Here is a 121,896-nt window from a genome sequence, read left to right on the forward strand (position 1 = left end):
TTTTGCGGAGATTTAAAAAATCTCTGTTTTTGGGGATTTGAAACACCGTTTAAGTGTGGAAAAAATTGTCATATAGGCTTTTACAAGTCAACGAGCGCAAAAAAACAACAACTTAAAAGCCTCTGGAATTAAATAATGGTACAGAAATAATGCCTCATCTGCATAAGAAAAATTACCAGCACTGGGTCAGTACGAGGAAAATTTCTTTTGCAGTTCATCTCAAATGATGACTTGCGCTTTGGGATCTTTTAAACATCATTAGGCGCATTGCTGCGCACCGTCTGTCCCGTCTGTGAGCACAAAACAAGCACTCACAAAGCAGCAGTTTGGGGATGACTTCAAACACATGGGTCCCTGTCGGACTATAGGAAAACCCGGACATTTTCATCAATCTCCAAAATCCCCCCGGACGCCCCGGACAGAACGTGAAAAGTGGACATGTCCGGGGAAAAGAGGACGGTTAGTCACCCTAGGAAACCTCAACATTGAAGTTTACTGAAAGCCCACACACACGGACCAGTACCTCGTCTTTGACTCCCATCACCCTCTGGAGCACAAACCTGGAGTAATCAGGACCCTACAACACTGAATGTAAAATGTTCCCTCTAAGCCTGAAGGGAAAAAGAGGGAACACATATGAAGGTGGCTCTTAAAACATGCGGTTATCCTAATTGGGCTTTCATCAAGTCAGCAAAGATGCACAGAAAAGAAGATCAGACAGCAACTAGGGAGGATCAGAAAGACAAACGCAACAACATTGTCATCCCCTATGTAGCCGGTGTATCAGAGAAACTCAGGAGAGTCTTCTCCAAGCACAACATCCCAGTGTCCTTCAGGCCCAGCAACACACTCAGACACTGGGACACTTCCACAGGGCTTAAATCTGGGACTATCAACCATTTGACCATAGAACTGAAGAAGCTTCTCGGATGAGAGGTGAAACGTCTTCAAGCAACTTAAAGAAGTTGAGTGTCCTATGCCTAAGACCCTCTTTTACCCACATCTACAAATCTCTTTACAGGGAATCCATTGACCCTGTTCAGCCCAGTAATCTTGCTCTATGCACAAGTGTTAATGTATAAAGTATTGAATAAAGGATTAACACTAGCATCCCCAGGCTTCTACCTTTCTACCTATAAAACCCGAGAGCAGTCAAATGGTGGAAGTGGAAGCTAAATTGGCTAGTCATTCATATGTATATTAGGTCGTTACCTAGGAATTCTGGAGGGAGGGGAGTGGGGGTGAGTGATTGAGGGGGTGGGGGAGTGGAGTGTTTCAGTGTTTCAGTTTGCCATCTTAGGGAGAAATCAACACATGTCCTTTGTATGTCCTTTGTTGCTGACATTTATTGATAAAAACAGTACAAAAAACCAACCATTTGTACACATATTTACAAATGGCCTGCTGAGTGGTGCATGGAGCATGTTCATTGGTTCATGGACCTCCCTGAACTAATGGCATTTATGGCAGCAACAAAAGCGGTGAGCTTCCTTTTGTGTTTCATCTTGATGCATTCTCAATCATCCAGGGAAACAAATCTCCAAAAGTCACCAACTTGGAGTGTTTCAGTTTGCCATCTTAGGGAGAAATCAACACACATGGGTGTATGTCCTTTGTTGCTGACATTTATTGATGAAAACAGTACAAAAAACCAACCATTTGTACACATATTTACAAATAATGATAAAAAGTGAGTGAGTACATTTCAACATTTTCAGCAATCACTCACAATCCTGGCACTGCCACGGTATCTGTCGTCTGCATTTACCACATGTGTACCTGTAGCAGTGAACACATCGCACAGTGGCCTGATTTTTTTTGCATCTGTGTACTTGGATTTTAGGTCGCAAGCCACCCAAAACTTGCTCCATGCACCACTCAGCAGGCCATTTGTAAATATGTGTACAAATGGTTGGTTTTTTGTACTGTTTTTATCAATAAATGTCAGCAACAAAGGACATACAAAGGACATGTGTTGATTTCTCCCTAAGATGGCAAACTGAAACACTGAAACACTCCACTCCCCCACCCCCTCAATCACTCACTGAGTGATTGAGGGGGTGGGGGAGCTGCTAAAAGCGGTGAGCTTCCTTTTGTGTTTCATCTTGATGCATTCTCAATCATCCAGGGAAACAAATCTCCAAAAGTCACCAACTTGGAGTGTTTCAGTTTGCCATCTTAGGGAGAAATCAACACATGTCCTTTGTATGTCCTTTGTTGCTGACATTTATTGATAAAAACAGTACAAAAAACCAACCATTTGTACACATATTTACAAATGGCCTGCTGAGTGGTGCATGGAGCAAGTTTTGGGTGGCTTGCGACCTAAAATCCAAGTACACAGATGCAAAAAAAATCAGGCCACTGTGCGATGTGTTCACTGCTACAGGTACACATGTGGTAAATGCAGACGACAGATACCGTGGCAGTGCCAGGATTGTGAGTGATTGCTGAAAATGTTGAAATGTACTCACTCACTTTTTATCATTATTTGTAAATATGTGTACAAATGGTTGGTTTTTTGTACTGTTTTCATCAATAAATGTCAGCAACAAAGGACATACAAAGGACATGTGTTGATTTCTCCCTAAGATGGCAAACTGAAACACTCCACTCCCAAACCCCCTCAATCACTCACCCCCACTCCCCTCCCTCCAGAATTCCTAGGTAACGACCTAATATACATATGGACGACTCCAGCATTTGACTGACTGCTCTCCGGCTTTTAAAGGTAGAAACGCAAAATGATGACTCCGCAGGGGTCTAAGGTAGAAAACCAAAATGACTGCTCTCCGGGGGTCTATTAATTAGAAGAAAATTACACCAAAACTGAATAGAAATACATTTTAATTTATGATTACTATATCACGAGCAACAGTATTGATGCAGATTCTGTCATTTATCAAAACCAACATCCTTTTATAAAAAATGAAATGAAAATTTAAATACACGTCTAGACTGAAGTAAAACAAAGAACCAATCATTTTTAGTAAAATTACTTTAGCATCTGTTTTATATCTAACATTTAACCAATTATAAAAGTTGATACCGATGACTGAACAGCAACTGGAATTGATTTTGATGATGATCATTGCAGTCAGATGGAAGTAGCAGAGTCTCCAATATTTTCAGACTTTATTGTAACATGATCTTCTTTGTTATCAAAATGTACCTGTAGAAAAAAAACCCCCAAACAAACCAAAACCAAAATAAGATGCATCAGATCATAAATTATGTAATAATGATAAATACATTGTTGTAATTATCTTTAGTTTCCATTATAAATCTTTTCTCTTCTTTTGTGTTTTTGAATATTTGGTACTTTTCTCAGTGTTTTCCGCCAATCTGTGCTTTACTGTTTGTTTGGTATCTATTGTTTCTTCAGTTAGTCAGTTACTTCCTGTTTTATTTTGAAGGCTAATTTATCACGTGCCTTTTTGTGCCTTTTTCTACCTTTCTTTATTCCTCTTCCTATCATGTGGACGTTGTAAGTTTCCTTTGTCCTTTTCTCCTGTTGAATACCATTTTCACTCAATTTTGTTCTCCTTATGTTGTGTCTAGCTTTTTACTTTTCCGCTACCACTGAGCAGCCTTTTTTTGTTAACTTGTAATTTCTAGTTCAAGTTGTTGAGTTTAGTTGTACTTACTGTGGTTTTATCCATCAGTGTTTTGTTCCCTAAAATGAGAGAAGGAAGTCAATTCCAGTTTAAAATAAAAATGAAAATTTATTCAAACTTATCATTTTTAAATTTACCTTTAACTTCTATCCATATTTTGACTGTTACAGCAGTTATTAAAAGTGTTGCTAAACCCACAGAGACAACAATGGGCCTCAAAGAAACAGAAAAATCTGTAAAAAGGATTAAAAAAAAGATTTTGGTTGCAGTTTCCTGTTTAGTGCAAATGTCTTAAAATATGTCTTAAAATAATCCATCCATCCATTCGCTTCTGCTTATCCTTTTCAGGGTCGCGGGGGGTGCTGGAGCCTATCCCAGCTGTCATAGGGCGAGAGGCAGGGTACACCCTGGACAGGTCGCCAGTCTGTCGCAGGGCCAACACACAGGGACAGACAACCATTCGCACTCACTTTCATTCACACATTCACACCTAGTGGCAATTTGGATTATCCAATTAACCTATCCCCACAAGCTGCATGTCTTTGGACTTCAAAAACTTGAAATCCATCCAGTAAATGATTATGAGCTCACCTGTGTCTTGGCCAGAGCGCTGATTGCTGATGAAGGTAAACTGCTGCACTTCTCCTGTGCCAGTATCAGTCACTTGACATTTCACTGAGTTATATTTTAATGAGTATAATTCATGGGATTTTGGAAAAGACACAGTGGTGGAGCAGTCAGTCTGCATGGTCAATACTTCTTTGTTATCTTTGTCCACATCTTGACCGTCAATCAGCCACTTCACTGTGTGATGACACTCTTCATATGGCAGCACAGAGCAGTTTAAAATTGCCTTACTATTGTCTTTATGTTCATTCACTGGTGAAGATGGAGATAATGTGAGAGAAAGAAATTAAACAACCACATTGCTGGAATCTTTATGCCTGAAGTTTCAGTTTGAGCAGACAATATTTTTTTTAAGTGTAAATACTCACAAGTAATAAGAGAGAGATCAACCACCAACTGATGAAGTAGAGAGTGTTGCGCTTGTTTTTTCCCCAACTTGTATTGCTGACAAAAATAAAGACCAACATCCTCAGCTGTGAGCTTCTTTATAACCAGAGAACAGTTTACAGCAACAGTCAGTCTGTCTGATTTAGATTTGGCATATTCACCAATTTCCCCAAACCTGAACAGCTCTGCTGTTGGTTTGTTTCTTGAAGCAAAGGCCCACATTGTATTGTTACAGGTATTCTGGTTATCCATCGCATTCAGACAAAGCAGAGTGACGTCATCTCCGAGTTTCATAACAATGGATGTTACATTTGCAGTTCTTGCTGACAGGATTGGAGAGAAATAAGAAAGTAAGTTAAATACAAAAGTTGGTTTTTTTTTAAAGAAAAAGAATTAAGATAGTTTAGACACAATATTATGCACGTGTCCAACACTCTTTTTTGTAGAACAATGCTTTTTTATGCCACACATATTTCCTTTTCCAAAAGCAGCACTGTAGACCCTGTGTAGGCGCCTAGTGTTATTTTTTCCTTTATTTCTTTTACTTTCTTATATTATTCATATAATTATCCTTGTGGGTATTATGCTAAAGTGGACAGGGAGTGAAGACCAGGTTGGCAAAAGATGGGAAAAGAAAATGAAGGAATAGAAAAAATAAGGGACAGAAGGGTTAGGGGGAAACCCTGAAGGGAAACAAAAGGGGGATAGTTAGATAGGGAAACGTCGATGATGAAGCAAACATCAGCACTTGCTGTGTCTCCAAGTGCTGCATCTGTAACAAAATACAAAATATCAAACCTGAAAGACAAAACAGAGAAAGGTACACAAGCAAACATGTCATTTTGCTGTGTGTTTAGGTGGGTGGGAAACTGCAACAATGCTCGCCTATAAGAGCCCCAGGTGGGCAGAGAATGACTGAGGAAACCCCAGACCTGAGGCCACACATCAGGATGATGTGCGTCCACCCCAGAAGGAGGAGGCCATGGTGGAGTTTGCATAGCCAAGAGCAGCAGTGTCAGGGAACCGGAAGCAGCAGGCAAACCTCCCACCACAGAAGCCTTAAAGAGGGATAAGTATGGGTTTGCCTGACTCACACAGCCCAAGAGTACAGGCATACCATGGTATTGTTTGCTGTGCACTATTTATAATAATGAAGTGGATTACTGTGCAGTAGATGAAAACATAGCACAAATTTGATTACAAATATGAGTCTGAGAGAAGGCGACTGATTCAGAACCTTAGTAAAATGGAAGTTAAAGAGGAACGCATTTGGCTTCCATGCAAAAAGAATTGAAAAAGTGAAAAATATTCTGACAATTGCGAAAATGGAAAACATTTTCATATTTGGCTGGGCTGGTTGTCTTTGAGGATAAGTGACAAAAGATCTCGTGAAGAGCCATAAAGACACCTGGTATAAAACAGTATAAAAATCTGCCAGAAAATCTGAATAAGCAAGTAATTTAAAGTAGCAGTTTTTTTGGGGTTTTTTGAGAAACACTCTACACATATCTTATTTACCTTAAGACACATATGAAACCCACACTGTGGGCTTGGGTGGGGTTAGGTCTGGGCACACCTGAGGCTAGCACCATGGAAAATGTATACAGTTATGTATCTGACAATGACCAAAACACTTCTCCAAGGCAACAAAAGAGTTTGCTGAACTTCAGTCCTACTGACAGGGACGTGCAGAGGGGGGGGGGCTAGAAGGGCTTGAGCACCCGCCCCTTTCCTGATGAGTGCCCAAAGTGCCCTTTTGTTGAGGCAACTTTTAAATTTTTTTTATTTATTTATTTATTTATTTTTATGTGTGTGTGCGTGCGGAGTCCTGTCTGTGCCCCTCAACAATAATATTTAACTATTAATCACAGTTTTGCTAAATAAAAGGATCTGGCTTGCATCAGTCACATGATCACATTTAACCAATGATCGCCCTCGACGGCAGAACGCGCTGGTTACGACCCGGGAACGAGCTCACAAAGAGCACGCGCATTTTTTGCGGTCCGGAGCTGTAGGAGAAACACAAGTTAACTCAGAGACACAGACTGATGCGACAAAACCAGTAAGTAGGTGTACAGCGTACACTGTAGTGTGTAGCACCCAGGAGTATTAGCTTATTACGTACACGTTGGTAAGCTGTCTTGTTGCAACTGACGAACTGAAACAAACGAGCGTGCTGTGTGTGCAACAGCGCGACAAACATTACCTGTCCTTTTATTAACTGCACAAGTAGTGCTGGTCATAGCTGCTGGCTACCTGTGTAAGGCTGTCATGGGTCTGTAGCTCTGTCACCGTTTTAGGGAACATATTTAGTTTTAAAGTAAGTTTCTGGGCATTTCCTGCCTTTCTGGAGGGATTATATTTCACTAAAAAACGATCTAATATGCATGTCCACATAATAATTATTATAATTAGAATATATTAAAAAACACACGCTGTATTTTAAAGAACATACATTAAGAAGCAGATTATATTAGATTTATATTTTAAATAAGACAAAAGTTGGATTTTACAGCAGTAAAATGATTGTATCTCTACAGTTTAAAAATGTAATAAGCTTTGCCCTGCACAGAGTGGATAGTGAAACAAATGGAATCATCATAAATACATTATTTCATATTTATTACTTCCCCCTCCTCATTGCTTTATTATTGTAGCTCTAGTAATAAATAATAATGTAAGGATGCCCATAGTATATACAGTATTCTGAAGAAGGTCTAAAATGTCACTGTGTGTGCATGTGTGTGTTTTATTTAGCTGGATTTAAAAAAATATTACTCATGATATAACATTGTGCAGACATGGCTGGTAAGGACATGAGGAGGAAACAGTAGGAGCTGTGTGAGGCTACTAAAGGCAGTGCTATAACATTTTTCTGTCATCATTTTATTATAGATTAAGTGCAAGAGTTGTTAGGTGTGGATAATTAGATTATAGTTTATTGCAATAGCAAGTTGTGCCTTGTTCTCAGGTAGACAGCAAGTGGAGAGTGATATATGAAATGATGGGAAGGAAGGAAGAAGAGAAGCAAAGAGTGATTCACAGGCAGAGCCGAGTTTATGTCACAGTTTTTCGTTGCCTTATGGTTCCAAGCGCTGTCACCAATCTTTGCATTTTGTTATTATCTCATGACACTTGTTTAATCAGCTACCATCTCTCCTGTGGACTTTTTACTGTCTACAGTCTCAGATCAACACAGCCCTGCCCTTCCCATATTAGATTCTTGATGAATGTGTGTTGTTGTTATTCAGCATGGTTCAATGTGCCCCTTTTTAACTTTGAGCACTCGCCCCTTTAAACCTCTCTGCACGTCCCTGCCTACTGACAATCTGTAGAGAGAGCTGGAGCTTTGAGTTGCCCAGCAGCAGCCAAGAAACAAAGGATTTAGAGAGTGTGTATAAAGAGAAGTGGGCCAAAATCCCTCCTGATAAATTTAGATTTATGTGTATTTACATGTTTGAGGCTCTATGTAAAAAAGAAAAATATAAAAATAGTTAAAAGAAATAATTAAATCACGACTGGCCTCCCCAGACTTTGGACAAGCAGTGTGGGATCATTTTGACAGAAAACAGAGCAAAAGGCAGCCACCATCCAAAGAAGAGTTTTGAATGTCTTTCAAGAAGCCTGGAGAAATATTTCAAAAATTTGCAAGAAAGCTTGTCTAAGAGAGTTTAGGCTGTGTTGTAGAATAAAGGTCGTCATATAAAATTGTGTTTTGCTGCACATATTTCCCATGGAAAGTGACTAAACAAACAAGTACCTAGAAAATGATGAAACAAAGAGGCACACGAAAACTAAACTATTACATACCAAGACTAAGAAAAAGATCACCACAACAATAAACACGGTCCAAAATTCCATAAACCAAAACAGCGCCCAACAACCTTACCTGTAATCTGAATCAGCAGCAATGCAAACATTTGAATCCATATGAATTCATCCATTGTGGTTCTCTGTCTCACTTCTTTCTTGTTCTTAATCTTGATGGGGCTGCATCCGATGGCTCTTTAAGATCGTTTGTGTTTCCTGTGATTAGTGAGATGTCACTTCCCTGATGTTAACACACCAATGGTGCAACACATTTCAAAATCATAAAGTTATTTTTAACAGGTGCATGTTGTTTCCGTTCCCTCAGTGATGTGTTTGACACCACGAAGAATTAAAAATGACTGAGGAGGCTGAATGTGTGCGTGTGCATCAATGCAGCTTCCTTTAATTTTTAAAAGAGTCTATTAGAAAAAAGAAAGTACAGAGGAAAGGCAACGCACTTTAAAAAACATTCATCTTCTAAAACTTATCAGGGTTTGGTTCGTCGGAGCAAAAGTGTCAGCAGAGAAGACGACTTTCTTCATCCTGGCCCCGCTCCGGTTCATTTAGTTGCTCCCAAGATAGCCAAGCAATATAATCTTTTTACTGTGTCCTGGGTCTGCTCCAGAACCTCCTCCTGCTAGAACATGCTCAGAATACTTCACCCTGGAGGCATCCAGCCATCCTAGACAGTTGCCATGTTGTCATGTTTTTTATAAAGTGGCTAATTTTGGGAAATTGATTTGAACATAACATGAAAATATGTAAGTAACAAAATGAAAAATGACATGTACATATAACAGGTAACTGTGTGCCTTGTAAGTGTGCTTTTTCAGTTTTTCTGGTTTGTTTTTGTTTTATCTTAATAAACAAAATAACACAAACAAAAATGTTTTAATATTTTTCATCTGTTTTTTTTAATCTTCTTCATGATCTCACCTGCCTCTTCATGTGTGGGCTGAGGGGTGAAGGTAGACAGTGGCACTTCCTGTGTTAGTTATAGTCATTTCACACTTGAATAAGTGACATGCTGGAGAGTATAAATAAACAGTCACTCATTTCTCATCACAGTCTAAGGACACTCTTTATATAGCTCAAGATAAACCAGCTTGAAATCATCGTATCATTGCCCTTATGTTGAACCCTTGGTAAAAAAATAATCTAATTTATTGTTATTATTATTACTATGTTTTTAGTTTCTTGTTAATCCATTTATCAGATGAAGAAAGGTGAACATTGTTTCATTTCCTGCTGTGTGTTTGTGGCAATAACGTGTTTGACATCTTCAAAAATAAGATGACCGATGAAGTTGAATGTGTGAAAACTGTCAGTCAAAATAAATATCAACAGTTCCTCTTTCTGTTACTACCTTATATTAGAATAATAAAATGAAGTAGAAAAGAACAGAAAGACTTATTACTGTGAACTAAAGGGGATGTGTCTTACAACAGCAGTAGAGGCCTGCACATTTGAGCTTTTGAAAATGACCATATGAACACCCTAAACAAGAATAGTCAACACGCTGATGATCTAACTGAGTCATCTCCAGTTATGCTGAGCCACAGTACTTATCTTGACTATATTCTTTTCTTTAAATTAAATTTTATTTTTTGCTGGAGCTTTTCAAAAGGATGTAAATTTTATGCCATAAAGCTGGGAAAAGTTATAGTGCTAACCAGGTTTGATTCACACCAGTGTGACTGCTGTGCGTTTCTATATTAACACCACAGACATCAGGTGCTTTTTTCATGCTGTCTGATGATGTTCATGACTTTTTTTTTAGAACTACAGTTGGTGTTTATTTCTGGCAAAAAACCCAACTTTGTTTATTTTTTATTTTCTTTCTAGTGAAATGTAGTGTATTGAAGTTCCCTGAAAACAAACAATCACACGAAAACCTTAAAACTGAACACAAATACATTTTATTTGGAGATTACATTACATACAGATGAATCCCAAAGTGGTGCGAGATCAATAATTAAATATATCTTCAGTCAAACTGAAAGGAAAATAGTTTGTAACACACAGCCAATTGTTCATATTAAAATAACCTTATTACTTGTTTTAACCCTGTAACACCCAACTCGTCAAAAAAAACCCCCAGAAAATTCTGATTTTTTGTTTTATTATTTTGTGTATTAACCCTTATAACACAATCCTTTTTTTTGCTACATCATGTTGTTTGTTATATATTTTTATGATATATTATTTGTTGCATCACATTTAATACATTAGGCATTTTTAGCAAGTTTTTTTTAGACAATTTTAGACAAAAAACATAGTTTTGTTCATTACATTTTGAAATTATGGCAAGTATTGATCATGTTGATGAGATAGCGGTCTCAGAAACTCATGTAGCAAATATGATGCAAATGGCATTATAGGGTTAAGGATGTGACCTATAAAGCAAGATGAGATGATACTGATAATATAACAGCAGTTTTTCTGTTGAGTTGATGTCGATCAGCACAATTTGATAGAAACAGCAGAGATTCGGATGCTTATTATTTTTTGAAACTTAATCCCCTTCTTTATTAAAATGCACCTGCAGAAAATAACCAAATAAAATACAATAAAATAAAATGCATAAGATGTGAGATTAAGACAAATAATCTTGTAATAATGGTTTTGTAATTATCTCTGGTTTAAGTTGTAATTGTTAGTTTCCTCTTCCTGGTTTAAAGTTCTGTTCCTTGTTTGCCTAATCTGTATCTCACTGTTTGTCTTTGTAATTCTATTATTTTCTTTTTTTTTCATCCGGTTAATTTGTGTTTTATTTTGAAGGTTAGTTTTGTGTGTAGCTTGTTGGGTAAAAACCGCACCTTTTGCGTTTTAAACTTCTGAACCTCAGTCCTCTGCTGAATCAACATTTAGTACAAGAAATCTAAAGTAATTTCAGCATAATCACTTGCAGTGATATCAAGTATATCAAACATTAGAAACTCAACATTCAGGTTTTTAAGCTTTTATACTGCATTACTGAGTTATGCACTTACGGCAACTTTATCCATCTGTGTTTTATTCCCTAAAATGAGAGAAGAAAGTCAATTTCAGTTACAAGTGAAAATTCTAAATCTTTAACTTTACATGATTAAATTAAATTTACCTTTAGTTCTTGTCCATGTGTTGACTGTCACAGCAGCTATTGAAAGTGCTGCTAAGCCCACAGAGACAATAATGAACCTCGAAGATACAGAAAAATCTGTAAAAAAGAATGAAAACATATTTATTAAAATAATTTGGGTACAGTTTTCAGTTATTTTTAAATTTCTTTACTTTGAAGTAAGGTACCAACTCTATGGACCCATATTTGTCTCAGTCTGAAGGTGAGGAGTAACTACTGGATGTTGCATGCAGTTAGCTAGCTATTAGGTAGTATCTGCTTGTGGATTACTTTGGCAGTTTCTTGAAGCTGTCCAGGCTAAATTTGAGCTGAGGAAGGACCAGACAATGCGTAACACCATCCTCAGACATGATATGCAGCTAGCTCTCCCAGGCCCGCCATTTCTTTGCCTATTGCCAATACAATACACTCACTGCTGGATACAGTTCCACACGTGGTGGCTTGGAGCGAAGGTCCAACTACAGGCCTCCAGAGGGACCTGCCCCCAAGAGAAAGAAGCCTCAATCCTCCTAGCAGTGAGATTGAGAGGAGATGGCCTTGAGTGGCTGTGTGAATGTACGCATATTGTTCTGAAACAACTGCAAATCCTAAGCCTACAGGTCAAATGCTTCGTGTACATTACAAGTCAGGCAGCGGATGCCTTTTACCACAGATACACTGGGATAACAATGCCTCACCTAAAGTGCTGCACGTCAATCAGCTAGCTGTTCACCTTTCTCTGCAAGCATTGCCAAGCATGCTCCTTTATGCCTTTCTCTAAGTGGAAATGATTACACCAGTTCCAGACAGAGCTGCAGGACCTTTCTCTGATTGCAGCGGCCCCTCAGTGACCAGCAAAGCAGTGGTAAACAGAGATAATCAGTCTGTTGGCAGCAAGCCCCTGGCAGCTTCCTCTCTGCAGGGACCTGCTCTCTCAGGTTAGCCTCTGAGTTTTTGCGACCCTCCCTTCACATCTTAGAAGCTGAAGATGGAGTCCTCTGTGTCAAGCCTATTTACTACATAACAACATTGACCACACTTAGAATACATGTTTATGCGACCAGTTGCTTCCCTGCTTTGTTAATCTAGAGCCCTGTTTAAATAGAGGCTCATTCACTAGATTATGAAGGTTATCTCACTGGCCTAGAGCACCAGATTTTGCTTTCCCACAGGTTATAAAAGCAAACTCCACCAGGAGAATATCAGCCTCAAGGGCCTTTTTAACGGGAGACAGCTATTTTGCCTTCGTTGTACACCTTTGTTCAGTTCTATCGTCTGGACATGACATATATATTGTACATATATTGTACTTGGTTTTTGTTACTTTTGTGCCACCTTGAAAAAACATTAAAGACAAAAAATAAATAAATAAAGATCTAAATAAGCAATGTGTTTGATGATTTTAGTAGTAAACAGTTTATCATGATGTTACCTGTTTCCTCAACTGCCAAGATCTGATGCTTGAAGGTGAACTGCTGCATTTTTCCTGTGTCAGTATCCGTTACTTCACACACTATGTTATATCTTGATGGGTAAATATTGTGAGACTCCAGAAAGGACAGAGTGGTGGAGCAGTCAGTTTGTGCAATCCGTGTTTGTTTGTTGTCTTTGTCCACATATTGACCCTTAATCTGCCACTTCACTGTGTGATGACACTCGTCAGATGTCGACACAGAGCAGGTTAAAATGACCTGATCCGTGTCCTCATGTTCAGTTACTGTCAAACATAATTTGTGACAAAAACGGCACAAATTAGTCATGTTATTTTGATAACTTGTACTGTTGTGAAATCTGTTTATGTTGTCCTAGTAAGGCTACTATGGGGGCAGCCACTAGAGGTCGCTAGAATACGGGTGTGTATATGTGTTTTCCAGAAATTGATGTAGCCACGTACACTGCTGCTACAATTCAATAAAAAGCGGTTCGTGCTTGAGAACCCTGCGTCTTATTGCCTCCGATCATGACATGGTGTCAGAATTGAGAACTTCACGCCGAGTTACACGAAGAAATGGCTAAATTTGGACCCCCGGAGCCGTTCGACTTTACACAGCCGGCAGAGTGGCCGATATGGCGGCTGAGATTCTCCCGTTTTCGAGTGGCGTCCAAGCTAGGAATGGAGAGCGGCGAAGTGCAGGTGACTCGCTTCTTTACTCCATGGGGAGAGATGCTGAACCAATATATGGCTCATTTGTGTTTCCTGCTGCTACGGTGGCCAGGCCAAGTCCGCAGTTTGAGTATGATCTGGTTATACAAAAGTTCGATGAGCACTTTGTCCTAAAGAGAAACGTTATTCACAAACGGAGCCAGAGGGCCAGGGAGACGGTCGAGGCTTTCGTGCGGAGCCTGTACGAGCTCGCGCAGCACTGCGAGTTTGGCGACAGTAAAGATGAGCAGATCCGGGATCGTATCGTCATTGGATTAATTGACAAAGATGTTTCACAAATCTCCAGCTCGAGGCAGACTTAACTCTGGATAGAGCCATTCAACTAGCACGCCAGAGTGAACAAGTCAAACAGCAAAGTGCAGACCGAGTGGAAAGCACGGTGAATGAGGTGAAACAGAGGCATTATAACAGCATGAGAAGGAGTTACTACCAACCTCATTAGGTATGTGAGCAACAACATGGTGAGAGTAAACCAAAATGCCAAAGATGCAACAGGGTGCATGACAAAAGAGAAAACTGCCCAGCCCACAATAAAAGATGCAGAAAGTGCAATAAGTTGGGACACTTTGAAGTTGTATGCAAAACCAAAATGCTAAAAGAGGTCAGGGCTGAGTCTGTAGAGGACTCAGATGAGGATTCATTCTTCATAGGGGAGCTTTTCCTGGGAGCAGTAATTGAGCCAAAAACAACAGTCATCGAGGAGTCAGGCTCAGATGCCGACTGGGACATTGAGCTACTGGTGAATGGCAGTCCAGTTGATTTAAAAATTGATACAGGTGCAGACACCACTGTTATGACAGAAACTACCCTTAATAAGCTAAAGCAGAGACCCAAACTTATCCAGTGTAAGCCAACTGTGTACAGCCCTGGTGAAAAGTCAAGTGCATGGGTAAATTCCTTGCTACTACAGAGTACAAAGGCCAAAAGTACCAGTACTGGATTACAGTTATAAAAGGGCAATACGCAAGTAACCTACTGGGGAAGACAGTGGCAAAGCGCATGGGACTAGTCGCTAGAGTTAACAAAATCAGTAGTGACTTAACAGAGGATGTGTTCGGAGAAATTGACCTGCTGAACTGTGAACCTGTAAAAATCGAGCTGACCGAAGATGCAGTGCCGTACAGTGTAACCACCCCACGCCGGGTGCCTTTTCCTCTCCTCCCAAAAGTGGAAAAGGAAATAAAGCGCATGCTCAAACTTGGCATCATTGAGGAAGTCACCGAGCCAACAGACTGGTATGCACCAATGGTGCCTGCTCCAAAGCGCAACAAGGATGAGGTCAGGGTGTGTGTGGACTTAAAACGTTTGAATAAGGGAGTAAAGCGTGAACGGTACATCTTGCCCACATTGGATGACATAACTCCCAAGTTAGCAGGGGCTAAAGTTTTCTCCACTTTGGACGTCTCCAGTGGGTTCTGGCAAATACCACTGGATCCCAGCTGTCAAAAACTAACCACGTTCATAACTCCCATGGGCAGGCCCTTGGTGCCTTTGATCAACTCTTTGATAAAACGCCACTGAGATGTCAGAGACTGCTGATGCAACTGATGTGATTCAATGTCACTGCTGAGCATGTTCCCGGTAAACAGTCAGTGGTGGCGGACGCACTCTCCAGACAGCCACTGCACGGATGCTACCCGTCCGAGACAGACAGCCAGGTCAAGGCATATGTGAGCAATGTAGTGACAAGCAAACCTATCAAGTCACATAAGTTGGAGGAAATTCGTAGAGCTACACAGAGGGACCCAGAGCTTCAAAAAGCAATCATCTTCATCAGACAAGGGTGGACAAGAATGGCAAAGAGCTCACCACTGCAAGGCTTTTATGCAGCCAGAAGCCACCTTTCAGAATCAGATGGTCTAGTGCTCTACCACGATCGCATTGTAATTCCCACAGCACTCAGACCCAGTGTCCTTGAGCAATTACATGAAGGCCACCAAGGACTAACTAAATGTAGAGAGCGCGCAAGATCAACAGTGTGGTGGCCCAACATTGGACTTCAAATGACACATAAGGTGAGGTCATGCAACTTTTGCAGAGAGCACAAGCCTACACAGTGACGGGAACCTCTCGTGACTACTCCTCTGCCCAATGGCCCCTGGCAAAGGATTGCAGCTGATTTTTGCGAGCTTGAGGGTAAGAACTTTCTTGTCGTTGTTGACTATTTTTCAAGAGACGTTGAGATTGCTTCCCTCACTACAACAACCAGCAGACAGGTCATTAACAAGCTTAAACACATGTTCGTTAGATGGGGCATCCAGTTAGAACTGGTCAGTGATAATGGGATGCAGTTCACATCATCAGAGTTCCAAGATTTCAAACTGAGTTATGGCTTCACCCACACTACGTCGAGCCGTCATTACCCCCAGTCAAATGGAGCTGCTGAAAGAGCTGTCCAAATGGCCAAGTACATTCTCAAACAGCCTGACCCCTGCTTAGCCTTAATGAGTTACCGCTCTACACCAATTGCAGCAACCGGTGCAAGCCCAGCTCAACTTATGACAGGACGTCAAATCCGCACCACCGTTCCAGTACTTGAAAAGACATTGCTGCCCAGTCCAGTCAATAGGGACACGGTGTGCCAAAGAGATGCTGCAGCTAAGGACTCTTACAGATTCTTCTACAACCGCAGACATTCAGCTCGTCCACTTCCTGAGCTTCTCCCAGGCCAGGATGTTGTAGTGAAGCTTGACGGGGAAAAGGGGTGGACGACTCCAGCCAAGGTCATCAGGAAGTCTAAGGAGCCGAGATCCTACTTGGTGGAGATGGCGAATGGAAATGTGACTCGCCGCAACAGACAACACCTTCAGCCTGTCCCAGGCACCGCTGATCCTGAGGAGCAGCAGCAGAGCACTGTTCCAGCTACTCCGACTACTCCAAATAAAGGGCCGGCTGCTTCCCAAGAACCACCAGTAAGGCAGGCATTGCCAATCCCTGTCCTGGGGTCTCCTCTCTGCCCTACCACACCTGTGAGAGTGACTTCCAGGGGGCGGGAGATTAAAGTACCTCTCAGATTCAGAGACTGAGGACTATCTCCTTTCTATGTTCTAAGGGCAGAATAATCCCTTATCAGGACTGAGGGTAGTCTACCCCCGTGGTGTCCTGCTTTCTGACAACACTGTTTTATGTTTAAAGTACTTTTGTTAAAGGGGGAGATGTTGTGAAATCTGTTTATCTTGTCCTAGTAAGGCTAGCCACTAGAGGTCGCTAGAATACGGGTGTGTATATGTGTTTTCCAGAAATTGATGTAGCCACGTACACTGCTGCTACAATTCAATAAAAAGCGGTTCGTGCTTGAGAACCCTGCGTCTTATTGCCTCCGATCATGACATGTACTCTACATGTCTAAAGGCTAATTTACACTATGGAGACCTACTCTCATTAACTGACACAGATTTAACAGTGTCTGTGAAGCTGGATTTAAGAAAAACATGTTTAAATTTTAAGTGTTTAGAACATTTTAGTTTAGTTTAGCACCATTTTGTGCCAGTGCAATAAATGTAATAAACCTAGTTACGTTTGGACTGTGATGCTGCTGTCAGGGTCCTGGGACTGGGCGACCCAGGATCCCTGAGCAGTTATGTATTATATTATTATTATTATTATTATTGTTGTGTATTTTGGTGTTGCTCCCCCTTCCCTGTGCTTGTGTATATGTGTGTGTGGGTGGCTGAGCACTTGTTTATAGGCGGCGTCAGGCCTGGAGGGTGTGGCCCTGCAAGGGGACTGGCCACACCCGAAGCCACACACCTGCTGCTGATCAGGCCTCGTCGGGGGAGCTACTTAAGAGAGTCTTGGAGCTCCCACCAACGCGGGATCATTGCTTGGGACTCCACGTTAGTTACCCAGTTTAGGTTTTGGTCGTGTAGTGTATGCCTGCCATTGTTCAGTGTCCTGACTGCTGCCGCTATTGTTTCCCGCAGGAGGAGCGTGGAGGGCTTAAGGAGCAGCGAGCACCGGGAGTGCAGACACGGGAGCAGAGAGCACTTGGAGGACACGACACGGGAGTCTGGGGAGAAACACGGGGATTTATTGTTGTTTGATATCACCCTCTGTAAATAAACACTGTCTATACGTAGAGCACCGCGCCTGGGTCCTCCTTCCCCACTCCTTCCACGGTGTGCCATGCCAGACCGTGACAGAATGATCCCGCCACTTATGGACCCAGCGGTCTCCGAGGAGAGGCTCAGGAGGGAAGTTATGGATGAAATGTACCACCTATGTGAGGTGTGGTGGGAGAAGCCAGCGGAAGGTTTGCGTCGCGCCGTGGAGAGGCGGCTGCAGGAGATGCTTTTTAAATTCCCCTGGCTGGTGGACTCCCTTAATGCAGTGGTCCTGGACTTCTTACTTTCCACCCTCCACCTCCACTCTCCTCCTCAGGCTGCTCACCGGCCCGGACAGCTGGTGGATTCACAGCCTGAGACGCCGGCCCCGACGTCTACACGGAAACGACGTTCGCGCCGCCAGCGTTCCTCACCGCAGCCACATCCACGGTCATCTCAAGAGCCGGCTGTGGTGAGTAGTACGGACAATTTTCCATTTCCCTCACCATCTGTGTTTGTGTCTGCAGTGGACGAGCTGACAGCGCAGGTAACATCACCTCGGTCAGAGGTCTTCACACCACTCGCTGCTTCACCATCTGCGGTTGTGGCGCTGTCGTCATCTCATCCGCATGCAGTCATCCCTCAGCCATCTTCTCCACCAGCGGCAGCCTCCATTCCACTACCCACTCCAGCAGCCCTGTCCGGAGGGGGCGACCTCACACGCGTCCAACGCCTGATGGACTGGGTAACTCACACCACCAACGCAAGGGCAAGAGTGGTGGGGTTAAATGCCACCAACCTCGGCCAGCTCAAGGGAGTTTCCGCCTGCCTTTGCACCCTGCGTAAAGCCCGGGGGGTAGTGCAAGCTCGGGAAACCTCAGACTTCGTCCAGCTGCAGCAGGAGCTCAGCATGCCCGAGCAGGAGCTCAGCGAGCCGGAGGAGCCCGCACCGCCAGCTGAGGAGCTCAGCGAGCAGGAGGAGCTCGGCATGCCCGAGCAGGAGCTCAGCGAGCCGGAGGAGCCCGCACCGTCAGCTGAGGCGCTCAGCGAGCCGGAGGAGCTCAGCATGCCCGAGCAGGAGCTCAGTGAGCCGGAGGAGCCCGCACCGTCAGCTGAGGCGCTCAGCGAGCCGGAGGAGCTCAGCATGCCCGAGCAGGCGCTCAGCGAGCCGGAGGAGCTCAGCATGCCCGAGCAGGAGCTCAGTGAGCCGGAGGAGCCCGCACCGTCAGCTGAGGCGCTCAGCGAGCCGGAGGAGCTCAGCATGCCCGAGCAGGCGCTCAGCGAGCCGGAGGAGCTCAGCATGCCCGAGCAGGAGCTCAGCGAGCCGGAGGAGCCCGCACCGCCAGCTGAGGAGCTCAGCGAGCCGGAGGAGCCCGCACCGCCAGCTGAGGAGCTCAGCGAGCCGGAGGAGCTCAGCATGCCCGAGCAGGAGCTCAGCGAGCCGGAGGAGCCCGCACTGCCAGCTGAGGAGCTCAGCGAGCCGGAGGAGCTCGGCATGCCCAAGCAGGAGCTCAGTGAGCCGGAGGAGCCCGCATCGCCAGCTGTGGAGCTCAGCATGCCCGAGCAGGAGCTCGGCGAGCCGGAGGAGCCCGCTCTGCCAGCTGAGGAGCTCAGCGAGCCGGAGGAGGAGCTCTCGCTGCCGGCCGAGGAGGAGCTCTCGCTGCCGGCCGAGGAGGAGCTCTCGCTGCCGGCCGAGGAGGTCAGCGGACCGGAGGGACCTCCACGTCTAGCGCGGCCTCCTCGCCGTCCACGTCCGGTGCGTCCACGTCAGCCATCGGCGCGTCATGGACCTGTTGCCACGCCTCGCTGTTGCTCACCGGAGCAGCGACGTTGCCATCGGACCCGTGGCAGGCCGCTAGAGGGGCAGCGCCGCCGCCACCGGACCCGTGGCAGGCCACCAGAACCGTTCTGCCGCCACCGGACCCGTGGCAGGCCACCAGAACCGTTCTGCCGCCACCGGACCCGTGGCTGGCCGCCGGAGGAGCAGCGCCGCCGCCATCGGACCCGTGGCAGGCCCCCTGAACTGTTTTGCTGCTGCCGCCGGACCCGGGGCCGTCCGCCGGAGCTGCTACGTCGCCGCCGTTGGGCTCGAGGTAGGCCCCCTGAACTCTCTTGTTGTGTTGATGGGCCGCCTGTGACTGTTTGTGGCATCTTTTCGTTTTCTTTTTGCACCGCTGCGGGATGCGCGGTCTGACTCTGAGACTGTGGACTGGGTCGGTTTGTTGTTTTGTTGTTTTTGCTTGTTTTGGTTCTGGCCCCCCGTCCTGGTTCCCCCAGCCGCCCGCCCTGGGTTGGTTGTGCTGTTTTTTTGTTTTGGTTTTGGGGTCGTCGGGAGCCGACCCTTAGAGGGGGGGTACTGTCAGGGTCCTGGGACTGGGCGACCCAGGATCCCTGAGCAGTTATGTATTATATTATTATTATTATTATTATTATTATTGTTGTGTATTTTGGTGTTGCTCCCCCTTCCCTGTGCTTGTGTATATGTGTGTGTGGGTGGCTGAGCACTTGTTTATAGGCGGCGTCAGGCCTGGAGGGTGTGGCCCTGCAAGGGGACTGGCCACACCCGAAGCCACACACCTGCTGCTGATCAGGCCTTGTCGGGGGAGCTACTTAAGAGAGTCTTGGAGCTCCCACCGACGCGGGATCATTGCTTGGGACTCCACGTTAGTTACCCAGTTTAGGTTTTGGTCGTGTAGTGTATGCCTGCCATTGTTCAGTGTCCTGACTGCTGCCGCTATTGTTTCCCGCAGGGGGAGCGTGGAGGGCTTAAGGAGCAGCGAGCACCGGGAGTGCAGACACGGGAGCAGAGAGCACTTGGAGGACACGACACGGGAGTCTGGGGAGAAACACGGGGATTTATTGTTGTTTGATATCACCCTCTGTAAATAAACACTGTCTATACGTAGAGCACCGCGCCTGGGTCCTCCTTCCCCACTCCTTCCACGGTGTGCCATGCCAGACTGTGACAGATGCATATAATATTGTACCTGTTTGGGTGTGCTTGGGAAAATAAACACTATCTTATTGCATAAAATAGTCCTGATTGCGTTTTGTGACGTAAACTGATTGTGGCGGTTAGTCAAAGTTTCTGATTTTAGCTTGTCAGTCCGGTTAAACACCTGTCACCTGACTCAAACAGGCTCTTCTACACACTGAACCCTGAACATTACAGCTAACAGGTGGATTTTCCATTTCACTGCAGCTAGCCAAACAACAAAAAAGCACTTACTGCTAAAGAGACTAATTGAGTGGATGTGTTGCTGCCAGGTCAGTACAACAGTGATCACCTTAGACTGCTTTTCAATTTTAGTGTCCTTGTTTTACACAGAGTTACTGGTCCTGTTACTAGTTAGCTAACAAAAATGAATTTGGAGCAACCAACCAGGTGACATCAGCTTCTGTACTGGCACAAGATGTCGCTGAACATGTTCTAAAAGCTTTACCCAACTAAAACACGTATTTCTTAAATCCAGTTTCACAAACGGTGTTAAATCTGTCTAATATAATAAATCTGTTTAATATTCTAAAAATAGTTTAAGTTGAAAAAATATTTTGATGTAAATACTCACCAGTAATGACAGAGAGAACAACCAGTGACTCACGTTCCCGAGCATCCTCAACTTGTGCTTCTTCTGATTTGTATTGTATACAGTAATAAAGACCAACATCCTCAACTGTGACGTTCTTTAGAACCAGAGAGCAGTTCGCTGTAACACTCAGTCTGTCTGATTTAGTTTCGCCAACCCGTCCAAGTCTGATCAGCTCTACTGTTGTTTTGTTTGTTGAACCAAAGACCCAAGTGGTGCCATCACAGTTATTCTGCTGATCTATCACATTTAGACAAGGCAGAGTGACGTCATCTCCAACTTTTATAAACATTGAGGTATCATTTTCTGATACTATTGTAAAAATTGAAGAGAGAAATCAAAAATAGATTAGAATATAGCACTTTTCAGAGTGAAGATCATTTTAGGTAAAGGTTTATGATAAAATTTTGATATTGTAATAATATAGATAATATTTAGTTTGACTGCTATTTAAATGTTTCCTGTATTCTTACCTGCAATCTGAATCATCAGCATCAGACATAAAAACATTTGAATCCATCTGAAATCATCCATCGTGCTTCTCTGTCTCACTTCTTTCTTATTCTTGATCTCAACTGTCACCGTCTCTGAACTGATGCATCTTTAAGACTGTTTGTACTTCCTGTCATTACTGACACTTCCTGACCACAGCCCTTAGCAATATTATTTTATATTTTCTTTTGATGTCATGTTTTATAGATGGACTATATCATCTTTTTACATCTCTGAAATTCACGAAGGTGTTTTTTATAAAGTGAAATTATTATAAAGATAAATTATATTAACATTTACCAGATACTCATTGTGTACATTGCCAGAGTGTATTTGTGACCATGACATAATTGACACTCTGCAGAGAAGACTGAACAAGATGAATGTGTGAAGATTGTAAGTTAAGATAAATATTTGTGATAATGCGGTCCCTCTTTCTGTTTATTTTAGAAAGCACAAAGAACACAGAGCTGAAGATGTCATGGGCCTGGGTCTGGGGGCCCAGTGCTCATGTGTTATTTTTGGGTGTATTGAATATTATGACTTCTATTTGTCTTTCTGGATCATTTATGGTTGTTTGTTGGCGTAATATGCTCCTGGTCCCTTGTTTCCCTTTGTACACATTTGTGTGTGTGACAGCAGTGGCGTACGTGTTACACTAAGAACACAGTTAGTTCTCCAGCACATATGATCGTGTTTTTCAGTGACTCTCCTGTCTGAATGGTGAAGGTGTTTTTGTCGGCCGGTGGATGGGAATGTACTCACTGTTGCATCTCTTGTTTCCAGGAGAATTGCAGAAACATGTGGAGGGATCAGAACACTAATGTACATATCACCGAGGAGGAGAAACACCACGGACCTTAGAGGAAAATCACCGCACAGGAATTGGGCAGGGGTGCGTGAAGAACACACACACTGTGGATTGTTGCCACTGCTTTTTGGTCTTTTTTCATTGTAAATAAATCCACTGTCTTTATTCAGAAGTCCTGCATTTAGGTCCTCTTTTAACCAAGGTAAAACCAAGATAAATTATTTTAGTGGTCTGAGACTCGTGTATTTATTGTTAATCTGAGGTACTTCATTTCAGAGAAGGGAAGAGGAAGCGATTTGGTGTGAATGTGGTTACAACAGCAGCAAAGCTCTAGAGGTGTGAGACCATAAAAAAAAAGGTTAGCACTGATCATATCAGTAAATTATCTCTACCAATCTTCAAACAGAATGAAACTGTGCCCTGTGGGGTAGGTTGGGAAAGGCAAACCTGCACCCCACATTGGCCCCAGGTCAGTGGACTAAAACAGGCCCCCAGTAGTTTTTCCCCTTGGTGCTCCAAAAGCTGCCTAACCCACAAAATTCCCTCCCCCCCCCACACTGAAGGTTAGGCCATGCAGGCCCCACATCTCTTTTAACCTTTGTGGCCCTGTGACAGTTTTCTGTGGTAAACCTGGAGTGGGTTTGCTCATAATGTACCCATATAAGGGAAATTCATGAAGAAATTTGCAATAAGTGGAAATTACCATAAAGAGAAATGATAAGGTACAGCTGCCGTATTTCCCTGAAGGAGAGAGCACTTCACTTAGAGATGGAGAAAGATGTAAGAAAGACTGGAAAGGAGAGAAAGAACAATGGTTATATTTAAATGTAAAGTGAGTTAAACTAACTTTTATTTAAAGGTTGCGTGAAAACAATCAGCAGTTTAGTGCAGGATAAATAGCCTATACAAAGAAGATTACTGGAGTTGTGAGTCATTCTTTTACCTCACACTGAGCCTCTACAACTAGTACTAGATTTTCCCAATGTGCCAAATCCCACTTTAACCAAATGGCTGTCCTCATTTTTCCCTTTAACTGTATTCCCGTTTCTATTATTATTTTATTATAGCTGGTAGAAATGTAAGCAAACTACTTTTCAGCTACTGTTTACTGAGTACATTTAAAATGCTGCACCTTTTCCATTTAACTTGATTAAAAGAAGTTGAGTCAGTACTTCAACATTTGCCAGGATGTTCTATAACACATGTATCTGCACTTTGATTTAAGTAAGGAATGTCTGTACTTCAGCCACCTCCAGCTGCTAGTCTCTCTGTCAGCCTCTCTCACCACACAACTTCCTGTTCTCTCACCTCAAGTCTCAGCTTGTTTCATTTCAGTAATTTACAGAACCATGAAGTATTGTGTCACAAATATATTAGGAGAGCATAAAAAGATCCACGTGCACAGAAACAGTCTTTATGTGGTTTATTAACGAATGTAAAAGAGAAACTGTGGTCAAGTAGGTCAAATGGGTAGATAGGTTTAGAGTGGAGCTAGAGAATAGGTATACATAGAAGAGAGTTAATTGTGAAACTTGTTTATTGGCTACCTATTTCTCGGTTTGTACATCCTCGACTCCTCTTCTTCTAAGTCTATTCAATCAAAGATGTGAGTGAAGGTCAGAGAGATAATCCCATACAGTTTATGACAAAATTTAATCCGAAGTGATTGATGGCCCTAATCACGACCTTTTGACCTCCCCCCCTCCCCCCCGGAAGTGTGTAATGAGCGTGACGAATCGCATCCGGAGAAGGGGGGGGTGAACCCCGGAAGCGCGCCATCTGTTGCTAAGCGTGTCGAATTGCATCCTGAGAAGGGAGGGGGGAAACCTCCGGAAGAGCGCCATCTGTTGTTGGGGAAAAAAAGTTTTTAGAGGGAGGGTCTGCAGCAGGGGAGGAGAATAAAAAGCAGAGAGGAGGAGTCCGTCACAATTTCTAAGTCACAGACACACAGGATGGATTTCCTTCTGCAGCCCAGCAGCGCTCCTGTGTCCGATGAGATCTGCTCTCCCAAAGAAGAAGGCTTTGAATATGACATATTCAAATACAGCATATTTACTATGGAAGGCCTCGATCCTACCGGAAATACTCCGGAAGTGTCTAGTCATTTTCAGACCTGATGCGTCATGTTCCCTAAGCACAGCGGTGATGCAGCAGATGATTCTGTGATGTATAGAGAGACAGAGCGGCAGCTAGTTTTCCGCAAACTCATAGTCTGAATTCTGTTTCAATATTATGACAATTTTCTCTGTTTTTTTTTACAATAGCGGGTGTAATTTTACTTTCTTAAGCTGCACCGGCGTTTGTAATGGAAATAAAGAGTGACTTCCTGTAGAGATTTCAATAGTATTTTATTTTCCTATAATACAGACGCTGTAAAAAACCTTTAAGATACACCATAGCTTGTGATGAAAAGAAGAACTTTCTATCCGCTTGTAACCTACAGGCTGCCTATGTGTAAAAAACGAATAAATATCCCTTAGTGAATACTACTTTTCCTTTTGAGAGACTGAAAAACAAACCATAATTGCAGCGACAGGCGATCTTGTTTCACACACACACACACACACACACACACACACACACACACACACACACCGCGGGTACTTTTACAATGGGTTTTCTCAATAGATAGAAAATGATGACGTTGAGGAGTCAACAGCCGATATTATCATTGCTTGTAACCCGGTAAATAATTTCGTACATCTCCTCCCCTAAAATAAGCCTTAGCGGAAAAAAAAGCTCATATTCGAATAAGTTTATTAAAGCACCCCCCTCTGTGGGAAAGAGTCAACCATGAGGCGAGTTTTGTCAACAGCAATTGTCCATTTGGTAAAACAAATATCCGTCTCAAAGTCGTATTTTACCGTTGCAGAATGTGGAAAACAGACGGCGTTCGCAAGAAGGCACACACACACACACACACACACACACACACACACACACACACACACACACACACCGCGGGCCAAGGAGGAGTTTTTTTCTTCAATACTTTAACAATAAGTTTTCTCAATAGATAGAAAATGATGACGCTGAGGAGTCAACATCCGATATTATCATTGCTTGTAACCCGGTAAATAATTTCGTACATCTCCCCATAAAACAAGTCTTAGTGGAAAAAAGCTCATATTCGAATAAGTTTATTCCCCTCTGTGGGAAAGAGTTTTTTTCTCAGAGTCAACCATGAGGCGAGTTTTGTCAACAGCAAGAACAACTGTTGCCCATAAAGTAAAACAAATATCCGCCTCTAAGTCGTATTTTACCGTTGCAGAATGTGGAAAACAGACAGCCCTCACAGGAGGCACCCAGGGGCCCACCTCACACACCATAGTTAAAATATTTAAATTTCAACTAAATTTGTAGTAATGATCGGATTTCCTCACTTATCTACACCACACTCCTTGTCCTTGATTTCTTATCGTTTCTTATCGTTCCTCTGTCCCTTAATAGAAACCACATATATAGAAACTATCCTCCCTTTCAGTTGTCTTTTGCACTTCCATATCGCAAAGCAGTTACTGTAGGTTATTTTCTGCTTATGCATTAATGTAATTAATTAACTTATTTATCCTTAAGTAAGGTAATGACTTGAGTTCTAATGCTTTTTGTCTCTTGAGTTAGCTGTCAATGTGGGATTTTTTTCCCCTTTTGTCCAGTTAAAGCTGCCTTTCATTCTTCAACACAGCTTAAACTCTAATAGGTAAGCTTTCTTGTAATTTCTTAGTTCTGCAGTCTTCTTGAAAGACATCCGAGACTCTTCTTTGGATGCTGGCTGCCTTTTGTTTTGTTTTCTGTCAAGATGATCCCACACTGCTTCAATTATCTTGAGGTTCGAACCCTGGAGAGATCAATCCATGACTGATGCGTTGTTTCATCCAGGCATACTTTGACTACATTGGCAGTATGTTTGCGATCATTGTCGTACTGAAAAATGAAGTTGAAGCCAATCAGACACTACGTGGTATTACATGGTCGATCAAAATCTGGTGGAACTTTTCTACATTCATAATTTGATTAATTTGGATAAGAGCTCCAACAACACTGGCTGAAATCCAGCCTCAAAGCACGGTAGAGTATCCACGCTGTGTTAAAGACGGCTATAGACATTCACTGTTGTATCTCTCTTCGGACCTCTTCCATGCATATTTCAAATTTGGATTCATTACTCCATAAGACATATTACAGCTGATTTCTTTTTCCAGTCAATTTCTTGTGTAATTTGGCACACCTCAGCCTTATTTTTCTCTGTTCTCCTTCCTTAAGAATGGCTTATTAACAGCCACCCTTCCAACTCAGATAACTTTTGATGAGGTTTCATGAAATGTTTACAGCACTTGAGTTACTCGCCACGGCCATCCTAAATGCTAAAAACACTAAACTTTAATTCTAAATTACGTAATTAACGTTAACCAGAAAAAACAAGCCAAAGTCGAAATGTTGCTGAGCTGACCTGTGGTATGCTATGTCTTCTAAAGCACGTATAATGTAAACAGAACTGGTCTTTGCACAGAAGCCTGTGGAGCTTCATAATTAACCTCAGTGTGTGAAGAGGACTCTCCATTTAATAATAGCTGTAATAAAATGTTCTGGCCGACGGTGTTAAACGCTGCACTTGGGTCTAGCAGGGAAGATTTCAACTTTTCAATATGAATGAAGGCTGAAAACCGATTAGATTAATGTCTGATGATCTTTTCTGTGCTTCTTCAAGTTTGTAACACCAAACATATTAAAGGATGATGTAAGGCTCACAGGAAGAGTTTAATTAGACACACATTTACTATTTTTCTTTATACTCTTTCTTTCTTGACATGTTTAATATGATTACTATCAGAGGAAAAAATGAACCTTGTGTAGTCTAAAAACTTTTTTATTTAATCAAACTGTAATGTTGTTGAACTCTGACGGACGTGTCTTTTAATCTTGTCAACAAATCCTTAATCATCTAAATCTGCCATTTATCATCTTGTAAAATGTTCCCTCTGCTTCTGTTGCACATCTCCCCGGACACTCTCTGCTTCACCTGTCCTGTGCAGGTGGTCCAACCCCTGCCTGCCTCCTTAAACTGGGGTGTTTAAATCTCTTTACCTCTGTGAACTTCACACAAAGTTTGTGGTAACAAAATCAAACTGACGAGGATCTCGTTTGAAAAACACACACACTCACGAGACAAAATAAAAACAGACTGCTCAAAGCAAAAGCAGAGCCCTCACAGCTGGTAGTACAAACACAGTGACAACATGCGTATCAGATACCCTCAGTGCCAAAAGCATAAATATGAAAAAAATGTGATCACCAAGAATATCCTAAAAATGGCGTTGAGGTGGGTGTTACAGTAAAGAAAAAAAAAAGTAGCCAAATTTTCATCGGAAAATGTTGAATTTTAGTAAAAACAATGCTCTGTAGTTTGATACTGTCGTTACAGACAAAGCAGATGTTTAAAGCCTTTGGACGCACATTTGAAACGCACTCATTCTCCTTATCAGCTGGAAACATTAAAGCCGTAAAATGACTTTTTCAAACGGATAAAAACTATTGAACAGCAGCAATGTTGAGCCTGTTCCAAAATTTGAATGTACATGTGTTGAAGGTGCGGGTCTTGTTGAATTATTAAACATACTTTCTTTAATTTTTCGAGCCACAAAAACAACAACTTTTAATTTTCTTCTGCTTGAGTCTCGGCCTCGGGTAGCTCTACTTATCATTGCTCAGTCAGTTGTCTGTTTGTGCTACTTTTTTTCAAGGAGCAGTGGATTATTGGTAAGGGTGACTTTATGTGTTTAGCTACTTAAGTGGAAGTACTGTGGAAAGTTTTACCTTACATACATAGATCTACCAGTACAGCTTCTGAGGTAACTGTTTACAAAATGTTATAATCTATTCAAAGGTTCTTTGCAATTTTACATTGATAAACATTATCCTTAACACATTTGGCCCACATAAAGTGCTATGGCCATCACACGGTCATTTAGAATTGTTTAAATAACTCGTGTCTTAAGTCCTTCCATCAAACAGAAAATTAAAAAAAAAAAAAACATGGTTCACTTTTACATCACAAAATGTTAGAAATATAAGCCGTTCATAACAACCTGAAAGGTTGGGAGTTTAAAATGCAAACCGATGGAAGCAGAAGTAGAAGACTATAATGTCTCAGAGCACACGGTGTCTATTAATGTGTAGACATGTATAAATAAGAGCTTAATAAAGATGCTTAATTTCTTAAGAAATAAACAGGTGGAGTGATCTTTATCAAAAGTGGATGTTGCATCTGTGGCTAAACCCCTGTACCCAAAAAAACTTTAAAAATCTACTGTGTGTGAGGCTGTGTAAGTAAAGCTTGCCCTTCACACCTGCGTGTAATAAACCATTTGTTGGGGGTTGTGGATTTGGCACCTCAGCATTGTGAAAGTGGGGAAACATGTTTCTGGCTGTGCATAAGATTTCTGCTTACAACTTACAATCTCAGTTCTAAATGAAATTCAGATGTTTTTTTAAGTATGGCTAATGTATTAATTGACTTCTAAGGCGCACACACACACACACACACACACACACACACACACACAAGAACAACACAGAGAAGAAGAAGAGGGGGTCGTTTTACTACACATCATAAAAACGCAATCATTCATCTTCCAACTGTATATTTCTGTTCTGGCTTTAGAATCATTGGTTGTTTACTGAGCCGTACTTTGGGAGTCATACTGTTGTGATACTGAGGAGAAAAGGGTAAGGTTTGATAGACTAAACCCTTACACACATAACTTGAAAAACCTAAAGAGTGTGTGAGACTGCTAGCTGTGTTGTTCAGCATTAAACTCATCTACAAATGTGTTAGTAAAGAGCGACTTGTACTTCTGTCCCATTAAGCAACGGTTTAACAAATTTCACTGCAAACTATAAAAGGAATCTGGATTTAAATAGAACATAGTAGTGATGGATTAAGTGCAGGAAACACTAGTATAAGGTGTCTATTGAACAAATCTCCTTCAGCGTTCAAAATGACCAAAGTGAGGCCTACAGGCGTTTCTCTCGGTTGGTTGTGTTCAGGGAAAAAGCAGCTAAATACACTGAGACTGCTCCCCATTGTTAGTGAGTTAACTCTGGATATCTGTAGGTTTTGTCAAACTTGGAGTGAACAAAAGCAGAAAAACAGTAAAAGATGCAGACAGTGAAAGTCTGGTTTATTTCATGAACACAATGAAACATTTTACAGTCCACAGAGCAAAGTAGCATACATGATAAATAGATACACATAACATGAGAAGTAAAACTCGTCGTCTTACCACATGTTATATTCTGTAAACTTAAAATAACCACAGAAATTAGAGTTTAGTGTTTTAAAGTCATTATTAAAAACATGAGTCAACATTACTGAAGTGACGCTTTAACGATGCGTCTTATCACCGTGTTTATGATGATAAAACATGTTCTCTCGTTAGTAGTTGTCTGCGCTGTCACTTGTCATGAAAATGTCCAGAGCCAGGGTTCCTCTTTAATCACCATTGATCATTAATAGGGTCACAAAAGATTTGTCACATTATCCCCATAAACAAAATGCTTTTATAGAAATCATTGTGATACAAATATTTAGATTCTTGATTCACAATGTGCACGAACTCAAAATCTTTAGAGGTTCATATTTATAAAGTATCGCAAATAATACATTTATACCATTGTATGAGCTACTTCTTGTAAAAACTGATTGAAAAAAGCTCCTGTCGTGACCTTCCTTCTGTGAGGACACACACACACACACAGAGAGAGAGAGAGGGGGAAGATCATTAGGATTGGAGGCGTTTTTGGATTTTCACTTATTGTTGGCTTTACAGTCACATAAAATTCATTCCAATTTTTTTGCCTTTGCTTCAATTAAGGTGTTTCTTTAAATCTACAGCAGCTTCCTTTTCAAAAAGTTTACTGACATAGTAAGGAAGTAGCTAGGGAACTCAGTAAGTATGAGCAACAACAGCTTAGGGGCTGTTTCTACAATAAAGAGGAATTCATCATCATCTGCAGTTCATCAAAAAAAAAAAAAAAGTGCCATTAAAAACAATTCAGCAGATCCTCAAAGTATGGATACAATCTGTTTTCAGCTGTAGAGGTACGCTTCATGTACTTATCAACATGCAGTTTAGAGGCTTGCATTAGAGTGCTTTGGTACTTGGGCCTCTTTTATTTAGCACGGTTATACCATTGTGTATTTAGCTATATAAATATGCTCAAGAGTCTATTGTATGTTTGTCATGCAATTAAAAATTCAAAAATATAATTTTTAAATCAGCGGCCAGGGAGGCAGAAGAACGGCACATCAAGAAAGCCCTGAGTAAATGTGGTTATCCCAGCTGGACTTCTGTCAAAGCGGGAAAGGCACCTAAAGAAAGCTCCAGCTAATCCAGGAGAGAAGGACAACCGCTGCCCAAGCAAAAACCTGTAGTGATCCCATATGTGTCAAGAGTATCAGAGCAGTTGAGACGCATTTTTTCTAAACACCAGGTCTCTGTGGCTTTTAAAGCCCAAAACACACTGCGCCAAAAATTGGTCCACCCCAAGGATCGGGTCCCCCGACACAAACAGAGTAACATAGTGTACGCTGTTAAGTGCCAGGAGGATTGCCAGGATTTATACATCGGGGAAACCAAACAACCTCTGGCGAAGCGGACGGCACAACACAGAAGAGCTACCTTGTCTCGCCAGGACTCTGCGGTCTATTTACACCTACAAGCCAGTGGACACTCTTTGAAGGATGAGGATGTGCACATTCTGGACAGAGAGGAACGCTGGTTTGAGTGCGGAGTCAAGGAGGCCATTTACGTGAAAAGGGAAAGACCATCTCTGAATCGAGGAGGGGGCCTAAGGGTACATCTTTCGCCATCTTACAATGTTGTGATAGCAGCCATTCCCCAACTCTCCGTGAATGGTAGTCATGGCCATTGATCAGTGGTCTTTGATCAGTGGGTTTTGGTCAGTGGTTGTTGATCAACGGTCATGAGAATTTGCATAATTATGATTAAGGAACTGACCTCCCAGCCCATTGTTCCTTCAGTGGGCTGGTTTCAGTCATTATGCAAATGTACTGTTTATAAGATTTGGAGAACCCTGCAGTCAGCTGAGACTGAAGAAGTCACTTGGATGAGTGACGAAACGTTTCTCCCACAAAACGCTACGTTCAGATGAACAGAATCAACTTTTGGAGATAGAAAAATATAGTTTTTCATATAAACTTGATTATTGTCTGTAGTAGGGCTGCAAACGATTATTTTCATAGTCGACTAGTCATCAATTATTTTTGCGATTAGTCGACTAATCAGATCATGTATCCATTGGACGTAAAACATACGGCTTATTGCACCAGCATTCATCTGCTCCTATATAACTATAATTAGCTTACTGCTTGAAGTGTTTAAAGTATGTGCTAACTAAAAATAAAGACAAGATGATAGATTAGACTTTTAATGAAATTTGAAAATTGTCTCAGTGGTTTAATAAATTAAGTTGTCTGCTCTTTGCTCCCTAAAATTTAACAGGACATTGGAGTAAATTCTCGACCATCTCAAACTTCTGTTTAATCAGTTTTCTGTTTGACGTTTATTCAGATGTGTAAAATCTATAACTTTAATCTCAGCCAAACCGAATTACTCCGGAACAAATAAAACACTGAAAAAAGCCAAACAATAAAATTTTTAGGTTATCTAAGTGACTTATATATCATGTTTAACCTGAGTAGCAAAAGACCGCGGGGGTTTGAAAACGATGTGCCGGGTGTTCGCTGTTCTCCACGGATCTAGTGAGCCTTACCCCGGCTAGCTATCAAGCTGGTGGGTAACAGACGTCGCCGAAAACGTCGGTGCACTTTTGCAAATATGTGGTGTCTTGATAAACTGAGCAGATGTTTGAGGTTTAACAGCTACATTCTCTCTGAAAATATGTTAAACGTTTATTTTGTGACCCAGAAACAGTAATAAGAGTAATATTAAAACTAAGTAGCTGCCGCCATTGTTGGAAACTGGAATTGGCTGGGCCGCGCTATGAATCGGGTTTGGCCACAAAGGATACACCCGACCCATCCTTCAAATCTGGGGAAATGAAGAACGCATTGTCGACCGCATTTGGAGGCGTCTTCGAATTTGGACAGCCTTCCTCCCGTCGCTGTAACGTAATCGGCCTCGTACACAGCTACGATACCGGAGACTGCTGCTTCTTCTTCTTCTTCTTCTTCTTCTTCAGGGTTTAACTGCAGCTGGCATCCTTGTACATGCAGTGTTGCAATCTTCTGTTTCAGTCTGTTATTACACTGCTGTTTACCTACTGTTTATTCCTGCGTCTTTCGGGATCTTACAAAGCTCTAAATGACGCGTCGACTAGTGGTGCAACCGATCGAAAATCTCTCGGATCGGATCACTGTTTTAAGTCACGGATCGGATCAATTTTCGGATCAGCAAAAAAAGAAAAAAGACAAAAATTGAACATTTACTTATTTAGTTATTTAAGTATTTTTTTGCCTGTTAAAAACATTCAACTCTAGACTCATTCCACGCAATTATTTTTAAAACAATTATGGTACGATATAGGACAGTATAGGGCTTTGTATCTACCACTCAATTCAGTTTTATTTACAAAGCGCATCCCCTTTTACCCTTTTTAATTTTTCATATTTATTTCCTATCTTATTCATAGCCTTTTCCTTTTTTGTTTTCTTTAGGTCACGAGCAGTTGTCCAAGCATTTCACTACATATCGTACTGTGTATGACTGTGTACGTGACAAATAAAATTTGAATTTGATTTGAAATAGTTAAAAGTTGAAATGTGAATAGTTGATTTTTGTATTATATGATTTATTTATTACATTTTATGTGGAGTGAATAAATAAAAGTATATTTACGGTGGCCACTACAAACAAAGCACATACAAACTTCAAATCACGCAAAAACTCCAAAACACGTACAAACCCCGAAGCACGTACAAACTCCAAAACACGTAAAAACTCAGAAGCACATAAAAACTCAAAACACGTACAAAAAACAACAGAAGTGCTTCAGGATGCTAGGGGCAGTGTTGAACTTTTGTTACCTAGCGGCTACACAAGTCAGCAAGTACCAACGACCGTATTTTGTGTGTGGTAATAACAGGTAAATGAACATTTTTTTAAATCTTTTTTTTTTATTTCACTATATATGAATTCTTGTGTATACATACACAAACAATACACATATGCTTTCATGCTTTCAATTGTGTAATTTAAGTGATCTAGGTAGCTCTGTTTTGTAAGAGTTTGTACGTGTTTTGTCTCTAGGGGCCACCGCATATATTTATATATAAACATTTATAAATAAAACCATTTTTTTTACATTAGTAATTCCTTTTGTGCATAATTTTATATTATTGTTAATAACAAATTAATTAAAGCAACAAAACAACCTGAAGAGCCGGTTCGGAGCCGAAAGAGCCGGCTCTTTTTAGTGAGCTGAACCGAAAGAGCCGGTTCTCTAAAAAGAGCCGGAAATCCTATCACTACTGGACACCACCTGCATGAGGTGTTTTAGGCATGTCCTGGAGGTAGGAGGCCCCAGGGCAAACTGAGGGCTCGGTGGAGAGATTACATTTCACAGTTGGCTTGGAAATAATTCAGTTTTCCCCCAGATGAGCTGGAAGAGGTGGCTGGGAAAAGGGAGGTCTAAGTTTCTCTCCTTAGATTGACCAAACCCATGACCTTGAACCTGGATATATAGGACAGGGAGGATAAATAAAAGGATGTTACATTAAACCAGTGGTTCCCAAACCTTTTTTTTTTTTTTTTTGCTAGGCCCCTGTTTGTTTTACAAGAAAATCTTCGCAGCCCCCCGGCACAAACACATCCTCAAACCACACACAACCATTTATTGTTTTCAAACTCCACTGCAGTTTCTTTTACACCTCAAACCTTTAGAAAACCAAAAGCAAACAAATAAAACTACAATAAATTACAGGTTGGAACAAAATAAACTAATACCATCTTTATTTTAAGCGTAGTTGTTTCTTTCCCCCTTTGTAAGAATAATTTTTCAAAACATGCCTCTGTGCAAAGTGGGTTTAAAAACATAAAACGTGATTTGGACAGGGGAAATGGGTTTTGGTTTAGACACAAATACATATTGATTGATTGATTGATTGAATCTTTATTTTGAACATGTTGAAAAAGTATAAAAAAAAAAAAGAATTAAAAGAGACAAATGAACAAAGCAAACAAAAGGAAAACGAGCAACCACAACTCCAAATAACGTCCATGTTCAAAAAGGAGCAGGAAGAAGCATAAGCTTATTTAATCCCACCCCTTTTCCACTATCTAGTATCAATAGACTACAGAAATACCTCCTTGTAATTACATTATATGTTATGTGTAATTTTTTTTTTTTTTTTTTTTTAAATATATACACATATATGTTTCTATCTATCCATACCTACGTATATACACACATACGCACATATACACATTTTCAATAACCCCATTAACACCTGAAGGATACACAACCTACAATTTTATATATATATATATATATATATATATATATATATATATATATATATATATATATATACACACATACATACACACACATACACATATATATATATACATACATATATATATATATACATATACACATATATATATATACATACATACATATACATACATATACACATACATATATACCCATACCAACAAACCCGTGCATGCGCACACACATGAAAATATTAGACAAGAACACCCTATCAAATCTCTACCTTTTCCCTGTACCCTGTAAAAACCATATCCTTAAACCGCTTTTTAAACTGCGCCATGCTTGGACATTGCTTCATATCTTTACTTAGTCTGTTCCACAGCTTCACTCCACACACAGAGATGCAAAAACTTTTTAATGTTGTACGGATACGAGGATGTTTTAAATTTAATTCCCCCCTCAAATTGTATCCCTGTTCCCTTTTAGAAAACATTTTTAGAATATTGTCAGGAAGCAGGTTATTTATTGCTTTATATATAATTTGTGCTGTGAAAAAATGAACCAGATCTGTGAATTTTAGAATTTTTGATTTTAAGAATAGTGGATTTGTATGATCTCTGTAACCAGTTTTATGGATTATCCTTATGGCCCTTTTTTGTAATATAAAGATTGATGATAGCGAACATTTGTAAGTATTGCCCCAAACCTCTGCACAGTAATTCAAATACGGTGCAATCAGGGAACAATAGAGAATGTGGAGTGATTTGTGGTCCAGAATGTGTTTTACTTTACTCAAGATTGAGACACTTCTTGAAATTTTGTTATGTATATGATTTATATGAGACTTCCAGTTTAATTTATCATCTATAATCACACCAAGAAACTTATGTTCAAGTACTCTTTCAATTTCCACACCATCTACATGAATCTGCACTTGTGCATTTCTAAGGGAATTCCCAAATAAGATAATTTTAGTTTTACTTAGATTTAGCGATAGTTTGTTCCTGTTAAACCATTTTTTAATTTTGCACATTTCTGAAGTAATTGTATCCAGCAGCTCCTTTAGATTCCCCCCAGAACAAAAAATATTTGTGTCATCTGCAAATAATACTAATTTTAATATATCAGATGCCTTACAAATATCATTTATATAAATAATAAATAATTTGATTTAAAAAAAAAAAAAATCTTCTTGGGATCGCACATACTTCTTTTTGTGCCTCTAAAACATCCTTGTTTGTCTTTCCAGAAAAGACATATGATGTCGTAACTGTCGGAGCACCGGCCTCTCACTGTTTCTAAAAATGGCGTTCTGAGGAAGCTCATCCAGAAGTTTGAGGAAGCAAAGAAACAGTAAGTTGAGAGTAAAGTCGGGCGTCACATTAGGGCTGGGCGATATGGCCTAAAATCCATATCGCGGTATAATTTGAAGCACGTGCGGTAACGATATATATCGCGAAATATTCTTTTCTTCTGTATAACATATTTTCCACACTATATGACACACTTAATAAATTTTCTCAAAAATCGAAAGTGTGCCTATGTATGAATTCTGGTTGTGCTTACTGACCTCAAACCGATTTTGGCGTGCAGAAATCTGTTAAAAACTGTTTTAGTACAACTTTGGTAAGCTGCACTGCTTGATGGATTGTCAGAGCATTACGGCTGCCGTAGTGAGGAGCTTCTTAAATGTTGGTTTAGTGTAAGCTCAGCTTTTTTTAACTAATGTAAGAAGTGTTATAACTGACTCGTTTTTAATACCTAAATCTGGCCTCAGTGCACAAACCTAAATGAATCGGTACATATGAAAGCGCCCAAGTCACGAGCTGAGTTCAAGGACATGGATAAAACAAAAAGGTTCAAATTTGTGCCCAAAAACCCCACAAATCAGTGTCACTGTTTTAAAATCTGCTGCGAGACCGCTCTAAATGTCAGCTTTTTCTTTACGTAAAGACTGGGGTCTGTAACATATCAGCTCGTTTCTTATTTATTAAAGAACATGCCTGACACCAGGCTTTTGAGTCAAACGGCTCCATTAGATCTCTGCAAGTATTTTTAAGTATTTTTAGGTTCTTTCCAGCAGGATTTGTGGCTAGTTCTGGAGCTTGACCCTAAAAGATTTCAGTGTGTCGGTGCTTCTGCTTTCCCTGTTGTCCTTCTGTTCCGTCTTTTTTTCTGTTTCTGTCAAATTTAAAAACAACTGCACTCTGAAATACACACTCTTTGCAAGATGTTGTCTAAACTAGTGGTTGGAAGGCATATTTGTGTTTGGTCTCTGATGGTTTATTTACACTTTTTGCAGGCCACGCCCACGGACTACAGCGCCATGATGAGCAACAAAGCCAAGAAGTCTATGGACTTCCTGCTGATGCAGGACACCGCCCCGACGATAGCCACGGACGTGTCACTGCAGTACCGCCTCAACATCGTCTTCTGCCAAACGGTCACCTACACATATTTTAATTATTGTATGTCTGAGCTGATGCGTTTATCCTGGAGTGACTCAGAGTGAAGGAGAAGGCCAAGAAGAAGTGTAAATATCATAGAAGCAAGGAGTTCAGAGCTCTACGACTTAGTGTCTTTATGGTATTTATGTGTGTAATGGAGACCAGGGGTTCCATTACCCTTACTTGTATTTTTATTAATTGACTGACTGATTTGTATTTAAAAACCGTAATGAAGAAAAACACACACTGGTTGATTGTGATTCTTTATTAGGCTTTTTGGGTTGTTATTTAAGTGACTCGTTAAAGGTGAAGAGACAGGGGGACTGGCCATCCTACCTGTGTCAGGAAAAGAACCCGTGTTAGAACTGTTCACATTTAATCATTTGTCTGTAACCTAAATTAGTTGTATATGTAAAAAGAGAAGTGTTAACAGTACTCACTTTGTAAAGAGTAAAAGCAGCTCAATCACCTGCTTATGAGCTCCTGGAGAAAACCAATGTGCCAGGCTAGGGGAGTGTGTGTTGGAGTGATTTTGTTAAAAGTTGTCATTATTGTGCTTGGACCTTGTCTTGAACTGTATGTTCAGATATTTTTCTGTTCCTCCCCCACATGTAGGATGTTGGGGATGTTACTAGCTATAGTTTTCAACTGCAGGCACAATCTATGTAAGATTCTGGTTTCCTTATTTGGTAAGGAGTGTTCACTTCCTGCCCTTTATGGGCTCACCATGTAAATGGTGGACTGTTAAAGAGGTTAAGCCATATACGAGGTTGAGGGGAGATGACCCTTTTATGACTAGAGATGCGGTTAAAACGTTTGTAAGCAGGAAGTCACGTATACAGACACACATACACTCTCTCTCACTCACACACACACACAGTGCCTTAGCTTTTACCACACAACATATGGGGTTTACAATGGGCGGTTGTGTAACTGTTTTCATTCAATAAAAGGCTGGAGTTGGAGTTGTCTGAGTTTGGGTGTAGAGCTTGCAACTCTGAGAATCCGACCAGGCTTCCCCTGCACAAGTAAAAACCAATCGAGCTCTGATTGTCTTACTTTGTTCTGAGTCAGCGAGGGCTGAAACCTAACTGTGTGGTTAAGGTGTTTTAATAGAGACTCTTGGAGAGCTTGCGCAAGACGCCTTAGCGAATCATCTCGATTTTAAACCTCCGTTAACATCTCACCATGGGATCCAGAGCGTCCAGATTACTCAGAGAAGAGGAAATTGAAGAAATTAAGAAGGAAACTGGCTTTTCCCACAGGAAGATCACTCGCCTGTACAGACGTTTCACCAGCCTGGATAAAGGGGAAAACGGCACCCTCAGTCGAGAAGATTTCCAGAGAATCCCCGAGTTGGCCATCAACCCTCTGGGAGATATAATCATCAACGCATTCTTTCCCTTTGAGAGGACCAGGTAAATTTCCGGGGCTTCATGCGGACCCTGGCTCACTTCAGACCAATCGAAGACAACGAGAAGAACAAGAACCCCTCAGCTACAGAGCCCCTGAACAGCAGAACAAACAAGCTGCTTTTTGCTTTCCGTCTATATGACCTGGACAGAGATGGCAAGATCTCCCGAGATGAGCTCCTGCAGGTCTTGCGGATGATTGTTGGAGTCAACGTTTCAGATGAAGAACTCGGCAGCATTGCTGATAGGACCATCCAGGAGGCTGACACAAACGGAGATGGCTACATTTCCTTCAATGAGTTTATCATGGTCTTGGAAAAGGGAAATGTAGTTCAGAACCAATAAAACATTTAGAAAAATGTTTAAAGGAAGAGGTCGATAAACATAAGCCAGGCAAGACAAAAACAAAACTCATGACTGAGTACATGAACTTTTTTCAGCCATGGAAACAGGAAGAACAAAGGCGTGCTGAAAATAGAAAGCAGAAACAGTCTAGACAGCAACTCACATCTCAGGCCAGTAATAAACCACCAGTTCCACAGGTGGCCTGTTCACAACCACCACCATATCAGCCAGAACCCTCAGCCTCAGAGGCACCCACAACCACAAAAAAAACCCCAACGAATCCGTTCCTACCACCACAAGGCCCATACGCCTCAGCCAGACACCAATTGAATTAAATGTCTCGCGACGTCCCCACACACAAAGAGCAAGAAGAAATAGGGACAGATCCTTACAACAGGGACATGGGAGGAGTTCCAGACCCACCTGGCCCTTATGGCCTGTTCCCCCTCATAGAAAAAAACCTTTCCGCCGAGTGGAAGGATTTAGGCACGATTCTCAGCAGGGTACAAAATGACCATTAAGAGAAAACTGAAGATACCCATGAAGGTTGGCTCCAAAGCCGTAGAACAGGGTGTATGAGGTACACACTCGGGTGGACCCTCATCACGACCCCAAGCACACATTTAGACATGCCTACAGCACACTACTGTCTCACAGAAGATAGTTACTGACAAAATATGGTAAATACGTCCTGACCAGACATATCCAGCCTACCAAAAACTTTGTGGTCAACAGGCCCGACCGACGTGGGCCTAATAAAAAATGCTGATGCAATTAAAGTTAAAACCATCTCAAACCACAGGCCAATGAAACCTCAATACCCACTGTCTGCTGAAGCAAAAGCTGGAATCCGTCCAGTAATAGCAGACATGGAAAAAGCGGGAATCTTGATAAAGACAAAAACAACCTCGTGTTCTTCTCTCAACAGGTGATCCAGGAGATTTTTATTTTTTTTCTCCCCCCCTTTCTCACTGTCCCTCTCCCCTTCTGTTTTTCCTTTCCTTCCTCTTTCTTTCTCCCTTTCCTATCCCTCACTCATGTCTGTCCCGTCTGTAACATCTGAAAATAAAATATAATAAATAATAAAAACAAAGATCGACCAAATGGACCAATACGGCAATGCCACGATGATCCATTTGGCAAAGTAAATCCATTGGGTATCCTTGTTGGTCTTCAGACAACAATTCTGATGGCTAAAGAACCAAATGGGACAGGCAGAAAAAAAAAAGGAAAAGGTGGATGTGGAACAGATGATGAGCATCTGGTTCCTGCACTAAAGTTTCATTATTGTTATCATTTTTTTTTTTTGTAATTCTATTTAGAGTAGCGCTTGAACATGTCAGTTGATTTCAAGACACAATCTCATCCGGCTGCTCAACGAGCTGCTGTGGCCCACACTATGGGTTCAGTCCTTCAGGCCAAGCATTGGGTGGATACTAGAGGTGGGAATCACCATATATCCCACGATACGATATTATCACGATACTTAACGCACGATACGATATTATTGCAAAATTTAAAAATATTTTGCGATATTCAGATTCTGTACATGAAGGTAAACGTTATCAATATTCATTTTATCTAATATCAAAGTCTCACACTCAGTCTTTCTCTCATTTCAGTTTTATTGTTGACATACTGAACGGTTTGTATTACAGTCTAGTCCAACTTAACTGAATGCAACCATCTGGTACAATTATAGCTATTCTGAACTATGCAATATGAAAACTATGCAGCCCCTTCAGCAACTGAAGAATTTGAAAGTAAATTAAAACAAAATATAATTTTACATTAAATAAAAAAGTTTTAAACTTAATTAAAATAAAACATGTCTTAAATTAAAATAAGTAAACTGTCATGTTTATTGCTGCCAAAAAACAAGTTAAACACATTTGGACAGTGTCAGGATTCTTGCTCAGAAAAAGGATCAACATGCTCTGAAGTCAGAGTTCCAGTCCACAAAACTTTTTTTGTAACAAAATATCGATTTCTGCTGTCCCTGTATCGATACATTATTAGCAAACAAAATATCACGATACTACACAGTATCGATTTTTTCCCCCACCCCTAGTGGATACCATACTAAATCTTGAGTTTCGGCCTTTGCACTGCTCTGTAAACAAAGGGAAACGTTAAAAAAAAAAAAAAAGTTCAGCTTTAGACCACCAGAGTGGTTACATTTTCTAAACTCCTTTGACAAGCTTTCAAATCCCTGTTTGAGGGTAAAAGCTTGGTTTTACAGTTAAGGTTACAAAACCGGTTCAGGTCAGGGAGAAGGTGAAAGTTTATCAGATATTTTGTGATGGTTAAACTTAAGTCTTAGGAATGCACCGATGTCAATAAGTGGCCTCACAAAGACAGCCAAGGCTTTCCTCCCCACATCTGTCGAGATAGGATAAGAATGTATGCTTTAACTGAAAACTTGAGGTGACAAATCTTACAGATGTGGAGGTTTATTTTTTGCATACCCTGGTTTACTCCTGCAAACCTTGTTTAAACATTTACATAAAATGTTTTATGATTTTTTTGGTTTACATTATAGTTACGCAGAAAATTATAAAGAAAATTAAAGAGCATAATATTTGACAGAAATTGTGGAGACACCGTACAGAAAACGTGTTTCCTCACCCTGCTCACGCCGTTTGATCTGCTGGATTTGGTCCACAGTGCTCTTGAGGATGTGGCACTTTTCGGGCTTAACGCTGAGACTGGCAATGTCGCCCATGTTGGATGACAACAGCTCCGCCAGCTCCTCGATGTAGCGGCACTCCAGCTCCCGTCTCCGCTTCTCCGCACTGCAGAAACAGACCCGACAAAGACTCAAAGCGAAGTTCACATTAAAACAGCTGTTTTTAAATCAGTACTACTTTTCTGGGTGATTTTTCAGTACTTATCTGATTTTAAAAACATCAGAAAACTGATTCTCTAGCACTAATGAAACTATATTTGTTTTGATTTTGACATTTTTAACCATGAAAGCCGTGACATTTACTTTAAAGTGAGAAAGAAAAGCAGCAAAACCTGTGTTAGGGAAAATGTTCTAAAACACTTCTTCAGTAAAGACTCAGAGAAGAGAAACACACAGAGTTCTTGCTAGCAAGGGCAGCTCCCTACTGAGAGACTCGCACTAAGAAACTGCCCCGGTCTTTATTTATACTTCAGTGTGTGTGTGTGTGTGTGTGTGTGTGTGTGTGTGCGTGCGTGCGTGCGTGTGTCCTGCTGATCAAAGGGTCATAAAAGCACAAAAGGTACATCCTTGGTCAGGAAAGGGTAGTCTCCCCCTCACCCTAAATAACATGGTGAGGAAGTCCAGCAGTTCATCTATATGTAAAGAAGCACTTAAACTAAAACAGACATAGCTACGTTAATCCTGCCATAAAACAATAAAACAAGGTACGACCTCTCCCATGCTCCCAGGATGTGGGGGTGCACGCCAAGCCTGCAGCCTGCTAGAGATCACACACAATTGATTATATGCCTCTAAGTATACATGGTTGAATATTTCCTAATACAAATAACTACATGCAGTATTCTACCATATGCAAACTTATATCACTAAAAGATTATACTGACTACTAAATGCAATTTTCCATTGACAACCTGACATGTTAAAAATTAATCAATTCACTGTTTCTGCTTGGCAAAAGTTACATTTAAATTACATTGTACTTGAAGTACATTGTCCTAAACTAATCAATATGGCCAAGTATATAAGGAAAACTTTAGAACACTTTAGTAATAAGGCATTACTATATCACCATGTTTAGTAATGTAATCAATAAGGATGAACTTTGTGTCAGCCATAGTATTACTAGCCTAACTTTCTGTTGATGTCAGTGGTCAACATTTACCTCGTTGTGAATATAAAAGTTTAAAGATGTCATGAAGAGCTTTAAAAAACTTTAAGAAGATGTGATTATTATTGTTGTTGTTATTATTATTATTATTATTATTATTATCATTATCATCTCTTTTTAAAATGCAGACTTTTTTTAAATGTGTACATGGCAGCAAAAAGTATTGGCATTTTTTTTTAAAGATTATGACAAGAGAAGAAAAAAAATCAATTACTGATGGATTAATGGATACTGTCATGAGATTTTTAACATATATAAGTTTATTTACTACTGTTTACTATAAGCTCATATTGATGTGTTCATATATTTCACAAATATGCTGTGCTTTTTCACTTTTGTGCACACTGACATTTTAACTCTGTATGTTGATGAAGGCCAGAGACAGCGACCTAACCACAAGAGATTAAATCTCTAACAGCAGTTCCCGAAATTAGACTACACTCATATGACCCCACACACACACGTGCACACACTCAGTCACAGGAAGTTATTCGCAAGAACATGTATTAAAGGAATATGAAGGTATTTGCATACGCGATGTGTCTTATAAATAAAGAGCTATCGCCTGCACTCGGTGTGAGTGTCTCCTGAGAGCCGCTCACCCGTGCACGTTGCTATTTTAACAGAACTTGTCTGAGTGTCATTATTTCACCTGAATAATGTCTTGTTAATAAATAAAGTTAACCACGGACAGATACATATGAGAACACACTAGGGCTGCCACGATTAGTCGACTAGTCACGATTACGTCGACTATTAAAATCGTCGACGACTAATTTAATAGTCGACCCGTCGTTTGAAGCTTTGTAAGATCCCAAAAGACGCAGGAATGAGTAGTAGGATTTAAGAGTGTAATAACGGACTGAAACAGAAGATGGCAGCACTGCATGTACAAGGATGCCAGCTGCCCTTAAACCCCGAAGAAGAAGAAGCTGTGTCCCAGAATTCATAGCGCAGCCCTGCTCAGTTTCCAACAATGGCGGTAGCTAGTTAGTTTTAATATTACTCTTATTATTCTTTCTGGGTCACAAAATAAATGTTTAACATATTTTCAGGCGAGAATGTAGCTGTGTAAGCCTCAAATATGTGCTCAGTTTATCAAGACACCACATATTTTCAAAAGCGCGCCAACGTTTTCGGAGACATCTGTTACCCACTAGCTCGATAGCTAGCCGGGGGCAAGGTCACTAGAGCCGTGAGAACAGCGGACTCCCGGCAAATCGTTTACAAACCCACTGCCGTCTTTCGCTACTCAGGTTAAACATGATATATAAGTCACTTAGATAACTGAAAAATGTTATTGTTTGGCTTTTTTTTTAGTATTTTATTTGTTCCTGAGTAAATCGGTTTGGCTGAGATTAAAGTTATAGTTTTTACACAGCTGAATAAACGTCAAGCAGACAGCTGATTATCAGAAGTGTGAGATGCTCGAGAATTTACTCCGGTGTCCTGTTATATTTTAGATGGCAAGGAGTTTATTAAACTCCACCGAAACAATCTGCAGATTTCATTAAAATTTAATAAACTGTCATCTTGTCTTTTTAGTTAGCACCTTAAACACTTAAAGCTGTAAGCTAATGATAGTTATATAAGAGCAGATGCTGCTGGTGCAATAAGCTGTACGTTTTATGTCCAATGGATTTGATTAGTCGACTAATCGCAAAAATAATCGGTGACTAGTCGACTATCAAAATAATCGTTTGTGGCAGCCCTATGTTGCAGCTTTAAGGCAGGGATGACTCCTGGAGTTGCTTTCTCACTGCATATGCTTTATTTCACAATCAGATCATAACAAAAACATACAGCAGCTCCTCTCCAACTCCTAGCCCTTTGCTGCGGTGGAAAAAGAACGACTCCAATCCCCTTCAGGGAACATACGTACAAAAGAGTTTTCCTGACACACCAATGGGGCGTTCAATGCCATCTTGTAAATATGAGTACTCTGGCAGAATAACAGTTCAAATGAAAAATACACCAGAACAAACAAGCAAACAAAAAAGAAGTGTGGGGTACCTTTGAACCAATGAACAAAGTATAACAATTTATACTTTTTAACATAACCCGGCCCCGTCAATATGTGTAACTCTCACACCTAGAACACAGACATTCTTTAAACAAAATCACCCATGATGTACAAGCAATTATCAGCACCCCTCCAGAAGCAGAAGAGAAAACTATCCGGTTGTTCAGTGATGACGTGACGAATCCTACTTCCGGGTCTAAAGTAGTCTGCGTTTAATATGGCTTTTGTGTTGTTAACATGTTTAATGTCATGTATTTTCTTCTATTTGATCTCAAAAAGCTCCTAAAACAGTCAGTGATCACTGTTGACCTCCCTCGGCTTTTATTACCGCTAATCATTTATTTAAGCTCAGTTTTTAAAACCTTAGGATGTAACTACAGCACAGCCCATGCAGCAGTATATGAATGACTAACCTCGTATTGTGGATGGATTATCTCAGTTGTTCTCCTGGCTGAAGTTTGGTCCTTTTACAGCATCCTGCCATGCGATTACATTTGTTCCTGACCACCGAGAACACTCACGATAACTTTTATCGAGTGGAAAAAAAGTTAGCTTGTTTATATTATGCTAACATAGCTGTGTCGCTAGCGGTCACGTAGCACATCATTATATACCAGTTAGCCCAACTTCAGTAACCCTACAAACGTCACTGCTGTTTAGTTTTCTGTCTTCATTTATGCTGGAAGTGATAGCAGAGCTGTACGTTTTAATTTGTTTCCAAAACCCCGCAGTCAGGACATGCTATATTGTATTTAGATAGAAGCTAGCGAGCTAACTCCCTGCTAACTTCTAACTCCGTTAAATGTCATAAATTCCGTTTTCATGGATGCCTGGATGTTAAACTCAATTGTTACACCTGGTAGAGCAGAACGCTGATCATTTTATTAAAGATGAAAGACTTTAGACAGTTTTTCAACTCTCAGTAATGCCACAGTGATCGTTTGATATATGGAGCTGCAGCGGAGTTTAGACCCAGACACGGCTAGTGACGTCAGACTGAACAACCGGATAATTGTCCCTGTAGGCTAAATATGCAGTTATTACACAATAATGAGTGACTCGAACCGTTGGTTGTGACTGACAGCAATAGAGACAAAGAAACAAACAGAAAGCTGGTTGGACCCAACACAATGTGCTCAGACACATTACACAGGAGATCCAGCAGAGTAACGTAGATTGCAATGAAGGAGAAACACATGATCTTTAACGGAGCACAAATTAGACTGTTGGAAGGCTGGTGATATATTTAAAGCACAAATCACATTTTATTGATAGCAGCATTATTGAATAAATAAAGTAGACTAAGTTTTGTTTATTTTTTATTTGTGATAAAGTTGTATGAAAGAGTTAGGATAGAAAGTGTTAAACAAGTTATTTGAATGTTGCTATTTAAACTATTTTGTACATTTTGTAAAGCATCTCGTACCTCTGCTTTATTGCTGTTGATGCCAAAGAAACATACATCAATACATACATCTACATTCAATGCTGGCATTTACAACTTTTAAGGTGATTTTAGACCTTGTGATTATTATATTTTTAATGTTTTTCCTCCCTCAGTTAAAAAAAATGCTGTTGCTATTTAAGCCCTTGTAAATACGACATTTGTGGAGGGGTCTTCGATGACAGTTATGTGAAGATGTTATGGGAAAAGGAGGGAGGGATGTGTATTTCTAGGGAAGAATGGACTCAGATGTGGGAATGGCAATGGAGGAGTACTTCCTCCAAAAGCTGGAGGGAGTTCGGATGGAAAACTCTGATAAGGTTCTTTATCACTCCATGTCAAAAGGCTCACTATGATGGGAATCCTCCCGTGTGCTGGAGAAACTGTGGATACCAAGGAGCCCATCACACCCATATTATGTGGGACTGTCCTGTGCTACGGACTTACTGGAAAGACATTCATGGTATATTACAAGGCATTTTTAACTGTACATTCCCTCAGGATATGAAGACAATTTTTTTTGGCTGTATACCGCAGAACTGGTCCAAAAATGACATATGTCTGTTAAGAGCTTTATTGGTTGCAAGTAAGAAATGTATAACAAAGAAATGGTCCTCGCAAGACATACCGACTTTGTCATTATGGTGGGAAATTACGTTAGAGATATATAGGATGGAGGAAGTAACAGCTCATGTTAATGACAGGATGGCCTGGTTCCATCTGTGTTGGGATAAGTGGGTCCAATACGTTAATACCTATAAACCGAATTTTCTCTTTAAAGCTTGAAACCACCAATTTAGTTAATTTGCTTACTCCCGACAGAGCTTTCTCCTTTTATTTTATATACCGTATATATAATTTTTTTCCTTTTTTTTTTCTCTTTCTTTCTCACTGTCTTTCTTCCTTCTCGTTTTGTTTCGTTTTTCTCTTGTAAACTGTGTTAATTAATGCCTGTAATCATCTTTGTGAGGTAATATTGTAGAAATAAAGAATATAAAAAAAAAAAAAGTAAATACGACATTTGACATTTTTGTAATTTTCAATTAATGCAGATTAAAATAAAATTAGCTTAAATCGAATCTGAATCATGCTTTCAGCTCTGACCTTTGGTTTCAGTGTTAATATATTTGTAATGCATTTTACCATGGTGTTGCTTTTTTGCAATCAAATTGATTTATTTATACTTTTTAACACTGCTCAACAGCCAGTTAAATTTAAGTAAATGGTTATAGATTAAACTGTGAAAGTAAATTCATGATCCTCTTTTTTCCTGCATTGGCTTTTTATCCACCTGTGGCATTTTTCTATAATATTGAAATTGGACAAAAATCAAAAGAAAATAAATAAATTAAGATTCTTCTCTTTTAACCTTTTGCGCAGCCTGGTGTTTAAATTTATTCTTGAGTTCCAGTGATTTCATTTCTAACGGACGAGAAACAGCAAGGTATGTGGCAGCAAGAAGAGCGTATATGTGACCGTGCGTATGTGAAACGACAACAGCAAAAGTAGGTCAGTGCATTGGCCAGCCAGAAAACACAGGCGTGGTGACCGAGGGAAGGGTGAGGAGGGGGAGGACGCTGCTGTGTGAAATGAGCGGGTAAGTGGATGAGTGTAGCTGCTGGAGAAATGCTAGCTGGGCTGTTACATCACCTATCGGCCTTATAGATTTACACATACAGTACATGGAGAACTTTCACTCCTACACGCCCCACTTAAACTTATACTGACCTAAAGTGAAGAAAATATAATCTGATCACACATTATTCAGCTTTAAATATTGTTCAGCTTTAAAGTTACTGTGCAACTGTGTGCTCACGACTTTGGCCTTGAGAGCGATAAGAAGCGATCGCCTCATCCTGCAGGCGAAAGATATGCAAGCGAAGAGACTAGAACACCCAAGGCCGATTTCCTTTTATGGAGTTGTTTTTCTGCTAATGAAGCACTTTCCTCACAACCCCCTCCTGTAAGTTTTAGAGAATATATACCCATCCTCACAGCAAATATTTGGAATCTCTTGATGTGAGCTGTTGTTGAGAAGTTGTCTCTGCCTCAATAAAAGTTCACTGATTCCCCATCTGCAGCAGGTGTCCGGTTGTCTTCATTCTCCGCCAGCCTGGTTAAGTCAATTCCTCCTTAACATCTAAAAGAACCTATTTAATGAAGGAAGACGGGTTCACTTTGTGTTTAATATTACTCTATTGCTGTTGTTGTTTTTTTTTATATCCTTCAAATGGCGTCACGAACAGGATCCGCTCCAGGTCAACTGGACGGAGGGGAGGAGATCGGCTGTGGTCTGAGTGAACGGAGTTTGGACAAAAGCTGTGTACACACAAAAACAAGGTAAGCAGACCTTTTATTTCTGCTATATTGAACATTATAAAAATACTTAGTGTCCAAACTCCTAGTAATTCATAACCAAAATTGTCTGGCTTACTTAAGGCTTGTTGAGAATCAGACAAGTGAATAAGAGATAAGTGAATAAGAAATAAGTGAATAAGTGAATAAAGATAAGAGTGAACTGAGGTCTGACCACGGTTGCAGCCGACGGGTTTGCTCTCCGGTGTCGGATACATACCTCAGCAGGTCTGGGACCTTGAAAGGGTTTATTAGTAACGCCTTTCTAAACAAATTAAAAGGTTAAAGGCCTTGAGAATATTTTTTAGTAATATTCTCTAAACTACAGAAGGGTTAGGAAGGCCCAGAGGACTTTATTAGAAAAGATCCTCTAAAACTTAAAAAAGAGAAGTACTGGTTGGAGTCCATAGGAGGGGTCCCTTTGATCAATAGGAGAAAACGGATCTCTTCTTAAAACCCCGATGATTTTAGTGTTTTAAATGTTTTGATGTTCTGTTTGATATTGGACACACATAAACACACGCTGAATGCTTGCTGTGGAACACTGGGCAGGACAGTTGGTTCTCCGTTGTTCACAGATTACACAATTAAAGGAACTAGGTTCCTCTTTTGGTTAAAATAATACACCACACATAGAATTTTTTTTTTTTTACACATTTATTACATACATAAGGAGGGTAATGAGTGACTGCAGGTAATGTATGAAGTGTGAATGAGACGTGTGAACAAGGTGACAACCAACTAGCACCCCTATCAGGAAGCTCTAGGCAAGGTTACCCGCCAGACTCCGGTTTGGTAGAAGCTTGGTAACACCTGAAGGGATATTTCAGTGCTGACTCACCTTTAAAGCAGCGCCCCAGCTGATTAGTGCCTAACAGAGGCAGAAACCCAGCTGGCCCAAATTCTCCTTTAAAATCAATAAATAGAACTTAGTAATGAGGCCGTTTTCAAGGCGGCGTACTTGAAACGGTAATTGATCAGCAAGGCTAGGCCTGGGCTATAGGTGCTTTTAAATTAGTCAAAAAGTTAGGGGTAACCTCTTCTGGCATATGTCTATGCGGGCCCGTGTGTAAATAGAACATAAATTACCGGTGTGTGTAAATAAAGTGTAAAATAGTGGTATAAACTGTCTGTTGAATTTCTCCTGAGTGTTGAAAAAAAAAAGGAAAAACTCTTTTCTGCTCTCTCTGAGAGAGGGGCTGTGTGTGTGAGACAGGAAGTGTGCATGCCCATAGAAGGAAAGAGATGAGGTAAACTCTGTGCAGATAGACCGAAGTAAAAAAAAAAAAAAAAAAAGGAAAAGGGTCTCTCTCTCTGTCTCTGTGAGAGGAAAAAGGTGGGGGCCGAGTGAGCCCGCGGGGCCGAGCGGGTCCGCGGGAGCGAGCGTGTATGCTGTATGAGGAAGAAGGGAGTGAGAGGGAGCGAGTGAAAAGAGTAATCGAGTATTTGGTGATTTTTTATTATTTCAGAGGCACTGGGTAAGAGTTTTGACTTTAGCTGTGAAAGTTGTGAAAAGAGCAGGTTTTTCTTTTGTTGTAGACTGTGAGTAATCGGTGTTTTTCTGCCTATTGTGCTGCGTGGAAGACACAGAAGTGTAGAAATGTTTGTGGTTTATCTTTGTTTGACGTTTTATATAGAGTTGGTTGATTCAGGGTGATTTCTCCCGTTTAAGGGAGGAGTTGCATTGTGGTTATGTTAAAGCTTTGCTGTAGGGGTATGTGTGTGATTTTGTGCTGGCTTCGCATGTTTAAATGGATGCATAGAAGTTTGTCAGTGAGAAATTGTTATGGTGGGGTTTTAAAGTTAGTAAAGAGTCAAACAACGCCCGCTGCTTTAAAAAGGCCCAAAACATCATAAAAGACACCTCACATCCTGGCCACTCCCTGTTCGAACTGTTGCCCTAAGGCAGACGGTACAGGGCAATCAGAGCAAGGACTAATAGACTCAAACACAGCTGTTATCCAACTGCAATAACACATCTGAATACTACAAAAATGTCCACCATGCCACTCTTGTGTTAATCTATGCACGGTCTGAAGCATGACGGTGGGAATACTTAGTATTTTAAGTATTCTATCTATTTTATTGATTGAATTTTATTGTTTTTTATATTTGATATTACTAGGGATGATGCAATGATCAGGGACCATTCTTAATGTCGTCGGTCTCATGACAATGACAATAAAGTTTTTGATTTTGATTCTGATTCTGAAATACACCCTCCTCAAGAGTTCAATGATTTAGGCAGTTATGTTTATACAAATACTAAATGTATGTTTAGTGTCTTCATACAGGTGTTTTTTCTTAACCTGGAAGCCTGAGTACGGCAGCAGAAGACAGGCCAAGCTTTGGCTAAAATTCACGGCTGGACACCAGAGTTGTCCTCACCCCTCCCGGTAAAACAAAAAAGAGAGAATGTAGTTTGAGGCGGGTTTTTCTTGCTGAGCTGCTCTGGGTGCTGTGTCCCTGAATCTCACCAGTGTTAACCTCTGGCGGAAGACATGGAGAAAAGGAAAAGATGTTCCTGGTAAATCACTGAAACAAATAAAACCACACACAACCAGAGAAAGATATGAGAAGGGTGAGGAACAGACACATGTGTGTGTTAGAGAAATGCCTCGTTTGAGAAAAAGTTAAAGTAACCCATATACAGACGCACCCATACATGCAATGAAGAAACAGCTTACATACATGTGCACGTACATGCAAGGTTAAAGTAGCGACACTTAACATACACCTGTTTTTAAATGATATAGTTTATACATTACTGACAATTAAACGCTTTGGGTTGCAGGACAACAAAGTAACGTCAAAAGACAAAGACACTGGTCTGAGGATTAAGTGAGGACACGACAAATTTAGTGGTTAAAAGGGTCGACTTGGGACATGTTTTTGTTGATTGTTTAAGACAAATGACTACTGAATGATAGGAAATTCCTTTTTAGGTTTCTAAACAGGATCTTAAGAATTTTAACACGTACCTGTGTTGTCCTGTCAACTTGAGGGGTTATGAGTTGATTATATGGTGAAAAAAAAAAAAAAAAAAAAAAACAAAAACAAAAAAGGGGGGAGACGAGATCTCGTTGTTTCTCCCCTCTCGGGATAACACAGCCAACACAGCACAGCCAACACAACATCATTTTCCTGTTCGCCTGTTTTGTTTTGTTTTTGTTTTTTCTGAGAGCCGAAGCTGACCTGGACTCCTACCCTCCCCTCTACCATCGTTGCCCTCTCCGCGACCATCTTTGACCCTTTGACCCCTGAAGGCCACAGCAGCTGGACTCACAACAACAACTTGAGGATGTCAACAGTGCTGCAAAAGAGTGATCTCATGCAGCAGAGACGGAGAGCACTAAACCTAAAGCCCGTTTCACTACACGGGGGAAATTCCCAGGCTGCGTCAGCTGACAGAGCTGTGACAAGACGCGCATTAAGCCCGGAGGAAAAGGGACGGTGAGCAGAAGGATGCTGACCTCTGAGAAGAGCCGAACAGCAGAGCTGCAGAAGGCCGTGGAGCAAAGTAAGGACAACATAAACAGACCCAAAGAGGAGGGGAGGACCCTAGGCCATGCGTCAGGCCGCTGGTTTACCTAAACTACAGAACAGGAAGGTGATGAACACAAACATATACCAACACACGAACACACACTTCTGCATGCGCCTACTTAGAATGAAGGGAAACACACACATGAACACTTATGCACTTGTTGAGGGAGTAAAAACTGATACATACCCATGCACTAAAATCAAAATGTTGATTTAATTTACTAAGAAGTGACACACAATGCTCCAGCTGCTGCAATGAAGAATGCTTTACTGACAAAGGCTCAATGCTGCACACAACAAAGTCAAATACAGAATTTGCTATAATAATAAGCCCAGAGGGCATTTGTGTGGTCTGGGGAGCAGAGTCCGGAGCGGTTTGGTTATGAAAATGATGCCCGTGCGAGATATCTGGGGCTTAAGGCCTCGACTTAATTGTTTACTCTACACTAAAAAGAAAAGAAAACACTCTGAGCAGTGGTGCAGAGTGAAAACGAGGAATTAACACTCTAATTTTTTCAAAGTAAACGCTTCGGACCCCGCGGGACACTCAGCTAAAACAAACGGACTGACTGGTAAAAGCTGACAAGACTTGACCATGACTCAAGGTTAACCACCTCCACCTAGATAGGATAAAAGGGTGGATGAATTTATGTGGGTTTCTTTTACAGGAGTAGAAGGATGACAAAATATTCGAGGATGAGTGAACCTGTAAATGCCATTTTTGTGTCTTGTGTTGCTTACAGAGGTAACTGCGCAGCGTTACCATTTACATTTTCTTCCCTACAGGGTTACAGTTTTAATGTTTTTCTATTACAGGATTTCTGGGCGGATGTGTGAAGAAACGGTGTTTATGGGTTAGGAGTTGGGGATGCTATTACACTGTATTCTGGTGAGAGTGTTGGGGGAGACACACCCTGTCTTGAAAACTGTGATTCTTTTACAGGAAATGTTTTATAGCACCTATGGAATGAGGATGTCTGACTACGGTCAATGTGCTGCTAATGTTTGCTTTGCTTTGGTGAGAGGGGTGCAGTAGAAAACAGACAAGTGACATGACAACAAGTAATAATAACAGATAACAAATTTGGGGACAGTTTGACCTAGAGCCCACTAACTGGCCATTAGGGGCTCTCTCTCTCATTGCCCAAAGGGTGAATAAAGCAAATTGTGGCAATAATAGTGATTTAATGATTGGAGAAACCTGAACATGATACTTGTCTGTTAAGCTGAATCGTTTATTACTCTTATGATTTTCCGGTGGGACTATGAAGATTTTTTGGTACAGATTGCAGGTTGTTGCTCTTTAACTCCTAGGACACGCCCTTGGCGAGGTGGGAGGAACTGGACCACCTTTCTCTGCCCCATCATCCTCTATTAGACGACATCCAAGCTAAGTAAACATGTCTTGGCTCTTTCCCCATGAAATGACAGGCAGGCAAAGATGTTGCGTCTTTCTTTGCTTCCTGGCCCTGGGTCTCATTCCCATTGGCATAATCATGATCTGTGAAGGGCCCCCGACACTTCTGACACCTTTAAGTTCAAAAGCTTCGCCCCCTTCTGACAGTCCCAATCTGACAAATGTAGCCCCTAGGATCTTGCCCACCACTTCCTCTCCAGTTTTACCATATTCACTTTTGAATGTCCTTAGCAGTTACCGTTCTGAGTTTATTTTACGGTTGATTTATTCTTTCACATTTTCACGTTTATATCTCTCATTATTATAGTATACTCTGTACTCTCCACATTTTTATCATTACTTATGCTTTTTGGTTGTTGAGTTACAGGAACTGTTAATTTTGTGTCACTACCCTGGTTGCACTAACTCGTTGTACCCTTGTGTGCAGGACAGCTGTTACTGCTTTCATCGGGAACCGAGACTGCTTGCAGCCGACCCCTGGGCAGGGTGGTGCCTGGACTCTTTTCTCCTCATCTGCAATGACAGATAAAGACAAATGAAAAGACCCGAGGAGTTTTTCGAGCCAGGCTTCGACACGTCTCTGTGTTCCTTTGATTGTTACTTATTTTTGTGTGTTGACCCATTTAAGATGGGTCAAAAGGGGGATTTGAAGAAAATATAATCTGATCACACATTATTCAGCTTTAAATATTGTTCAGCTTTAAAGTTACTGTGCAACTGTGTGCTCACGACTTTGGCCTTGAGAGCGATAAGAAGCGATCGCCTCATCCTGCAGGCGAAAGATATGCAAGCGAAGAGACTAGAACACCCAAGGCCGATTTCCTTTTATGGAGTTGTTTTTCTGCTAATGAAGCACTTTCCTCACAACCCCCTCCTGTAAGTTTTAGAGAATATATACCCATCCTCACAGCAAATATTTGGAATCTCTTGATGTGAGCTGTTGTTGAGAAGTTGTCTCTGCCTCAATAAAAGTTCACTGATTCCCCATCTGCAGCAGGTGTCCGGTTGTCTTCATTCTCCGCCAGCCTGGTTAAGTCAATTCCTCCTTAACATCTAAAAGAACCTATTTAATGAAGGAAGACGGGTTCACTTTGTGTTTAATATTACTCTATTGCTGTTGTTGTTTTTTTTTATATCCTTCAAAAGTCAAATCTATACTTTAAACTTTATCTCAGGTTTCTAATTACTTCTATTTAATTAGGACTTTTTGGTCAAATGTACTTTGTTTGGAGTAGCAAAAATGTTTGGTATATAACTTGGTATCTTGGTATATACATATACAAATATACATGTATATTGTTTTTTACATTTATATCTTTATAGTGATTTGTTTTTCCTTCGGGAGTATATAGACATAAATCACTTTAATATCACTAACAAATAAATAATAATTGTGATAAATAAATTAAAACAACAAAATATTTGGCACAGGGAAGTCAGCACTTGACAGGCTGTCTGTGGGATGTTATTTCACTTTTTGTTGCCGATGTTTAATCACTGACACCGCAATCACACTAGAGACCGGTTGGTGATCCCCTGGCAACCTCCAGTTGTTAGTGACAAATGTGGGTTCCTTAACCACTTGGATGTTGCTAGGTGAAACTGGTCACAAACATAGCACTGCACCGAAAACCTTCTTGTGCTCGCTTTGGTTGCTAGCAGATTGCTCCAGTTACTGGAGTTTGGTGGACCACACCAAGTTGTCTGCAATACGAATTTCACTGATTACCACGAATTAGAGATGGACCGATCCGATATTACGCATCGGTCCGACACTGACCTAAATTACTGGATCGGATATCGAAGAGAAATAAAAAATGTAATCAGATCCATTAAATATCACAAAATCATTTAACAAAACTTGCGACATGGCGTAACTCAGCTCATAACCTTAGCACGTCGGAGCAGCATGCGTCATGTGATAGAGCGGCTGTGGCGTGCAAGACCTGTCGGTGGTCTGGTTGAGTATTTAGTATTTATTTATTTATTGTCATTGTCAAGAACAATGAAATTGCGTTTGGGGCTTCCATACAACCCCAAAAAAAGAAGAAAATAATAAATACCCCTTAAAACCCAAGTGTACATATTTAACCCAGTGTGACTCCAATGCAATAAGACAATCCTTAGCAATAATGTTCATAGAAATTCAGACAAAGACCTGAGAAACATGACAAAATACAACAATGCAACCCATTCAATATTATTGTACTGTGAGATATGATATCAGATATGATAGTTATCTATTTAAGAAAGAGGGGGGGGCAGGAGGGGGAAGAGAATAAAGATATGATGCACCAATGCAGACCAGTTCATTGCTATTAAGAAGTTGGATATGGTTATTGTCCGTGAGAGGGGGGCAGAGAGTTCAGGAGCCTCACAGCCTGTGGATACAGGCTGTTGGCCAGTCTGGATGTTCTGGCCTGTATAGACCTGTACCTTCTCCCTGAGGGCAGCAGATGGAAAAGGTGGCGCGCAGGGTGATGTTGGTCCCGCAGGATACTGTGCACCCTCCTCAGACAGCGAGTGGGGAAGATATTACTGATCTCTGGCAGACTTGTTCCAATAATTCTGCCAGCTTCCTTCACCACCCGCTGGAGTGCTTGCTGATCGGTCTTGGTGCAGCTGGGGAACCACACTAGAAATCCATACGTCAGAACGCTGCTGATGGCACAGTTGTAGAAGTTCAACATCAGAGATCTGGGAACGTGTGCGCTCCGCAGTCTCCTCAGGTAGTAGAGGCGCTGTTGGGCCTTCCGTACAACTGAGGTGATATGGTTGCCCCAGGACAGGTCCTCGGTCACAGTTACCCCCAAGAATTTAAAACTGCTCACCCTCTCCACCGCCTCACTGCCAATGAAGAGAGGCAGATGGTTGTTATGACCCCTCTTCCGGAAATCTACAATGATCTCCTTGGTCTTTTTGGTGTTTAAGACCAAGTTATTGTCGTGGCACCATGACTCTAGTTGTTGCACCTCTGTCCTATAGTTTGTCTCATCATTGTTGGATATAAGTCCGAGCACTGTAGTGTCATCTGCAAACTTAACAATGAGATTGGACGCGCAGGAGGAAATACAGTCATGGGTGAAGAGAGTGTATAGCAGAGGGCTCAGAACACACCCCTGAGGGGCACCGGTGTTGACCACAAGGGTGGAAGAGGTGTTCTTACCCACTCTGACACTCTGTCTACGGTTAGTGAGGAAGTCCACAATCCAGTTGCACAGAGAGGAGTTAAGTCCCAGTTGGTGGAGTTTGGGACGTAGTTTGTATGGCCGGATGGTATTAAAAGCCGAGCTGTAGTCTACAAAGAGGAGCTGTGCATAGGTATTCCTGTGTTCCAAGTGCTTCAGTAATGTGTGCAGCACTGTGGCGATCGCATCCTCGGTTGACCGGTTCTCCCTGTATGCAAACTGGTGCGAGTCCAGGGATGGTGGAAAAGCAGCTCTGATGTGTTTAATGACCAGTCTCTCCAGGCATTTGGCGGGAATGGGGGTGAGTGCCACAGGTCTGAAATCGTTCAGACATGTGACATTTGACTGTTTTGGGATGGGAACGATGGTTGCTGCTTTGAAACAGGATGGTACCAGTGAACAGGACAACGAGGTGTTATATATAGAGGTGAAGACGTCCGCCAGGTCTTTTAGCACCCGGCCCAGCACTCCATCCGGCCCGGCCGCCTTCCTGGTGTTAATGCTCCGGAACACACGCCTCAGCTCATGAGTGCTCAGGACCGGAGCAGGGTCGGTTGAGGGGAGAGGGGACAGGACAGGGTCGGTGTTCTCCCTGTCAAAACGGGCATAAAAGAGATTTAGATCCTCAGCCAGAGTAGAACTGTCGGCTGAGGGTGATGGTGTTCTTCTTTTGTAGTCCGTGATAGCCCTGATGCCCTCCCAGACCTGCCTTGGGTTTGTGTTGTTCTCAAACCTGGGTGTTGTTCTCAAACCTGGCCTCGATACGCCTCCTGTGCTGCTGCTTGGCAGTCTTGATGCCTCTTCTCAGGTTGGCCCTGGCAGCACTGTATGCCTCCTGGTCCCCGGATTTGAAAGCGTTGTTCCTTGTTCGAATAAGTTGTTGAACTCCGTGTGTCATCCAGGGTGGATTATTAGGGAACACACGGAATCGTTTCCAAGTTGTTACATTGTCCACACAGAAACAGATGTAGTCCAAGACAGTGGAGGTGTAACTGTCCAATGCGACACGATTGTCAGTGTCCTGCACCTTGAATACATCCCAGTCTGTGCAGTGGAAACAGTCCTGAAGCATCGGAATAGCATCCTGCGGCCATGTTCTCACGGTTTTGGTTGTAATCCCAGTGCTCTTGATCTTTTGTGTGTATATTGGGTGTAGCAGAAGGGAGAGATGGTCTGACCCAGGTGGGGATAAGCCTGGGCTCTGTACGCATTCGCCATGTTGGTGTACACCTGGTCCAACGTTCTATCTCCTCTGGTAGCACACTTCACATTACGGTGGAAATTGTGAAGTACAGATTTCAGGTCCGCGTGGTTAAAATCCCCAGCCGCAATAAAGACACTGTCCGGGTGTGCTACCAGGCTGTTATTGATGCTGCTGCTCAATTGTGCTAACGCTAGCTTAGCATTAGCATCTGGTGGAATGTAAACAGCGCAGATGTAAACGGCAGAAAATTCCCGAGGGAGATAGAATGGACGGCACTTTAACACCAACAGTTCTACCTCCGTACTGCACAGTTTTTCCGTTACCGTGACGTTCGTGCACCAAAGGTTGTTAATATAGATGCACAGCCCCCCGCCAGTCTTCTTACCCGAGTCCGCAGACCTGTCGGCTCGATAGGCGGTGCGGCCTGCTAGATTGATAGCCGCATCGGGAATGGCGCTGTCCAGCCAGGTTTCAGTGAAAATCATGCACGAACAGTTATTAAAAGTCCGTCGAGTGGCGATCTGCAGTCGTATTTCATCCAGTTTGTAACGGATTGAACGGGCGTTGGAGAGGAATATGATCGGGAGTGGTGGTTTAAACGGACTAGTCTTTAGCCGTGCCCACAGGCCTCCCCGCTTGCCTCTCTTCTGCCTCCGCTCGCAACGTCTCCTCCTGCGGCTTGCTGTTGCGGGTAGCCCCGGGGGTTGCTTAACGATCTCCGGGGGGATGAGATACTCGGATGTTAGTTGAAGATCTCCACGGCTTAGTTGTAGTAGATCATCTCTGTTGTATTGAAGTAACCCCAGACTGTGTGAAATAATACACAGTACCACCAAAAGTGCAAAAGTGTAGGAGCTCCGGGCCGCTGCGTCTGCGCGCCGCCATCTTGGTTGCTGCTGAACCTTTGAACCTGGTTGAGCAGTTGGAGCCTCGGTGCTATTTGGTGTTTGGTGCTTCGGCTGTTAAAGTGCATCTTATCTTAATTTTTTGGATTCTTTCCTACAGTTTTAATACTTCTTAATGGTTTTCAGATCCTGATAATCCGAGCTGCAAAGCAGAAGGGCATCCAGGTCACATGCGAGGTCGCCCCTCACCACCTCTTCCTATGTGAGGACAATGTGGCGCAGATCGGCGACGGTCGAGCGCAGGTTCGACCCATGCTGGGAACACGCGAGGACATGGAGACACTCTGGGAAAATCTGGACATTATCGACTGCTTTGCTACAGACCACGGTCAGAGAGCATTCATTTTCTGTCACCGATCATGCAGACAGACTTGTCTTCGACCTTCCTGAACTGTACGGTTTTTGTTTTGTTTTGCTAGCTCCTCACTCTGTAGACGAGAAGAACAGTGAGCGTCCTCCTCCTGGTTACCCCGGTCTGGAAACAATGCTGCCTCTGCTGCTCACCGCCGTCAGTGATGGACGTCTGACTCTGGATGATATTACCAGACGTCTTTATGACAATCCACGCAGGATCTTCAACCTGCCCGTTCAGGAAAACACCTACGTGGAGGTAAACAGACAAACACAATTAAAGGGAATTCATTTTAAGGAGACATTATTTTGATGCAGTAATTAGCAGCCTATCTGTACTCTGATGAAATATGTTCCTAATTATTTATCAATTACTTGTCTTTCAGGTGGACCTCGAGCAGGAGTGGGTTATTCCTCAGGCCATGCAGTTCACTAAGTCTAAGTGGACTCCTTTCGAAGGTATGAAGGTGAAAGGTAAAGTCCGCCGCGTGGTCCTGCGAGGAGAGGTGGCCTACATCGACGGCCAGGTCAGCATTCGTGCATTTTGCTTTTGAACAAGAAAACAAAGAGAATAAATGTAGTTGATCTAATAAAGTACGTGTCCTGTCTCCTTCAGGTGCTCGTGCCTCCAGGTTACGGTGAGGATGTGAAGACTTGGCCCACTTCTTCCACCCATCCTCCAGAACCTGTCAAAGAAACTCCAATGGTAATAAAAGTGAATGCGGTAATAATGCAGCTGCCTTCCATGCTTTCTGTTGTAAGATAAAGACTCTACAATAATATTACATCACATTGGTGTTTTGGCCACCACCATGATTATTTTTGGAGCCAAAATTGACCAGATTTAAGAAGAGAGTGAAGTTATCTGCCAACACTAACACACTTCTTTAGCAGCCATAGCCATGAAGAACGTGCACACAGCAGCAGATATCGGCTAGTTGATGCTAAGTAAACGTAACTGAAAGAAAACACTAGAATTTCATTCAACAAATTGAATAAAAGAACTTCTTAGATGTAATTAGTTTAAAATGCTGTAAAAGACACAGCAAGCAAAATCGAGAGGTTCAGATCAGTGATTAAAGTTGGTGTTTCTTCCATGCCTGAAATGTCTGGTAGGAGGCAAACAGCAGGTATCAACTTGTTCCTTTTGAAATGTGGAGGAAAAGCAGCTCCTCACTTTATTTCTAAGAAAGAGGTCTTAGACACCACCGTTTGGAGGAAGCTCTTTTCCGGTGCTTATATCCCCGGTCTTCTTTCTTATGAGCGTAGATGACATCTAAAAAGTTCACAGAATTTGAACGTACAGCTAACAGAGTTTAATTACAAACAAAAACATTTAAAGCCTGTACTTAGAACTGTTTTGAGTGTTTCTTGAACTCCTCTATGTGGGGATTACTTCATGTGTTTTGTTTACATTAATTCTGCTCCATCAGACTCCTGAGCGTCAGCGTCCAACTCCACCCCGGGATGGAGTGCGGACTCGAGCTGCGAGCCCACGACGCATTGGTGGAGAAAGCCGCTACCTGCTGCCGTCCCGCATCCACCGTGCCTCTGATCCCGGCCTGCCACCTGGTATTACAGCTCCCAGAATGCTTTGGAACAGCAGTTTTTTGTTTTACCTCGAGGGTTTCTCCCAATGTTGCTCACACTTTACGTTTGATGGTTCAGAAGGAACGAAGCCTGGAAATACTCAAGGTATCTCCTAAACGTGCCTCATGTTACTGCACTATTCACTAATTTCAGTTATGTGCTGTTACAATGGTGGATGTTCGTATCAAACATGACCAAAGTTATAGAATGATGAGGTACCTTAAAGTAATCCCTCATTCCTCATGCCTTCCTGTTCAGGGTAAAGTAATGGCCTCCATATTCTATGAGGTCAGCACTCGCACCAGCAGTTCCTTCGCAGCGGCCATGCAGCGTTTGGGCGGCTCCGTCGTCCATTCCAGCGAGGCCACTTCCTCCTCGCTGAAGGGAGAATCGCTGGCGGACTCTGTCCAGATCATGAGTGGCTACGCTGACGTCCTCGTGCTGCGTCACCCAACACCTGGAGCTGTAGAGGTGGATTTTAGATGGATACTTTTTTTTATTAAAAGTTTTCTTTACGTAAAAGAAAATAAACACTAATTGGTCATAAAAGTAACTGCAGCAGCACCCTGTTGTGTGTTTTTTGATGCTTGTTTAGTTTGAAGATGAGTTTTTAATATCTTACGCACGTGACTCCTCCTTCGTATTGTTTGCTGATGATACCACTCTGTACTGCTCAGGTAAAAACTTAGAACAGCTTCTGACTACAGCGGAAAAGGAGTTAAATATATTAAAAAACTGGTTTGATGTAAATAAGTTATCATTAAATATAAAGAAAACAAAATTGATTATTTTTGGCACTAGACAAATGAAAAATGTATCTAAAATAAGGGTTAATGGAATTGAAATTGAAAGAGTGTACGAAAATAAATTTCTTGGAGTGATAATTGATGATAAGCTGAGTTGGAAGTCTCATATAAACCACGTGAAAACAAAAATGTCAAAAACCATTGCTATTCTCTATAAAACAAAGCATGTCCTGAACAAAAAATCATTATACACACTTTATTGTACTCTGTTGCTTCCATATATGACTTACTGTCTGGAGATATGGGGTAATGCATATAAAACGAACACTCTTCATATTTTCAAGTTACAAAAAAAAGCTATAAGAATTATAAACCAATCAAACTATATAGAACCAACTAACATTTTGTTTATTAATCTGAATACCCTGAAATTTTATGATTTAGTTGAATATAAAATGGCACAGATAATGTATAAAGCACAAAATAACTTGCTTTGCCCCAGTACTCAGAAGCTGTTCAAAGTCAGAGAGAGTCAATATGACTTAAGGGGAACAGATTTCTTTAAAAAAAACAAGATAAGGACAAATATAAAGCAGAGATGTGTTTCTGTTAGAGGAGTTAACCTGTGGAATAGTTATGACAGTGATTTAAAAAGGTGTAGTTCATTTTCCTTGTTTAAAAACATGTTTAAAAATAGAGTAATAGAAAAATATATAAATCAAGAATGAAAAGAGCAAAAAGGAGAAAAAAAAACAACCTCTTGATTCTTTTGCTTTGATGTAGTTACTTATCTAAGGTGGAAAGTTTTTTTTTCTTTGGTTTTTTTTTTTTTGTTTGTTTGGTTTTTGCTTTGTTTTATTATTTTCTTCAAGCCCTGTGTACAGGAGCTGCATACAAAAAGATATTTTGTGAAAAGGGTTGGCGTAATAAGCAAATGCTTCAGCCAATACCTTTTGATTAGCCTTGTCTCATGCTTTCTTTCTTTATGGTAGATTTTTGTTCTGTTTTCACTGTTTTTTTTTTTTGTTTGTTTTTTTTTCACTGTTTTCACTGAGATTTGAATTTGAATGCTAATCAATAAAATCAAAATCAAATCAATTCTCAGAGCGCGTCCCGTCAGTGCCGTAAGCCGCTGATCAATGCTGGCGACGGTGTCGGGGAGCATCCCACTCAGGCCCTGTTGGACGTCTTCACCATCAGAGAGGAGCTGGGAACGGTCAACGGCATGACGGTGAGCGACATGATTCCTTTTTAATTTAATCTTCAGCCAGAATAAAACTTTACATGAAAACATGTTAAAACTGTGGCGTCTGTCAGATAACGATGGTTGGACATCTGAAACATGGCCGAACGGTTCATTCCCTCGCCAAACTGCTGACCCAGTACCGCATCACTCTGCGTTACGTGGCTCCCAAAAACCTCCACATGCCAGCAGAGATCGTCAGCTACGTGGCCTCAAAGGGCATCAAACAGGTGAGGACTAAACATGGTTACACAGCAAAGAGGAGTTTTCACAAATATGTACTAAAAACTGCTAATTTAAAAAACATGTTTGTTTGCAGGAGGAGTTTGACAGCATCGAGGAGGCTCTGCCTGACACCGACGTCCTCTACATGACGAGGATCCAGAAGGAGAGGTTTGCATCTGAGGAGGAGTACAAAGCCGTAAGTTTCATTTCACCGACGGGTTTTATTTTGTGACACAGATACTTGCATATACTCACAGCGCATCTGTAGTTAGGCCTGGTGCTTCCTGCCTCATGCTGGCCCGGTAATCGTTTTTGATATCGTTCAGTTGGTCTCATGGTGACATTTTCCCTAATCCACTATTCTGCACTGCAAACTCCACTGACTCCATCTGGTGAAGCTGGGGTTTGTCTGCATTTGGAGTTCATCTTTAGTGGAAAGCAGCTGATTTGTTCAGTTATTCGTCACAAAGTTCTTTCCAAATGAAATATTTCTAGAGGCAAAACTATTAAATAGAATTGTCTTAAGAAAACAAGAAGATATGCGAGAAAGAAGGCGTTCCCTCACCCCTCTACAGATGTAAGCGTGTGGGGAAATATGGAAGTGGAACCCTTTAGCTAAGCATTCATAGGTGCAGACAGAACCAATCAGCTCAGGTCTCATGTGAATGGATGATCCCGGAGTATTTGCAGTAAAATAAGATTAGAGTATTTTTGATCTTTAACTGTGACTCTGTTGTTTCTCTCAGTGTTTTGGTCAGTTCGTCCTCACTCCTCACATCATGACTGGAGCCAAACAGAAGATGGTGGTGATGCACCCGCTGCCCAGAGTCAATGAAATCAGGTGAGACGCGCTCAGTCAAATGTCTGACAACAATATCAGTTCCAGCTGTGTTGTTTAAATGTTGCTTGAGCCCTTAAATGGGCTGCAGAAATGTAACGTTTTGTGTACAATGTCTAATTTCAGTACGATTTCTTTTAACAAACTTAAATTTGAACTGAATTTTATTTTAACCCACCTTACATTATTTGCTATTGTGTTGATTAAGTGGACTAATGATCTGTTTCTCTTTATTTCTCTCAGTGTGGAGGTGGACACAGACCCGAGGGCGGCATATTTCCGTCAGGCGGAGAATGGCATGTACATCCGAATGGCCCTGCTGGCCACCGTACTGGGCCGATAACTCAGTGTGCTGCTTCTTTGTCAGTAGTAATATACCTATAGCTTTTTTGCCCCCCCCCCCCCCCCTTCTGTTTCCCCCCTCCCCTATCCCCCTCCGCGTCCATGTGCGTGTGCACATGCGCGAGAACGGACTTTTTGCACATGCATGTGGGTCCAGGGGTCATATGAGTTCACATGTGTTTAATAGCGTATTATTTAATGAAACCATTATGTGTTTTAATTAAACTCTTTTTAAAGGATTGTATAGGTCTCAGAGTTCTGTTATTTAGACATAGATGATGTAATTTAACTACTTTAGGGGTATTTTAACTAGTTAGGAGCATTTTGCTTTTTTTAGTGCTATTTAGGAGCAAATAGTTTTCAAACAGAGGGCCGCAAATAACAGGTATCCCTTTAGAAATAAACAGTGATACTTCTAAAAACCGTGTATTCCCACACAGCATTTAATTTAGCTAGTTTAGGAAGATTTCACTTTTCTAATAGTTTCACAGGTTAATAGTTTTTAAATAGAGCACCACAAACAACATGTATTCTTTTAGAAATAAACTGTGATACTTCTAAAAAACATATTCACACCTAGCCACACTCTGTAACAGTTAGACAGAGGGTGTTGCAGCTAGGCTCCCAACAGTCTGCAAAAGAAGTCATGAAGCAACAAAATAGGCTCCCTTATCAAGAGCATCCCAGCCCAAAGGTGTTTCTTCACAAATGGTTACTTCCATTATCTTATCATGTCAGAGGCCAACAGAAACCGTGTCCAACAGAGTCTCCAAAGGCTTTCCACCTTTCTTCTTTACATCGTGCTCTTTTATCTCTACATCTCAGAGATCAACTGAAAGTAGCTCCACCTATATAAAAACACCCCATCAGACACACAGTATTTTCCTCAGCACTTCACAACTGCCGCAAGGTATATCGTTTTAACTTGAGTCTCGTTTTAACTTGCGTTGGAGCCGACTTTGCTACCCACACAGAGCGTTTCTGACAGTCAGGCGCTGCTTATACAATAGAGAAAAGCAACAATGCAGAGTGTTTCTCTGCTCCAAGAAATCAAAGGGCCTTTCACAAGGTAAGCATGTCTGTTATACCCAGGGCATAAATGTCTGTATGTCAGTGCTGATTATTCAAACCCTGTTTAAAATGTGACACATATGTTGTCCGAAAACATTTCCTCTAAATTTGCAAAGTTACTGATTTAAAAAATATATATTTTCTAATTTTTAGTTGCATGTCAAACATATGATAGACTCTAGAGTATATTTATATAGCTAAATTCACAATGGTATAACCGTGCTAAATAAAAGAGGCCCAAGCACCAATGCACTCTAATCCACTCAGCTAAACTGTATGTTGATAAGTACATGAAGCGTACCTCTACCTCTACAGCTGAAAACAGTTTGTATCCGCACTCTGAGGGTCTGCTGAATTGTTTTTAATACGGCACTTTTTGACGAACAGATGTTGAAATCCTCTTTATTGGAGAAACTGTCCCTAAGCTATTGTTGCTCATACTTACTGAGGTCCCTAGCTACTTCCTTACTATGTCAGTAAACTTTTTTGAAAAGGAAGCTGTTGTAGATTTAAAGAAACATCTTAATTGAAGCAAAAGCAAAAAAAAACTGGAATGAATTTTATGTGACTGTTCATATTAAAGCCAACAACAAGTGAAAATCCAAAAACAGCTCCAAACCTTTGTATTAATGATATCCCCCCTCTCTCTCTGTGTGTGTGTGTGTGTGTGTGTGTGTGTGTGTGTGTGTGTGTGTGTGTGTGTGTGTGTGTGTGTGTGTGTGTGTGGCTCATACAATGGTATAAATGTATTCTTTGCGATACTTTATAAATATGAAGCTAAAGATTTTGAGTTCGTGCACATTGTGAAGCAAGAATCTAAATATTTGTGTCACAATGATTTCTATAAAAGCATGTTGTTTATGGGGATAATGCAACAAATCTTTTGTGCGTCCTATCAATGATAATTGAAGAGGAACCCTGGCTCAGGACATATTCATGACAAGTGACAGCGCAGACAACTACTAATGAGAGAACATGTTTTATCATCATAAACACGGTGATATGAAGAATCGTTAAAGTGTCACTTCAGTAATGTTGACTCATGTTTTTAATAATGACTTTAAAACACTAAACTCTAATTTCTGTGGTTTGTTTTAAGTTTACAGAATATAACATGTGGTAAGACGACGAGTTTTACTTCTCACTGTCCGTGTTATGTGTATCTGTCACGGTTCTGGGTCGGTTCGACCCAGCATTCTGTGTTTATTGTTATTATAATCATTTGAATTCTATGTTTCTGTTTATTCATGTTTAAGGATTTGTTCTTGGGTTGTGTCTCACGTTAGTTTAGTTCAGGTTCCATGTGTCATTTTCTGTCTGTCTCTCTATGTCGAGTCTGCGTCTTAGTGTGATGGTTTCTTGTTCCTGTTTTATTGTGAAGGTCTGCGTCTCATGTGAGTGTGTTCAGTTTTACCTCTGTCTCGTCTTGTTGATTATTCCCAGCTGTGTCCACCACCTGTGTGTAATTCCCCTGTGTTTCTCTGTGTATTTAAGTCGTGTCCTCTGTCATTGTAGTTGCTGGTCTGTCTGTGTATCCACCATGTCTCTCCCGTGTGGTCTCCCTGCTGTCCATCGTCATTCTCCTCTGCTCGTTCTCATTCTTGTCCAGGTTTGTGCTCTGTAGTTTAGTTCGTGCTCCATTTGCTGTTTGTCTATATTTATTTCATATTTAATAAACCACCCTCACCCCTTTACAAGTGCCTGCTTTTGGATCCTCCTTTATTTTCCACACGGCTCATCTCTCTCGCCGTGACAGTATCTATTTATCATGTATGCTACTTTGCTCTGTGGACTGTAAAATGTTTCATTGTGTTCATGAAATAAACCAGACTTTCACTGTCTGCATCTTTTACTGTTTTTCTGCTTTTGTTCACTCCAAGTTTGACAAAACCTACAGATATCCAGAGTTAACTCACTAACAATGGGGAGCAGTCTCAGTGTATTTAGCTGCTTTTTCCCTGAACACAACCAACCGAGAGAAACGCCTGTAGGCCTCACTTTGGTCATTTTGAACGCTGAAGGAGATTTGTTCAATAGACACCTTATACAAGTGTTTCCTGCACTTAATCCATCACTACTATGTTCTATTTAAATCCAGATTCCTTTTATAGTTTGCAGTGAAATTTGTTAAACCGTTGCTTAATGGGACAGAAGTACAAGTCGCTCTTTACTAACACATTTGTAGATGAGTTTAATGCTGAACAACACAGCTAGCAGTCTCACACACTCTTTAGGTTTTTCAAGTTATGTGTGTAAGGGTTTAGTCTATCAAACCTTACCCTTTTCTCCTCAGTATCACAACAGTATGACTCCCAAAGTACGGCTCAGTAAACAACCAATGATTCTAAAGCCAGAACAGAAATATACAGTTGGAAGATGAATGATTGCGTTTTTATGATGTGTAGTAAAACGACCCCCTCTTCTTCTTCTCTGTGTTGTTCTTGTGTGTGTGTGTGTGTGTGTGTGTGTGTGTGTGTGTGCGCCTTAGAAGTCAATTAATACATTAGCCATACTTAAAAAAACATCTGAATTTCATTTAGAACTGAGATTGTAAGTTGTAAGCAGAAATCTTATGCACAGCCAGAAACATGTTTCCCCACTTTCACAATGCTGAGGTGCCAAATCCACAACCCCCAACAAATGGTTTATTACACGCAGGTGTGAAGGGCAAGCTTTACTTACACAGCCTCACACACAGTAGATTTTTAAAGTTTTTTTGGGTACAGGGGTTTAGCCACAGATGCAACATCCACTTTTGATAAAGATCACTCCACCTGTTTATTTCTTAAGAAATTAAGCATCTTTATTAAGCTCTTATTTATACATGTCTACACATTAATAGACACCGTGTGCTCTGAGACATTATAGTCTTCTACTTCTGCTTCCATCGGTTTGCATTTTAAACTCCCAACCTTTCAGGTTGTTATGAACGGCTTATATTTCTAACATTTTGTGATGTAAAAGTGAACCATGTTTTTTTTTTTTTTAATTTTCTGTTTGATGGAAGGACTTAAGACACGAGTTATTTAAACAATTCTAAATGACCGTGTGATGGCCATAGCACTTTATGTGGGCCAAATGTGTTAAGGATAATGTTTATCAATGTAAAATTGCAAAGAACCTTTGAATAGATTATAACATTTTGTAAACAGTTACCTCAGAAGCTGTACTGGTAGATCTATGTATGTAAGGTAAAACTTTCCACAGTACTTCCACTTAAGTAGCTAAACACATAAAGTCACCCTTACCAATAATCCACTGCTCCTTGAAAAAAAGTAGCACAAACAGACAACTGACTGAGCAATGATAAGTAGAGCTACCCGAGGCCGAGACTCAAGCAGAAGAAAATTAAAAGTTGTTGTTTTTGTGGCTCGAAAAATTAAAGAAAGTATGTTTAATAATTCAACAAGACCCGCACCTTCAACACATGTACATTCAAATTTTGGAACAGGCTCAACATTGCTGCTGTTCAATAGTTTTTATCCGTTTGAAAAAGTCATTTTACGGCTTTAATGTTTCCAGCTGATAAGGAGAATGAGTGCGTTTCAAATGTGCGTCCAAAGGCTTTAAACATCTGCTTTGTCTGTAACGACAGTATCAAACTACAGAGCATTGTTTTTACTAAAATTCAACATTTTCCGATGAAAATTTGGCTACTTTTTTTTTTCTTTACTGTAACACCCACCTCAACGCCATTTTTAGGATATTCTTGGTGATCACATTTTTTTCATATTTATGCTTTTGGCACTGAGGGTATCTGATACGCATGTTGTCACTGTGTTTGTACTACCAGCTGTGAGGGCTCTGCTTTTGCTTTGAGCAGTCTGTTTTTATTTTGTCTCGTGAGTGTGTGTGTTTTTCAAACGAGATCCTCGTCAGTTTGATTTTGTTACCACAAACTTTGTGTGAAGTTCACAGAGGTAAAGAGATTTAAACACCCCAGTTTAAGGAGGCAGGCAGGGGTTGGACCACCTGCACAGGACAGGTGAAGCAGAGAGTGTCCGGGGAGATGTGCAACAGAAGCAGAGGGAACATTTTACAAGATGATAAATGGCAGATTTAGATGATTAAGGATTTGTTGACAAGATTAAAAGACACGTCCGTCAGAGTTCAACAACATTACAGTTTGATTAAATAAAAAAGTTTTTAGACTACACAAGGTTCATTTTTTCCTCTGATAGTAATCATATTAAACATGTCAAGAAAGAAAGAGTATAAAGAAAAATAGTAAATGTGTGTCTAATTAAACTCTTCCTGTGAGCCTTACATCATCCTTTAATATGTTTGGTGTTACAAACTTGAAGAAGCACAGAAAAGATCATCAGACATTAATCTAATCGGTTTTCAGCCTTCATTCATATTGAAAAGTTGAAATCTTCCCTGCTAGACCCAAGTGCAGCGTTTAACACCGTCGGCCAGAACATTTTATTACAGCTATTATTAAATGGAGAGTCCTCTTCACACACTGAGGTTAATTATGAAGCTCCACAGGCTTCTGTGCAAAGACCAGTTCTGTTTACATTATACGTGCTTTAGAAGACATAGCATACCACAGGTCAGCTCAGCAACATTTCGACTTTGGCTTGTTTTTTCTGGTTAACGTTAATTACGTAATTTAGAATTAAAGTTTAGTGTTTTTAGCATTTAGGATGGCCGTGGCGAGTAACTCAAGTGCTGTAAACATTTCATGAAACCTCATCAAAAGTTATCTGAGTTGGAAGGGTGGCTGTTAATAAGCCATTCTTAAGGAAGGAGAACAGAGAAAAATAAGGCTGAGGTGTGCCAAATTACACAAGAAATTGACTGGAAAAAGAAATCAGCTGTAATATGTCTTATGGAGTAATGAATCCAAATTTGAAATATGCATGGAAGAGGTCCGAAGAGAGATACAACAGTGAATGTCTATAGCCGTCTTTAACACAGCGTGGATACTCTACCGTGCTTTGAGGCTGGATTTCAGCCAGTGTTGTTGGAGCTCTTATCCAAATTAATCAAATTATGAATGTAGAAAAGTTCCACCAGATTTTGATCGACCATGTAATACCACGTAGTGTCTGATTGGCTTCAACTTCATTTTTCAGTACGACAATGATCGCAAACATACTGCCAATGTAGTCAAAGTATGCCTGGATGAAACAACGCATCAGTCATGGATTGATCTCTCCAGGGTTCGAACCTCAAGATAATCGAAGCAGTGTGGGATCATCTTGACAGAAAACAAAACAAAAGGCAGCCAGCATCCAAAGAAGAGTCTCGGATGTCTTTCAAGAAGACTGCAGAACTAAGAAATTACAAGAAAGCTTACCTATTAGAGTTTAAGCTGTGTTGAAGAATGAAAGGCAGCTTTAACTGGACAAAAGGGGAAAAAAATCCCACATTGACAGCTAACTCAAGAGACAAAAAGCATTAGAACTCAAGTCATTACCTTACTTAAGGATAAATAAGTTAATTAATTACATTAATGCATAAGCAGAAAATAACCTACAGTAACTGCTTTGCGATATGGAAGTGCAAAAGACAACTGAAAGGGAGGATAGTTTCTATATATGTGGTTTCTATTAAGGGACAGAGGAACGATAAGAAACGATAAGAAATCAAGGACAAGGAGTGTGGTGTAGATAAGTGAGGAAATCCGATCATTACTACAAATTTAGTTGAAATTTAAATATTTTAACTATGGTGTGTGAGGTGGGCCCCTGGGTGCCTCCTGTGAGGGCTGTCTGTTTTCCACATTCTGCAACGGTAAAATACGACTTAGAGGCGGATATTTGTTTTACTTTATGGGCAACAGTTGTTCTTGCTGTTGACAAAACTCGCCTCATGGTTGACTCTGAGAAAAAAACTCTTTCCCACAGAGGGGAATAAACTTATTCGAATATGAGCTTTTTTCCACTAAGACTTGTTTTATGGGGAGATGTACGAAATTATTTACCGGGTTACAAGCAATGATAATATCGGATGTTGACTCCTCAGCGTCATCATTTTCTATCTATTGAGAAAACTTATTGTTAAAGTATTGAAGAAAAAAACTCCTCCTTGGCCCGCGGTGTGTGTGTGTGTGTGTGTGTGTGTGTGTGTGTGTGTGTGTGTGTGTGTGTGTGTGTGTGCCTTCTTGCGAACGCCGTCTGTTTTCCACATTCTGCAACGGTAAAATACGACTTTGAGACGGATATTTGTTTTACCAAATGGACAATTGCTGTTGACAAAACTCGCCTCATGGTTGACTCTTTCCCACAGAGGGGGGTGCTTTAATAAACTTATTCGAATATGAGCTTTTTTTTCCGCTAAGGCTTATTTTAGGGGAGGAGATGTACGAAATTATTTACCGGGTTACAAGCAATGATAATATCGGCTGTTGACTCCTCAACGTCATCATTTTCTATCTATTGAGAAAACCCATTGTAAAAGTACCCGCGGTGTGTGTGTGTGTGTGTGTGTGTGTGTGTGTGTGTGAAACAAGATCGCCTGTCGCTGCAATTATGGTTTGTTTTTCAGTCTCTCAAAAGGAAAAGTAGTATTCACTAAGGGATATTTATTCGTTTTTTACACATAGGCAGCCTGTAGGTTACAAGCGGATAGAAAGTTCTTCTTTTCATCACAAGCTATGGTGTATCTTAAAGGTTTTTTACAGCGTCTGTATTATAGGAAAATAAAATACTATTGAAATCTCTACAGGAAGTCACTCTTTATTTCCATTACAAACGCCGGTGCAGCTTAAGAAAGTAAAATTACACCCGCTATTGTAAAAAAAAACAGAGAAAATTGTCATAATATTGAAACAGAATTCAGACTATGAGTTTGCGGAAAACTAGCTGCCGCTCTGTCTCTCTATACATCACAGAATCATCTGCTGCATCACCGCTGTGCTTAGGGAACATGACGCATCAGGTCTGAAAATGACTAGACACTTCCGGAGTATTTCCGGTAGGATCGAGGCCTTCCATAGTAAATATGCTGTATTTGAATATGTCATATTCAAAGCCTTCTTCTTTGGGAGAGCAGATCTCATCGGACACAGGAGCGCTGCTGGGCTGCAGAAGGAAATCCATCCTGTGTGTCTGTGACTTAGAAATTGTGACGGACTCCTCCTCTCTGCTTTTTATTCTCCTCCCCTGCTGCAGACCCTCCCTCTAAAAACTTTTTTTCCCCAACAACAGATGGCGCTCTTCCGGAGGTTTCCCCCCTCCCTTCTCAGGATGCAATTCGACACGCTTAGCAACAGATGGCGCGCTTCCGGGGTTCACCCCCCCCTTCTCCGAATGCGATTCGTCACGCTCATTACACACTTCCGGGGGGGAGGGGGGGGAGGTCAAAAGGTCGTGATTAGGGCCATCAATCACTTCGGATTAAATTTTGTCATAAACTGTATGGGATTATCTCTCTAAGGTCTGAACAGGATGTAATAAAACTCATACAAGTTCAAGACCTGAATATCCATAATATAAATCCATAATCAGAATATTGAAACACAAAACAACTATGTATATGATCTTGATACATGCTCAATCAGATCATAGCGGTTTGAGGGGAACATGTTTCGTCAAATATCTGAGTGACTGAAGAAGAGTAAAGAAGGATGAATGATGACACATTTCACCCACTGAAAGCAAAACACGCAGATGAGCTGAATCAACTTAATGGGAACGACTTACATTGAATAAACTTCTCTATTTTATACTATTTAATCTATAAAACTGGATGAGATGATACTGGTAATATAAAAGCCAAGTTGATCAGTTGAATCTGACTGAAGCAGCAGAAACCCCGATGTTTTCATAGTTAATTGTAACATCATCTTCATCTTGATCATAATGTATCTGTGGGACACAAACAAACAAAATAAAACATTTCGTAATGCGAGTTAAGACAAGTGCATTTTAATAGCTTCTGTATTGTCTCTGGTTTTTTATTTGTCTGTCTGCATGTCTTATTTTCAGTTGGCTTTTCATCAGGTTACTTCTTGTTTTATTTTGTTGGTTAGTTTGTCATGTCTCATTTGTGTCTGTGTTTTTGAGTTTTTGTTACCGCTGTGCAGCCGTGTTTGTTTAGTTGTCATATCTATTTTAACTTCTTTTGCTCTGCCACCTGCCGGTCTGCTTTAAGTTTGTCAGCTGCTGGGTCCAGCTTAACTATTCTACCACAGCTGTGAGATAAATATAGCTTTAGTAAAAATTTATAAGGAGAAGAGAGCATCAATAACTTTCCCAAAATGAACTCTCACATGCAGATTCACTGGCGTTCTAACCAACAACCCTCTAGTTTTAAATATAAGGAAACACAACTTGTGAATCCTCTGCTGTACCACATTTAACTCAAGAAATTTATAATAATCTCATGAACATCATGAACTACAGCTATTAGTAAATAACAAATGTCATAAAACAACCTTTAGGACTTTTGACTTTTATGTTGGATTACTATGTTTTTTTTACTTACTGTTTTATCCATCTTGGTCGTGTTCCCTAAAATGAGAAAAGGAAGTCAATTTCAGTCTAAAATAAAATTTCTAAATCATTCAAAGTTCTCATTATTAAATTTGCCTTTAGTTCTTGTCCATATGTTGACTGACACAGCAGTTATTAAAGTTGCTGCTAACCCCACAGAGACAATAATGGACCTCAAAGATACAGAAGAATCTGAAAAAAAGAATAAAAATGTCAACTTATTAAATATTAACCCCGATTCTTTTGTCCCCATGATAGAACAGAGAAAAACTGACTCATAGTGTGTTAAAACATTTATATTTCTTTTTATTCAATCATCTTCTGAAAGAGGGAGACCTCTGCACAGCCCAAACGCCAGTTGCAGGATCTCTAACAGTTTTAGCTCCACATATGTCTTATATGGTGTTATTTCTGTACTTTGCACATCACACAGTTTCAAACATTGCTTATATGGCAAAATTCCTCTTTTCTGTGTCTTATCTATTAATATGCCTGTGCACTAAAACTTCCTGTTTTTCAGTTTGGCTGAGCACTTAGTTTGTGAGTCAAAAGTAGCCTTGCTCTACAAGCCTTCATTATTAAAGTACATAAAACAATCTAATGAGCAGATACACATTAAAAATATCTCTCTATTTCTTAACATTAAATAATTTGTTTAAAGTTTTCTGTTCCTTTTAAATTCGGTCTTTTTAAAGATCCAAATGTTTACCTAACCCCTTGAAAGTATTTTAAAATATTCAGATGCTATTGTTTTTGTTGATAAATGCCAAGCACTTAAAAACATCGAAAGTTTGTGATTGCATAAGTTTTTGCACCTCATGAAATATTTTTTTTCAGTTTTTCTCCTCATGTAGTGCTTGTTTAGGTTCTTCATTTATCAAGTCTGGCACATTTTAATCTAAATTATTAAGTGTCAGAAAAATAATGAATAAAAGAAGGATTACTGATGATGATAAAAGAATATATTTATGGGTGACTACCTTGTGAATTATTATTGTTGTGGTTGTTTCTGAATTTGTGTTGCTTTCAGTTTTTCTGGATGGTGTCTTCGTTGATTTTGTGTCACCTGAATAAATGTATAATATAATTTAAAAAAAGACACAACTAAACGTTTTTGTGTTATAAATATAAGAAAAAAAACATTGTGGTAAAAAGAAACTTAAAATCAGTCAAATATATGTTTATGTGATTTTAATCACATTAACCTCCTAGGACCTGGCATCCACATATGTGGACACCACATTTTGGGTTATTTAGACCAAAATACTCAATTTTGCTCTACAAGGGCCTGATATCCACTTACGAGGACATTATACCGTTACTGTTATATCAAAATTTTAAACAAATCCTCATATGCGACTCTCATTTTCCTAGAAACAAAAATTAGGTAAAAAAAAAAAAAATCTGGTAATTCTTTGTTTTTACATTCATCAGGTCCCAATATGCCCAAATATCAAAGAGAAATTAAAAATGCATGCCGTGAATGAGTTCGGGTCTTAGGAGGTTAAACAGTTGATCATAAACTCACCTGTTTCTTCACCTGTGAGCTGAGAAGTGAAGGTAAACAGCTGCACTTTTCCTGTTTTAGTGTCAGTCACTTCACATGCCAGTATGTTATATCTTGATGAGTAAAGAAAGTTTGACTCTGGAATGGACACCGTGGTGGAGCAAACAGTGTGTGAAGTCACTGTTTGGTTGTTATTTTTGTCTACATCTTTACCTTTAATTTGCCACATCACTGTCTGATGACACTCTCCATGTGTCAGCACAGAGCAGTTTAGCGTCCCCTTATCAATGTCCTTATGTTCAGTCACTGGTGAATATAATGAGAGAAAAATGGGAAAAAAAAGAACTATAAGGAGAGAAAAACAGAGTAAATCAGAAAAAATTATCCTAATCAATGCTATTAAGACAGTTTGAGCTGAAAACATTTTGATGTAAATACTCACAGGTAATAACAGCGACATGAACAAAAGACTGATGAACCAGAGTGTGTTGAGATGGTGTTTCTTTGACTTTGTATTGTTGACAGTAATAAAGACCAACATCCTCGACTGTGAGCTTCTTTATAAGCAGAGAACAGTTCACTGTAACACTCAGTCTGTCTGATTGAGTTTTGGCTTCTTCACCAATCTGTCCAAGTGTGATCAGCTCTACTGTTCTTGGTTTGTTTGTTGAAGTAAAGATCCACGTAGTCCCATCACAGTTATTCTGCTCATTTATCACATTTAGACAAAGTAGAGTGACGTCATCTCCAACTTTCATAAAAATCGATGTTTCATTTACAGATACTGTTGAGAAGATTGAAGAGAAATATAAAAAATAAATTAGAATACAGAAGTTTTTACAGTCAGACTGAAGATCATTTCAGACACAAGTTTATAAATATGTCCCATGCTCCTCTAAAACAACAGAGCATGCTCAGCTCTCTTATTTGCTGTAAAGGTTATTCATTGTAATAATCGCTAACCTGTAAAGGTTAATGATTATTCTAGTGATCAAACCTTATTAGTAAGGTTTGATCACTAGAGTCAAAACTTAGTTTTACTTCTGTTTAAAATGTTTCCTGTATTCTTACCTGCAATCTGAATCATCAGACATAAAAACATTTGAATCCATCTGAATTCATCCATCGTGCTTCTCTGTCTCACTTCTTTCTTGTTCTCGATCTCGACTGTCACACCCTCTGAACTGTTGACTCTTTAAACTTGTTTCCTTGGAATAGTGAAGTGTCACTAATTCATCATAACTTGTGCAATTTCTGTTATTTTTGTTCTTTTTTTTCTTTATTTAGATTGAACAACAAAAAGAAGAAAAGGAAATTATGAACAACCAATGACTTATATGTTCAGTATAAGAGGGAAAATATGACAGTATAAAACCTGTTTAATAGTTTGAACAATCTGTTGTGTTCTTTTACAGCCGTGTGAGGAGAGCAGGAGGGACGGCCCAGATATACTCAGACTGTCTTTAAGTATGTTATTGATAAATGTAAAACTGACAAAGAAGCACTTACAAACAACAACCTGTTAAAAAGTAGAACTGGACATATACAGTGGGGCAAAAAAGTATTTAGTCAGCCACCGATTGTGCACGTTCCCCCACCTAAAATGATGACAGAGGTCAGTAATTTGCACCAGAGGTACACTTCAACTGTGAGAGACAGAATGTGAAAAAAAAAATCCATGAATCCACATGGTAGGATTTGTAAAGAATTTATTCGTAAATCAGGGTGGAAAATAAGTATTTGGTCAATAACAAAAATACAACTCAATACTTTGTAACATAACCTTTGTTGGCAATAACAGAGGTCAAACGTTTACTATAGGTCTTTACCAGGTTTGCACACACAGTAGCTGGTATTTTGGCCCATTCCTCCATGCAGATCTTCTCGAGAGCAGTGATGTTTTGGGGCTGTCGCCGAGCAACACGGACTTTCAACTCCCGCCACAGATTTTCTATGGGGTTGAGGTCTGGAGACTGGCTAGGCCACTCCAGGACTTTCAAATGCTTCTTACGGAGCCACTCCTTTGTTGCCCGGGCGGTGTGTTTTGGATCATTGTCATGTTGGAAGACCCAGCCTCGTTTCATCTTCAAAGTTCTCACTGATGGAAGGAGGTTTTGGCTCAAAATCTCACGATACATGGCCCCATTCATTCTGTCCTTAACACGGATCAGTCGTCCTGTCCCCTTGGCAGAAAAACAGCCCCATAGCATGATGTTTCCACCCCCATGCTTCACAGTAGGTATGGTGTTCTTGGGATGCAACTCAGTATTCTTCTTCCTCCAAACACGACGAGTTGAGTTTATACCAAAAAGTTCTACTTTGGTTTCATCTGACCACATGACATTCTCCCAATCCTCTGCTGTATCATCCATGTGCTCTCTGGCAAACTTCAGACGGGCCTGGACATGCACTGGCTTCAGCAGCGGAACACGTCTGGCACTGCGGGATTTGATTCCCTGCCGTTGTAGTGTGTTACTGATGGTGACCTTTGTTACTTTGGTCCCAGCTCTCTGCAGGTCATTCACCAGGTCCCCCCGTGTGGTTCTGGGATCTTTGCTCACCGTTCTCATGATCATTTTGACCCCACGGGATGAGATCTTGCGTGGAGCCCCAGATCGAGGGAGATTATCAGTGGTCTTGTATGTCTTCCATTTTCTGATGATTGCTCCCACAGTTGATTTTTTCACACCAAGCTGCTTGCCTATTGTAGATTCACTCTTCCCAGTCTGGTGCAGGTCTATAATACTTTTCCTGGTGTCCTTCCAAAGCTCTTTGGTCTTGGCCATGGCGGAGTTTGGAGTCTGACTGTTTGAGGCTGTGGACAGGTGTCTTTTATACAGATGATGAGTTCAAACAGGTGCCATTCATACAGGTAACGAGTGGGGGACAGAAAAGCTTCTTACAGAAGACGTTACAGGTCTGTGAGAGCCAGAGATTTTCCTTGTTTGAGGTGACCAAATACTTATTTTCCACCCTAATTTACGAATAAATTCTTTACAAATCCTACCATGTGAATTCATGGATTTTTTTTTTCACATTCTGTCTCTCACAGTTGAAGTGTACCTCTGGTGCAAATTACTGACCTCTGTCATCATTTTAAGTGGGGGAACTTGCACAATCAGTAGCTGACTAAATACTTTTTTGCCCCACTGTATAGAGCAAATGACACTAGTGGGAGGAGCTGTGTAGCGGATGGCGCAAAACTTCAGGATCCACCTACACAGAGTAGGCAAGAGCATTGTGACTCATCAGTAACATGTGACACTGTCATGTAGCAATAACATCTCTTCATACAGTGAACGCTTTATGGTATCAAAGTCTCCTAAACAGTGCTTGACCTCTGAACTGAGGTTTTACAACTCATGGTCTGTCCCACTGTTATCCAGATGCATCATCTAACATCTGTATGTTTTGTGAGTCTCATGCGTTCATATTTAGAAAACATATAAAAGAAGAAGTGGTTTGATTTCTGGGTGCAGTGTGTGATTTCACCATGTCCTCATCTGTAGGGTTTAAACTCAGTCCATGAATAACAGGAAGAGTCCTTTTACATCTGGAAGAAAATAGTCTCTATCGAGGAAGTCAAGTTTTTGTTAACACCCACCTAGAGATGATTTGTTTAGATAGTTTAATGCCATTACTTAATATTAGCTATACATGATCATTATCTAGAGTTATTATCCTTGTTAATCTTTAGAAATGTCTTTATGATGAGGCCAAGTTGAGGTATTTTCATCAGAATGTGGCAGCAAAAGCATCAGAGCTCTGGTGGTGTGACTCTATAATAACATGCAGACAATATCAAAAGCATAAATGGTTAACACTCTAAGTTATCTCTGACAGATGTAAGACTAAGCTATACACCATGTTTGATAAATGTGCACATTTTATTGCCTTTATTTAATTATATTTTTGTATTGATTTAGCTTTTTAGAATACTACTACTAATATACTACTGTGTAAATTAGTTAACATCACCGTTTCTCTTGTGTTTGGGAGGCTTTTTCTGCCACTCAGATGTTTCTTTTTTCTAATGCTGTGTAAGATGCAGTTGAATTATATTTTTTCTTCATTAATGCCTCTGTTGGAGCTATGTGCCCTTTAGTAAATGCATTTTTTATATCACTAAATGATCAAGCCAGTTGCATATGTAGTTGGTGTGGTGATTCAGAAAGTGTCACAATCTTTAGATTGTAAAGAAATGTGTGGAAAATCATGACGTGTTTTGACCTGTGACGTAAGGTTTCGACACTCAATGTCTGTTCCACTATTTTATAATGTATATGCTCTATCATTTGCACTCTCTCACAATGAGTCACATACATTTATATTTAGAAAACACATAAAAGAAGAAGTGGTTTTAACACTGTGGGATCTCACCGAGTCCTGACTGATTTGAGGCTTCCACTTTGGTGGCCTCAGAATCTCGTCTCTGCTTTTTGCAGATGATGAAGTGTGAAGTGGCCAGAATGAGATTTAGCAACTCTAAGTCCGAGACCGTGCTTCTCCACTGGACAAGGGTGGAGTGCCCACTCCAGGTCAGGGACAAGTTGCTGCCAAGTGGAGGAATTTAAGTACCTTGAGGTCTTGAGGACAGTGAGCAGAAGACTGACAGACAGATCTACAGTTGTTAGTAAACAACAGATATCAGAAACACAATCTTTTGATACCTGATGTTATTTTATAAAACCGTTTTGTTCCCTTAAATAAAAAAATAATAATGTCAGTTTCAAATGAAAACTTAACATAGACATATGAAGCATTTTTAACATAATAATATCTTTAAAATATAGCTGCATCTGTGTCTTTAGAGACATAACTAAAACAAAAATTGGATTGAGTTGTTGTTGTTTTTTTGATGCATTTCTAAATTTTCACTCCAATTTCCCAGCCTGACTGAGCATTTGTGCTGCTAAAGCTCTGACAGCTCAAATGCTCATTCTGGTCCCACGAACGCCAAGAAAAGCCTTAGATGTTCATATTCATGCTGCTGTATTTCAGAGCTATTTTGGAGGCACAAAGCAAACCTACACTATATTACAAATGTGGTTTAAATGTTTTGGCTAATCAATGTAATGAAGTAAGACCTTAGTAGCACAAAATACGTCCATAAAGAAAGCAAATGGATTACAGAACAGAGACAGATCTTTATTTTATTGCTATTTTAGCTACAGAGAACTGAATGGTTTTTTGGATACATGTAGATATTGTAGCGGGTCGGGGCTGTTCGGGGTTCTGTTTGTACAGTGATGTTTTGTTTGTGTTGCCATGGTGACAGGTGACGCCCTCTTGCTGCGAAGGTGTGTCCTTCCGGGGGTCAGAGGGCGCCCTGTGTTGTTGTTGTTTTTCGCTGTGCTGTGGCCGCGCTGAGCATTAGCTAGCGGCAGTGTTTTCTGGAATTGTTAATAAATGGCTGTGCTCCCTGGCTAGCTCACGGAAGCAAGACCGAACGACACCTCCGTCTCCTCCTTTTCTGAGCTCGCCACATTGGTGTCAGAATTGGGATAGCTCACCCTCGCCATAATGGAGAGAGACATTCAGAGGCTGGAGCAAGCTGTCGAGGAGAACATTCCCCGCCTGGGAAACTGGCGATTGAAGAGAGAGTATGTGAGCGGCCATGTAAGTCCCCCGACATGTCCCGATGGCGCGAGCGCACTGCGGCGGCGGCCCATCGCGACAGATGCTAGGGCAATGCTTCATGGGCTACCTCTGTCGACCCGCACGCCGAGCCCCCAGCCACGAGCAGTTATGCCTACCACGCCAGTTAAGGTACCGAAATACAACGGGCTAACCCCGCTAGAGCCCTACCTCTCACAAGTGCGGCTGGCCACCAGACATAGTGGCTGGAGCGAAGAGGAGACTGCTACACACCTAGCGCTAGCATTAGAGGGAGATGCACTGCAGATACTCCTCGACCTAGCCCCGGCAGAGCAGCATGAGCTCCAGGCCCTCACCGCGACACTCGAGAGGCGATTCGGGCAGCGGCACTCCACTGATCAGAGCAGAGAGCAGCTGACCAACCAGAGCCGTCGACCGGGGGAGGCCTGGGCACCTTTGCAGCAGACGTGTTGCTGTATGCTCGTCGTGGCTACCCGGAGTTTCCAGCAGCAGCCTGTGAGGAGCTTAGCTTGCATGCTTTTCTGCGAGGACTTTTCCCAGAGCGACTACACCAACACGTCCGCCTGGCCATGCCTCAGACCCTCCGTGAGGCGCTCCTTGAGGCTGAAAGGGCCGAGCCAGTGCTCACCTCGCGACCTAACCAGCAGGTGCCCCCCCCCCCAAACTACCCCCAAATCAGAGCCGCAGACTGCGACGGGGAGGGGGAGGTCGCCGAGATTTCCCAGCTGCAACCCTCGGTGCCCCGGAGGCGTCCTCGTCGACCGACCGCTGCTACCGGTGCGATGAGCCTGGCCACGTGGCGCGTCACTGCCCAGCACCAGCCCCGAAGACCAGAACTACGCAGCCTCAGGGAAACGAGGAGGGAGCGGTGTAGCGAGGGGACCACCACTCCAGCTTCCTGCCCCCCTCCAAGGACGATGCACAGTGGTGGGCCAAGTTGGGCACCTCAAAGGACTCTACCTGAGCTGCTGTGTTGAGGACCAGCCGTGCCAGGCCCTGGTGGACACAGGGTCTACCATTTCCCTGCTACGACCTGGCGTGCTCCCTGAAACATCTGGGCCACTGGTGAAGGGTTGGTTGCCCACGGACACCCAGCTGCTGACAGTGACGGGGGAGAAAACTGTTATGCGGGGGAAGAAACCGTTGCGGATCCGAGTGAAGGATCTAGAGCTGGTGCACGACTTCTGGCTCGCCGACATTCAAGACCAGTGCATCATTGGCCTGGATCTGCTGAGCCGCTGGAGGGCCTGCGTCGACACCGCGAAGCTAGCTGTCACTCTTGGCGCAGAGACTTTTGCCCTCCAGCCCGGCCAAAAGTAGGGAGTGGGGACCAGACGAGACAGGCGTCAGGCAGCTGCTGCTCAGCAGATTTCGGATGCCGGTGGCTCTGGGTCATCTTCACCCCCAGTCCCCAGATCTCCACTCGCCTCAGCCTCTCAGCCCGACAAACCTCCTTCGACCGAGACCATCGAGGCTGTCGATGACCTTTGGCAGCGCAGTTGCGTAGGCCTCAACGTCGACCAGCGCCAGCGGTTGAGGTGCCTCCTGGACGAGAATGTGGACATCTTTGCCGCCAGTGACAAGGACTGTAGGCAGACGAGTCTGGTCCAGCACACCATCGACACCGGCTCTGCTCAGCCCATCCGTCTGCGCCCACACCGGCTGCCCCTCTCAAAACGGCAGGTAGCGGAGGAGAAGATCCGTGAGATGGCTGCGGCTGGGGTGATCGAGCCATCCAATAGCCCATGGGCGGTACCCGTGGTTCTGGTGGGGAAGAAGGATGGCAGCCCGAGGTTCTGTGTGGACTTTCGCCGTCTCAATGCAGTCACCAAGAAGGACTCGTACCCGCTGCCGCGGATCGACGAGGCCCTATTTACGTTACTGGCTCCAGTTGGTTCAGCTCCCTCGACCTACGCAGCGGTTACTGGCAGGTGGAGCTAGCCCCCGACGCAAGGCCTAAGACTGCATTCACCATTGGACAGGGGCTGTGGCAGTTCAGGGTCATGCCATTTGGGCTCTGCAATGCGCCAGCGACGTTTGAGAGGCTGATGGAGAGGGTGCTCGTGGATATCCCTCGTAGCCGCTGCATTGTGTACCTGGTGGTGCCCGGTGGTGACTTCGACAGTGCACTGTCTCACCTGAGAGAGGTCTTGAGTGCCATCCGACGAGTTGGGCTGCGGCTCAACCCCGCGAAATGCCGCCTGTTGGCGAGAGAGACCACGTTCTTGGGCCATGTGATCAGCGCTCGAGGTGTCGCCACTGACCCCGCAAAAGTGGCAGCGGTCCGGGACTGGCCGACTCCCTCGAACGTCCAAGAACTGCGGAACTTCCTGGGCCTAGCCTCCTACTACCGTTGGTTCATCAAAGGGTTCGCGACAATGGCCAGCCCCCTCCACCGCCTGACTGACAAGGGACAGCTGTTTGGCTGGGGGGATGCCTGTGCTGCGGCTTTTGCACAGCTGAAGGAGGCCCTCACCAGAGCCCCAGTCCTGGCCTACCCCGACGCCCGGCAACCTTTCATTGTGGACACTGATGCTAGCATTGTAGGGGTCGGGGCGGTCCTCTCCCAGCAGGATGAGGCTGGAGAACGGGTGGTGGCGTACTTCAGTCGTGCCTTGGGGCGAGCCGAGAGGAACTACTGCGTGACCAGGCGGGAGCTGCTGGCCGTGGTGCTAGTGGTGCGGCACTTCCAGCCATATCTGCATGGCTGCCGGTTCCTCCTGCGCACTGACCATGCATCTCTGACTTGGCTCCTGAACTTCAAACACCCAGAAGGGCAGGTGGCCCGCTGGCTGGAGGTCCTTCAGGGCTATGACTTCGAGATCCAGCATTGGCCAGGTCGACAGCATGGCAACGCTGATGCCCTCTCCAGACGGCCCTGCGTAGCCGTCAAGTGCCGCTACTGCCTGCGACAGGAGGAGCGGGCCCAGGAGGTGCTGGGGGTGGCTACTGCTCAGGCCACAGCCGGCGGAAGGGGGTGGCTCCTGTTGACAGCACAGCAGCTGAAGCGGGAGCAGGAGGCCGACGCGACGCTGGTTCAGGTGGGGGCCTGAGATGGACTACTACAGGAGGCTGAGGGAGCGGCTGCAGGTGGTTCATGACTACACCCGCCAGGCCCAGGCCAATGACAGAAAAGAGCCTACGACACCAAGTGCCGAGGGGGGGGGGGGGGGGGGGGGTTTCATGCCTGGCGACAAGGTTTGGGTGTACTGCCCAGTTCGCAAGAGAGGAGTGTCCCCCAAACTCTGCAGTCACTTGGCAAGGGCCGGCGGAGGTCGTGGAGCGGCTAACTGACGTGGTGTACTGTATCCGCATGCCGGGCCCGGGGCGCATGGTGGTGTTGCACCGGGACAGGCTCTCACCGTACCGACCGCTCGCTCCGGCAGACGGCGGGGCAGAGGATGATGGTGGCACCCCATGTTCTGACCCGAGTGACTTTTCCCCTGCCGGTCGTGACTGGCCGGTGCGCCAAAAGAAGGCACCTGGACATTTGTAGGACTTTGTGTGGGGTAATGGGGTCGTCGGGGACGACTGACCCCTAAGGTGGGGGCTATGTAGCGGGTCGGGGCTGTTCGGGGTTCTGTTTGTACAGTGATGTTTTGTTTGTGTTGCCATGGTGACAGGTGATGCCCTCTCGCTGCGACGGTGTGTCCTTCCGGGGGTCAGAGGGCGCCCTGTGTTGTTGTTTTTTGCTGTGCTGTGGCCGCGCTGAGCATTAGCTAGCGGCAGTGTTTTCTGGAATTGTTAATAAACGGCTGTGCTCCCTGGCTAGCTCACGGAAGCAAGACCGAACGACACCTCCATCTCCTCCTTTTCTGAGCTCGCCACAATATTGATACTTGCTTTAAGTTATGGAAAAATACTGGTTCAGCTTTATACAATGAAATGTTTAAAATGTCTTGAGAGACAAAGAGAGAAAGAGACATTTATTTACACAGTTGTGTGCTAACCTAAAAAAGGAAACATAAACATGAATATCTGGTGTAATAATTGTGTTCTCTGTTCACCCAGCCGTCTTTTAGAGATTCTGAGCAGTTCATAGTCATGTAAAAGTAGCAACGAAACCAACTGTATTTTCATAAACATTGTAAAAAACGATAATTTTTTAATTTAGGTGTTGATGTTTCTTTGGTTGGGGGGGAGGGGGGGGGGGCACGGGTTGCCTGTGGGGGTTTCAGCTCGGCACTCTTCCAATAACCAGCATTTTATTAAATCTCTTGGAAACATTAAGCTCAACATCCATGAAAACAACATTAAGACAACCTTGTGAAGCAATCTAGCTACAAACAGCAATAACTTAATTAGCATGTTGCTATCACACTGCCTCAAGTCAAAACCAAAATGTCCTTTTCATTAAATACGAGTCCTTTATTCGACTGCTTCATTAAATATGAGTCCTTCCTCCAACTGTGTGAGCTATGTGATTGCAACATTGACAGTAGAATAGAGGTTGCTGGGATCAGCAGTGGATGCAGAGGATGGAGCATTCACCATGCTGTAGGTCACAGTATCGCCTTCACCATCACGATGAACCTGAAAAACAAAAGGAATTTGTATGATACATAAACTAACATGAATAAATGAATAACGTTGAAGTCCTCAGTGCCTTATTTTGCAATTTTGATGAAAGTAATCTGAAGCCTATCAAAAATGTAATAGCTTCTTCCTCTGCACATATTCAACATTAATCATATTAGACAGTCTTTGCCAGCTTACCTGGGTTTTACTGTTGCTATTCTTGGTGTAGCTGATGGTGGCATAGGAAACTTCAGGCTCCACCTACACAATGAAAAAAAAACAGCAGAACATGCTGTCACCTCACTAATATGTGTGATGCTGTGTCACGTAATAATAACAACTCTTCATCTGCTGAACACTTCAAAACTCTTTAACTACCTTGAATGTCATATGCAGTGTTGGGAAGGTTACTTTTAAAATGTATTCCATTGCAGAATACAGAATAAATGCCCCAAAATGTATTCTGTAACGTATTCCGTTACGTTACTCAATGACAGTAACCTATTCTGAATACTTTGGATTACTTAATATATTATCATGCTTTTTACAACAACGTGAATGTACTATTGCTGTGTGATTTATTACCATTACTGAAGGTCCGCGGCTCCGAACCTTAGTAAAGGGACCTCTGACTAATACGGCGGGGTCCGTGTTGGGCTTTCAGCCGAAAAATAGCTTTACTTTGTTGTGTGGGTCAACTTTTCTTGCGAGAGACAGAGAAAGGCGTTGAAAGGCTGCTCCAACGGAACTTATTGTTTTCGGAGGAGAACACGGTGTACAGTCGAGTCTTAATAGCTTACTTACAACTGGGCTCCTCAGGCACTCTTCTTGGCTGCAGTGGTTATTATTATATTTACATGCTTCCAGCTCCCGTTTTTTCTCGATGACAACTCGTACCTTTCCACTCCCCTTTTTCTCCCTCCTCTTGCTCACAGACACGGGTATAACGGGTATGGCAGTCCATTCTCCCTGCAACACGGACTATACTGCCCATGATGCTACATTCTTTTGAGCTATTCTTGTAGCATTCTGCCTGTTAGCTTAGCACAACAACAACAACAGCAAAAAGGTGCTCTCTCACCCAGGAAACACACAGCCGCGCGAGAGATAGAGCGTCGCCCTGTAACCATGGCAACCGTAACGCTGCCGCCTGGAACAACAGAACGTAGCTGTCAAACAAAACCCAAACAGTCCTGACCCGCGACAATATGAAACAGGAAAGTACCGCAGTGTAATCCATTTATTTCAACAAAGTAACTGTATTCTAAATACCACCTTTTTAAACGGTAACTGTAACGGAATACAGTTACTCATATTTTGTATTTTAAATACGTAACGGCGGTACATGTATTCCGTTACTCCCCAACACTGGTCATATGAGGTGGCATATTGTGGTGACCTGCTCTACCTCCTGAGCTACAGGAGGTAGAGCAGGTCACCTGTTGATTGTAAGGTTGGTGGTTCGATCCCTGGCTCCTCCAGTCTGCATGCCAAGTATCTTTGGGCAAGATACTAACCCCAAGTTGCTCTCTGATGTATCCATCGGAGTATGAATGTGTAAGAATGTAGTTAGGAAGCACTCAGTTTAGAGAATGCATGGGTGTGAATGTGGTATGTTGTATAGAGCACTTTGAGTACTCTGGGAGAGTAAAAAAGCGCTATATAAGAATCAGTCCATGTAAACTGTCTCAAAATGTTATTTTTGCATTAAAACTGCTGTTCAGTGTTGAAACTGCTGTTCAGTTGCATCATCTTACTTCCTTATCCTTTCTATAGCTCCAATGTTTCTTATGCATTTATATTTAGAGAAAACATTAAAGACAAAGTGGTTTACACTTTGCTCTGGGTGTAGTGTGTGATCTCACCAAGTCCTGAATGGTTTGAGGAGCAGATTGAGTCTCTGTGGGCTTCAAACTCAGTCCCTGAAAAAGAAGACATAGTCCAGTTACATCTGGAGGAAAACTGTCTCTGTGATGCTAGTTTAGCTCGAGGTTAAGGCACCTCAATGATAAGCTGACATATTGCTTATTTAATGTAAGTTGAACAAACACTTAATTATGTATATTAAAACTCACAGCATTTTCATACTTCTGTGTTTTGTTTCCTGAAAAGACAAAAATATTCACTGTAAAACTCCACATTTGTCAAACCCTCTTGATCTATAAAAGTTTTATCTGTAAATGTTCTCACCCTTATTTTTCTTCCATCTGATGACAAACACAGCTGTTATTACCAATATAACCAAACCAACAGCTCCAGTGATGTACAATGAAAGAGCTGAAATAAAAAGTATATAATGAAACATAAAAACATATTTGGATGAAAGTTCTTACAAATGTTTGAAAAACTTTTCATGCAGCTTAATTGCATACAAAATGCGGTTAAAGTGACATGCTATATATGCACAATAACTTGATGAGAGTTGATGAGAAAAACATGAACTGCATGAAGGTTTAAATTCAGACGTGACTTTATAGGCAGAAACTGTCCGACTACATAAATACTAGGGGTGCAACGATATTCGTATCGATATTGAACCGTTCGATACAGTGCTTTCGGTTCGGTATGCATATGTATCGAACAATACAACATTTGTAATTTATTTTATCAACTTTCCTTCTGACGATGCTGTCTGTGTTGAGCGCTCAGTGAATCTGTGTTCGACTACTCTGCCTAGCCTGCACTGTCGAGCGCAGATCCACTGAGCGCTCAACGCAAACAGCATAGTCAGAAGGAAGAGCGCAGGGCAAGCTAGCGAGACAGAAGTTAAGCTCTCCTTGCAACAGGCAAATTGAACCTCATTCAGATCTGGCGTTTGGAATTATTTTGGTTTTCATGTGACATATGACCCTGAAGGTAAGCGAGTCATGGACTAAAGTAAAACAGTATGTTGGATGTGCCATGCAATGCTCAATTACATTGGTGTGAACTAGTGTGTTAGCGCAGTTAGCTCGTTAACGTGTTGGCCGTCTAGCCCCATGCACGGAGCGATCGGCGGTAGCTCGTTAACGGAGATTTGCCGTGTTGTGGCGTTAAGGTCATTTCAACGAGATTAACCTGAAAGCACTAGTGGGAACACAACGAATATGACTGCACATTTACGCCGACATCATCCTAGTGCAAAGACAAGTGGAAGCAGACAAAAAAAAGCAAGCATGCTACTAACTTTAGCCGAGTCATTTAGACAGCTGTTAGCACATGATTCTCCTTATGCTGCTGAGAATATAGCCCAGAAGAAGCGGATAGTATAGCTTTTATTTTGGAAAGAGCCGTTTCTCTGTAATAAACTCTCTTTTCCAAAGATGAGTGATTCCTCAATCAGATACAGGGCTTGCAATATCGCTAGCCCGACGTCCCGGAGCTAGCGATTTTTTTCAGTCGGGCTGCCAAAATCTATCTCTTCCCTGCCCGTCCGGCTATTGTAGGAAGGAAAAATATATGTCAATGCTTTTGCATTCTTTCAGAAATGTAGCTGGGTAATTATGTCATTGGCATCGGTGAGCCACTGTCAATATGTGACATATTGAAGTCGCGTTTGAATTTGCGCTTGTTTTTTTGCTTTCACTTTGCAATCGTGCGAACTGTGTATAGAGAGCGACAGCACTGATCTGTGAGTGATGATAATTTGTGCACCAATTCCTCTGACATCGTCTTATTAATCGTTAGCTTACTATGCAAACATGACAAGTGAAATCTCCTGCAGCAAGCTTAAACATGTGAGAGGTTGATCGCGCAGAGAATCGCTGAGCTTATGTGAGTGCGTGTGTAAAAGCATTTCAGTTCTGCTGAGCCAAATAAGACAGGTCAGGGTGAAGAAGTGACAGCCAAAGAAAAGCTTACCACAAAACGGAGAAGTTATGACAAATCAGACTATAAGGCAAAAAGAAAGTGCAGCTTTATGGTTTCATGGACAAAAGAATTTCTGTGGCTGCAATATGATGAGCTAAATAACCAGGGCTGCACATAAGTGGTCCGCAGGTGCGCATTCGCTGTCAAAATAAAAAACACGCACAAGGGTTAGGGTTAAATTTAAAAACTGTACTTTTGAGTCAAAATATATATTTATAATTTTAATAAATGACAAATTAAAAATGCATGAACATTTTTTGTATCGAAAAAATATCGAACCGTGACACCAAAGTATCGAACCGAACCAAACCGTGAATTTTGTGTATCGTTGCACCCCTAATAAATACATCTCCACTACATCACATCTCCAATGACTACAAAGATATTCAGAAGTGAATCAATCACTGAACTGCAAAAATCAATCATTTTCTGCTTCCTGTAAGATAAGAGGCTTATTTTGGATGTCTCTAATGTAATGGAACAAAATGGAAAATAAATATTTAAAAACAAAAGTTTAAAAGTCTTCTTAAAGCTCCAAACAAACAGATATTTTTGATGAATGTAGTCAGCTTAATCATCATAATCTAACCTGTTATGGAAGGACTACTTTTTGTTATTGTGGTTGTTTCTGGTGTTGTGTCGCTTTCAGATTTACTGTTCATTTTTGTTGTTGTTTTTGGGTCAACTGAATAAATGAAAAAATAGGGGAAAAGCATGTTCAAAATTTGTTTCATAGTGTGCTTTATATGTTTTATATAGAACAACATTTTTTCTGCTTAAAATGTTACATTTTTCTATCACATAAATATTTAAGGTGATTTTAGTCATTTTAAACATTTGATCAGGATCTCACCTGTTTCCTCACCTGAGGGCTGTGAGCTAAACACCTGTACTCTTCCTGATTTAGTATCAGTCACCTCACACTTGAGTATTTCATCCCTTGATGAGTATAAATAATTATTCTTCAGAACAGACACAGTAGTGGAGCAGTGAGTCTGTGAAATCACAATTTCTTTGTTCTCTTTGTCCACATCTTGACCTTTAAGCAGCCATTTCAATGTGTGACAACACTGTTCATTTCTCACCACAGAGCAGTTTAACGTCACCTTCTCAGTGTCCTTATGTTCAGTCACTGGCAACGATGGAGACAAAGACAGCTCAAATTAGTCAAGTTATCTTAATAACTATGATTGTTGTCATGTTTGAGAACAGTATGAAAATATTTTGATGTAAATACTCACAGGTAATAACAGAGAGATCAACCAACGACTGATGAACCAGAGTGTCCTCAGCTCGTGTTTTTCCTAGTTTGTATTGTCGACAATAATAAAAACCAACATCCTCGACTGTGAGCTTCTTTATAAGCAGAGAACAGTTCACTGTAACACTCAGTCTGTCTGATTTAGTTTTGACTTTTTCACTAATCTGTCCAAGTGTGATCAGCTCTACTGTTGGTTTGCTTGTTGAAGTAAAGATCCAAGTAGTCCCATCACAGTTATTCTGCTCATCTATCACATTTAGACAAGGCAGAGTGACGTCATCTCCAACTTTCATAAAAATGGATGTTTCATTTACAGATACTGTTGAGAAGATTAAAGAGAAATGTGAAAAATAAATTAGAATAAAGAATTTTTTACAGTCAGACTGAAGATCATTTGAGATACATTTCTAAATAGAGCATGCTCAGCTGTCTTGTTTACTGTAAAGTTAGTGTTGGCAATAATACTGATAACATTTATTTTAACTGCTATTAAAATGTTTCCTGTATTCTTACCTGCGATCTGAATCATCAGCATCCGACATAAAAACATTTGAATCCATCTGAATTCACCCATCGTGCTTCTCTGTCTCACTTCTTTTTTGTTCTCACTCTCGACTGTCACACCCTCTGAACTGATGAGTACTTAAACCTTTTGTACTTCCTGTCAGTAGCGAGATTTCACTTCCTCAGCAAAATGTCTTTAGTTCTCTTTTTTCCTGAAGTCTACATTTCATAAATGAGTATCTCACTCTTTGTATGAAATTCATGGTGTAATTTTTTTTATACAAAGTGACGTTATATTTATATTTAGCAGATGCTCATTGTGTCCATTCCCACAGTGTATTTATAATAATGATGTGTATGGCACATCATTGTTATAAAGATTTTTTGGTGAAGGTGAGAAATGTATTTCTTCAACAGTTAAAAGGTCAAACTCCTTAAACCCAATAAAATTTGACTTTTGATGTCTGAGAGATTATTTTAGTTTATAAAACAGAGCAGATAAGATGATTTAGTCAACTGAAATCTTCCTGTTCCTTGTTCTTAATCTTAAGTAATTGCTTCCTGATGAAGTCAAGAGGAAGTGTTTTCTTCAAAAAGTGGCGGCAACAACATTATCAGAGCTCTTCAGGTTTGACTCTATAATAACAACTAGATAAACAAAAGAAACATAAATTGTTCAAATACAGAGGAGATGTGACTAAATTATTAAATTATTATTTCTAACAGAATTAAGGTTGAGCTGTATATGTGCTCATTATATTGTGTTTTTTTTTATTGTGTTTGAGTGTTTGTTTGTTTGTTTGTTTTTTAGCTTCTGAACTTTACTGAGCTCTGATGAGTTTAATTTACATCATTGCTTGTTTTTGTGAGGTTTGTGAGAGGTTTACTGAGATGTTTTTGTTCTGTCTGAAAATAAATCAAGTTAATTTGCATAGTAAAGTATCATAGTCAATACAGTTTTTCTCAAATGTTAAAACACAAAAGCCAATCCTGTAACCCAAATGACCAGTAGTCTAAACACATTTACTAAATGTAGCCACCATATTCCAGTACCATAGACACATGTCACATGAAGACACAAGTCACAAAACACAACCCTCTGTACTCATAAATCTAAACACATTTTTCCTTGCTAAAACACATGTTGCAAAACAACTCTGCTCATATTCTCAAATGAAAGCCCATGTGATGCAAAATGCTTGCCACAGTCACCAATCTTTGAACACAGGGAACACACCTGGCGTCATTCACTACACACAATGTCTCAAAATTGAAGACACTTGTTGCTAATGCTGTACCCACATGTAAAAGCAAGTTCAGAGTGCACAGTATGCTGAAGATTCCAAACAAACACAATGGATGAAGGCAGAGTCAGGGGAAGAGGAATTTGATGCAGAGGAGGGAGAAGAGCTGGCCCTGGAAGAAGAGGAGCAGGCCAATGAGGAAGAGGAGTTCAAATGAGAGGAGGAAGAGGAGCGACCAACGAGGAAGAGGAGAAGGCCAACATGGGAGAGGAGAAGGTCCAGGAGGGAGAGCAAGACAACCTCGCACCATCATTACGGACGAGATGCGAGCAACAGCTCAGCGACATGATGCCGCACAGTGATTGTGGTGTGTGTGTGGTGTGAATAACGTAAATAAAAAAACTTCACACCCTGTTCATGTTTTCAAGATTACTGTTGTGTGCAATAGATTCTGTTTTTGCATTGAGTTGTGTTACAGTAGTGTACGTACATGCAGGATTTTCTATAGATTTATACTACTCATATGAAACTCACAAATCTAAATGCCTAATCCTCTGCAGAGATCTACGACGATCCGTTACTGCATAGTTTCTAAAATATGCATTGGCAGTTATGAAACAAAGAACCTTCTCACAAATTGAGCATTGTGTTTTCAATTGTTTTGCTGTAGTGTGTAATGCTGTGTATAGTGTTTACAGTTTTGACAGCTTTGAGCTGCTCTCTTGGTGTGGGAGTTTGAGTTTTGCAGTGGGAAGGTGTGGTTGTGTTTATGTAGCTTTAGAGAAGGGTGTTGTGTTTGGACATTGGGGGACCTGGTGGTAACGTTTGTGACATGTGTTTTAGCATTTGAGAAAAACTGTAATAAAGAGAATAATGATGCAGACTTGACGGGAGAAGGGAGTGAAAGATGGATTCATGCAGCGGCTGCAGTGATACGTATACTGTACTGGTCCGTCGTGGTGAAGAGAGAGCTGAGTGTAAAAGCGCAGCTGTCAATTTACGGGTCAATCTACGTCCTAACCCTCACCTATGGACCACGAGCTGTGGGTAGTGACCAAAAGAACAAGATCACGAATACAAGCGACGGAAAGTATCTTCTTCTGAAGGGTGGCTGGCATCTCCCTTAGAGATAGGGTGAGGAGTTCGTCCGGGAGGGGCTCAGAGTAGAGCCGCAGCTCCTCCACATTGAAAGGAGACAGAAGAGGTGGTTTGGGCACTTGAAAAGGATGACTCCTGGCTGAGGAGCTCTGGGCATGTCCCACCGGGAGGAGGCCGAAGGGGCAGACCCAAGACACGCTGGAGAGATTGCATCTCTCTGGACAAGCTGGAGGAGGTGGCCCAGGAGAGGGAGGTCTGAGCATCTCTGCTTAGGCTGTTACACAACCCTGCCCTGAATAAGCGGAAGAAGATGTATGGATGGATGGACTTCATTCAAAAGTGGTTAGAAAACATTTTATGAAATTCACTTTCAGCGTTTTAATATGAAATAAGATTAGATAACACCTAAATACACACATTAAAAGTAAAGCTTGAAACAGAAAAACAACCAATATTAAAATGATCTCATTTTATATCTAAAAGATTTTTTGTATAAAACCAGAAAGGATGAAATACTGTTGATATGCTGCTGTTGTTGATCAGTGGAGTCTGAGAGAATCAGGAAATTTTGCAACGTTTACAGTTGATTGCTTTTAGTTTATTGCAGCATCATTTTTATCTTTATCATAATGTAACATCACTCATCAGATTTAAGAAATAACTTGTTATTGTTCTAAATATTTATTGATGGTTTCTTTTATTAATTTTCTTTTTTCCATTGTTTTTCTTTTTGACACTGCATGTATTTGTCTGAAGGTTAGTTTCTTATGTGTCTTTATGTTTTATTTGTTTGTTTGTTTGTTTGTTTCCTTTGCTCTGTTGTCCATATTGTAGTGAGCTCTGCTGCTGTTGTAACCACAGTTTGATGAAAATACGTTCTCTGGATGATGACTTTCTAACATATGAAAGGGAAAATCAATCAGCATTCCTGTAAGAAAAAAACTAAAGGCCATGTTCTTTTATTTAACTTTGGACACATTATAAATGCTTTGCTTCTGGAAACGAATCTAAAATGGGAAGCTTGTTTAGAATCACAGTTTGGTGCTTCACTACTAAGTATCTGATTGTCGCCCCCTGGTGCTTCGGCGGCTGAGTGTACCCATTTCTTGTGCTACGGGATGTGGAGCGTCTCTCCTACATCGGCTCTGGCAAAACTGAGCAACTTCTTCCTTCATTTCCTGGAAGGAGGAGCCATACACGAAGCAGCAGAAACCCGCCGGCTACAGTGGGCTGCTAGCGGGCAAACGGCACCGTGATTCCGACCGTTAATTGGGAGTTAAGAGCCTAACTCAGATGCCTCTATGATCCAGCTAACCGTACAGCGAGATATACAGAGTTCAGTTTGCACAAGGTAAGGCGTTTGGGGGCACTAAATTAGCTAGCGTGAGGTTAGCTAACCGTGGGTAGGTGTCACGGTCACGTACACCAAACCCCATTCAAAAATCTGTCAATTTAAGGTTCGCCCTAGTCTGTTAACCCCACCATGAAGCTCATCTATAACGAGTTAGTTTAGTCGGCAGCGAGATATATTTCGATGCCGACTGATTGAAAATTTGAGAATTTGCTCTGCAGTCGAAATAAACCCTGTTTGTTTGTTTTTTTTTACTAAAAAAAAAAGTGCAATCAAAATGAAAAGTCTAGTGAAAATTCTCCTAATTTTAAATTTGATTTTACCATTTAAATGTACTATAGATGGAGGCTGGTCTATCTCCATGTCCAATGCACATTGCCAGCTTTATGGTTGATTAATGCATATTTTTGGTGCATTTATTAATGAAATTATTTTCCATAAATTAAATGAATTTAGTGGTAGAATGATCTCCATAGAAGCAAGGCTAACTATTTGTCATCGCCACAGTGAGGAGGACGACAGGTTTATTTTTAGTTGATTAAGAAAGATGGAGACAAAATTAATGGCAGAATAAACCAAATAAAACAAGGTATCACGGATTTATGAATGGCGGGGTGTAAAATAGAAAGTAGTTCCCCATGTGCTGGGAGATTAGCAAAAGGGATTAGCGCTGCACAAGGACAAACAGACGACAACCACGCACCACTCCTTCCTTCATTACACCCTCATCTTTATCCTAACATGCCACAAAACCCATTTCTCTCAGGGGGCTGCCTGCTGTGGTTTTAAATTATGGTGGTGTAATAGTATTTAGGTTATTTTGACTCTACACATACATGAAAAATCAGAATCCGACAAAATTCAGGTTGTTTAGATTCAGAATTGATCTAATGACCCAATTAGGATAAAATACCATTTTCCTCTGCACTTACTCTCTCGAGAAGACCCTGCTTCACAGCCTACCTGTGAGACGGTTTGATCATTTCAGGTTTGACCTTCTGAAATGTGAGGATTTTCTGGTTTTCTCTGTTGCTGTAAAATAGAATAAGCTTGGTAAGACTGAGTAAATTGAAGATCTGGGTTAAATCCCTGCCCACGTGTGTCTGTTATGTGTAATCGTGTAAAGTAAGAACAACAACAAAAGAAACCGATCATCTACATGCATTTATTTTTTGGCATTTTATCAGAATTGAAAAAAAGAATAATGTTGTATTCATCTATAAATATTGGGAAGTACACAGATACAGGCAAGAATGGGGAAATAATTTTAGGTTTCCGTTAGATATTTGATTGTCTGTGCAGTTAAAGTAATTTAAAGACCTAGAATAGGTCCCACTCGTTTAAGATCTACGTTGTGTACATATAGATTGTTGTGCCCTGCATTCAACATCACAGGAACACCTTACATAATCTCTCACTAAGGGAATACTGATATTATTCCCTGTCTTGCTTCATCACCTCAAATGTGAGGGTTATCTGGTTTTCTCCAATGTTGTAAACTAACTATTGGACGAGGCTTAGCTCTTGTCTTATTTATTAGTGTGGATACTGATTAAGCATCCACTGTATTAAGATCCTAATCTTTCTTATTATATTTCTCTTTGTAATATAAATATTCTCTATATTTGATTAGAAGGCTGTATTCTTCCTGCCCTTAACCTCTACAGGTTTGTTTAAATATGTAAGTCAAGGCCCTGGATTAGACCTCTACTTATTCTCTTTAGACTAAGAAGATTTGAGTTTGTATTTTGATGACAACAGCAAGATGACTGAGTTTTGACATATGAATGAGAAGAAAATTTCTTTTGTCATACATAGCAGAAGTACCATTAGATGGATTCATAAATTAACAATAATCTCAATGATTGAGCTGCTAACTTAAACAGTATCTCATGCATTGATGTTAAATACTCTGAGGTGCACAGTAACACTCATGGTAGTGCTGGCTGTTGTCCTGTTTCTGTGAGCTGTACAGCTGTTCTTTTTTCCCCATAGTAGAAGCTTGGATGCATTCGACCATACATAAAGACAGCTGCTCGTTTGTAGCAGCAGTTGATGTTTGAGGCTGGATTACCAACCAAGCAAATATCCTGAGGCCTTGAAGGTTTACTATATATCACTTAATTTAATTTGACATATTTTATCTACTTTAATAGCCATCATATGACCCTGATCTTAAAGGAGAGGACTGGCTCAGTTGTTTTAAGGCAGCTTTAGTTGTTGTTGTTGTTGTTGTTGTTTCTGTAGGTCAAGTAGTGAACACCCAAAAACTTGAAAATAATGACAAACAACAGTTATTTTAAGACTCAATGCCACTGTCAGATTTTTTTTTCCCCCTTTCAAATCTATAATCATTTAAAAGGTCAATTATCATATTTCCCTTCTCTTCTCCACCCTGTCCTGCACTCAGAAACCTAAAAATCTCACTCATCAAGGGGTAGTGACGTGTGATTGAGATGTTGTTGCACAGTGTGCATATCCTGTATGTTCCTCTTTTCAAACTCTAATAATGGACATAATTGACAAAATTAACTTGATTTTATTTCAGAATAACCTGAAGCTACTGACTAAACCCGTTAGCTGAGGTTGAAGAATGAAAAAGCCAAAGATTGTTTCCTTAAGTATACAAAGTAACAGTGGTGTTGTCTGTCAGTTGCTCAGCTGGTTGGTTGAGAGAGTTTGACTTGGGAAAAACAGGGGCAGAAGCGATCAGACATGATTAAGGTCCTTTACAATGACCTTAAACACACTTAAGGGCAGTAGCTCTTTTGAATCTAGCTGATTTGTCAGTTGAATCAAAATGAAAGGCTCTGCAAATTTGAAAAGAAAAAGAAAAGTTTTCAAATTTGTTACAGACTTTAGGGTGAAGCATTTAGCTTGCTTTTGGGGCCACAATCTTCTCCATCAGCTTCCCACAACAAGATGGTCAAAGTTCAAGTTGCAATATAATAAGATGCAGTAGGCCCCAGTTGTAGACATACTGCATATAAAAGTATGCACCTTTTAAGAGCAGCTGCAGTACTGCATACCAGGAGTGTAACTGTTTATATTCAGTATTGTGTAATAATGAACTCTCTGTTACACTGAATTTCCAGCAGTGTGTCAGAGATCCGTTAAACTGTGTGGCAGGGCGACTGCTTCGATTACATAGTTATCATGTTACACACCTTTAAAAGCCACAGTTATTTTCAACAACAAAGACGTCTATTTTAAACCCAGCAGTGTTGCAGACTGTCTGAAGAGCTGCTGTCCTCACTGATCGAGGACTTTTTAGGGAGTTTTTGCTTGCAGTTCTCACATGATTCTCTTCACTTGTGGTTTTTGACAAACACTCCATTCTTAAGGAATAGAAAAGCTTAGTTCAGCTGGAGCAAAGCAGAAGTCAGATGCCTTTGTTCTTTACTAATAATAACGTTCAGAAAATGATCATTTAAGTACTCCTACATATGGATCTGTGCTCAAAAATATCACCAGTAGAAATGTGCTTGTAAGTACCCTTAAAATTGAATTATGTCAATTATCAGTTATATCAGTGGTGATAAGTACTGTTAAATATGGATTTTTTCATAGCCTGCTTCTGTCTCTTTAAGTTGCTGTTTTAGGCGCTGGTACATTTGTCAGTATTATTATAAATGTATATTTTATTAACTGCCTTTTGGCAGAGCCTTCAGTTTGTGTGGCGAGAGCTCCCAGTTCGTATTCAGGAGACAGACACCCTCTCTACTTTTATGACTAAGCTTAAAACTTTCCTTTTTGATAAAGCGTATTGTTAGGGCTGGATCAGGTGACCCTGAATCCTCTCTTAGTTACACTGCCTATGGCATCTTAAGAAGAATAATTCATCTCAGTTTTTTCCCAATACGAGGAAAAGCTGTTGTAGCAGGTCTTCTTGGGCTTATAGTCCAAGAAATGAATGTAAAATTGCAGGAAAAAGTACTGGAAGCTTTCCACACATTATCCCGTAACAAGCAGGATATTTAAAAAAAAATTTAATTTTAAGCTGTAGAATAAGTGCACGAAATTAAAATTCTCTAACATTCAATGGTTAATATACAGTTGAAAAAAGTAACGTAAAATTTTATTTATATAGCACCTTTCAAGAATAAAATCACAAAGTGCTTCACAGAAGCTAAAACATAAAAACAAAAATCAACCAAAAGCAAGTTTAAGAAGATCAGTTTTTAGCTGTTTTTCAAAGCGTTCAATGGGAGAGCGTTCAAAAGTCTGTGGCCACAGTTACAAAAGCTCTGTCACCTTTTGTTTTCAACCTCATGTGCTGGACAACCAGCAAGCCCTGATCACATGACCTCAGGGACCTGCTGGGGATGTAAGGATGTAAAAGATCGCTGATGTATGTTGGTGCTTGTCCATGCAGAGCCCTAAATGTCAAAATCATAACCTTAAAACACCTCTTTTTCTGTGATTCAGTGGTTAGTCTGTGACTGACTTTGTATATTGTGCCGGGCTGTGGTTACGATGGTTAAAGTGGCTTTATCGTAACCATTTAGTATGTCTGCATGTAATTCACTGAGGGTTTTTTTTTTTTTTTTTTTCTCCCATGCATCATTAATCGCAGCTTTTGTCTTACAATTTTTATATGTTACAAGTACAAAAGAGCATCTTTTTAATCTCAGTTGTTTTATTGCTTATTTGCTGGATGTACTCATTTGTTAAAGGCCTAGTGTTGACCACAGAAAGAGGCTTACTGTCACAGTATAGCCGTTTGTGAAAAACCTCTGTGTGCAACTGATGGTTAAAATAAAACATTTCAATTCATTCAGATTTTTTGTGTTCAAAGTAGAAAAATAAATATTGAATGGTCGATTTGAATGTGTATACCAGCGCAATTCTAGGCACTATATAGTTGAAAATAACATTTGTTTATAGAGGTTATTTAAACATATCATGATATAAATATTGTGTATTGCGATATAGCCTAAAAAAAATTGCGATATTAGATTTTCCTCATATTGCCCAGCTCTAGTTGGAATTCTGCTGCTTCACAGGGCTGTCAACCTATCTTGCTTATTTACATCTATTTGAATCTTCCCGTCTCAAAAAGATAGAGGCTCTGCAGCCCTGATTAGTGGAAGGTGGTGTTGTAGGTTAATATTATTTTACACGAGTAGATTCATCATCTAGCATTTCTGGCAAACAACAAACATCAAGCAACAAGGTTTGATTGTCTAGTTGACTGTTCAGGCTCATTTCTACCACAAACCTTGTGTTTTTGGCTGAAAGTGTCTCATTTTGTCAGCTAGACCTGTGTAAAACCCATTCACTTACTTTCTCTCCCTCTGATCTGACACTGTCTCAGCAAAAAGCCTCAAACAAATGGTGGTTAAACTTTGATAAATATCTTCCCTTTAAAAGGCTCATTGTCTAATGCTTGGCAGTGACTCCTTTCTCTTTCCTGTGTTTCCAGCTTTTGTACTCCTGTTGGTTCATTTTCATATTGTCGTTTCATATTGGCGAGCTCCATTTGCATACATGCTGGGCGGATTTCTAAAGTCTGCACCACAAAGACTGCAGTTGGCTAATTAACCTAATAGACCTGGCTGAGTGGGTCTCGATCGATTGCTTCGCTGCGAGTTGCAGTTTGATCAAAGCGTAGTACATTTCCTCAGAGCGGTTTGGTGATCACAAAGGATTATTTTAGGAATATTGAAGGCTTGTCTGTGTAAATGCTGCCCCTCCTGCCTGCATGCCTGCCCCTTGTTTTGTGCACCATGTTTCGAGATGTATTTACATCAGCTCTCTTGGCTTCAGCAGTAACGCCATCTGGGCCTGCAGAGCTTCCATCACAGAGGAAAAATTGTCCTTTTTGAACTCTTATTTGGAGGGTTTATTTCAGTCAAAAGCCTTACTGGATTTTGTCTTTTTTTTCCAGTCTCCAGTGTGCATTTTTAGCACAACCCAGTTATTATGTTATTGCTGCAGCTATCAATAGATCTGTATAATATTTTGGATATTATTATTATTATTATTATTATTATTATTATTCTTCAAATAGATTTTTCTTTAGATTAGATGCACTGTTGTCATTGTGCTTAGCACAGGTACAAAGCCACTGAGCATCATTCTGACATAAGTGCTGGGATTGTTCAGATGAGTCATGGCAACGTGGATCGCTGTGGTGATGGTGTCCTCTGTTGACCTGTTGGTGCAGTAGGCAAACTGATGGAGGTCCAAAGTGGTGGATATACAGAAAGTGGGAAAGAACACAAACGCTTACTTGTAAATGGAAAGTCAGACTGTAAGAAGAATTAACAAATGCTTTGTAATAAAAGGGTGATAAACATACTTTGTTATGCAATATGTGAGAGTCCTCCAGCGGTACAGTCTGGCAGACAATACGGTGGTTGTCACGTGTGCTCATTATGACACTTCTGCTTATCGACTCAGGAGTTCATTCTAAGATGTATCCTTCTGTACAGATTTATTTTATACAGTGAAATATAAATGCCATTTATTTTATTTTATTTTATTTTCTTTAATTGAATGTGTTATCAGTGTTATCCTGCAGAGACACTCCTACCAGAGCAAGGTAATTTCCTAAATCAGCCAGCTGTGAATCCACTGAGCTGAGAGAACTTGAGTTTCACATTCATGAGCTGCAATTTTTCCAAAAATACTCAGAAATATGTTTTGTCTGCTCTGTGTTTATATAAACTCTAAAGTGACCTAAATCTGTTGATCTGACTGAATCGGGAACCAAGTGAATAAAATATGCTACCTTTAAGTGCCATCTGTTAAAATTGCAAATCCACATGAGCAGTGTGAAGCCAATTATTTTGTTCTCACATCAGGGCGCTCTTAACTATCTGGATGAGAACGCAATATCAACAAAGTTGTTTTCGCTCACTGGTTTTGAGCTAGAGTTTGAATTGAATTTGATCTTTTTCCCTCTTGTTAAATGCAAAATTAACATTAAACTGTAGATTTGATAAAAGAAGAAAAGGCTTTTCTTTGAAGGACACCCACAGAAACACAAGATGTTTTTCTTGCAGTTAAACATTTTCTTGCCATTAAATGGCACAAAATGAGGTTTAAGTGCAGTTCAGGTTCAACGTGTGAATATATTCCAGGGTTCCTGTATATGTTAAAGGCAGAGAGTCAATGTTTGCTTATCTGATATGCAGCTCTGTTATGTCTGACCATTTCATTAGCTTTGTTTTGTTTTTCAGACCAGTGAATTAAGGGGCTGGACCAAAGCCCAGTATAACATAAATAAGGATAACTTTAATCTTTGATTCATGCAAAGTAGAGCAGGGCGATATGGCCAAAAATATTTATCACGATATATACCGTATTTCCCGGACTACAAAGCGCACCTGAATATTAGCCGCACAAGCTAAAATCAGGGGAAAATCCTGTTTTGTACATACATTAGCCGCACCTGACTAAAAGCCGCAGGTGTTTCAATATTGACTTATCATATGTAAGAGAATATGCACAAAGCGAATTGTCAGGAAAGAGATGGCTGTTTGGAGACACACCCCTTTTATTAATATTTTGAAAAACAAGTTATGGGTACATATTTGCATAACTTTTTAGGTATATGTACAAGTAGCGGTAATTACAAGTAGGAAACATGTACTGTGCTTCATAAATGAGTAACAAATGTAGTACATAACAATAACCTAGGGCACACCAGAAAAATAGATTGGACTACCTTTTAGGCTCAGGTGCAGTGACATGGCTTTAACAAGAAGAAAAGTCAGTCATTCACCACCATCTTCCTGCGCACTAAAACCACCAAAGTCCTCTTCTCCAGTGTCGGATACGAACAGGCTCAGGATGGCTACGTTATCCACTCTCAGCTTCTTTCCTTTGTTGTCAGTGTCAGAGTCGAACACCCTCTGAAGGGCCGTGGCAGTGTCCTCCTCTCCATCATGCAGCAGTCCAGCCCTTCGAAATCCGTTGGTGATCATGGATGTTTTCACACTTTTCCACGCTGTCAGATTCCACCGGTTGAGTTGGGCATAACTTGCTTTTCGCACGTTTATCGCCGCACATCATCCACGACTCCCGCTGAACGTGTAGCGCTACTTTGAAGTTTGTTTTTCGCGCTACTTGTACGGCACTATGTTGCCTGGCGGATGGACATGTGACCAACATACCACTCTTGAACCCGATACTGTGTGTCTGATGACATGCCCATCCGCCAGGCAACGTAGTGCCGTACAACACCGGAACAAACAAAACAAATCGTCTTACGATATCACAAAAATCATGGACAATCCATAGAAAAGCCGCACCTGACTAAAAGCCGCAGGGTTCAAAGCTGGTGCAAAAAGTAGCGGCTTATAGCCCGACAATTACGGTATTTGAAAATTTGCGATAACGATATAACTGACGATATAATTGATGCGAGACAAAATACAACTCCACAACATTACTAGCGCAAAAAGACATCTTTCCATTTATTTTCACTTAAACAAGAAGCTGGTTTTTATGTACATTAAAGCTTTATAAAAATGTAACAGTGCAAATGCAAATTCCTTGCTGAAAGTTTAACCAAAAGGCATTTCCAGTAGAAATGGGCTGACATATCCTGAGCATAACCATGTATAATATCCACTGAAGTTAAAAAAGAGGTGCTTTGCAACATTAAACTGCAATGTGCAGTACGTATTTTTCGGACCATAAGGTACATGGGATTATAAGGCACATTAAGCGAAACAAAGCAGTCAGATAAATCAAACTTTATTAAACTCATTCTTCTTGCTTCCTCCACTTCTGTACCATTGATTCATTAATGAATGAATTCTGCTCTATTTCCATGTTGTTGCAGTATATTAATGACTAACCTCGTATTGTGGATGGATTATCTCAGTTGTTCTCCTGACTGAAGTTTGGTCCATTTACAGCATCCTGCCATGCGATTGCATTTGTCTCTAACTATCAGGAACTTTAACGTTAACTTTTATAAGTGGAAAAGTGTTAGTGTTCATCCTCCAGCTTCACTGTTTATGTTATGCTAACATAGCTGTGTCGCTAGCGATCACGTAGCACATCATTATATACCAGCTAGCCCAACTTCAGTAACTTTACAAACATCACTGCTGTTTAGTTTCCTGTCTTCATTTATGTTGGACGTGATAGCAGAGCTGTACGTTTGAATTTTTCCAGAAATCTCTGTCAGAACATGCTATATCATGCTTAGGTAACTAGCGAAACTAGCGAGCTAACTTCCGCTAGCTTCCTGCTAACTTCTAACTCCGTTAAATGTAGTAAATTTTGTTTTCATGGATGCCTGGAAGTTAAACTTCATAGTTACACCTGGTAAAGCAGCAATGCTGATCATTTCATTAAAGATGAAAGAATTTAGACAGTTTTAACTCCCAGTGATGCTGCAGTGTTCGTTTGACCTGAAAAAGACGAAGTTTAGGACCCAGATTACTCCCAGATTTAAGAGCATCTTAGTCCGACAAATACGACAATAACGACGGCCGCTTGCATGTTCTGCAAAAAAATGTGCTTTGTCGTGTATCAGACGGACAAACACCAAACCAGTTCCACATCACTGAAGTTGCACCATTTTTACAAACCAATTCTGGTTCATCTGTTTCACTCAACAATCGGCCATGTGCGTATGAAAACAAAGGCACTGCGCATGCGCGTTTTACTCCCATTCTATCGCGATATTTCATTTTCCTATCGTTGCCTAACATTATACCGGTATTACCGTGAACGGTATAATATGGCCCAGCCCTAATGCAAAGCTACTCTAGTCCAGGACTAAAACAAAAATAAGATATGGAGCAAGAAATAAGCATAGTAGATCCCGCTTAATTATAATCACTTCAAAAACATGTTTCAGTTTGCACAATTAAATGAGGGGAACTAGTTAATTCTTACAGACATTACTCAGAATGGTACAATATTGATAAAGTTAATATCTGAGTTCATATATTAATGGCACAGAACTTTGTAATGGTTAGATGACATAACAAAAGCCCCATTCACAAATCTGTAGTGTTAGCTGTGATCTCTCTAATTAGTAACTGTTACATATTCATCTAAATTTAATCCTTTTGCAAATCTGCTTCGTCTGTAATGAGTAGAATAAAAATCCCAAAGGCAAAGTGTGCCAGATGGAAAAATTAATCCTGTGTGAATACATCTCTTAGTTGTTTCATTTTTGTGTTAATTATTTACTGTCAAGGATTCCTTGGATTCAGGATGTAGAATTACAAGGGTTACAGTTAAACGCTTATGACAGTCGATTGGTTTGTTGCACATATCTGTGCAGTTGTCTTGCTGGCCTCTGACCAGAACGTTGGCCCTGTCTGACATGGACTTGGACGGGTAATCTGTGAGATCAGCAAAATGTAATCTTCTTTAGTCAATGACCTGGGTGGCATTATTCGTGTGGCTCAGTATGACTCAATGTGAGTGTATTTGTGTACGCGTACAGTAATCGTAGTTCATCAGAAATCCATTTTGTATGGAGTAATTGTGAAACACTAACTCTCTGCTTCTAAATACTTGTGTGATTCATTGCCTCCATAAAGGAGGCTTCTCCTACTCTCTTCTCAGTGGCTTGCATACTCAGGGTTGCTAGTATCATGTTATACCCTTTTCTCTAAACATTTCTCTGCATTTTCACTGAAGGAGGCGGAGAGGACAAAAATAACTGCATTTGCCTCGAAGATGTGCACAACAAAAGCTGTCTTAAAAAGACAGGATTTGCCCAGAAGGTGCAATAGAACTAATTACTGTCAAGTTTAAGCTGATTTGTGAAGCTTGTTGCAGAAAGTTATTTTCAAATCTAGCAGTGTTACAGCAACGTCATCATTGGTGGTTAATGAAGGGTGTTTTTGGAGACGGCCATCGTGATGTGCCACGTTGGCATGTGAAATGCAGCACTGAGCTTTTTACTATTGTGATCTTAGCTTATTGAAACTAGAAGACATGAGGACAGGCTGAGAAATGGGAGAACTGGTCAATCGAAAGCAACTGAGACAATCTAATGCTACACAGATCCTGTGTAACATGCAACTGTACATCTGCAACTTGTGCAGTCACCGTTGCTTGTTATTAGAAAGCATACACTATATTCCCTATTTTACTTAGTCTTTAAGTAAATATGTGGCTCTTTAGCTGGTAGATGTTCCAGTATGTTCACCAGAGCTTGGCCAACTACGTCAGTTTGTCTTTTTAGTCTACATTGGGTTTTTAAAGCTGTTATTTGTTCACTGTTGGAGAAAATTGCATTTGAAGTAAGCACTGTAGTGAACCGAAACAATAAAGGTCAGACGTAAACTTGAGGTATGCTGAACAACAGTAGAGAGGCAGACAAGGAACCAGGAAGTAAGTCAAACCGAGGGTGTTATGATTATGTTTTGTTTTTTGTTTTTTTTGTAGCACTATTTATTTTGTCTGGTGTGTCCTTATTTTCTTTGGTATATTAAACAGCTGATTTATGTCTCCCTATTGTAGTGAAAAGTGAAAAACAGTATCTTTTTCTTTACTTCTTCTTTATTTACACCACCTCTGCCTTGGTGAACCTCACCTTCTGCACTACTTTGGTAATTAACACTGGCCTGAGTATTTAGATTCTTTAAATAAATCATTTGAATTCTGAGCTTTTTATGTATCAGCGCCTCCTAATAAGTTTGATCTCTTTTAATTACAGAGGTGAGCCATGGCTGAACCAAACTCCTCCCGCCCTCAAAGGAAGATGTCCACCTCTGGGGAGAGTGTGTACAAGGTGCTAGGTCTGGAGAAAGGAGCGTCTGCAGAGGAAATCAAGAAAGCGTACAGGTAAGCTGGACTTTAGTTACTTCTCTTTATTAAAGTTCTTTTTGTTGTTTTGCCCATATTCTTAATTTTGGACCGTTAGAGTGGCTTTGCATTAGGGCTGCCACAAACGATTATTTTGATAGTCGACTAGTAGGGCTGGGCCATATTATACCGTTCACGGTAATACCGGTATAATGTTAGGCAACGATAGGAAAATGAAATATCGCGATAGAATATGAGTAAAACGCGCATGCGCAGTGCCTTTGTTTTCATACGCACATGGCCGATTGTTGAGTGAAACAGATGAACCAGAATTGGTTTGTAAAAATGGTGCAACTTCAGTGATGTGGAACTGGTTTGGTGTTTGTCCGTCTGATACACGACAAAGCACATTTTTTTGCAGAACATGCAAGCGGCCGTCGTTATTGTCGTATTTGTCGGACTAAGATGCTCTTAAATCTGGGAGTAATCTGGGTCCTAAACTCCGTATGCTTCAGGTCAAACGAACACTGCAGCATCACTGAGAGTTAAAAACTGTCTAAATTCTTTCATCTTTAATAAAACAATCAGCATTGCTGCTTTACCAGGTGTAATTATGAAGTTTAACTTCCAGGCATCCATGAAAACAGAATTTATTACATTTAACGGAGTTAGAAGTTAGCAGGAAGCTAGCGGAAGTTAGCTCGCTAGTTTCGCTAGTTACCTAAGCATGATATATATAGCATGTTCTGACTGAGAGATTTCTGAAAAAATTCAAACTTACAGCTCTGCTATCACTTCCAACATAAATGAAGACAGGAAACTAAACAGCAGTGACGTTTGTAGGGTTACTGAAGTTGGGCTAGTTGGTATATAATGATGTGCTACGTGATCGCTAGCGACATAGCTATATTAGCATAACATAAACAGTGAAGCTGGAGGACGAACACTAACACTTTTCCACTTATAAAAGTTAACGTTAAGGTTCCTGATAGTTAGAGACAAATGCAATCGCGTGGCAGGATGCTGTAAACGGACCAAACTTCAGTCAGGAGAACAACTGAGATAATCCATCCACAATACGAGGTCAGTCATTAATATACTGCAACAACATGGGAATAGAGCAGCTGCCAGAGAATTCAACATTAATGAATCAATGGTACAGAAGTGGCGGAAGCAAGAAGAATGAGTTTAATAAAGTTTGATTTATCTGACTGCTTTGTTTCGCTTAATGTGCCTTATAATCCCATGCACCTTATGGTCCGAAAAATATGTACTGCACACTGCAGTTTAATGTTGCAAAGCACCTCTTTTTAACTTCAGTGGATATTATACATGGTTATGCTCAGGATATGTCAGCCCATTTCTACTGGAAATGCCTTTTGGTTAAACTTTCAGCAAGGAATTTGCATTTGCACTGTTACATTTTTATAAAGCTTTAATGTACATAAAAACCAGCTTCTTGTTTAAGTGAAAATAAATGGAAGGTTGTATTTTGCGCTAGTAATGTTGTGGAGTTGTATTTTGTCTCGCATCAATTATATCGTCAGTTATATCGTTATCGCAAATTTTCAAATATATATCGTGATAAATATTTTTGGCCATATCGCCCTGCTCTATCGACTATTCACCGATTATTTTTGCGATTAGTCGACTAATCAGGTCATGCATCCATTAGACGTAAAACCTACAGCTTATTGCACCAGCATGCATCTGCTCTTATATAACTATCATTAGCTTACAGCTTTAAGTGTTTTGCGTATGTGCTAACTAAAAATGAAGACAAGATGATTTTTTAATTTTTAATGAAATTTGCAGATTGTTTCTGTGAAGTTTAATAAACTCCTTGATATCTAAAATATAACAGGACACCGGTGTATATTCTCGAGCATCTCACACTTCTGATGACCAGTTGTATGCTTGACGTTTATTCAGCTGTGTAAAAACTATAACTTGAATCTCAGCCAAACTGATTTACTCAGGAACAAATAAAATACTAAAAAAAGCCAAACAATAACATTTTAAGTTATCTAAGTGACTCATATACGTTTAACCTGAGCAGCGAAAGACGGCGGTGGGTTTGACAACGATTTGCCGGGAGTCCGGTGTTCTCACGGGCTCTAGTGAGCCTTGAACCCAGGCTAGGTATCGAGCTGGTGGGTAACAGATGTCTCTGAAAACGTCGAAGCGCTTTTGAAAATATGAGATGTCTTGATAAACTGAGCAGATATTTGAGGTTTACACAGCTACATTCTTGCCTGAAAATGTGTTAAACGTTTATTTTGTGACCCAGAAAGAATAATAAGAGTAAAATTAAAACTAACTAGCTGCCGCCATTGTTGGAAACTAAGCAGGGCCGCACTATAAATTCTGGGACAGAGCTTCTTCTTCAGGGTTTAACGGTTGGCATCCTTGTACATGCAGTGCTGCCATCTTCTGTTTCAGTCCGTTATTACACTCTTAAATCCTACTACTTAGTCCTGCGTCTTTTGGGATCTTACAAAGCTTCAAACGACGCGTTGACTATTAAATTGGTCATCGACGATTTTGATAGTTGACGTAATCGTGACTAGTCGACTAATCGTGGCAGCCCTACTTTGCATGACTCACAAATTACAGCTCCCAAGTTTCTTTGTCTGCAAACAGAAGGTTTGAACAGCAGGTGGATTCTGTGCTACTACTCTGTTCAAATGTGTTATTTGTGTCCCTGATAGTGTTTACTCATAAGCTGCCAGATAACTAAAGTGCTGTTCAGAAATATTTCTTTACAAGTTGTCTGTTAATTCTGTCTGTAAAAGTGCAGACGACTGACATGAAAGCATTTCAAATGATATCTGTAATGCATTTACTTAAGATTCTTCAGACACTTCAGATTCTTATAATTCAGGAAATAAATAGGGAAAGTGCAAATTGATTAGCTGCCTCAAAATCACAGTTAAAGCTTTAATTTTACTTTCATGGAACAAACAAATAATACTGCTGCTTGTTTACTTTAATGTAGTTTCATGTGTGGGATAGACTTGTGACATTATAGAGTTTTTATTTATTTATTTTTTTAACAGTTTGAAAGTTTCCAGAACCCAAGCTGACATGTTGACATTCCACCTTCTTTGCAGTTTATAACAGTTTACAATCGTTTATAATTTTCACTAAGGTATTTAACGTTATAGTTACGGCTACAACTATTGGATATTATGATTAGTTCCATGGTCAGGCTATTTTCATCAGTTTTAGATAGGAGTACAGTATACAGTCTGCAATATAATGTGAAAAAGATTAAGCCGGTCATTAGAGTTGAAAGTGGTGGAAAATAATATGGTTGTAATTTTATGTGTATGTAATTTTAAACCATGACATCCTGGGCTTGAGCCTGTGAGGGAACCATGTGATATTTCTTCCTCACTCACACTTGCAGCAGATTCTTTCTGGCACATTTGGAGCAGACGATCAATAATTTTGTTGATCTTTTCCTTTCTCTCCTGACAGAAAACTAGCACTGAAGTACCACCCGGACAAGAACCCAGACAACCCAGAGGCAGCGGAGAAGTTTAAGGAGATCAACAATGCGAACTCAATTTTAAATGATGAGAACAAGAGGAAGATTTACGACGAATATGGCTCCATGGGCCTTTATGTGTCCGAACAGTTTGGAGAGGAGAGCGTCAAGTACTACTTTCTCATGTCCAAATGGTGGTTTAAGGTTGGTGTGTTTGTGTTTTTGTGTGCTATCTCTGACTTCTAAACTGTTTTCAAACATTCTCGAAATTATCCTAAAGAGCTTTGTCTCAGAATACAAAGGTCCTTAACCTGACAGCCCACTGGTGCACATAGGCTCAATGTCCAATTAAGCCTATGTGAGAGTAAAGAAATGTATGTCCTGACTTATACGTGCTCTTCTAAGGCAGCACACATCTGTAGTTGGCTACTTCCTGTGAAATGTGCAGACCTGATTCTCCCAGCATTGTCCCAACAACCCAGCCGTGTGTGAAAGTGGCTCAGCTGGATTTACTAAATATATTTGACCATTTTGGGACAAAATGGTTTATGCCTTTATTTGGTAATGTGCAGTGTACTTCAAAAATATAAGTTAATGTGTACTTAGTGGTGCATATTGTAACAGCAACATATTGTTAATGCAGTTCAAGGTCTGTGTATTAGAAGTCTGGTAGAATAAACTGATCTGCTGTTTGTGTTAAACAGGATTATTTTTGCTTTTATAATAATCTGTAACCGTTAACTGAGCTAATAGGTATTTTTTTAGAGCAAAGTGATCAGGTTTATAAAGGAGTTTCACGCTTGACTAATTTCCCAGCAGCCCGTGCTTTACCAGGCTGATTCCTGATTGGTGGCACTTTTTTTTTCTTTCTTTTTTCTAATCATGGCTACAGATCATAGTAGGCTAGATCAATCTTTGTAGCGTGAGTACAATATGAAACGTGATCTGGTGTTTTCTTGCTGGTGTGAGCTGTCACCCTCTGCGTCTGCAGAAATGCACCTTTTCCATCTGTGCCTCATAGTCAGTGTTTAGGGATGGATAACAGTACAGTGAGTGCGAACATAACTGCAGTGAATGCTGGCTTTGTGAGGCTCGTAATGTGGTTTTACAGTCCCTGCGCTCAAAAGATGTTCTGTGCCTCTAAAATCCATTTAGAGAAATTACAAATTAAACATTTTTAGGGAGGGTTTTTTTTTCCTTTCTTTCTTTATGTGATTGTCTTAGATGAATTATGATTGTTACACATTCATGAGTCTTGAATATGGTGACAGAAGCACTGACTGTGCAAAATGACATCTGTAATCTGTTTATAAAGGATTGGATGAAATCCTCACTGTTTGCTGTCAATAATTTGTTGGAGATTAAGATTAAAGTTCTTTTAGATCCTCTGTGTCATATGGCTAAAAATCTGTTTGCATGTTAATCCCTGTAGGGTCTGGTGCTGTGCTGTACATTATTCACTTGCTGCTGCTGTTGCTGCTGCTGCTGTTTCTGCTGCGGGAAGTGCAAACCTCCAGATGACGATGAAAACTACCAGTACGTCAACCCCGAAGACCTGGAGGCCCAGATCAAAGCAGATCAGGACGGAGGTAAGAAAAATCATAATCCAAGGTTATTTAACACTGTTACTGGTACCTTTGGAAACATCTTGCAAGTGTTTAATTATAGTTCAGTTGAAACCCAAATAAGATCATTAAAAAATGATGGATTTGGTTGACGTCGCAGGGTCAGTGGATTAGACTATGAAGTCTTTTTCACAAGGACAACCACTCACCAGCCAAACCCCCACAGGCCACAGCCTCCACTGTGTGAGGCCTGTGGGCGTAGTTAGGGGGGCAGTATTTAGAAAACTAGCATGCCTCAGGAGGCAGCCACAAAGGGAATGGGCAAAGTTATTGAGGGCTGACGGGTGACAACCAACTGACGCTGTCAGCCGCTGCCAAAAGCAGACCACGCAAGACAAACGAGTGTGCGCTGGTGGGCTTTTACTTCCTCTGGTGTGATTATTTGTTGGCTACAATCTCTCTTTCCATCATTTCGGCTCAAGCTGAACAAAATGATAAATGACTTTCATTTATTTTCTCATCAGATTTGCGCTAAATTGTAATTTTTAATTTGTGATCAAGTCTGAATTGGTATTTGTGCATCCAATAGACAAAACAAAGTCATTTTTTAAATTTTTTTTTTACTTCCGTCATAGAGGCAAAAGACTGTAGCCACCAGTTATTAAATGTCAACCACTTTGATAAAGTCATCCAGTAAATGTGAGCCTGAGGCTGTGTGCGTGTGATGTGGAAAGTGGAATCAGTGCTTGTACAAATTTATTCTACACAGAATCATTATGACAAACATGAAAAAATTGTCAAGTTATTTTCTGCAGATTAATCTGCTGATGAGTCTAGTTTGTTTTATTTTTTCATCCCCCTCCAGTTTAGTTGTGATCACTCTTGAAGAAATCTGTGACATGTGCTTTTCAGAAACTATTCAGAAGTGTTAATAAATGGAGTAAGACCTGAAGTAAACAGTGTGCAGAGACCAATAGTGCTGACAGCTCAAGCTTTGATTAGACTCCAGCCAGCTGGAGACACTCGGGTAGTCATTGCTGGTATATTTCTTTGAAGTCTGCTTGAAATTTGCCATCTGGGGCACGTACACAGTTGGTGCATTGTAATTTAAAGTCCTGCGGGGTCACAAGAAATTGGCCAACATACAGACATCCACACTGACCCAAGCAGGCTCACAGATGCAGAAAGTATAATCAAGACCTCATAAAAGAAGGGAAAAAGGCATTTAATCACATTAAGTGACGTGGCAATGCCCATTTGTAGATCTGTTTAAAAAGAAATGCTGTAAATTCTACAAATATTTCTGTTGGATGTGGCTGTAGAGCACACTACAAATGCCTCTCCTGCGGCTCTGGCTCGTTTCATTAAAACTGTTAAACTGTTTCTTCATGATGTAGCCCTTTTCTTTCAGCAGGCCTGCTGAAGCGGGGACTTTTCTGTGTACACATTTTACAGAATGACCTGTGTCTTTGGTCGACTGTGTTAAAATCTGAACGTGTGATAAAGCTTCAAAGCATAACGAATGCATAAACTGTAACATGCTGAGGTGTTTATTTCTTTATTTATTGCTTTTAAATTGAGCTTTTCTTTAAAAAAAATATTTTACTTCTTGCTTTCTAGAGTTTAAACACTAACTTTAATAAATAAATACAAAAATCAAAGTCAGCTCTAAGGTCTCTGTTGCATCATCAGTGGATTAAACATGCTCTTATGCTTCAGGATTCGTGTTTTCATGCTCCAATCCAACAGGTAACACAGTAATCATAGGCCAGCCTACATCTAATCTGGGTCCAGAAACCCCAGAAGGAAAGAGCATGCCCATCCCCCTGCCTATGCCAATGCCGCCACCTGAGCCCCAGTCGCCAACTTCAGTCAACCCAGTAGTGGAAGATAGACCTGGGGAGAGCGTACCAGATTTAAAATGACTTGTAAGAGCCACGTCTACTGCTTTTTAAATTTTTTTATTTTGTTTTATTTTTTTTTTATGTGTCACGTTGTCATCCATCCATGTTGTCACGTAAACAAAGCCGTCTTGGCCCATCCTCACCCATCTTCACGCTCCATGTTGCATGTCCGCTGGCAGCACGCAGCTTCTGCTTACTCACTCATCCGTTTAAAAGAAAAAACTGCTCCTGCTGTCCACTTACCATCGTCATGCACATTCACTGCATCAGTCACTGTGTTGTTCTAGTCGTCTTGTACCTGCATGTCTCTTATTCCTTACCCGTGTCACATTAGGTGCTGTCATAACGTGAGCATGGTGATGTCGTGTTGGTGGCACTTTGTACAACATTGTTGTGTGCTCATTATTTCTGCTTGTTGTCAGATGATACGATTATGGGATATTTTTAGCATTTGTCCTGTGAAAAGAGAGGTCCAAATTAAGTTATTCAGATGGGATGTGGAGTGTTATATCACATTCACTGAAATGTGGACGTTAACTTTGCACAGCATTACATTTGTAAGATGGGGGAAAACAAACTGATGACCCTTTTGCCCTCTTGTAATAGCTTTGTTCCCTTTGGCTAATTTATAGCTTGCTGTTTAAAACATAAAACTAGTTATATAGATAACTTGGATATTCTTGACGTAATTTCCAGGTCTGTTGTACGATAAGAAAGTTTTTAAAGGTAAGTTCCCCTAAAACCTACAGGTAAAATAAGAGGTTTGCTTTATCTTAGAATAAGACGAGGCCTTACAATAGGGCAGAAGAGTTATACCTTATTTATTTCATGCTCCGTATGTCAATGTTTGGCTTAATTTTGAAAGTGTGCCTTTGTCTTCTACAGGAAAGTGATGGTGTGGATAAGCCTCAACTAGCAAAAGCAGGAAGGTAAGATACAACGGATGATGATTTTAAAAGTGAAACTTGGAATATAAACAGTTGGTTTGAACATACTGAGAAAGTGGTCTGTGTAACTTAATTAGTGGTTGGGCAGACAAACAGCTTATTTTGTTCATTTCTCAGGGTCATTTTGATGTGGCTATTCTCAGTCATTAAATATTAACTTTTAATTCCTTGATCTACAGTACAGTGTTAAATCTACTGTGTGGGCTGTAGACCTGCTAATGTAGATGGATACTAGTTTTCTCTTGCTTTTGAAGTCTTTTTTTTTTTTCCCCTCAGTAAAATATTTATTGGCTCCAATTCCAACATAAACATCTCAGTTTCACATGTGTTGGCAGAGCAGTGCAGACACACCAACACAAGTATTGAATCAAATGTCTGTAACAACAAGGATACCAATACTATAAATTAATTTAAATTGAATGTCTAGAGTTAGGATAACACTTTTGGATTAGGTGGAAGCTATGCACTGCTGTTATTGGCTATGCAAATAATAGCAGTGCATTATTTTCATAGCCAGAGCGTGGTTAGGTTTACGTTGTTAGATAAGGTGTTTGTATGTGTCCTACATACACAGTGGAAAAAATAAAATATGAAAAGCTCATTCTAAGCAACCTCATAGTTGGAATTTCACTTACTTGTCTCTGCAGCAGTATGTGCTAAGGTTGGATATACAGTTGCCAAGACTGGAATAAAAGACAGAAGCTTCTTGAAGTATGATTAAAGTTGTAATTAACCTGATATAACTATTTTTAATCTGATTTTGACTTCCTCTTTTTCCCCCTTCAGCCTTCTGCGCCCCTCTTATGACCCAGCCACATCTGACTGCTGCCAGCGACCCAGAGAGAAACCAGCCCGCTGTCACCAGCCAACCCACAGTTCAGGCCTGATCCACCCAGACCTACCCGAGCCACCAAACAAACCCTGCCAGGTGGGCACTGAAATGCTCCCGGCTCCCTTCATGGAACTTAAAATACGGAGAAGTATTCACGCAGATTAACCTACTAGATGCTACGAGCGTCATGGAGGATAATTTCAGGCCAGCTATTAAGACCACAAGCCATCCTCTAACAAGTCTCCTCTCTTCTTCCACCTTCACACATGTCCAGCCTGGGCTGGATGTTACCTTGATAGCAGTCCAGTTATCCAGGGCTAGGCTTAAAGTCCATCTCTTCTGGTCATTCCATTCTAACCAGTAAAGGTCTGACACTGGCCAGCAAAATTGCAAAAATGGGGACATGAGGGCCGAGGAAAAAAAAAAAAAAGTCACGTAGAGGTGGCTTTGATTGTTTACCTGCTATCCAAACCGGGACTGGAACTTACTACCTTTTTTTTCCTGTCACAATCTTAACCGCCTCCCATCATGTTGGACTCCATTGGTCACCAGCAGGAGCACTTATTTTCTGTTTTCCCTCGTTAACCTGCCTAGGAGTTGCCCTCTGAAGAAACCCATACACGTTGGTGGTAAATTCATTGCCACTCTTTGTGTGTTCATATCAGTGGCAAGACAAGAACTACACATTTCTTCTTCTTCGTGAACAATCGCATTTAGTTAAATGTTGCATTGTCGTCCTCTAATGTCTCAAACTAGTCCCATCGATGGTTGTGTAAAAAAAATAAATAAATAAAAAATTAAAATAACCTTCAGAGGCGGCAGGAAGTCTAACAGATGCTTCACCATGTAAAAAGTTTTCAATCAGGACACTGTTACATTTCATTGCTTTAACAATAAATGTCTGAGCCTAATCTTTGAGCTTCGATCAGGAGTGGACTTGACGCTTCCACCCCGGCGCGCATGCAACTTGTACGGCTGCATGCCTCTTCTTGTACAGCACTGGAACTCACCTCAAACGACAAACATGGGACAATTGCTGAGCTTGCAGACATGCAAACTGTAAATGAACACGAGCCCTTATGACATCATGTGCCACCCTCAGCGGGGAAAAAATAAAAAGTACCCCCCTAATAATAATCTGCCGACTGAAATGGACAATTACAGATGCCATAGTCTTTTAACTAGAAATAACTTTCTGTTAGATTTACTTATTTTTTTTATATATATATTGCGGGGGTTTTTTTGTTTTGTTTTCTTTTTTGTGTTGCAGTCAGATTATTCGGTAGACCAAAGCCGACAGCTTCATGTAGCCCAGGCCGATAGTTTCTAGAAATGCCATTTGCTCTGTAAGCCACGGTTCAGATTGTCAAAGCTGTGTGTATATTATGCATTTCAGTCTATGCACCGTGTCAGACGGGTCTGTTGCCATTTTTCTTCTTTTATTGTACCTCTTACATTCAGAACTGCAGAAACCCTGAAAGTTACTTGATCTATGAACTCAGCTCCAGATTCACTAAGACTAGATTGCAGGGCAATCTCTTGATTTAATTGCACCACTATTGCTTTCTATTTGGGGATGCTTTGGACATTTATTTGCAGCCTTTAAAAAGAGTAATGAGCAAGCAATCAACCATCTTTACTGCAAATTTCAGGCACTCGCCCTTTAACTGCAGGACTGATCCATTCATTCCTGCATCCTTACTGATCTGTTCTTAGTTTCTGGGCAGGAAAGTCCTCCTTTATGTACTAACCTGACCCTGGCAGCGCTGTACCTTCAAGAATAATTGCAGCAGTGACTAAAAATACAAGCCCCAAATGCACTCACTGTTGTCTGTTATTTTGCAGAATCACCCAGGAATACTTTGTCTAAAGTAATTCAATGCATGAGCACGATTGATTAAATCTAACCTGAAGCATTTGGCTCTCCTCTTCATCTTCGCTCATTGTGCACACTTGGCATCGCTCTTCCTTCATGCTTTAGTGAATCTGGATCAGTGTTTGTGTTGACACACCTTGAATTGCACAATAAATACAGACACTACAGAGATTTTTGGCTTCATCAGTTTTATACACCTTCTTTGAGTCAAACGCACTTTTCCTCTGTATTGTTTTTGGTTTCATGTTTTGTTTTTTTCCTCTTTTAGATTTCAGTCACATTCTTTAATTACAGTTGGTCATTCAGTGTGTCTGCACCTTTAAAGCTGCAGCTAACATTTATTTATTGCTTTTTGCTTGCGTTTAATGTGAGAAAATGGTAAGAAATATCCAACACTAGTTTCCATTATAGATTATTTCATCCAAAATCTGGAGGCAAAGACAAAGAAAAGCGCAGTTGGCAAATTGTTTCAGCTCTTAATCTGGGACACCAGAAACTTATTGAGTCACTGCTATCGTTGACATGCTAATGTCTGTGTTGTCCAGCTCAAAATGTCAGTGGATCTGCTCATGACAAAGCTAATTGCTTCTAGATGGCAAATGATTTAATTGCTTTCCCTACGGGTGATTTGATAGATTTAATGCCATCTAAGGTTGAGACGTGAGGATTACTAATGATGTAATGTGATTTTGGTGAGAGTTTGAGCTGCCAGCATTTTCCATGAATCATCCACTTTGCACTGATTTATTGACTTGTCTGAAACTGATTTTCTTCCTTGACTCAAAAGCTGTAATGGAAGACAGATGAAGCCCAATAAATAAGCAATTTACTTCAACAAAAGCTCAAAACACAGAACACATTGTGTTAAGCATTATTCTGCTACATCTCCATGGATGGATGAATAGATGGCTTTGGGCGTCTTCTGAAATGACAAACCTTTTTTCGTAAAGAAGTAGTTCAACATTTTGGGGAATCTGTTTTAAAAATGTATTTGCTTCAATGCTTTCTTGCCATCAGACTGTAACTAAAAGATGGACATCACCACCTCAGCGTCAACCTTTGTGTTAATGAAGGCTTGAGCCGAGGGGTTTTTCTGTTTTTGCCATTTTTATGATTTGAAACTGTGCATGATGAATGAGGGGTGGGTCTGACTAAAAAACCAATGATATTGCACAATCATAGGTTAGCAACTTGTCAATTACAAAGTAAAGCAGCCTCTGGTTTGTTAATGAGGTCACCACTTACAAACTGGACCCAAAATTAATATGTGGAACTAGCGATCGAGGCCACGTGTTTAATCTGTAAACTCACAGATTAAAAGAGCGTAGAGCCATTTCCTTTAGACATCTATACGGCACCGTCTCAGATGGCAGCCTGTCTAGCATGCTCTCTACAGTTGAAAATTACTTTGAGCATGTACATGACAAAAGAGTTTCCCTCGGGATAAATAAAGTTCTTATTCTTATACAGTTGTGAAACTGGAGTTGCTGCCCTCTGTTGGCCACTAAATGAATGATGTGTTAAGGCCCTTCACTGGCTTAATTTTGTTAGTGATTTAAAATGGTATTGATGAAACACGAAATGCACATTTCCCAAAATGTTCAACTCTTCCTTTAGTAGTGCATGCATTTTAAAATGGGGATGTAACGATTTTGAAATTGTGATTCGAAACAGAATTTAAAATCATATACCAATATTATTACTCTGCAAGTTTATTTTGTTCTTATTTATTTGCCCCTCTCTACAAAAGAAAGGAAAAAGAAGATGAGCAAATAAAACCCCACTAAGCTCTTTTAAGGTCTTTTTTTTTTTATTTTTTAAAAGCGATGACTCCTAAATGGCCTCTTATTTTCTGATGTTACTGATACTTGGCTTTTTTTACTGCTTAGTCTCTAATTTAAATAAAAAACGATATTTTACTCCCATGTTATTTTTAGATTGTTTTAACGTTTTCAAACCTCAAGCATTGTTTACTGACATCATGTGGAAGCTGTTCAGTTGTTGTCATGTGGAGCGTTACAGTCCTGTTTAGAGTACTAATGCTAGTTGGTCTTTTTTTGTATCTGTGCTGGCCAAAACTATAGTTGCATCTAAATTCGGCTTCTAAAACTCTTCTGTATTACCCGGTGTGTTATAATAAATGAATGCAGAGCTACGTGTACGATCATATTGTGAAAAAACAAACCACCTTTGATAAGTTTTTATCAGTCACTTCATATCTGCTCTCTTTATTCACATATCCGCTTGTTTCTGAGTGAAACCGTCTGCAGACGTCTGCATGTCATAGTTGTTTTTAATCCATAATAACATCCAAAAGTGAAACGGAGCACTTCATTTTCATTTATTGCTACATGATTAGAGTTTAAGCATGATGGTGAGCACTCAAAGTCATACTGTTTAGTTTTTTAAACACCATAAAACAGCAAAATGATTTTTTTTTTTTTTTAAATCTTACTATTAGGCGACATGTTTTATGAAAGGATTTAACAGAATTGCTGATGTTTGACGCTAACATGTCAGCATGCACTGTTTGTGTGGTGTCCTCGGGATTCCCATGTACTTGTTTGCTATTCACCTAGGGACCATTTTTGACCCGAGGACACCACAAGGGTTACTACAACCACTGGCGTATGCTAAAAACAATTAGCATGGAGCTAATTTCTTTTTGTGGATAAGCTGAGTGGTTGGAAAAAAAACGTTGCACTCATCTTTTTTAAGAAGAAGAAATTTAAAAGAAAGTGAACAAATTTAGAAGAATTTGGATAAAGACATTTTTGGATGAAACTGGGGATTGATAAATAGGAGAGCTGACTGTTGTGGTTCCCTGTGGACCACATGTAAAATTTATTATAGAAACCAAATAAAACAACAGGATTTTATAACTTCTAGTGTGTAACTTTGTCTTATGTTTGTGCTTGCTTAGTAAATTATGTCAAGGGTTACACTTTTAGTTTTTTAGCACCACTTAAGAAAATAAGATGCATAAAGCTACTTTCAGCTTGCTCCCTGGCCACAAGGGGTCGCCACAGCAGGTCGCTTCACGATTTGTGTTTATTCAGTTATGTTGGCTTTTGTTGTTGTTTTTTTTTTTTTCTTAAATTTTATTTCTGCATTTAAATTAAACATAACATGCTTATACAAATCAACCGAGAACAATTACTGTCTTTAACATTTGTGAACTTATAAGCATGAAAAAAAAAAAAAGAGAAAAAAAAAAAAGAAAAAAGAGGAAAAAAACAACAACCAAAAAAAAATAAAAATAAAAAAATTATAACAATATTAACTAAATGAATTATTATTATTTATTTATTTTTTAGTCTATTTCACTCTTTATTTAGGCTTTTGTTGTTGTTGTTGTGGTGTTTTTTTTGTTTTTGTTTTTTTCAGGCTCTTCCCGATGCAGTAAATTTAAAATAATACTACAAAAATAATAATACAAAAAAATGGAGATAATTGAAAATACAGAAAAAAGAAGTAATTGAACCATTAGTGAATAATAAAGAGCAATTCATTGTCATCAGAGCCATCAATAGTGAATGAAACGGCTGCAAACAGTACCAAGAGAATAGCATGTGTGGTGGTGCTGGTGTTGACAACCATTATCACGTTAATAAACACTAAAGCAAAGGTTATATGGTAAATGAATGAGAGCCCAGCTGCATTTGGTGTTCGTAAGGGTGCAGGGTGGGTTTTATTTTTATTTATTTATTTTTAATAAATAAAAAGTTTGTTGACAGGAAGGTAATCACAGAACAGTCACACGGAGGTCTTCAGCTTTAATCCCTGTGTTTGTATGTTTGGCTCACTGCAGCAGCCCTCCACTCCAGACTATTAATAGTCCCGTTAGCCCATTAGCAGCTTAGTTCTGCCGACTCCATTCTGTTGATTAGCAAGTACTTCAGGGTTTTTGTTTTTTTTTGTTTGTTATTTTTTGTCTGTCCCTGGAAACAGACCTCACTGCTGTATGCTGACAGGTTGAAGGCCACAAAGGGGTCTCTGGGTCACATTGTGAACGAGATCAGGCTTAGATTCTGCATGAGTAATCAATGATAGTTTACCAGGTCAGAGCATGAAAGCATAAAAGTGATTGTAAAACAGTTAATTCATAGTTACAGTGTCAGACAGTGACAAAAAGAACATACACAATGTCCCGCCTCAATGTGCAGATAGTATACAGTGAAATAAATACAGATTCAGACTGCTTCATACATTTATAGACTTTACTATTCTTAATTTTAGGCCAGTAGTCATCTTACCTCTGCTCTTTAACATGACTGCATTAATAAACTTCACGTCTTTAGTGTTTAATATTAATATTCACAACACATTACTTGATTTTTCTGATCACATTTTGCCCTCACATTAGTTAAAATGACTTGAGTGGTCCATAACATGATGTAGTTGTAGTAGTAATCAGTCATAGTCTGTTAAGTTTAAGCCCCAAAAAGAAATTCCTCAGTTGTAGTCACGTCCCTGCTTTGATG

General features: G+C 40.7%; 5 protein-coding genes, 1 long non-coding RNA gene and 3 pseudogenes across 11 annotated transcripts; 5 read left to right on the forward strand and 4 right to left on the reverse strand.

Annotated features, from left to right (window-relative positions):
- Positions 1-3,614: 3,614 nt before the first annotated feature.
- Positions 3,615-8,598, reverse strand: LOC146558291 (uncharacterized). The gene is made up of 4 exons (XM_085247768.1): positions 8,521-8,598; positions 4,613-4,954; positions 4,209-4,496; positions 3,615-3,676 (listed from the first exon to the last, which is right to left on the reverse strand). The coding sequence occupies exons 1-4, from the start codon at positions 8,573-8,575 to the stop codon at positions 3,615-3,617; spliced, it is 747 nt and encodes a 248-aa protein (XP_085103894.1). The 5' UTR covers positions 8,576-8,598.
- A 1,985-nt stretch (positions 8,599-10,583) lies between these two features.
- On the reverse strand, positions 10,584-21,884 carry LOC146558292 (uncharacterized). Its single transcript, XM_085246561.1, has 6 exons — positions 21,809-21,884; positions 21,318-21,647; positions 12,974-13,258; positions 11,545-11,640; positions 11,435-11,463; positions 10,584-10,983 (listed from the first exon to the last, which is right to left on the reverse strand). Exons 1-6 carry the CDS (start codon positions 21,867-21,869, stop codon positions 10,957-10,959), a joined length of 828 nt encoding a protein of 275 aa, XP_085102687.1. The 5' UTR covers positions 21,870-21,884; the 3' UTR covers positions 10,584-10,956.
- On the forward strand, positions 17,524-19,770 carry LOC146558293 (uncharacterized; annotated as a pseudogene).
- Positions 21,885-38,404: 16,520 nt separating the features above from the next.
- On the forward strand, positions 38,405-39,377 carry LOC146558294 (calcineurin B homologous protein 1 pseudogene; annotated as a pseudogene).
- Positions 39,378-48,386: 9,009 nt separating this feature from the next.
- On the forward strand, positions 48,387-54,957 carry LOC146558295 (uncharacterized). Its single transcript, XR_014888521.1, has 2 exons — positions 48,387-48,762; positions 48,893-54,957. It is a non-coding gene; the product is annotated as an uncharacterized LOC146558295 (long non-coding RNA).
- Positions 54,958-58,160: 3,203 nt separating this feature from the next.
- On the forward strand, positions 58,161-67,522 carry LOC146558296 (multifunctional protein CAD-like; annotated as a pseudogene). The gene is made up of 11 exons (XR_014888520.1): positions 58,161-59,589; positions 59,681-59,871; positions 59,999-60,139; positions 60,229-60,318; positions 61,046-61,307; positions 61,461-61,673; positions 63,054-63,179; positions 63,266-63,421; positions 63,511-63,612; positions 64,163-64,257; positions 64,498-67,522. The product of XR_014888520.1 is annotated as a multifunctional protein CAD-like (transcript).
- Positions 67,523-72,919: 5,397 nt separating this feature from the next.
- LOC146558297 (uncharacterized) lies at positions 72,920-76,766 on the reverse strand. Its single transcript, XM_085246562.1, has 6 exons — positions 76,690-76,766; positions 76,061-76,402; positions 75,640-75,924; positions 74,208-74,303; positions 74,104-74,129; positions 72,920-73,484 (listed from the first exon to the last, which is right to left on the reverse strand). Exons 1-6 carry the CDS (start codon positions 76,742-76,744, stop codon positions 73,401-73,403), a joined length of 888 nt encoding a protein of 295 aa, XP_085102688.1. The 5' UTR covers positions 76,745-76,766; the 3' UTR covers positions 72,920-73,400.
- A 7,750-nt stretch (positions 76,767-84,516) lies between these two features.
- On the reverse strand, positions 84,517-91,492 carry LOC146558298 (uncharacterized). 4 transcript variants are annotated; one of them, XM_085246545.1, is made up of 9 exons: positions 91,379-91,492; positions 90,846-91,184; positions 90,470-90,736; positions 90,194-90,289; positions 87,946-88,032; positions 87,831-87,859; positions 87,621-87,677; positions 85,954-86,016; positions 84,517-85,770 (listed from the first exon to the last, which is right to left on the reverse strand). In XM_085246545.1, exons 1-9 carry the CDS (start codon positions 91,437-91,439, stop codon positions 85,654-85,656), a joined length of 1,116 nt encoding a protein of 371 aa, XP_085102671.1. In that variant the 5' UTR covers positions 91,440-91,492; the 3' UTR covers positions 84,517-85,653. The 4 variants fall into 4 exon arrangements, with proteins under 4 accessions (XP_085102671.1, XP_085102670.1, XP_085102673.1 ...); XM_085246544.1 differs by having other exon boundaries at positions 90,458-90,736; XM_085246547.1 differs by lacking the exon at positions 90,194-90,289.
- Positions 91,493-94,804: 3,312 nt separating this feature from the next.
- On the forward strand, positions 94,805-120,294 carry dnajc5ga (DnaJ (Hsp40) homolog, subfamily C, member 5 gamma a). Of its 2 annotated transcripts, none has more exons than XM_085246557.1 (7): positions 94,805-95,062; positions 106,707-106,834; positions 110,279-110,492; positions 111,721-111,877; positions 113,603-113,781; positions 114,643-114,686; positions 115,491-120,294. In XM_085246557.1, exons 2-5 carry the CDS (start codon positions 106,716-106,718, stop codon positions 113,776-113,778), a joined length of 666 nt encoding a protein of 221 aa, XP_085102683.1. In that variant the 5' UTR covers positions 94,805-95,062; positions 106,707-106,715; the 3' UTR covers positions 113,779-113,781; positions 114,643-114,686; positions 115,491-120,294. The 2 variants fall into 2 exon arrangements, with proteins under 2 accessions (XP_085102683.1, XP_085102684.1); XM_085246558.1 differs by lacking the exon at positions 94,805-95,062 and adding an exon at positions 95,514-106,599.
- The last annotated feature ends 1,602 nt before the right edge of the window (positions 120,295-121,896 follow it).

Source organism: Mchenga conophoros, linkage group LG15 (assembly GCF_057382185.1).
Source record: "Mchenga conophoros isolate Kocher_MC1m ecotype Shallow Benthic linkage group LG15, M_conophoros_male_GT1.1, whole genome shotgun sequence".
Classification (NCBI taxonomy): Eukaryota; Metazoa; Chordata; class Actinopteri; order Cichliformes; family Cichlidae; genus Mchenga; species Mchenga conophoros.

Excerpts from the sequence above, each read along its gene's own strand:
- LOC146558291 (XM_085247768.1), bottom strand. The coding sequence starts at position 8,575 with ATGGATGAATTCATATGGATTCAAATGTTTGCATTGCTGCTGATTCAG. Across the intron at positions 4,497-4,612 it reads TGATCTCTCTCTTATTACTT|TGAATGAACATAAAGACAAT; the intron begins GTGAGTATTTAC and ends CATCTTCACCAG. Across the intron at positions 3,677-4,208 it reads GCGCTCTGGCCAAGACACAG|GGAACAAAACACTGATGGAT; the intron begins GTGAGCTCATAA and ends CTCTCATTTTAG.
- LOC146558292 (XM_085246561.1), bottom strand. The coding sequence starts at position 21,869 with ATGGATGATTTCAGATGGATTCAAATGTTTTTATGTCTGATGCTGATG. Across the intron at positions 11,641-12,973 it reads CTTGGCAGTTGAGGAAACAG|ATTTTTCTGTATCTTCGAGG; the intron begins GTAACATCATGA and ends TCTTTTTTACAG. Across the intron at positions 11,464-11,544 it reads CACATGGACAAGAACTAAAG|GGAATAAAACACAGATGGAT; the intron begins GTAAATTTAATT and ends CTCTCATTTTAG.
- LOC146558297 (XM_085246562.1), bottom strand. The coding sequence starts at position 76,744 with ATGGATGAATTCAGATGGATTCAAATGTTTTTATGTCTGATGATTCAG. Across the intron at positions 74,304-75,639 it reads GCTCACAGGTGAAGAAACAG|ATTCTTCTGTATCTTTGAGG; the intron begins GTGAGTTTATGA and ends TCTTTTTTTCAG. Across the intron at positions 73,485-74,103 it reads CGACCAAGATGGATAAAACA|ATACATTATGATCAAGATGA; the intron begins GTAAGTAAAAAA and ends TGTGTCCCACAG.
- LOC146558298 (XM_085246544.1), bottom strand. The coding sequence starts at position 91,439 with ATGGGTGAATTCAGATGGATTCAAATGTTTTTATGTCGGATGCTGATG. Across the intron at positions 90,737-90,845 it reads TGATCTCTCTGTTATTACCT|TGACTGAACATAAGGACACT; the intron begins GTGAGTATTTAC and ends CATCGTTGCCAG. Across the intron at positions 87,860-87,945 it reads CAGATGGAAGAAAAATAAGG|GAAACAAAACACAGAAGTAT; the intron begins GTGAGAACATTT and ends TTGTCTTTTCAG.
- dnajc5ga (XM_085246557.1), top strand. The coding sequence starts at position 106,716 with ATGGCTGAACCAAACTCCTCCCGCCCTCAAAGGAAGATGTCCACCTCT. Across the intron at positions 106,835-110,278 it reads GAAATCAAGAAAGCGTACAG|AAAACTAGCACTGAAGTACC; the intron begins GTAAGCTGGACT and ends CTCTCCTGACAG. Across the intron at positions 110,493-111,720 it reads TGTCCAAATGGTGGTTTAAG|GGTCTGGTGCTGTGCTGTAC; the intron begins GTTGGTGTGTTT and ends TAATCCCTGTAG.